At 43.4% G+C, this 144,179-nt stretch overlaps 2 protein-coding genes across 3 annotated transcripts; one reads left to right on the top strand and one right to left on the bottom strand.

The window, feature by feature from the left end:
• Positions 1 to 28,962: 28,962 nt before the first annotated feature.
• CCN4 (cellular communication network factor 4) lies at positions 28,963 to 63,788 on the top strand. The gene is made up of 5 exons (XM_056485685.1): positions 28,963 to 29,256; positions 56,310 to 56,562; positions 60,229 to 60,486; positions 62,382 to 62,575; positions 63,414 to 63,788. Exons 1-5 carry the CDS (start codon positions 29,209 to 29,211, stop codon positions 63,711 to 63,713), a joined length of 1,053 nt encoding a protein of 350 aa, XP_056341660.1. The 5' UTR covers positions 28,963 to 29,208; the 3' UTR covers positions 63,714 to 63,788.
• A 9,196-nt stretch (positions 63,789 to 72,984) lies between these two features.
• NDRG1 (N-myc downstream regulated 1) lies at positions 72,985 to 112,748 on the bottom strand. Of its 2 annotated transcripts, none has more exons than XM_056484893.1 (16): positions 112,666 to 112,748; positions 99,346 to 99,424; positions 96,813 to 96,848; positions 89,529 to 89,634; positions 87,669 to 87,789; positions 85,414 to 85,476; positions 83,873 to 83,933; positions 83,326 to 83,412; positions 82,112 to 82,168; positions 81,046 to 81,149; positions 80,628 to 80,684; positions 79,804 to 79,855; positions 78,999 to 79,046; positions 77,447 to 77,482; positions 76,081 to 76,132; positions 72,985 to 74,818 (listed from the first exon to the last, which is right to left on the bottom strand). In XM_056484893.1, the coding sequence occupies exons 1-16, from the start codon at positions 112,716 to 112,718 to the stop codon at positions 74,553 to 74,555; spliced, it is 1,278 nt and encodes a 425-aa protein (XP_056340868.1). In that variant the 5' UTR covers positions 112,719 to 112,748; the 3' UTR covers positions 72,985 to 74,552. The 2 variants fall into 2 exon arrangements, with proteins under 2 accessions (XP_056340868.1, XP_056340870.1); XM_056484895.1 differs by lacking the exon at positions 112,666 to 112,748 and adding an exon at positions 109,387 to 109,737.
• Positions 112,749 to 144,179: the final 31,431 nt, after the last annotated feature.

Genomic DNA, 144,179 nt, shown 5'->3' with positions numbered 1-144,179 from the left:
AACAGTATAAAGAAAAAAATCGAGCAAATTAAAACTGCAGTGCAGGGCTGCCTGAGACACAACATCTTTATTTCCCATTCAGCATTTTCATTCAACCACCACAGTAAATAGGTCTGTGAATGAAAGTCTGCTGAGATAGAAGAACCTGCATAACAGCTGACATCAAAAGAAAAGCCTTTTTTTTCTGCCTAATACATTGGAGACGTTGTTTCCAACAAGAACAATTCATCCAAGTGAAATCCTGGCCGCTTGTACCGCAGCCAGATCAGGAACGCTTCCTGCACCAGGCCAAGAAAGCATCTGGCCCTGGAAGAAGCCTGAAGTTCTTAGCACTTTGAAAGAAAGCAGAAAATCAGTTTGTTTGAAACAACCTCTCACTTTCAAAATTTCAAGGTAAACCTTTGCAATACAACCAAGGACTGAACAAGAAAAAAGACAGAGCTCTGCGAGCGCGTCACCTACCGCTGTGCGCTCGTCCACAAAAATGGCTGCTCTGCCTTTTATACCCCTGGGGGCGGTGACAGCCAATCCTGGCCCCGCCCAGGACCTGTCAGTCAACTCTCTCTCGCCGCTCATTGGTGGGGATCACTTTCCTGCACTGTGATTGGAGGGCAGGTGTGCCATGCCACGCCCCCTAACAAGCTGCCGTCCCCATTCCCAGCTGCCCCCTCAGGGACGCGCGGCCCGCCCTCACTCCTGGGCCTGTCACAGCCGAGGCTGCCTGGCGGCACTACCGAGGGGGAAGGGGACAATGGGAGAACACAGGATGTCTAAACAAGACCATGAAAATACAACCATACGTCAATAAAATTTCTCTTACATCCTTTAACTGTGAGAGGCAATTTATCACTTACCCATCTGTAACTGACAGAGATCAGCAGAGATGGGACCCCCACTTGCCTAACAAAGAGACGAGATCGCCGTTGATGCAAGCATGAGGCCAATTTATCAATTTCACACATCAATATATATACCTTTCCAACTATAGCTAACAATAGCACAGGCACACAGTTGGTATTTGTAGGTAACGTTACTTGATCAGAGCTCTGCACAGACCTGTACAGACCAGCACAGGCCCGTACGGCCTTGTATGATTTATTTAAAACCAAGCACACCTTTTGCTTTTCCATTCAAGAGTCTACATTGGCTTGCCAAGGCTTGTGGCCTACCAAACTTAGTACATCCACTTCAGTTGGGAGTTGAGCAGGGCTCTGAGCTCTGCTCTCCAGCTGTATTTCTACATAGAGCAAGCTGAGGTCTTCTCCCACTGAAGCCCACAGCTAAAATCTCTCTGGCTTCAAATCTGTCTTTTCTGATAAGAGCAATGGACAGGGAAGAGCAAAATAACCCGCTGACACTGCAAGGCCAGCAAGCCCCAGCCTTAGAAAGGGGGAGTGCTGCAGGGCTGAGCCTGGTCCATGGTTCATTTAGAAACATCTGGGGCAAAACTCCAACCCTTCAGCATCCTGTGGGCTGCAGTGCAGGCAGAACCAGGGCAAGAAGTAAAAACATCAAATATCAGCCCATGATACTTGATTACTAACTTGGTGACTTTTTGCAAGAAGGGCCAGAGATCTGCAGGGCCAGTGAGAGGGGACAGGTGTGCACCCTCAGGGAATGAGTAGAGCACATGGCTATGAGGAGAGCTGGTCCTGCTGGGGAGGAGGAGGAGAAAGAGGGCCAGAGTTCAGCAGGGTGAGCTTTTAAACACAAAATGCTTCACTGTCGGTGCAAGTCTCCTTCCAGAGGTGTGCATCATGAGACAAACCAGAGACTTAGTGCAACTGAAATTGCTGTGATTACACAGGGAGATGTGAATAATTAGCTGTATGTCAAGTCTTCCCCCAAATGCAATGTGCAGCAGGCGTGTTCCGTGCTACTTGTTAGTAACTTTTAAACAAAAGCCCAAGGCAGACCATTATCAGCAATTCTTGGGCAGGAACAGTGTGCTAGCCTCTGTTGGGAAACAGTACATTTTATACATATATACATACCCACAATATTTTGTCACCTTATTACAATATGTTATTAATTGGTCCTCATGCCTATGAAGTCTTTACTCCACTTTTAGATGCCCAGCTAACAGTTCAGAAACATTCTGAAGGCTTTCTCTTGTGCATCATCATCTCCTCATCTTTCACAATGCCAGATCAACAAATTTACTCCCATGTATTTGTTTTGCCCCAGTTGCTGCAGCCTTCACTGGGCACTGTTATTTCTGGCTGCTGTCTGAACCTGTACAGTTGGTGGCATGTGAGAAACATTAATTCTTATTACAGCTCTGGGTCAATCCCAGCAGACAGGCAGCAAATATGATGAATACAGAAATAAGTTGCAGATGCTGAGAGTTGCATCAAGACCTCTTATCTTAAATTCCCATACAGAGTACCATTGGTAGCTGGAGTAAAGCATTAAAAGCATTTAGCAGTGTCAGGTTTCTCTTCTAGACAGCACTACTCTACTTGCTTATGCCTGTGGAAATTGCAGATGCCACAGAGATTCATGGATCCACAGCAAAATCCCAGTGAAGGAACTGGGAGGCTCTACACCAGTGAAGGTGATCTGATAAGGGTTATGGAGATCCTTCCACAGACATTTGCTGAGTTTTTTTATTACCTTCCAGAGTCTTCTTGTGAACAACTTTATTAAATGAATGTGTTAAGTGACATAAAAATAATCAACAGAGTTGCATGGACAGATGAGGTTGTTGGCAGTTTCAAAAAAGCATGTATCATCTCAGTTATTAATGGCCAAAACTGTCAGGAGAGTTGAAAACTTTCCAAATTGTCATCCAGTAGCTGGTGAGTCAGACACAGCCTTCAGATGAAGAGCTGAAGTTTTCTTTCATTTTTCTTCTCTGCTGAAGGAATCCAAACATTCAAAACTGAAAAGGCTCAGGCTACAATTCAGGGTTCCTTTGGGATGAAAGGTTGATTCTCAATAAAGAAAAATGAAGTGTTGATAGAACCAACTGCTGCACAAAATGCAGAGAAGAGAAAAAAGAGGAAGGATATGGCAATGTATTCCTTCTTGCATAAGGCTTTGGCTGCTTGGGGAGATTTTGTTGTAGAGGATGCAGTCACTCTTTCACCACAAAGACCAAGGCAGAAATTTTCAGTCTTCAGACTATTAATTTGAAATAGTCGAGTATTTTCTGCATTCAATTCCAAAGCACAAAAAGCATAATAGAAAATGTCAGTTCTTTTTGTTTTGGTTTGGTTTTTTTTCTCTTTAATTGATTGAGGGAAAACTCTCCAGCACACAGGACTCCTTGTATCGTTTGCTTTTGCAAGCTACTCAAAGGTCCTCATTTCACCATCCCTCAAGAAATCACCATCAGTCTGGGCCAGGTGTTTCACTGCTACTCCAAATGTCTGGACTTCAATCCTTGCTGATCTTCATCGACAGACTAATTTGTAATGTTTCATCCTGACCAAAAAATATTTATGTTGTCTCTTCCTGTGTTCCCTGATATTATTTATTGTCCCTCAGAACTAATAATTCTGAAAGGGAGAATGATGTGAAGTGATGGTGACAATTCAGGGCCAGGAAACATGGGATAAATTGCGTGTCTTGCACAGAGAATTCATCAGGAGTAGGAGGTCAGAGGTAAGTTCCAGTTTTATTTAATTCACTAATATGGCTGTAGCCACTGTAGATAATGGAAAGAAGTAACTACAGAAAACTACATTTTCTAATAACATCTAAATTTTCCCCCTATCATTTACAAAATGTCAGGAGTAAGTTTTTCATGGAGTCTTTTGAAAGGGATGACCACCCACAGGTGTTGGCAGAGGATGTGCCTCCAGCTCAGCAGGTTCCCCTGCAGGAGAGACAGAGCAGCCTAGGACATGGCCTGAGGACTTCTTCCAGGGCTGATGCATCTCATGGATCAGGTCCTAAAAATCAAACATGGCCTAAAAATCTAACATCTGATTAGCTACTAAGGGATTCTTGTGAGATACCCCAATCTGGCTTGAGGAGTTTCACATGATCTTAAAATGCTCCTGTGAGCAGGGGACTCCCCATTTCATTTGTCTCTCTTTTGGGATGAATTACCAAAACAAAATCCTAACAGTCCCATCTGCTGTGTGGACTGTGCACATGCCAGTCAAAATATTACCTATCTCCAGTTCACCCTTCCTTCACACTCCTGATGACTGAGATTTGAATAGATATTGAATAAAAATGTGAAGTGACAGGTTCATCAGGATTTGATTTTTTAATCTTAGTCTTTCTATTAATATGAAAAGTTATGTTTCCTTTGAGCTGTATGAGTGTCTGAGACAAACAAGGAGCTAAGAAAGGGGCAAAGAATTGCAAAAAACACAGCTGAAAGATAAATTTCCTACTCAGGGTTTTTCTTGAAGATCACTTTTGGAGTCTCTTCTTCAGAATGAAGATTCTCTATTACCTGACTACCCTAGAGCTCAGAAACATCACCCAGTTATGAATGCATGATATCAAGGAGTTCTTATTTCCTTTAGTTAATCTCTGGCTGTTTTCTACAGTCCCTTTGAAGTCCCTTTGAGCAGAGCCCTGGTTCCACATGGCTCTCAGCAGCACAGCAGCCTGACCTGCTCTCTGAGCAGCTCCTCTGACCTCTCTCAGCCTGAAGACGTTCCTTGCCACAAGCATCCCAAACACTCTCTCCTCATCTGATGTGCTCACATCAGGATTCCTGGCTTGAGGCATTTGGCTCAACCCAGCTGCTAAGATTTCTTGGAAATTCAACCACAGTTTCATAATTCCAAGGCATGTGTTCATTTTTTCTTTCGTGTTGAGATGTGAAAACATGGGTTTCTTGTCTGCTGTGATGGAAATTCCATCGTGCCGATGGCTGTATATTCCTTTTGTTCCTAATCCTGAAAATGCTGGATGCTTTGTGGGCTTCTCATGTGATAAAAACAGATGTATTCTCAATTATGTTCAGTGCCTGCATTAATGAAAAGATTTTAATTCCTACCAGAGTTAACTTAGTATTTTTGCAAGAAGGCATTTTGTTTCTAAGTGTTATTAATTCCAGTGTGACTAACATAACGTGGAAACCTGGAAGCTGAACATTCCCTTTACTCCAATTTTTCACACAGCCAAGTTCAGAGAAATTTTTAGCAAAAAAGCAGTCGACTCTTGGATATATCCCCTTGTCATCACGTCACAGTGTTGATGGCTGTACCCAGTTACCTTTGGTAACAGGCGAGACACCAGTAATCCCATCCTGGCTGCAAAACCTTTCAGAGCCTCATGCCACTGTCAGATGTGTTTAGTTGAGTCAATTGATAAACAATGCTCAGATTTGTCAGGGCAGAGTTTTTGGATCTGAATAACAATTACCCTTTTGAGGATGAAGACAAAATCATCAACCCTCCTTACTAGAGACTGAAGGATTTTAGGCCAGGCTCTCATTTTGATTTAACACGTTCCATTCATTACTTCTGTCTGAAATCAATTAATCAATAAAGCATGATCCTACACATGTTTTAGGCATTTTAGATTTGGCTAGGAGGCTCACAACACTTTTGAAATTGGATGCTTTTGAAAACCCTCCTAATGAAAAGCCTACTGTCCTTAAACACTTAACATCTAATTGTGCAGCCTTGGCTACTATGCCTTCTTCCAGGCTTAGAAGGAAAATTAAATGGGATTTGTGATTGGCTGCAGGGTATAGGGCTATTAGAGTGTCTCCAAAGGGATGGTAAAGGGATGGTAAAGGGTCTGGAGGGGATGCCATAGGAGGAGCAGGAATTACAAGTTCCCCATTTGCAGAGAGAAGGGCACCTGGCACATTGTTCTTCAAAGCCTTTTCTGAGTTCTGAAGCATAGAATCAATGACATGATGAAAAATATGAAACAAGTGTCCACAGGAACCCGAGTCTGAACTTGGACTCCCTTCAATTTCATATCTCAATTATAAAACAATTTTTATTTTCCAGGCTGTGCTTAGACAAATATACTTTCACAAGGTTCATTTGCCATCTTTACTCTTCTTCAATTTCCACCCAGCTTGTTTGTGTTACAGATTTTGTTTATAATCTCTTTGTCCAGCCAACATTTTTTTTTTCTTTGTCAATGTACACATGGAGGATCTGCTTTCCTGGTGATTCATGAGCTCTGGGAGCCACTGCCTGGAGATTGCCACTGGGTCCTGGCCAAGGGTCTGTCTTCGAGCTCTGCCTGCAAACAAGGGGCAGAGTTCATGTTCATTTTGCAGGACTATAATTAGCACAGCAGGTTTAGACAGGAATCTGCTCCCTCTAGACACAATTTCAAGGCAATTAGGGTTGTGCTTTCTCACCATGGCACTTCTGAGCTAGACTCTGTCTGTCCCACAGCAAAAATAACATAGGAAGCACCCATTACAGTGTATTGTTGTGGCGTGGCATGAGAAAAGAAAGCACACCTTCTATTTATACCTCAGCATCAGACGAGGGGAGATTGTGGTGAAGATTTTCAGGGGGTTTCTGTTTTCCAGAGATATTGGCATATATATGTACTGCAAGTAGCAATCACTTGCATGGGGCAAAAAACCAATCCTCAGTTTTAGGAGGTGTTTCCATCATGAATATACTGCCTTTCCAGTACTGCTCCAGCACTGGACCCTTTTAAGATGTCCATGTGTGTTATAAAAGCTAATTTCATAAGTGAAATATTTAAACCTCATTATCAGATCCCAAAGGGCCTTAACAGCCAAAGTTCAGGAACAGGACAGGAATGAGATGGTGGAATTTGTCCTTGCACAGAGGACACACATTGTTTATGTCCAGCTCAGTGCTATTTTGGAGCACTCTTTCATGTATGGTGTCTGCTCTGGCCTTTGGCAAAGGTTGGTATTTTCTCAGAACATTTTTATGTTGAAAGGCACTCCACGACTTGTGGGGGCTCTGTTGAGGGCATATAGAATATAATTAAGGTCACCTACAAAAATTAGATTGTGCATCTGTTATGCCTGTATTCCAATCAGAGAGCTATATGCCCTCTTCAGCCAATCTCAGAGGAAAACTGTTCTTATACTAAAATAGGTGTTTAAAATAAATTGGCTCAACCCCAATCCATGTCTTCTGGTGACACAGGATGATTATCTTAACTCAGACATCTTAATTTTTACATAGCCAGATTGATGAACTCTGCCTTGATCTCCATCCATTGTCATATTTAGCAAGAGTGGCAGGACCAGACTGTCAAACTGGTAAGAATAGACCTGGAAGAACAATGATACCACTGAAAGACCCATAATTTTTTTTCCTTCAAAAGCCAGCTTTGAGGTCATGTGATTTTGAAAGGCTTTGCCTGTTCTTTTAAATAAAAGTACATTTATAACCCTTATAGTTTGGTTGAAAAGGCAAATTTGTTTGTGTAAAAACATGGCAGGCAAATGAAAACAGTTCCAAATTCCCAGTGTGGAGCAATATTGTTAGCCTTGTGCTGAAGCTTTTGAATCCAGCGATGGAACTGGTATTACTGGGGAAGAACTAGCAGAAAATGAATCTGTGTACAGTAACATACTCATTCTCCAAGCCACAATTGAGATATTGTGTTATTAAAGATACTGTGTTATTAAAGAACAGCACTTGGAGCATGGGCAACAATGCAGATTGCAGTAATATCTTCTTTTGTTTTTTTGGCTTTATATGATAATTAGCTAAGGCGATTTTAAACCTAGTTCTTGAGCAAATTTTTGGGATTAATAAATATTCAGTAACAAGAACTGTGAGATTCTGGAGATGTTTTCTTTAGGAAAAAGTTATATTCACTACACAGTAAAGAAGACAAAAGAAATACAGAAAATCTCTTCTAGAACAACATGTTTATGACATTGAAGCAAATATAATTAGTCATAGATTAATAATTTGCCCAAATAAATTCAAATCCAAGAACAATAAATCATAGAATCATATATAAAACCTCTCCATCCTATTCCCTATAAACAGAGATCCAAAAATAAAAAGAGGACAAAAAAGGTTTGACCTTAGGTAGTCTTATAATGAGAAAAAAAGAGAAACTTTTCCTAAAGAAGAGCTCGACCCTTGGATGTTTCCCCTTGTCATCACATCTGATGGTTAGATCCTTCATGGTTTCAGCCTGTGATGGACTTCTCATCCCATGACTGGGCTTGTGCTTTATTTTGGAAGAAATGAGCTGCTTTAGTTCCAGTAAACCCCCAAAATATTGTCTCAGAATTGCAAGTTGGCAACACAGGTTCTACTTTTGAACTTCAAGTCTGTATTTCATTTCAGGATGAAAGCTTATTTTGTCCGTCATGGGGCTTCAGTTGAGTAAGAAAACATTGCCTGCCTTCCCACCCTTGTTAAATACTTCCTAATCATCCACAGGTTAATTTATTATTACATCCTGCCCTAAGAGAAGAGACATTCTAAATCTCAGAACACAAAATATTTCAGCATTACAGTCTGTGTTGTGTGTTCTCTCTGCAGGGACAGAGGGCACCTTATGTGAGGAGCAGATGCTGAACGTTTAAAGATGGCAACTTACATAAAAGTTACACTCCACACATCAATATTTAGCCAGCATAGTCCCCTGCTTCAGTGTAACAGACATTCCATCATCCCACCAAGCATCCCAACCAGTGCTCTTTTAATTTTATTTTTTTTTTTTTTTAGGAGGAAAGAGGAGGAAAGATTTTGTAATCATGGAAGGACAGTTAGCTGTGGAAGGGGAACATAAATTATCTGTGCTGCTGCAGAACAGTCTTAGCTTTTTGTCTTGTGAGACATCTGTGATACATATATGAGGGGGAATGAACACATCCTTTCCTGGCAAACCAACCTCTCTTTGTCTTATGTCCTGTAAAAATGAGAACCTCAACTGCCATGAAATAACACTGCCTCATGAAATAACAGGAGGTCTTAATAAAGTACTACCCTCTGGAATTTTTAGTGTTTATGCTAACTTGTAGGCATTCATCAGGATTAGGAACATCAAGCTGGATTCAGACTTGTGTGGCTACAGCTGTAGTGTTAAAATAGGGGAATAGACCTGACTGTGCCGTGGTCATACCTAAAGTTTAATTGCCAACACCAAAACCATTTCTGTTTTGTCCCATGCCAACCAGCACTCCCCTTCAGGTGTTAGTGGCAGCCTGTTGATGGCCTTGGGGAAGGCTGGTTTATCTGCCTCAGGAAACAAATCCAAATTAAAGCTCTGGGTTGTTGCTCCTTGTCCTAGTCAGTTTAAAGCATATCTGAGTAACTACAGACTATGTGGTTGTCACTTGATGTAGACATAGCTTACAGACCCCTTCAAAATTGAAATTAGCTTCAAAATTGAAATTAGTTTCTATTCTCAGTAGGTCTGTGGCAGGAAAAGTCACTCACTGAGGAAGTTGTCAGAACCAAGATATCTTACCTTGGTTATAAAAATAGCTTACTGCATTGGGTTCACTGATGACACAAACTTCTAGCAAAATGTGTACTCTCTGTACAAAGATGCCCTTGGTTTTGTGAACCCTCACAGGTATAGTGGTTTTCCCATGAGCAGTCTGTCTGCAGCTCTGTAGCTTGGCTGGGTGTGCTTTGGGTTTTAGTGGTCTGGAGGTTAATCTTCTGTGTCTCTCTTAGTCATGTTGCAAGACATGGGAAAAGAAATACACTGTCTCTGTAAAAATAAATACTATTGTCAATAAAAGCTAAAATAGCAAGAGAAAATTTACAAATCCAAACATTTCACATTGAGATGGTATTCAATTTGCCTTAAACTTGGGTTACTCTAAAATAAGTGTGTGTGTGGTAAATACCAATTACAATGAGCAGCAGGATGTCAGTGGATAATCTTGGACAAGGCCAGATGAAGCAGACAGTAACAAGAAAAGCAAGAGCAAGGCTTCAGCTCTTCATCTGTTCTGCTGTGCTTCTCTAGGATGTGCTGTTCACCAGAGCTGCCAGGGTCAGGCAGGGACACCTCCCACCAGACCAGGTTGTGCAATCTGATGTTGAACACCTCCAGGGCTAGGGCATCCACCCTGGAGGGACCTCACCACTCTCACAGTAAAGAGTTTCTTCCTAACATCTAACCTATATTTACCCTCTTTCAATTTAAACTGGTCTGAGCTCTCATCCTATGAAAGTAATGCACACAGGCCAGGGAAATGAGTACCCTCTGTGTGAGTTTCAGGATCAAATGCACATCATGTCCCACTTACAGGACAGCATTGGAGCACTGAGCTACTGTGGATGCAGCATCTCTTGATCTCCAGGAAATATTTTTTGCAATGCTCCCCGTTGCACAAAGGCAAATGTTTACCAGTTACAGATCTGCTGCCTGGAGACATACACCCAAATATCTTTTATTTAGTTTGCTTCCTGGATGAACATCCTCAAGCAGGACAACAGCTGGCCAAGGTTCCTGCACATTTCAAAGAAGGTCAGTCACCTGGACAATCCTCATTAATGCATAATGAGCTTCTTTCTGAAAGCTTCTAATTATTTTTTACTTTCTCTCTCCTGCTTTGACAATGTAGATAGCCTCAAATCAAAGTTAGTTGGGTTAAATATGAACCTAAGTGATAGTTCCAAGTCACCTAGAAACCTTGTTAGAAAGCCCTGTCTCCTAAGAACTTTGTTTAGAGCTTTATCTTTGTATGTTGTAGTGGTAGAAGGAAAAAATCAAACAGTAACCTTTAAGAACTTTGCTAATAACATTGCCATATTTAGGCTGCCCTTGAATTATTTGAATGTTATTGTTAAAGCTGGAGCCTATTACCCAGACTGCAGTATTCAAATAACATTTAAGATCACTCAGAGCTAATGAAATCCTTTCTGATTTCTGACCAGACTGCCTGGGTGTGGAGGGACTCTTCATTCCCTGAGGGATCTCACTGTAAGCACAATGTGAGACACATGCTCTAATATTTGAGCAATGTGGAGAATTAGGGGTGAACTGGAAACCTTAATTAGGCATTTTCATTATGGTCATGGGTTGCAGCCAGGCCTACAATGTTATTTAAACATGAGGTTTGTGGGTTTCATTTCCATGACCCTTTTCCAAGGGAAATGATGGGATTCAAGTAACAGAGAATGCTTCTTGCAGTGTGTAAAGAGTATGATGCATCTCAAATAGCTTTCCCATTACACATTGTGAAAATAACAGTCTTTTTTTTTGTTGTTGTTTGGATGACTATTGGGTATTCCAGGGTTCTTTCACCATTTATGGAGACTGGTGTATTCTACACTACTGGAGGTGCCTGCTTAGGGAAAGATCAAGTGGGTTATTCGTGTGTGTTAGACATGTTGTTTGGTTATTTCAACTGTTAAAATGTTTATGAATAATTTATGAAGCATGGAAAGATTAAATCTCTCTTAAGCCTGGAGAAGTAGACATAGAAGACTCAAATGGGAAGACTTCCCAAGTTGCATTAGCAAGGACATTTCAGGCTGCAGGTATATCAAATGCATTTATTATAGCCATTCAAAGGTGAATATGGGCACAGAGCCAAATGGTGCAGAAGCCTTGTGCCCAAATCATTCAGTGCTGGCACTCTCTGGTTGTTATACTGGTGTTGTCCTGGCATCAGGTGCTCTGTGCCTCTGAGATATCCTTACCAACTTTTGTGCTTTAGTTGTGCTTCAGCTGTGTGAAGCAGTTTGTGGAGCACTGTGTGGGGCAGGGATGTTCTGATGGAGTGGACATCAGACTTGGAGGAATGTTTGTTTTGGAAGATGCATGGCTGGAGAGTTGGTGTGAAGGCTGGAGCTCTGTGCATTGCAGACTTATTTGTTCTGTTTAGTGGGAAGGACCTTTAACTGAATTGGCAGGTTTTGTTTTTCAGGAAAAGATAGTTCACTCCAAAATAAAATACAAGTTGCAATCAGTATTAAGTCCAAGTGAATGATCAAGGGGAGTATATTTTGGGTGGTGTTATCTGACAGAGGTAATGCATCTCCCAATATTCAGTAAAGAAGAGTGGAAACAGCAATACCTCACTCAGATTGGGGTCAGCCAATGGGTCACATGGCTCTTGCTGGTGTCATTCATATTTTGCACTGTGTAAGCTGAAATCATAAAAACAAAAGCCTAAGTGTGGGACTAGTAAGTGGCCTCAGCAAAAAAATCAGAGAGACAAACACAGAACTTTGGGTTGATAACATGTTGTTTGCAACTCTTCAAGAGAATTTCCAATAAAAACATATTTTCCAGCATCTTCAGAACAAGACCTGTTAAAAAAATTGTGAAGGCAGTAACGAAATACAGCCATGAGTTTAAGCTTCCTATACAAATGTTCAATCTGTAGTTAATTTGAATGACTCAAGAAATCACATTTTCTAGTTGTTTCCTAAAAAGTGTTCCAGTGTAGATCACAGCTGGTGGCACTCAGCCCTTGAAGGATCAGCCAGTGATAGCTTTATGGAGAGGAACATCCCCTGCCAGGAGTAATCCCATCACCTGCAAAGAAATTCTCCACAGATTTCAGTAGCCTCCTCTGCTCCCTGTGTCTCCTGCACTGCCTTCACAGCTGGTCAGTCACAACATGCTCAGCAACAGCCTCAGTGGTGATGCAGCACAAGATTTGAGCAACACAAATATTTAACTTAACATTGTCATAGCACAGAGAGAGTTATAGAGATATTTGTCAGACCTCCTGCACTGTTCTAATCTTTCTGAGAAATGCAAGAGCCCTTCTGTCTGCTGACCTTAAAAGTTTCACTGCAAGGAAGGCTAAGGTTAAGAGATTTGCCTTTTCCTTTTATTTTGTGGAATTTCAGATGTATTCACCTGAGCTGAACTTTAGTAATAAAGCCACACATTTTTTTTGTCACAGGTGATTTTCAGGAAAAACTTGTAAGCCTGTTAACTATGCTGCAGCATGAATGTGTGGCCATATATATTCATATTTTACACACATGCCCTATGTCAGTAAAACCCCACTGACAGGAGTACAGAGACATAAAAGCAGGAGGCAAAAAAAGACAAGATCTCTGTGTGAACTCACCTGTGCCTACCACATCAGGCTCAGCAGCACAGATCTGCTCAACACCTGCAGGCTGTGGCTCAGAGGTTTCCTGCAAGGGCTTCAGACCAGCCCTGTCTCTGCTCTGGAGCTGTGCTGCACTGCTGAGTGTGAAGATACAAAAACATTGTGGGATTCTTCCCTTACCACAGGGGAAAAAAATAAAAATCTATGGGAGCAGCATATTAGAAAACCAAGCAAACAAACAGCAATGTATGAAAAGAAAGCTGCTTTCTTCTTTCAGTGAAAAAAACCCCAAATTCCTGGGAAACTGCATATTAAAAAAGCAAACAAACAAGGGGAAATATGCAGATGAAAACTTTTTCATTGCCAGCAGTTAAGAACATCAGATTTATGGTTGCATTTGCAGTCTTCACTGAACTCTTCTTAAACAGATATTTATTATGCAATTTATTTAATTCTATCTGGTCACTTTCAAAGGAAAAGTGCAAACAAAAAGTTGAAAGTGGTCACACAACCAGGTGGTGCCAGAAGTCAGCCTAATTATCCCAATAATCAAACCAGTACCTCCTGGTAGATGCTTTAACAAAACCACCAATAGATTGCTTGTACTGATTTGTATTTTTTAGTTATTATTTTTGGATGCTCCATGTGTCTGTGTGCTGGGAGTCTGCCCCTGATGTTTCAAACTCTTTTTATCGCTTGTTCAACATTTCTCATAGCAGAAATGGAAACAGTGAAGTTTGCCCATAAACTCAAGTATCACAACTAAAAATTCACTAAAAGGAAGAAAAGCAAGACTTATCAGGAATAGCAGTTGGACTTTATTGATAAAAAAGGTGTCAAAACATCAGAAAAGAAAAAAAACTCACATTAGTTTTAGTTAGAAGTACAATTGGCAAGCAAGAGCATTAAGTGCAAGAAATTAAAAAATACAACAATATTACAAATGAAAAGGCTGGGAAAATGTTTGGGATTTATCTCTGATCAGGTGGTTGATAAGAGAAGCTGGACACTATCCAGAGTTAAAAGGACCAAAGGCAAGAAGGAGTGGGTTTTTAAGATATCAGGAAGAACTCCAGTGCCAATAACAATGAAGGAAGTTTGCTTCCAGTGTGTATTTGGGGGCAAGAAGGGTGATCCATTGAGATGACATGAGGGGACAAGGGACAAACTGCCTTGTGAGCCTGCAGTGGTTCAGAGAGCAAGAAACAGCAGCTCTGGGTAGCTTTGACTCAGGCATCTTAAAGTGAAGCTGATGTCGTGTCTGGTTCCCTGATGTTTCCTTTTAATCTCACAGTACTGGGGAAACTACAAATGACTGGAAAAATGTTAATTCTCTGCCAATGTTTGTTGAAGACAAACAAGACAATGCAAAGATAGGCTTGAAGCCAAGGAGCTGTTTGTATTAAAAAGAGACATGTTCATACATCAACAATAAGGCTCAAGGCTAGGACCTCAATTAATAACTGTTAATGACATGTTAATATGAAAATGGCTCTTATTGAACAAAACTGGTACTTTGTATGTGGCAGTAAACTGAATAAGGAGACTGCATATCTTGAACATGCTGTAGATATTTTAGGATTTTAGTATCACATAATTTTCTAAATAAACTACAATAACATACGCCCTGTACAACACTGAAGCACAAATATTAATGGATTAAAGAACCACTTAGCTGGCAGTTATTAATTTATTTACTTTTTTTAGATAGCAGATTTTGTCAAGCAATAGATCTCTCAATGGATTTCATAGAAACTGGTCCAAACCCAAGTTTTTATGAGCACCTTTGGGGTAGAAATTAGATCTTCCCAATGGCATAAATCTTGTCAGACTCCTAAATTTTTCCCATGCTTAGGCAATAATATAGAGATGATGAAATATTTTGTAAATTAGGGCCATTCAAAGTAAATGAGAGTGAATAAAGGTGGCAGCTGAGTCCTAAAAGTGCAGACCAAAGCAGACCTGCAGATGGTATTGGATCCACAGATGAGTTTGAACCTTAAGAATGATGCTGGGGGAAATTATATGATTGATGTGATCATGAGACTTACACAGAGGAGGAAAGTGAGTAAGGGAAGGGATGTGATTTCTGCCTGGTTTTGTAGCAGCAGTGTGTACTGGAGTACTACACCTTAGCCTGATAACTCTGATATTAAAGGGATGCTGAAAAATTGCACAGAAAGCAGAGAAAAGCCACAGAAAAAACTAAAAACAATAGGGCAGCAAGAAAATAACTCACAAAAGCAAGTTACTAGAAAATTTGGCTTCTGTAAGTTACTAAGTAAGAACAAGATGCTTCTTGGAGACATAGAGAAAACACCAACAGAGGTTGTGCAGAATGTAAAAACTGTCAGCTAACATGAGAGAAGCTTAGGGTCAAGGCAAGATCTACCAGTCTCTGCAAAGGCAGATTGATTAGATTGCTGAAACAGGTCAGCAAGAGGAGTGGTGGCTGCTCAGTCTCCTGCTGTTCCCAGCCATGGCTGGAGGTTTTTCAAGATAATTTTTTAGCATGATCTGATTGCAGGCAACTGGGAAATATTCTGTGACTTACAATTCACAGGATGCAAGAAAGGTGCACTTTAAATCCTGTAAAAATGGCCCTGCTCTGAGCAGGTAATGCATAAGGTATCCCTGTGTATTTCTGTACAGAGATTTCAGAGCCCACTTCATTCATATGTGTAGGCATATCTTGGTTTTTAACAAAGGATTATGAGAGAGGATATAGGAGTTCCCCAAATTTTTCCTCTATTCTTTTTGACCTACTTTTCTTCATTTTTTGATAGAAATCAAGCCTGTCAAACCTGGCTGCTAGCTCAGACTCCCAGGTATGTGTCTGGCAATGCATATCCATCAAGGAGTCATTTCCACCACGTAGCAAATTTCCTCATGGAAAAAACCAAACAAATCCAAACCCTCAAACCATTCAGTTCCATGGAAGTGTGACTTCTGCAGATTCATACAGAAGTCAGTGAGTAGTTCTGAGATCTAATAGTGCACATCTCTGTAAGTGACCAAATCAATGCAGGTCCCTGTGTGGTCAAACTGAGCCACCTGCTCTAGTGGAAGACAAACCTGCCACATCAGAGGGGCTGGAACTTGATAATCTTTGAAGAGCCTTCCAACATAAAGCATTCTGTGATTCTACAACTGTGATTCCATGGACAACCAACAGTAAAGTGGGGTTGAGGGGATGGTTCACCTTCAGAAGTACACACCTGTGTGTGGGTGGATAAACTAACCCATGAACTCAGCTGGCTGTGAGTGCAGACCAGGCAGCTCAGGTGTGCCTCCTACCATGGCAGATGTCATGAATACACTTTTATTTGTCTTATAGGTCCTCCCTATTGCTGAGGGTTTGATATGAGCACCATACAGGGCCAAACTGAGTGCATTGCTCTGGCCTGTGTTGCTATTACTCTTATTTCATATGGTAAAGGGAAATAGATGTCTATGCTATTTTGGATACAGCCAAGCAAATTACTTCAACACATGAATAAACTGTATGAAAAGAACTTCTTTCCATAGAAACTTTGACCAAATTGGGGGAGGATGGGTTTATACCTCTACCACTGTCAAACTGTCTCAGATGAAAAATTATTTAAAGACATTGAACATTCTACCTTGATGCAGCTCTATCTGTCATTTGTTTCCTTTTTGCTCTCATCTGATCCTGGAGTTAAGAAAGAGCTCCCAAAATTCTGGCCAACTGCACATGAAAATGTGATGATGTAATACAATTTCCTCTCTGTGGTCCATATGTGCTAAGACAGCCTATGCAGATATGCTGTATTTATAAGATAATGACAATATTTCCTAAAGCAGTGCAATTTTTTACTGCTTGTGCTGGGCTCCAAATCATTACCACATCTTTCAAGCAGTATTTCCTTAACCTCATGGTTAGTAGGGTAAGTGCTTGGAAGCGCTGCAAGGAATTGCTGAAGATGAGAGTAATCTATACAAAATGTCCTCTTTTTTTATTTATTTTTTCCCTGTTTACAACAAGAGAATGTGTCAGTCACATAGTCTAGAGCTGACCTCAGATCAATGTGCAGAGTGTCAGGGAGATTCATCTCTGCTGCATGTACTCAAAGCTTACTGGAAAGGCAGCTCTCAACAGGGCACTGCTCTCTGCCAGCAGTGCAGCTGGAGGAAGGCTTGGCCTGGATCCCAAATGCAGGCTCACCATCATCATATGGTGACAGGTTTGAGTCCAGGCTCAAGTTGCCAGGGGCTACTGGAAGAAGAGAATTCTGCTGATGTGTCCAGTGCTGGTTCCTGTCAGCTGCTCTGCAGTAGGTGTGAAAACTGCACAGCAGACAGAAAGAGCAAGCTGAGGATTGATGTGCAGATCTCTTTTGAGAGCTCAGCCATTCTGCATGGGCAGGCACAAAACTGTCTCCAGACACATATTGTATAAACACCTTCAGTTCATAAAAAGGTGTAAGCAAACCTCATCAGCTGTAACCTGCCTCTAACCTTGAGCCCACCTCAGTGGGAAAAGTTGGACTGTGTGATCTAAAATCCCTTTGAGCATTATGTCTCTGATTTTAAGAGTTGTGCCTTTCATACAACAGAAACTACTCTCTAAATGCTGGATCCTCCAGGGAGCTCCAACTCCCTCGTGCTGCATTAGGGAAGCAGAGCAATTAAGTGCTTTAGCTTGCTTAATAGCTGCTTTGTGTCCCTGGGGCACTGCAAAGGGCTTTGATGCATTTTCTCCTGCAAGGCCCAGGGCATGCTAATGGTAGGTGTAAGAATAGACATTCTCACCTGGGACAAGGCAGCAGAAACACCCAAGAACCTTCCAGAGACCTGGAGCACACTGAAGGGCACTGAGCTTAGCATTAGCTGAGGAAGCAGGAGTATACATTTTGTGGAGTTTTCCAAATAATTTGCCAAAAGTCTCACTTCCAGCTAAGAATTGTACAGAAAATGCTGCTGGATGTGCAAGAACTAGCACGTGTGTGGTTTAAGGGATAAGCTGTGGAAAAAACTATATCATTGGGAGCTAGATTTGGGATTTATATGCCCATTACAACTCCTTGTTCCATGCTGTAATATTTGATTATCCCACCAGCCTGCAGCCCAAGATCATGAAAAGTTCATGCATGAGAAACATCTGTTTTATCATTCATGACAATAATTCAAACAGCAGATAATTTACTCCAGCACTTTCTTCACCACACTTCTCCACAGAAACACACAGTGGAAACAGCTAGCCCTCAGCAAGTACTTGCAGCTCCCAGGGAAGATGACACAAGAAATGCCAGATTTGGGCTTGGTGGTGAGGATGTGTTGCCATTCTGACTTTTTCTAGAGAAGAAGAGCAAAATTTTATGAAAACGTGCACAGGGATGTGAATTTGAGACCATTCAAAATCCTATTTCTCTTCAAAATTCCCATGCCTCAGTTTCCAAGGAGAATGTAAAAATGAGACATCTATAATTGAATACAGAGGGTTGATACCTTTGGCCATTTGATGGCACAGCTCTTTGTTAGGTATCTGCTTCTCAGTCCAGTGCAATACTGAGGTTTCTCTCTGCTCATAGAAGAGATGATCCTAGAATATTTCTTCTTAGCAACCTCATCCTGGTGGAAAGGATTTGGTAGAGGATTGTGGTTTCCCCCAGTCTCCAGCTTGGAGGTGAATCACAGCCTACACTGGTATGGACTGGCAATTCCAACCATCAGACAAATGCTCTATGAGGACACAAGAAGTGAAAACTAGGTCAGTTTACTAAAGAAGCCTATAAAAAAAAAATTGCTGGAGCATGTGGGGACAAAATCATAAAGGCCAAAGCACAAAACAAAACACAGCTAGCAAGGGATGTGAAAGGTGGCAAAGAGCTTCCTATGAATATTTCAGCAGAAGGAGGAAGCTGAAGGAAGAAGCTGGTCTTTCACTTAGTGAGGAAGGAAAGCTGATAATGCCTGGAGGGCTGGAGTGGTTAATGCCTTTCACCTTCCAGTCTTCACTAGAACTAACATGGTAATGCCAGTGAGTGGGGAGGAGCAATTCCACTGACAGCAGGCAAAAGGCAGGATAAGGGATTTCATTTAAAACACATATTTTTTTTGTTTTGGTTCAAATTGCAAAATTGTCTAGCCATGTGAGACCTAGGAGGGAGAGAAAAGCGCAGATATGTGTCTGATGTTCTGAAGGAAAGGGAAGAGCTAGGGAATTATCAACCAATCTGCATACTGTCAACACCTAGAAAGAATCTTGAAACAAGTGGAACAGACCATTTTGGAATACTATGAAAATCAAGTCATGATTAAAAGAATACCAGACTTGACAGATCTAGAAGGTGTGGGAGACAGAGGATGTACCATAGAAGAGGATGAAGTTGCTGTGGTGTGATTTCACCTTGACTGTAGGAAGGTTTTTGCCACTATTTCACATGAAATTTGCTCAAATGAATTGGAAATTCAACCCAAATTCTATCCTGTAGTGTGGATGGCTATCTAGTAGGAGAGCTATCCTCAGCAGGGATTATCTGTGCTGCCCTCTTGTCCTAGAGGAAAAGCTGCAGTGAGGCTTTGGAATGTAGCCTGAGGTCTTTCAAAATCTTTCTGTCTTGAACAGCAGTGCATAGGGGCTATGTCTGCTGATGATGCAAGTCTAGGTTTGAAAATGAAAGATCCCATGGAGATCCTTTGAAATAATTATTTCATAAATGCATTCAGGACAACAGCAGGCATGGAGTTGCCTCAGGCTCCTCAGCTGTATCAACCACACTGACACTTGTTTTCTCCAAGGATGCATTAACAGGATTCATATTTATCACATGGAATCTAGCACAGGGGAAGAAGTAAAGCCCTGCTGGTTACTCATTCTGCCAGGACATATCTGAAGATGGCTGCTGATGCTGAGATGTTGCTTTAGTCATTTTATCCCAGCAGATTTAAGTGGTGTTTTGAGTGGTGACATACTCCCTCTTCCACTGCAGTGGTGACCAGACTGGCTCTCCCAGATTTGAACAGCAGGGTTGTGGCTGTGCAGGTGGGGCCTGTTTTGGCTTGGTAGTCACTGGTCTCAGAGGGAGCAACCACTACAGTGGGAATAGGTGCCTTCCTGCAGAAATCCTCTAGGTCATGAAGAAGGGAGGGGGAAATGAGCATTAGGAAAAATAGAGTGGTTCTCTGTCTAGTCTCAGTGCTAGCTCTATTTGGGGTACCTCAAAGGAAAAGACAGCAGGCTGCAGTGAATATATGTATGTTGTCTTCAATCTCATGAAATTCTGCCATGAAGATCAAAGAAAAGATTTTTTTTCCCAGTATGCCCAAGAAGCAGTGGACCTACACTGCAGCAAGAGAGATTTCAGGTAGAGATTGGGCTTAACTCTCTGAGGAGAAGAAAGGCTTGGAACAGGTCACTGCAGAGACAGTAGAGGGAAGGATCTGTGCTCACCACAGACAAGGTTAGACAAGCATCTGTCAGTAAGAGTTTAGTTAATGCAGCCTGTGCTTGGGGCAGGGGAGACGTGAGAGGAACCCTTTAGAATTTTCCAGACCTCTGACTCAGATATATGCCCTTGTCTCCCTCCCTATCCCATTTTCCTTTTCATCTCTGGATTCAGCTCACTAGAGCTCAGGACCTTGGCCCTGTTCTCAGCCCATATCCTTCCCTGCTCCAAAAGAATCTGTAGTCCTGAGGCAGGAGAGAGGTTGTGATGGCTCCCATCACTGGTACCCTGGTGGAAGCCAGGCCTCTCCATCACCTCTGGGGACACTTTCCCTGAGCACTTTTAAAGAACCCTGACCCAGCACATGGTGAATAAATAATACAAAGAAAATTTTAACACATGAAAGCTCTCCTGACTTGGCCACCTTGCAAGTAATCTCAGCAACTGCTTTAAGCCTCAAATTGGTCAGATATTTTTCTTCATGAGTTGCCTTTGGGAGGTGACAGAAGATGAAGACAACAGTCCTCACTGTGCAAAGAAAAGGAGGGGTTTTCCTGGGGAAAAACAAACAAACAAACAAACACCAGACACCATGTTGGCCACAATTTTTGCTCAATATGAGAACTACAGGATTTGCTCTCTGTATATTTTTCTGATGCTTAAACCCAGGGATAACTAATGCAGCCTAAGAATCACAGTGCTGTGGATCCCCTATGAGGTTTCACTCAGTGTCCCAAAATACATTTTCCTTGTCCAAGGTTATTTTTGGAAGCCTGTCCTGGCTGAACATGTGCAGCCCAGCTGTTCCTCAGGGACTCAACAGCTTCAGGTGAGATGAAAGGGAGATGGACCAAAGCCATGTTAAAGGGAAGGAAGTACTGCTAGAACACAGGAAATCCTTTTGTCACTTGATGAAGAACATTTGCTGGATCAAGGTAGATATCAACTGTACCAACCTTTTCCCTGAGCATGTGGGGTCAGTGCTTTGATCCAGCCTGATCTCCTTTTCCCTCAGGTTGAACACAAGTCTGAATCATGTCAGGAGAAGAGGAAGGAAAAATAAATCCATAGGGAAACAGTGATCACTGTGTGTGGTGCCCTCCAACCAGCAGAAAGTGGAAAGTTTTATCACACTGGGCAGGGATGGAAGGAAGGGATGGACAAAGATCAGAGCTTAGGGCAGAGATTCTGCTCCTGCACTCCAGGCGTGATACATCACCTCCTGTGCCCGGGTTCCTTTCTTTGCATTGGCATTGTGTTGGCAACAGTGACCAAATTAAATGAGGAAACAAGGTCATAACACTCCCAATTTTGTAAAACTGGTATTGAATGCTAGCAGACATTGTGGTGAGCATCTTCCAGGCCAAGGAAAAGTAGTTTATTGTATTCATTGTCATATTTTTAAATGCTTCAAATACAATTATCAGTGGTAATAAAAATGTGTATATTCTGAATACACTCATTTTAGACCTTCTTCTGCTAAGAAGAGGTCTGAAATACCTGAAAGACTCTCAATTTATTCCTCTTCTTTAGAGAGAACCACTCTCTACTGGGAAGTGACTGTATCTTTGCACTTGGAAAGCATCCAGGCAGGAATTTGGAATGGACTTAAAATTTTACTTCCTAAGGTGGTAGTGTGAAAATGGATACCTTTGTTTTCAACTCTTTTGCTTTTATAACCAAGATCAAATTAAGAACAAATATTGTCACGGGGTGTGAGAAGAGGAAGTGTAAATTTCTGCTTGCAAGAAATAAAAAATAAAAATATGAGAACTTGAGAGCATGTGGACCATTTGTGCCCGAAGTAGCAGTATCTTTGTGAGCATTACATCAATAAAAGCCACTTTCCCCACAGATTCGTGTCTGGTGGCTGACTCCAAACTCCAGCTGAAGCTGTTTTGCTGCAGTCTGACAGGTCTCAGCTGTGTGGCTTCTCTGGCTCTAATAGTGTGTGAATAAACACCTCACTTTTCCCAGAGGTGTGATACTCCAGTGGCCTCTCTTATCTGCCCCAGTGCCTCCTTTCACAAAGTGCAGGAATGCCATCATCAGTGAGATACTCATCTTTCTGACAAAATTTGGCTTGGTTTTGCCCAAAAGGCTCAAAATTGCTGCAAAGGCACACAGACAGACAGTCATGAAAATGTACAAAGTGATTGCATAAGCTCCATTTCCCCAGGAAACACAGACTGAAAGCAGCTCTGTTGAAAGGGAAACGTTTACTAACCAAATACCACAGGAAACTTTGAATAAAATGTTACCAGAGTTAGAATGCAGAATTTGGATATTTGGGCCATGGAGGGAAAATATTTAGTCCTCAAATATTTCATGTTTCAAACAGGTTTGATCTCTTGAGAATTTATTCATAACTTTTCCAAACATCTCACAAGGTTTCATTATTATTTTCTTTAATAAGAAAACAGTATATGATTTGCCTGCATTTATTAAAAATATTTTAAAAACAACACTTGGGCTAGAAGAGCAAACCTACTTTCCAACAAAAAAACAAGGCCATCTCTGACAGGAGATGGTTCTGTTTTATAGACTTCATTTACTTCTTGTAAATTTAAGGGAATTTCGTGGGCTTGTTTGGTTGGGGGTTTTTTTTCCCAATCAAATATATGTGCAATCTAACCCAATCTTGGGAATTCACAGACAAATCTACACTGCTGGGAAGCCTCAGTGTGTGACTGAAAAGTTCACATCTGAGTCTAGTTTTCCCTAGAATAGAAATTCCAGGAGAACAGAGGAGATTTCCCTCCTCACACAGCCAATTCCATCCCAGAGACTGCAGAATATTGCAGCACTATTCCAGTATTACAGTAATATTACAGTAGTGATAAAATAAAGGGCAAGATTAATATATGATTTTGCAGTTCTGTGGTTGCTGATCTAGAGAACAGAATTGTCAGCATGTGGACATTATCTGCAGTGGGTGACATCATTTTTTGGAGTGTGTAATAAAATTACTTGTCCAGGAGACCATGATATGAAGCTGACAAACCTTAAAAAGGAGCAAGCTGTGCCATTTCAGGAATGGGTGCAATGTTTTTTAGGATTCTTCAACCTTTTATAGTTTCCTAGCCAATATATTTTCCTCTCTTTTAATGGGCATCAAGAACAACATCTGCAGGAGGCAAGCCCAAAGATTAATTCCTCCCCTGCACTTCCTGCATTTGTTCAAGTAGTTGAACTAATATTTATGAATAATGCATTGCACCCATGAATGCCACAAATCAATGCAACTCCAAGTACTTCATACTTAAACCAGCTGAGGCTCAGACTCAATATGTATTATTAAGCCAGCTTCTTTTAATGGTTAGTAAATATTATGTAAACATTTATATCCAGAAGACTACTTTTCTACAGGAAGGAATTATTAAGAGTTTGATCATATTTCTGGCAGTTTTCTCATTCTTTATGGCTTGTTCATCTTGGTTGTTAATTATTTTTAGAGTCTTGTGTCTTACTTGTGTGATGCTTTTGTGTTTGATTTTTTAAAAAATTATTGTTATTAATTTTTATTCCAAGTTCCATTTGAAAGCTTTAATTAATTGGTGAGGGTTTGAGTGCAGATATTAAGACAGACAATTATCAGGAAAAGCACTGGATACCCTAGGGTATTGTTGTTGTTGTTACAAATGCCTGGTAATGGTTCAAAAACCATCCAAATATGTGTTTTGCCCACATAAATGTCCATCAGGAATTTAAGAATGGATGAAGATGAACACAGTAGTGAGGCCACTGCTACTGAGGGCAGTGAAGAAAACACAATGTTGCTGTCATCAGTAAATGAAAATCTAATGTAACACAGATTTGAAAATTGATATAAAATTCTATAATATTTTATATGGAAAACTAGAGAAAACAGTATTTTAATTACTTGTTTCTTAACTACTGTCACTGGTGTATGTGCACTTTTGGTCACAGTGGAACAGCTCAGATGCTGTCAGCCAGATTAGTACTGCTGAAATCAAAGGAGTCAGATTGACACCAGCTGAAAACCTGTCCCAATAAATCTGACTTTATTTATGGGGAATGAAACCACAGTCATGTCTCCTCAAAGGCAATAGTCCTGCTCAAATGGTGGGAATAAATTGTTTTGGCTGCATGAATGAATTAAATATTGAATGTTTCATTTGTCAGACTTGGCTTCTGCCTCACCTAAATCAGTGGAGCTGATTTACAGCAGCTCTTTGGAGAAAGGACACTTGGTCCTGGAGTGCTGACAGTCAGGCTTTACCTGGAGCAGCTGGTTTTCTGTCCAGCAGCTGGGTGTATGACCAGCCTCACAAAGATTCTGGCACAAGGAGTTCAAGGCACACAGCATGGTGCATACATACTCAGCAATGGAAGCCTGGGCTGAGTAACATTCCAAGGTAAATCCCTCCATCTGGCATTTTCTAAAGCACTGAGGGAATTCAGTGCTGGATTTGCCACCTTAGCTCCTGGTACTGCATCAGGGGGACACGAGGCTGAACAGGAGCAAAGGAGTGTTTGGCTCTCTATCCCCAGTGTGATTCCCTTCTCTTTGAGAAGACTCTTTAGACAGCAAAAGAGTGAGTCTTCCTCTAGTATTGCATCTTCTGTCACTCAGGTGTCAGGGCTCATCTGCACAGGGCAGCAACTCTGGAAATGAGAACTTCACCTGTGCTGAGTGTTCAGATGCTTGATGTTATCAGAGTCAGCTAAAACAGATGTTTTCATACTCCTGTTTGTAAAGCTTCTATGATATTTCAAAGGCCCAGGCTGATGTAACTCTCCTTCCTATTACCTAATAAGTGTCAATAATAACAACAACAATAACTGATGGTGCAGTTTGACTTCTCCACCTCCCTTTCCATGCCAGTATGTGCTTCCTGAATCCCAGCCTTTTGCTGATTCAAAGGGGTGTCACCTTCATCATGGAGAAAAGCAGAAGGAAAAGCTCCCTGATAGGAAACACACAGCTAGTGGTTTGGCTCATTTAAAACTCAGGTTAATGAATTAGCCTTTACCTTTTATGAGTCAGGAAAGTCCAAGTTGCTCTTTTTCTTTTTCCTTGGACTTGGAGGTAAACTCTGATCTCACTTATTTACAGAGGAAATCACCTAAAGGCAAGGAGCTATGCCTGCCATGTATTTGCAAGAGAAAACAGCACCCATGCTTCCTGAGCTCTCTTTCTGTTCTTAGTAGTCCCTGTATTCTTTGGCTGGCTACAGCCTTCAGTAAAAGTGTCAGACAAATAAAGCAGCATAAAATAAATCAATCTATTTCCCAGTTTATTTGTTCTAAGAAGGCTGCAAATGAAGTCAAATTGAGAAACCTGTTTATGTGGCTGAGAGGCATAGGGGATGTGTTGAGGAAGAAGTGATATTAAAGCATTAGCCTGACAGAATCAGAGCTAGCTTGAGCTGGGACATGCTGCCTGTTTCCTGTTCCCTGTGGATAGAGTGATGGATAGTGACATTCACAGATATAATGTCCATAGAAACGAAAAGGTAAAGAGATAAAAGAAATAAAATTATTACATTTAAGTTCTCAAAAAACCCAATTTGACACTGGGAATTAAAAGCAATGTGGCTTCCTTATTTTACTAAAGAGTCAGCAGTGATTTATGGAACTTTTGAATATTTATATGTTGGAAGAAGGTGCTGAATTCTCATCAGCCAAGCAGACATTGGCAGAAAGATGAAACCAGCAAACTCAGACTGAAATATGGCACAAATGTTTAATAGTGAATGTAACTGAACTCATCAAAACATGAAGTGGATTTTCCATCATTCAAAGATCTTAAATTGAAGTCTTTGAATTAGACAGAGAAGTGCCTTTAGAGCCTTCATCTATTGGGATCAGTACAAGACTCCCCAGGATCAAGCCAGGGTGAAAGAGGATTGCAGTGATCTCTTTTAGTTAGCATTGTCATCCTTCAAGGGACCTGGGAGCTCATAGAAGCCCAGGTTTGGGCTGCTGCTATCAAAGAGTTCAATAAGAGCTGAAATATCCCTGTAGTTTGGGATTTAATGACCAACATTACACCCAGACACACCTGTAAGTGCCCAGAGTGCCATATGCCCTCAGCAATCACTATCAGAAAGGCAGCTCAGGCACCTGCATGTCTCAGCACCCCTCCCTGGGGCTGCAGCCCTTGAGCCCTGTCTCATCCAAGCTAAGACAGTTCTGGTTTATCATCACATGGCAAACTCTCACCAGCCAGCTGAGGTGGGCTGTGGAGCTTCAAACAGCCAGATGTCCACATCTCCATGACTTCATCCCTGCTCACACACTTGACCACAGCATTTGCTGAGGAATTCACTGAGGCCATGAAATATGCTGAGGAAATAGTCAAAGAGAGGGAGATAACCAAATGTTTTTTGGGAAAAAATCCAAGCCAACACAATGCCATTTTTATGTCATTTCTAAAGTGCTCTTTCCCTTGATGTTGTAGTCTGAGACCACAGGAACTTTGAACTTTTGTTCCTCCTTCATTTTGAAAGTTATTTTTGCCAGACCTTCTATCATGGCTCCATCTCCAAGCCAGCAATCACAGTTTATATGAAATATTAGCTATCAGATTTACAGCTGAGCCTTTTACCCTATGCTAACCCAAATAGTTTCACTTTTTTTTTTTTTTTTTAAAGCCATTTCACCTAGGTCAGGGGAATTGAACTCTCAAAATGCTGCATTCACTTCACAAAGTATTACAAGTTTGGACCCCAAAGTCTGGCACTCAGTAAGATGCACATGCAGGTGAGCACCAGCTGGGTGACAAGAAGATAGCAGGGTTTGTTCTGCATTCCCCAGCAGAATATCAACAGTGTACAAGGAGGGATATGCTGGTGACAGCAGGGTGAGGGAGAAATACTGAAATAGAAAAAGCTGGAATAAACAAACAGGGGAGGAAATGAGGAAAAGGGAGAGGATATAGAGGAGGGAAAATAGACAGAATTCTGGAGGAACCTGGACAGGAAAAATTCTGAGCCTGGTCTTCAGGGTTGTGAGTTCTGGGGAAGAGCTGTGGAAGGGGTGAAGGTGCTGGAGGAGGAAGATAGCTTGTGGAACTTCCTTCAGTTTGCATTAATTCTGTTTGAATCATCTCCCAGGGCAGCTGTCTGTCCAGACTGTCACACAAACAAGCTGATCCTTTCAGAACTCCCTGGTCCAGCTGGCGTGAACCCATTAAACTGCCCATGTCATGTCACACAGCACAAAGGGATTGATAGAATTACAGAATAGTTTGGGTAGGAAGGGACTTCAAAGATCAGCTAGTTCCAGCTCCCCTTCTGTGGCAGAGACATCTTCCACTAGACCAGGTTGCTCAGGTCCTTGTTCTTGAATACTTCTAGAGATGAGGAATTCAGTTTCTCAGGAGAACTTGTCTTTCACAATTCTCACAGGAAAGGATTTCTTCATAATATCTAATCTACAAGATTCAGCATAGAGATATTTCTCTTTCAGCATAGAGATATTTCTCCCTGCCCAGTCACTTCATGAAGGCCAAAGGACCCTCCCTGCTCTCCTGGAGCTCATCTGTGTACTGGAAGATGCTTTAAGGTGTTCTTGGTGCCTTCTCCAGGTTGAACAGCTCCAACTCTCTCATCCCTTCCTCATAGGAGAGGTACCCTATCCCTCTGATCATCTGTACTCACTCCAACAGATCCATGTCCTTCTTATGTTGCCCTGCTTAGGGTGAGGGGCTGGGAGTGGCTCATCCCAGCCCAACCTGGCACACCTGAGTTCCAGGTGGTAACCAAAGCTGAGCAGAAGTTAAGGAAACATCTCAGTTCTAGCTTGGCTATCAGAGTGGTTCACCCACCCATCACTGCCCAGCCTGTCACATCAAGAAGAATGGTTTGCCTACTTTTAAATTTACCTGGACACCTATTTTCACCCTTGAATAATCTCTTGCATTTAAGACCTGTGAAGCTGTTTAACAAGGTTTTCCTTCCCTTTGCTAGCATTCGTTTTCCTTATAATATTCTATTTCAGTTTAAGGATGAAGGAGACTTTAAATTCTTTCAAATTCAGATTTAGAATGGTTGGAGAAAAACCTCTACCTGTGCCTAAGTAAAAGGACAAAAGTACATCGGACATTTCTCAGCTAAAATCAGGGCATACATTAGCAGGATAGAGGTGGTCAGAGAGTTTGGTGTGAGGTTTGAGTTCAGGGTGGGGTTTGCACTCCCATGTGCCTGGACAGTATTTGTCATGCCCACTGATGCACACTCCTAAACACTGAAATCACGGAAGGGATGTGTGGCATGGCAGGGGATTGTGTGATAAAGGGCTGCTCTGTAAAGAGGACAGTCCCAAAGGAGATGTCAGGCTGCTTCCCACAGGGTGTGCAGGACAAATGTCCTTTTGCTCTTCAAATGAAGTCACTGTTTAACAATCAACTAAATCAAACATCTGTGAATAACTGCATACGTGTCACGCCATTGATTGCAACCAGTAAAGCCAGATCAAACGTGTCTTGATGTCCTGGCTGCCCTGCAGAGCCTGGACGCCCCCAGCAGTGAGAGGGATGAGCTCTGAGCCTCTCGGAGCTGCGCTGGAATCGCGGCGTGCCCGACCCCGCGCTGCCGCTTTCCCTTTAAGAGCCCTTTGGCTCACGGCGATGCACTGAAATGCAGGAGGTGGGACAACACCACACACAAAAATGAAGAAGTGAAGGCAGGAAAAGTTTCTCCCGAGGAAAAATGCAGGGCTTGTCCTTCACTGTGACGTCAGATCTGTCTTTAATAAAATCCCCAAAGAGCCAAGAGAAAAAGGCAGAGTGCCTAGGCTAGGTTGCCAGTTCAGGATTGCTCTGCATTCCCCAAAGTGGTGTTTTTGTTCAAAACGGCTCTAAATCTGGGTTCAATCAAATGTATTTAATCCCGGCTTCCAGGGATGAGGTGGCTTTTGCCCTGGATTCTAGCAGCAAGCAGCATTTTGCAGGTGAGTTTGGGAACTGCCGGGGAGACCTGTCTTCTGCAAACACACGGGGGTTTAATGCAGGGTGGGCTGGGAGGAGTGCGGGGCGTGTGGAAGGTGGGCACGGGAAAAATCTGGGGAGGTGGGAGAGCAGGAAGGGAAAGGTGAGCTGGGGAAAGGAAAGGAAAGGAAAGGAAAGGAAAGGAAAGGAAAGGAAAGGAAAGGAAAGGAAAGGAAAGGAAAGGAAAGGAAAGGAAAGGAAAGGAAAGGAAAGGAAAGGAAAGGAAAGGAAAGGAGAAAGGAAAGGGATGCAGAAGTGTCTCTGAGTTGAGCTTTTCTCAGCATCCAGGTGATTAGCACAGAAAACTGCAGGGTTTTTATTTCTTTGTATTGCTGATATTTGTGCGATGGAGCAGAAGGATGAGGCGCTCCCCCAGTGCTGCCTGAAGGAGCAGGCTGGGGCTCGCAGGAGACCCGTGTGGAGGGGAAGGAGCTCCCGGGGTGCCGGGGGTGCCGGTACCGGGGGCGCAGCCGTGACGGAACCGGGGCCGGGCCGGGTCCGGCGGTGCCGCCGGGCGCTCCCGCAGGTGGAGCCGCTGTGCCCCGGGCCGGGGAGCAGGGTTCGGTCTCCTTCCCGAGCTCCGCAGCTGCTGCTCCTCGCAGCCGCTTTCCTCCCCCTCTCCTTCGGAAAAACCGGTCCGGGGAAGCCGCTGATTCCCCAAAGGTGCCGGAGCTTGGGTGGAATTCCCGGGGGAGAATGCGGGACTGAGAGCAGCCCTGGGAGGCGGTGAAAAGCAGCGCCTGTCCTGGGAGGATGAGCGGTCCTCTGTCCCCCATCTCTGAGTGAGGATGAGCGGTCCCGTGTCCCCTGTCCCCATCCCTGAGGGAGGATGAGCGGTCCCGTGTCCCCTGTCCCCATCCCTGAGGGAGGATGAGCGGTCCCGTGTCCCCTGTCCCCATCCCTGAGGGAGGATGAGCTGTCTCCTGTCCCCATCCCGGAGCCAGCGCTGCTCTCGGGGCTCAGGGATCCCTGGGGACCCTGGGAGATGTCAGTGACCCGTTTGGGCTGCCCAGCTGTAGTGGGGATGTTCCCGGAGCCAGACACGTGTAAGCCGTGTCTGAGCATCCCTGTGCTCGGGGCAGGGTGACATCCCTGTGCTCGGGGCGGGGTGACACCCCTGTGCTCGGGGCTGGGTGACATCCCTGTGCTCGGGGCGGGGTGACATCCCTGTGCTCGGGGCAGGGTGACATCCCTGTGCTCGGGGCTGGGTGACATCCCTGTGCTCGGGCTGGGTGACATCCCTGTGCTCGGGGCACGGTGACATCCCTGTGCTCGGAGCGGGGTGACATCCCTGTGCTCGGGGCTGGGTGACATCCCTGTGCTCGGAGCGGGGTGACATCCCTGTGCTCGGGGCGGGGTGACATTCCTGTGGTCAGAGCAGGGTGACATCCCTGTGCTCGGAGCGGGGTGACATCCCTGTGCTCGGGGCTGGGTGACACCCCTGTGGTCGGAGCAGGGTGACATCCCTGTGCTCGGGCTGGGTGACATCCCTGTGCTCGGGGCTGGGTGACATCCCTGTGCTCGGGGCGGGGTGACACCCCTGTGGTCAGAGCAGGGTGACACCCCTGTGCTCGGGGCTGGGTGACATCCCTGTGCTCGGGGCTGGGTGACATCCCTGTGCTCGGGGCGGGGTGACGTCCCTGTGCTCGGGGCTGGGTGACATCCCTGTGCTCGGGGCGGGGTGATATCCCTGTGCTCGGGGCGGGGTGACATCCCTGTGCTCGGGCTGGGTGACATCCCTGTGCTCGGGCAGGGTGACATCAGCTGCTGTGCACAGGGGGTTTTGCATGGCAGGGCTGCTCGCATCAGGGCTGGCTCGTGTTTTGTGATACACTTTAAACCAGGAAAGCAGCAGCGTGGTGCAGCACCCCAGGCACACCTGTGTGACCCCGGATGGCACAGAGATAAACGTGGATGCTGGTAACAGGGCCTCTTCTGTAAAATAAAACACACCACAAAACTGACAACAAACAAACAAACTGCACCTCTCGTGCTCCTGAGGGAAGTTGGTTCTTACCACAGTTGATTTTTGTTCAACAAGGAAATCAAACAGAGGGAGGTGCCCCCCACCCCTCAAACACTGTCACTAGAGGAGACCTGTGCAAACCTTGTAAATTGTGCAGTGGCTGTGTTGGGTTCCCTTGGTATCAAAGATTTTTGTAAAGAACCTGCTGTGGCATGAAAATCTGTGTGAGTGCATGCAGGCACATGCTCTTGCTGAGGGGATAGGCAAGTGAGTGCAATCCAGAAATGGCTTGCAGCATGTTTGGTCTAAAGAGTGTCTAAAAAGAGTTCAAAATAGTATAAAATAGCCTAAAAGTCTCCTGGGTCTCAAGCGTTCCAGCTCAGGCTCTCCATTGAGCAGAGCAGGTGAAGCTCCTTGAGCATTCAGGGCCACTGTCACCTCCTGAACACACCCATGGGGTTGGAACTAAGCTGTGCTTAGAAACCTCTGAGTGGGGATAATTTCACCCCAGTAATGAACTGGCTCCCTGAGCCCTCTGCCTTCCTGAACTGGGATGTGATGGGGATTGGTAGGCTGATGAAAAACAGGTTTCTGTTTGTCATATACAAGGGAGTGGGGAAAAAGGGGTGAAAAAGGTGTACAGCACATCAGGGAGAGAGGGTGGGAAGGGCATCTGGGAGGGAGTATTAACCTTTTTGGTGTTTAAAGGACTCTTGGGAGCAGAGAAGGCTTAGTTTGGTCTGATTAAGGGTATGAAGAAGCAAGGAATATTGCAATTATTTGGGGATATTGTGAATACTTAGCTGGCATGGCCACCCTGCTCATGAGATATTTAAGTCATGAGAGTCATAACAGATGAGTCCTGATAAAGCTCCAACACTGCCCCACCTCACCATCCATAGTCTTTGTCCTTGCTGGCATAATCACAACAGTAATAAAGATCTTTCTAACTCTGCAGACATCCATGGTAGCAGCAGGCAGGTCACTGTGCACGCTGTGCAAAGCCCTGTGGTCTCCCTGGAGACTTGTCACTCTTAAGGTATAGGAAGAATTCTGGACAGAAAAAGATGTTCCACTGGGAAAGAAGAGAGTTGACCCTGTGGGTTAGGTATGATATTATTCCAGGGAGAAAGGCAGAGAAGATAATATAGGAGGGTCTCAAAGGCATTTCAGAAGGCAGCTCTGGGTTCTGCATCTCCTAGTACTGTTTAAAACTACAAGCAGTTATTGAGTTCTTAAAGAGTTTTATCAACAGGGGTTTTCATTAGGGAAAAACTGCACAGGTGATGGGCTTGTGAACAAAAAAATAACTGAACATAGCTGGAATTTTAGGCATAAGTTTTAAACAATTGCTTTAAATACTTTTTTTTTTTTTTAACACAGATATAAGGACAGAGACCATGGGAGCCTAAATCCCTTCAACCAGGCTGAGATTCCTCAGTGCCTGAGTCATTTTTGCAGCAAGGACTTTAAAACTGAGCCAGCATCTTCAGTTTCTAGTCCTGATGACTCAGAAGTGTGAGACCACTTATTCAGAAAGGACAAAATGTCCTAAACCAGGGTGATGATTAAAGAAACTATTCTGCACTTTGTAGAAAAGTAGTAAAGGAGCTTATAAGGGAAAAGAGCATTGAAGGTTTCTAAAACATTTGAAGTGGAGGACTGGGTGGTGTGTGGATCTGACAACATAAAATAAAAAATGATAGGGTGAATGCAAACCTACAGACTTCTCAAATAGGAAAGAAAGCAAAGAATCAAGTTGTTCATCACATCTACTAGTAGATTGATTAATCTGATGTGATGCTAGTCATCGTACACAAACACAATGCTTTTGGCTTTGATGGGTAGGAAGGAGGAGGGAGATACTCAAATTTGGTTTTATTTGGCACCATCTCCTTTGTGGACACCTATTTCACTACATAGTAACTGATAATGATCCAGGCTCAGGGCTGCCTCAGGCTATGTGTTAAGAACCACAATGTGTTCTTTTTCCTTCTTTTATGAGATTTATCTTACAGATATAAAGCCAAGAATTTAATCTTTAAAATATTTGGAGACGATAGCAGGGAAAAAAATATTCAATTTCTTTGGGCTCTTCCAGGAAAAAACACATTCTGACCAAACATAAACAAAAAAACAAAACAAAGCAAAACAAAAACACAAAGAAGAGAAAAAGTGACAACTTTATTCTTCCCTGCAAAAATGCCATAGCTCTCCAGGGAGGGTTTACCTGTTAAGTGCTTCTTAACAGCAGGCTCCTGGTTTGCACCATGGTTAATGATGCACAGATAATCTCAGGCATCACAGGTTCAAAGTTGCTGTGCCTTTTCCTTCTAACCTTCCCACTACTCCCTCTTGCTTGACAACATCTGGTTACCAGAGATTGACTGGACACACCTTTCTGTAGAAGGGCTCTTATCCTGCACTTCCATAAATTGTAGATGACAATTAAAATTGCTCTGGTTATAGCAGCTGAAGATTCAGCTATGAAAATTAACATCTTGAGGCTTGGAGCTGGCAGGCACAGCTCCCATGGGTATGGTTTAATTGTGCAAGGGCCTTCCCAAAGCTGATCTCTCATTTGGCAGTCTCCCCTCCACGTCCACTTGCTGAATGAAGTCATTGCTAGGGCAACATCCTCAAGGTAGCACTGAATGTTCTTCACATGCATCAGAGGCCCACACCCAAGTCTGCTTCTGATGAAGGTGCTTCCCAAGTACACACACACAGAAATACACACAGAGAGTTTCTGCTGAGAAAAGCAGGACCTGATGCATTTTCTTTCATAATTTCTCCTGTGTGTGTCTGAATTTGCTTTGCTAGTGTGAACCAGTGTCTTTTCCAGCACCAGCCACAACATCTGTGGACAGGGATTGGCTTCCTCCCCCTCCTCACAGCCGTGCCACTGCCTGTTTATGTCCCCTGGGGCAGGTCCTGTCCCCATTCCACACTGCCCTCAGGTGAGGCTTCTCCAGGAGAAGGCATTATTAAAAGTGGTAGCTATGGATTTTAGCAAAAGTGTGAGATTTATGTGTGTCTGTCCTTTCAAAGACTCCTGCATGTTCAGTTTCTCCTGCCTTCCCCAGGTGCTATGGTCAAAAATTTCAGGAGTCCTCTATACCCACATGGGACATTTGTCTTCTTTCTTCAGAAGCTCTGGGCTCCCATGTTAGGATGTTAAGAGTTTCTTTAGCATCTTGCCAGGGCTCAGCTTACTGAGAGCTGCTCTTTTTGGATGTCTCACTGTCCCAGAGGGGTCTTGAGCATTCCTGTCTGGACAGCCCTGGCTCTCATGCATGAGAGGAATTGAAGCTGTTTATAAACCCAAGAAATAATATCATGTGTGTGAACCTTGGCAGCTGTGGCCTGGCAAAAAGCTGGACACCCACAGCTTCAGCTGAAGATGCATTTGAATATTGAACCTGACAGTGTCTCATGGTGTGGGCCAGAGCACAGGGTGAGATTTTACTCAGTCTTTCAGATTTGTCAGTAGGAGCTTTGGGTAGGTATCCTGGATTAAGTTGTTCCTCCTGCTTCCTCCTTTGCTTTCACATGATATAGTTCAAGCATCCTCATTCTTACAGTCCTCATTTTAAAAGCACAATTTTCCCTTTCTGTTGAGTAGAAACATTGACTGGTAGTTGATAGGCCCAAAGACATTCTACCTCTTTATTTCCTTTCTTTGTTCTGATGCCCACCAGGTTGGACAGATCTTGCAGCACCCAATTTCCCCATCACTCCCTCTCCACATGTTGTGCCACCAGGGTTTGCTGCATCCTGGGGTGAATCATCTTTGGCTTCCCATTGCTGCAGGCTGGCAGGAGATCACAGATCTGATTTTTACAGATCAGGAAGAAGGGTCAAGGGACTGCCTGCTGCTTTAGCAGCTCTGTGCAGGTATTCTCTGAGTTTCCTAGCAATGGGTGAGGATCATGGGTTCTCCTACAGCCTGGTGGTCTCTCAGCTTTGGGATGTGCCTCTGCTGGTGCTCTGTTATTTATTGGATCCATACTGAAACATTATGTGTGCTCTGGCATCCTGGGTGAAGCTTCTGGAGTCTTTCAATCCCTTGTATCTTCTCATAGACTGCTGCTGGGCTTTGTAATCCTTGCATCTGGGCTAGGTGCTGGAAAATAAAACGGAGAAAAGGCATTTTTACCTCTGTGAGTGCCAACCACTGGCTCTGTCCCACAAGTAAATATTCTCATGGTTGGGGAAGGAAAGCAGAGCCTTCAAGCTGAAACAGCTGTGCAAGAAGATAACACTTAAGCTGAGCTTTGTGGCACAACTCAAATAATGAATTTCTAATACTTTGGTTGGTAATGCATTCCAGGACTGTGTGGTCATCTCAGTTCCTCTTCTCTTTCTCAATAGCTCCCACGTTGTTCTTCTGTTTTATTAGTCTGGGTCTGTCATTCCACTTAACCTATAAAGCAAATGAGAGATGAGCAAGTTGGAAGGCCAAGTTTCATGAAATCCAGGATGGTGTGCAATGAGTCCAAAAGGAAACCTGAGAGGTATTTGCAGAAATAATTGTGGGCTCATCCAGAGGGTTATGAGTCACCTGGATGCTGATGTTACTGGACACCTGCACAGTTAAGTCTTTGCTGTCATGGAGCAATTCCAGCACTGAAAAAGGACCTTATCCTATGAGCTTGCCTTGCAAATTCACAGAATTTTCTAGAAAAAAATTCTCATGCTTGGTGATGGGAAGGTGCAACAAGATCTCTTGGTCCAGCATTTCATTGACACTCAGATATACAGAACTCACAATACCTGTGGTGTTTGGCTGCTTTTATACCTTTTGCTTAGAGCTGGAACAAATTCCTCCTACTCAAAGTAAACTTGTCCTTTCCCTTCCAAACATATTGAAATAATCTCCAGTGAAAGGCATCCAGGTAGATTTAATGGATTGGTTTTATTATTACATCTCTAACATGCAACTGTGTAGCTTTACTCAGTATTTACGTTAGATTCAGAAATATGTAAATATCATGTGTAGTCATAAAATTATAGAATGATTTGGATTGGACAGGACTTTTAATGGTATACTGTCCAACTCTGCTGCAATGAGCAGGGACATCTTCAACTCAAGTTGCTCAGAGCTCTCCAGCCTGACCTGCAGTGTTTCAGGGAAGGAGCATCCACCACCTTTCTGGGCAACCAGTGCCAGTGTTCAACCACCTTTCAAAAATCTTCCTTATGTATAATCCAAATTGACCCTCCTGCAGTTTAAAACCATTACCCCTTGCACCCTTGCAGTATCTGGATATAAGGAAAAGAACACAGTAAAGTCAGGAGTGGTAACCACCTTCATAATTCTGTACAGTACCTGACAGAAAATTAGCTATTGCCATCAGGAACAGTGCAGCCCACACAGGCTTCACAGCTTTGACCAAAATTGCTCTGAATGACTCACAGACTATCATTAAACATTTCTGCAACTCACACTTTAATTTCTGAGTGGCTTAAAAGTTTTGATTCTTTCCATGCTCCACCAGTTTTCCACACTGCGATCAGGCTTTTCTTTTTGTTGTTTTCTTACTGAAGCTTTTTGAGTTACAAATGATGGCAGGATGGGTAGGGGATTGTTTTGGGTTTTTTTTCTCTTGCTGAAGTTTCCTCTTCTCCACACACATATCCTTGGCCTGTAAAAAGAAGAATATGGAGCAAAAAACAGAGCACGGCTTTAATGAAATATATTTTGATGCCTTTTGGGGACAACACTCATCACCCAAAGCAATGACTCTGGTGAATTTGTTTTAGCCATGTAGGGATCAGCCTTCTTGCACTGGGTGAAGAATAATATACCAGGGCTCTGCAGAGAGACTGGGAACTTCACAAAAAGTGCCATGGCAATCCTACAGCATCTCCTGGCTGAGCTCTACAGCCCTGTGCCATTATCACTGCCATGCCTGATGTGTCCTTGGCATTCTCTCAGCTGTGGGTACACAGGGTCACTCTCTATCTGAGGTTTTTTGGACTTGCAAATCCTTTACGTTTTTTTCAAGTCCACCAGTGTGTGTGTGTGATGACCAAGCAGGCTATAGCTCACATGATCACCAACTTGAATCAGCTGTGACACAGGGAACTCTCTGGATCTGGCTGATCAGGAGGCAAAGACACAGAAATCCATGCAGGGAGAATTAAGTTCTCCTCTGAATGGCTGGCACATGTTCCTGGCTGCCCCCAGGCTACCAGTTCCCTGGGTTTAGACTAACAGCTGGGTCATTTTAGCTGTTTAGCAAGGAAGCACCAAACCACAAAATCTGCAGCCAGTGCTAAGAATCTGCAAGTGGATTACACTATAAAACTCTATGGTTACATTTTAATGAGGGGGGAAAAAAAGGATGGAAAACAATAATTAGGAAAATATCCACATTTTATTAACTAGTTTGGCCATTCAGCAGGTGATTTATTGATAAGTACTGCTGGCAATATTTCCTGCTGGATCTTGGACTTACAGGACTGGATCAGACCCACAGCATCTGTGTGTGGGCTGATAAACATTGATGTAAGAGAATGAGGACAAATTCATTTGTCTCCTTTCTCTGAGTTTTATTTCCACATTTGACCCTAGTAGTTAAATATAAAATGACATCTCTGCTATTTAACACTGCAGTTCATTTATGGAGACTGTTCACTATTAATTTTCACTGCTCTAGTAGAGTCCCAAGGGCACATTTTTAAAATTACATTTATTTGAGCATTTCTGTGAGGCACAGCAGTCTGTGAGCCTGACAAAGGGGTCATAGGCAGTGGAATTCTGGAGGCTGCTTGACTTACCTTTCCAGATTTTGCATCAGAACCTGTTTTGCTCAGAGCACTGAGGTCCCCCACAGAGGTGGTGTGATCCTGCCTAGGAAGGCTGGTGAATTCCTTGCCCACCAAAGCTGCCTGGGTGTGGGTGAGCTCCTGGGTTTGTGGTGGAACAATGTATTATATGCCTAGTTTCAGGCTCAAATAAGATGTTTGTGCTTTTAAAGATGATATGCTTAATTCTGTGTGGTTTACATGTGTGTATGTGTATGTGTATATATATATATATATATAGTGTATATAGGAATATACTCCTCCCTACTCCCTTTGGTTTGTGTCAGTTTTTCCATACATATCATACAGAGTCTGCTTGCACTTGAGGAGATTTTGTGCCATATTTTTCACTGTCTCTCCCTGTCCCAGCTATATTGAAATGCTTGCCAGATTGTCATCTGGGAGGCTGGAGTATTTGATTAGAGGAGTAAATGGATACTACAGCAGCAGAGTTGAGACTCCTTTAAACCATCTGCACCCTCGATTACTGTAACATTTTACAATGTTACAAGAGCAATTATTAAATAACTGGATTTGTTTCACTGCCATGTGACTATATGACTATAAAGGGGTTGATGGTGGTTTCATTGTTCACCCTCCAACATACAAGGGAAATTTCCTCAGGAAAGCTGTCTCTGCAGTGGGAGCTGACAGGGTATAAATATCCTGGCTCAGCACCTCCTGCCCCCTCCCCACACGCCTCTCCAATGTGGTTTTCTGGTGCAGTGGTGTCCCTGGAGCAGGGGGATGCTCGGGAGCAGCAGAGCCAGTGCAGGGCTGCGGGAGCATCATTCGTGCACCAACACTGCCCTCGCGTGTCGGGGCTGTGGACACCAAAATGTCAGCAACCACATCGTTAGCAGCTCATCTTTATCCTCCGAACCACACAGCTGGTGTCTCCTCTGTCGGTGGAAGCAGCAGCGTTAACTCTTTCAGGGCTGCGATCCTGCCGCTTTCCAGGCTGGCATTGCTTGGGATGGGGAAGTGGCAGCAATACCCTGGCCTGAGCAAAGTTCTATTTTGTTTTGTTTTGTTCTTTGTGTGTTATGCCATTCATAGTGTCAGCAGGTCTCTGGATCACAAACAGGGATTTTGTCACCTGCTTGGTTTAGCCCTGGACCCCAGCAGTGTCAGAGCTGCCTGCAAGCAAGAGGGAATCGTGTGAAAGACCCATTTCATCACTTTGCACAGATCCACCAAGCCATAAACTGCTGATCACCACTGATGTGTGGGATTTGAAGGTGTTAGGGAGGTGGAAGGGTCCTGCCCTTTTGCAGGATCAGGTGAATGGGAGGGTTGAAAGCCACACTAAGAAACTGGCTCTGCTGAGCTGACAGCACCTGAGAGGCAGCTCAGTGCAATGATTTCTTCTCTCCATCCAGCAAGAACTCAGTGACTTAGCTTATTAGCTGTGTGTAAAGGAAGGGATCATGTATGGTTACAGTGTAGGAACAAGAAATATAACTGCTATTTCTGGCTCTGCCACAAATATAATGTCTGCCTTTGGGACAGTCACTTCACCTCTGGGGCCCCAGATTAAAACAGGATCATTTAATAATATCACCTTCATGAAAGTTGCTTCTTTCCACCACGAGTAATCCCTCCTAGAAACAGAATGTGACACACTCTTCTTGCTTGTGCATGTGATATGTGTGCATTCCAAGAGAGCTGATACCTTTAATTATATCAGCCCTCATATTTAATTCCTGCACCATATTTTTAGGTTCATTCTCTGGTATCTTTTTTTACCAAAGATCTGAATTTCAATTCTGTTTCTACTGTCCTTGGGATCCATGGGATTACTTCTCCAGCTCAATTAATCCTCTTTCTATATTTATAATTTCACTCATTTTCTTTTTTTTTTTTTTTCTTAGTGAATTTGTGCCAGGAAGTGTTCTCTTTTCCTTACTTGTAGTTTCCACTGTATTTAATTCAAAAGCTACGATTTTGCCCCCAAAGTCTTGTAAAAGTCAAGGCCTCTCTCTATTTTCTTTCTTCCACATTTGCAATGTGTCAGCTTTTGATAGGGGGTAGGGAAGGTACAGCTGTTTTTTGGGGCTTTCTGTTGTGCATTAAAAGAGGATCTGAGCTTCAAGGATTTCTGGAATAAAGTCTGCAGTGGAAAGCCCAAGCTGGCTCAAGAGCTGGCTCTGACTTCTTCCAAGCCCCCTCATTCCCCCTGCTCAGATTTGCTCTTTTTGCTGTTTCCAGGCCAGATCTTCAGGCACAGCCTGTTCTCCCTGTTCAGGGACTCATCACCACTTCCTTCTCCTTCACAGCACGTGGGACAAGATGCTGTCCATAGCCATCACTCTGCTGATCCTCCAGGGCAGTTCTCAGTAAAAAGAAAAAATACCCCTTAGAAAAATTGTTTGGCTCAGCCCATCTCCCAGTCCTCACATGGAGACTCATCCAGGTGATCTTCTCTCCAAGCTCCCCTTGGCTGGGTCTCCCTGCTGGCTTCTCACCCCTGCTGCTCTGCTCAGCTGCAGAAGTGGCTGAGAGCCCCGTGGGGTGTCCTGCCAGCAGCAGGGCACAGTGTGGGGCTGCCCAGGCAGACAAACCCAGTTTGTGACCTGAGGGCACCCACAGCCCCAGGTGGCCTCACCCTGACGTGGGTAGAGCAGGACCTAATTCAGAGCTGTCCCAGTGCAATGATCCTGTGAGCTGACACCAGGGCTGAGCCAGCTTTGCCCAAGCCTTGCATGCCAAGTATTCTCAGCCAAGTGCTGCTGATTTTCAGAAAGGGAAAGAATTCTTTTCCTGGCCATGAACTAGCAGCTAAGAGAAGGAACTTTCCTGTGCCAGGTCTGTTGAATTTTAAATGTGAGCCCTGTGGAAATCCAGACCAACACAGACCAGATGTGGAGAAATTGCCCATGAAAAAGTAAGGAAACTTTACAAATCTGAGAGAACATCAAGGTGTTAATTTTGAATCTGAATTCAAGGTTTTCTTTAAAGAATGCTATCAAGTAGCCAAACTATTAAAAAGAGATTTCCCTTAAACCTGAGATGCAGAGACAATCTCAGAACATCTGTTGATGGGAACTTCCACATGAACCCCAGTTCACTGCTGAGGAAACACTGTTCTGGAACAAAACCATTCTTTTATTCCCTTCTCACGAACATTGAATAAATCTTTCTGAGATATTTGAATAGCAGACATTCTGAAGGATCTTAATGTCATGAACATACCTGCTGCCTCCTGGCAGTTGCCCTGCATTTTCAGCCTCTGCCAGTGGAAACCCTCAGTGCTTTTTGGTGTTTTAAAAATCTCATAATATGTTGTGATCATCTTATTTCCCTTTGATGCTATTAAAGTGAAAGACAGTGCTTGGGTTTTTTTTGTTGGTTTTTTTGGGTTTTTTTTTTTTTGGCAGAGGAGTTGGTTTCTTTTTTGTTTTTTGGGGTTTTTTTTGGGTTTTTTTGTCAATCTGTGTGGATTATTTGATGCTATTAAAATCTATGGCTTGAAATGATACATCACCATTTACCCTGAGCTGAGTAATTACCTGAAATAAAACCCCTAAGCAAACAGGATATGGATCTGGATCCTTCTTAATGATTGAAAATAAGATAAAAATGTAGAAGAGTGAATGTGAAACCCAGGCATCCTCTCTCCATGGCCACTACCAAGCAGGCAGCATCTGTTTTCTTCTGACCTGGGGAGTTAATGGTTGTGGCTCTGTGAACATGGGGGGTGAGACTCTGGTCCCTAAAGGTCAGTCTTAAACTCCCCCCAGCCACCATGCAGTTTGTAGCAGACTTTAAATTATTAGTTATTGGGTTGCAAAATGAATGTATTTGGAAAAATAAAATGTTCCTTCTCAATTTGCATCAGTCTCTTTGTAACAGGCTGCCTTGCTTGTGTGTTTGTGGTTTCTAATAAAAGAGACTGAGTAGGAAGGACACTCCAAGTGCCATATAACAAAATTTGCCTTCTGATAAAAATGTAAATGCACTTCCAGCCATTTTTGTAGAGTTCTGATGAACTGTATCAGAAATGGGGAGTGGAGGAAGAGGGGGAACAGGAAGAAAAATCCTTTTGTATTACAGTTAAAATTCAACTGTTTTCTTGGAAAGGTAATGGGAGCTCTGTGTAGGGTCAGGAACCTGAGACAGATCCACACCAATGTTCCAACATCTCTTTAATTTTCTCTACTTTGTGTCTGAGTTTTATATTGAAACCCATGAGAGCTGGACAATTCTCTGGGGCTGGGAGCTTGGCTGAAGGAATCGAGAAATAGAAAATGGAAATTATACCTTCATCAGGCTATTCAACCTTGGAGAGCAGGGGAGAGAGGAGAAAAGTGGCCTGGAGACCAGGCAAAATGTGGGGGTGTATGCTGAGAGATGGGCAGTCACAGAGGTCTGGTCCACAGCACTTTGGCTGCTTCTGGCTCAGCTCGACCCAAAAATCCTGTCAGTCATGCTCATGTCAGTACATTCCCACCATGGGAGACTTCCCTGAGCCTTGAATAGGCTTTGTGTCCTCTTGGGGGCTGGAAAGTGGATGCACTGCAGATAAGTGCTCTCTCCCTGCCCTCTCCCCTCTCTGTCCTTTGTTGATGCAGAGTTTGCACCCTTGAGGACTTTCTTTTTTTGTGTTAAATCTCCACTGTTAATCTCCTTGGTAGGTTTGAGAAAGGACACGTTTAAAAATGCACTTCTGACTCCAGATTCCTCTTCCTGTTGATACAGCTGTGTTTCCTACTGGATGGCTCTGTAAACACACAGTTTAACCCTTCAGATCTTGCAGTTATGTTACTACAGCATCACCAGTTTCTCTCCTTAAAAGAAATTTCCTACCTTGTCTGTCCAGAGCATCCTTTTTTTTCCTTCCTTCTTTTTGCACATCTTTATACATTGCATATCCTGCTGCAGCTTAACTCTTCATTCAAAAGGAACAGAATTTCCTCTTGCTGTTGGTGAAAACACTTCTGTCCTTCACAATCCCCACTTTGTCATGTTGTTTTTGTGGAGGGGAAATAATTGCATCTTCTAAGTTTAATCCACAGTAATTGAAATATTTCAATTCCCTGGCAAGAGCACCAGCAGAAAAACCAATGTACCAGAATTCTGTAAAGAGAATTTTTTAGTGCATGAGATGAGAAAGTGTCTAGTAGACCTCAGCTTGGGATAAATTACATTCTAGGGTTGTTTCAGCTCTTCATACCAGAACTAAATCTTCACCTGTGTCTGACTGTGCCATCCTGAGTGAAACCTCTCTGCTACTGGAGCTACAGACATATCCAGCCTGAGGAATGTGCTGGCTGCCAGATCATTGTTCCCCTTATGTGAACAAAATGAAGAAATCGTTTTTTTCTAAAGTAGATTTCTGGAAGGTGCTCAACTGTGGTGTTCCACCATATCTGAACTCTTCCTGACACATCTGAAAGCCATATTCAGAAAAATTCATATGCTAAAGGCTGAAAAAGGCTATTTCTAAGGGTGAGTGGATAGAGATTTGTTCTTCCCAGGTGCAGCACCAGCACAGCCCTGGGGTTGTAGCCCTTGTAGCAGCTCTGGGTTTCCTGCCTCTCCCTCTCCATACTGATATTTTCATAGGGAACTTTGTCTATTCAAATTATCTGACTTTTATTAGCATAAATATAAATATTCTTCTAAGGCATTGATATTTTAGCCTGTCATTTATCCTTTGCAGTGACTGTGAGAAGTGAACAAGATGCATCCATGTGCAATAACCATGTAGCTCTGTGGTCTACATTAGAAAAAGAACTTCTCTTTTGTAGCCTTATTTATAACTATGCCTTACTGCATGGACATCTCCAGGTCCCAGTCAAAACTGATTTCCTCCCTTCCTCCTCCTCTCTCCAGCTCTGTCTCTCCAGCTGAAAGATTTTGGGTTGTTCAGCCTGGAAAAGAGAAAGCTTCAGGGTGGAGTCATTGTGGCCTTCCATTACTCAAAAAAAAAAGACTTTTTACATGGGCAGATAGTGACAGGACAAGGGAGAACAGTTTTAATCAGAAGAGAAGACATTTATTTTAGATATTAGGAAGAAATCCTTTAATGTGAGGGTAGTAAGGCATTGACACAGTTTCCCAGAAAGGTTTTGGGTGCACTGTCTGTGAAGTGCTCAAGGCCAGGCTGGATGGGGCTCTGAGTAACCTGCTCTAGTGAATTCTTGCCTTTTCTGGGGAAAATCTGGTCAGATATCCTCTTGGATGTGGAAAAAATTAGTAGCTTCTACATTCACAGAGAAGAAAAATGTTTATTTTCTATGGTTAATGGGATAAATTGACCCTCAAATGACTGTGTGCCTCAAAACTTTTCCCTCCTGATGGGCTCATCTTGAAAGCAAATTTTCTTTTCTTTTCTTAAAGAAAAAGTGGGGGTTGGTTTGCTTGTGGTTGGACTTGTAGCTTACATGAAGTTTATGACAACATTAGGAAAATTATAATATATATAAACAATTCATGTTTTTACATGTGTTATTAGATGCTTTCTTGGAAATGCAGTGCTGATGTTGATTTCTAGCATGATCCCCAGATTGGTTAAAATCTGGTATGAAGAACTCATCTGTCCCAGATTGGTGCCAGCTTTAAGGGATAAGTTTAATTCTAGATGGCATTTAGTCTGTGGGCTGAATTTTTGCAGACCTCTTAATTCTGGTACTGTGCAGCATTTCACACCTGACCACCACTGAGACTGAGCTGAGCAGCTGGGTAAGAATATCACTAGATATTCTTTTCCTAGATTTCTAATAAAGATGATGCTTCTTTCTGACATTGTCTGTTTTGGTAGACTGCAAACTACCTGTGCAGGCTTGTCACTTGTAACAGATCATAAAAAACTGAGCACAGGGCTGTCCTGGACCTGGTACATCTGGTGATGTGTACATTAAGTACACATCTGAAATTTACAGTCTCCTCCTTTCTGCTTACAAAACCTGTGCTCCAATTTACTTCAGTGTCTCAACTACCATCTAGAAAAGTTAAATTACAGATTTCTTTAGTGTTCCTTTCCATCCTCATAGCTTTAGGCCTAATGCTCTTTGATATCATCATTGGGAAGGGTCATTGTGAGCATGTTTTGGCACATGATGTCTCTGCTCCACATGTTGAGCTAGTAAATTTCTTCAGATGGGCTGGGCTTGTTCCAGGGATTTAGGCAGATAAGCTCAGCAAAGCTTGGGAAAAGCAGGCCTCTAGCTAATCACTGTGCTCCTGCTAAATGATCTCACCATAAAATTGGCAAGGTTGTTTGTGCTGATCTCAGTTTAACTTCTAAAATGAGCTTACAGCCATTCATCATTTCTCTAGCTTATGGACCACCCAGTGTCTGGCTTGCTGCCTACCTGCTGTGCATGGGCACAGATTCTCTTCCAGCCATGGTCTTCTGTACATTTGATCTCGTGCAGCCCTTGCAGCCACATTTATACTGAATTTACTGTCTTTATTTAAAACTCTTAAATCTATTTTTGCATGTGTGTGTGTTGTTGTTTTGTAGATTTTTGCTTTTCAAGTCAGAAGAAAAAATGTTCAGAAGGCTTGTGTTAGCATTCTGCTGCTTGCTCCTCTTTTCAGGCATCAGGTGTCACTGCTGCAAAGCACTTCAGTTGTCTTTGGAGAGCCTTTTCTGCACATTCTAAAGCACAGTGACAAAATACATAATTAAATCTGTCAGGGGGATTTTAAGAGGCAGTTGTTTGACACTGGTACCCTGTGATAAAGATATAAGCTTGATACCAGCTTTAGGAAGAAAACAGATTAGGAAGATAATGTCTCCCCTGGGAATTCTCTGCTTCAGTTCCTCAAGGATGTGATTTAAAGCAGCATCTGTTCTGTGCTCTGTATAGTTTTATACTTTCTTTCAGATCTCTGAACTGAAGATTGTTTAGATGTATGTCCTAATGAATCATTTCACACTGTGTATAGAGAAATGTCATGGGAATGCTGTCTGGGATTTTGAAAGAGGCAGAAGGGACTTACATGGTGCCCACCCTTCAAAGAAAGGGGAGCACCCAAGACTCTCAGGTGTTCATGTTGGAAAACAATGAACAAAAGTCAAAGGGTCCGTGCAAGTTGACAAAGTTTTATTTGTAAATTACTCACTTTGCACAGAAATTGGTGTAAGTTAGTCCCTGTTCTCCTAGTGTAAGCACATGGCAGTGGGGTTTGGGTAAAGGGATAGGGTGATGGAAAAAAGAGAGAGAGATGGATTGGATTAAAGGAGAGGAGAGAAAAAGGAAAAGAGGGGGGAAGAAAGACATCACCAGTCCTGGTGATCCATCTGACAGTGTGCCCAGGTTCCTGGGGGGCACACACACCAGGGCTTTCTGGGGTGCTGTTTTATTGATAAATCTACCTTGCCCTGGAGAGAAGTTCCTCATTTTCTATGGAAATTATGTAGCATGAACAGTCAGTCTGTTCTTCTTGACTGTTCTGGAAATGGTTTGGAGGGCTTTGGGGATGTTTAGTGGTCTTGTTTCCCTCTACAGTCCATGCCTGTTCTTCAGCCTCATCCCTGCCCTTGGGCTGTACTGCCACAGTTCTGTTTTCAGGGATTTCCAATGCCTGGTGCTTGTTCAGAGCATCAGTCAAACCTCTTGCTGTCTGGATGCATCTTCAAGTTATGTTTCCCTTCTTTAACTTAAATGCTATTCCATTTTATCTTTGGAATTTAATCTGTTTTTTCTGAAAGGAACTCAGATGGGGGATATCAGCTGAATTTTTCACAATACAAATGTGAAAGTATCATAAGCTGAGCTGAGCTGTGGAGACCAAGGTGCAAGTCTTGTCCTTGCAAGCTCAACAAAGCAATCATGTGGATGGGGTAGGTCATTGCTGGTGCTTAGAATTGCACTCTTGCCATTACTCCTTTCCCCTGCTTGGTGTGAGATAAAATCTAATGATATCCCTCTCCACTCTGTGTTTTGCTGCTTTCCTGATTTGGTTTTCTAGCAAGAGCCACGGGCACTAGTTAAAGTGTGGTTGCACATTTGGATTCCATGATTCTGTGAAGAGAAGCTGCTTTCCTCACAGAAGTATGGCCAGACCTCACCCAGACCAGGGGACAATCCACTGTGCTGTGGATGCCTTTGCTTCAAATGTACAAATGCTGCTTTACTGATCCTTTTGCACGCCCAGAACCAGCTCACTTCAGGTGCTGCAAGAGACTTTTGCCATGATTTTGACTGTCAAAGGCTGAGATAACACACACCACTTCAAGCTGGATCATAACGTTCTGCAATCAGACTCTGGAGTAGTTTCAGGTCCTCCTCAAGCATGCAGAAGTCTGGCACCTCCTATTGGCCCTAAGGATGTTGCTGGCCTATGTCTTTCATCTGTGTTCTCTGTCTAGCAGATCTATAACATACTATGAGCCACAGTTACCAAAATATGCCACACTTGACACAAATATCCTTCCATGATGGGGCTCTATATCTGGAAATGCTGCTGTTTATTCAGACAAGTAGTAGGCTCCATCTGTTTTTTACTTAACCACAGGGATGTAGCAGTGCAAAGACTGCTCATCTTTCATTGAGAGTCTTGAGGTGGCTTTGATATAATGACACAACACTGTATTAAATGGCAGCTATGTTTTTTGGATGAAGCCATGCATGCCATGTGTTCCAAAGGGACCATTAAAGTAGCAGTAGCAGCAGCTTCTTTTTTCTTCTGTTATCTTGAAATCTTCCAGCTACAAAAAAAGATTTATGGTATGTTTCCTGCTATCAAATAAAATAATAATAATCTGTCAAATAGCTTTTGTTTGGCTGGGTTTATGATAGGAGATGGGATGGTCCTGAATAATAGAATTCTTTTGCCTGCATTATATGCACCATTTAACAAATAGATCAGTTTTTATTTCCTTAGCCAGGAGGAGACTTTAGGTGGCACAATGCAGAACTGAACTGGGGAAGATGCCTTGTAGGTGTTTGCAGGCATTTTCCACATGTGGGTTTGGCAGAGGCTGCCAGGAGTGCGAGCTGTCCGTGTCCGAGTGGGGAGGGAGAATCCAGAGCTCCTGATGGGCTGTCCTGTGGTGCATGGCTCTGCCAGCAAAGGAATTGTGTTCAGAACCTCCCCAGCTATACTTTGGGCTTCTGCCCCTTGTTTTACCCTCTGCTACCACTGGCAAGAGTGGACTGAGAGCAGCCCAGCTCCCTCAGGGTCTGCTCCTTTTGGTCTCTGACCATCTTGCTTGCCATGCTCTAGACTGCAAATTCCCAGATAAACCCTTTGAAGTGAGGACTCAAGACTGCAGTCCAGGAAATAAATTGATCTATTGATATCTCACCAAGACCAGATTCTTTTCCATATTGGAGCTAAATAAACTTATAACAATTACAAAAAAATGAGAGCACTTAATATGGATTTCAAGGAGGAAGAAACTTTGATAGTTGGAAAATAAAGTGACCAACTCTGAAGTTCAGAGCTAGAGAGAAATAGTTGTGGAAACTTGATATGATGGGAAAATTACTATTCAAGGGAAATAGGGATACGTTACTTCATCAATTACTTAGCAACTCCAGGGAAGAGCAGATATTAGGTCAAGCAAATTGTTTCAGATTAGAGAATTTTAATAACATTGACATTTTAAAATGAAAAGTTGTTTTAAGTCAAAATTCTCTGTGTTAGAATACAAACAGAAAATTCAGGATACTTGAAAATGCAGATTTATATTTTTATTTTTAAACCCCCAAGATAATATTGAAGAACTTAATGAAATCTGGACTGTTCTTGCCATGGGGAAAAAACACCACAACTAAACAAAGAAGTGGAGCTTTTAAATTTTTCTTTATTTTTTATGCACAGCATGGAAGAATATCCCCAAGAGGGTAAGAGTATGAAAGGTATCTTCCTTTTGATTTCCAAGGCATGACTGGAAGGGAGATAAGCAAATGCAGAGCAAAGCCACTTGTAAAGTAAAACCTCTGCCAAAGCAGAATGCTCTTGTCTGGAGCTGGAACTGATGCTGGTTTTGCTACCCAGCTTCTGATTGATATCTTGCACTGTACAGTTTTAGGATGCTTTCAAACTCTGTGATCTTGGATGGTCCATGTGCATTTTCCCTCTCCTAAAACTGAACTCTGTCTGCTTGTACCTTCTGGAGACTTTTCTCATTGCTCCTCCAGATGTTCCCTGTTACTTTTCAAACTCCAGTTCAAGCTTGTTTCATGGGATGAGCTCATTGCAGCACAAGACATTAAAATGCTCTTAGAGCACAGAAATTGTGCTGTGCAATATCTTTATTTGTGGAGTCAGTGGTGACAGTGTCAATTTGTTAATGATGCCCAAACATTTTCAGGTCACCCTACTCTAAGTAAGTGCTTCTACTGAGGCAACAGTCATAAAACATCAAGTTGCTTTCTAACAGGGAAGTTTTTTCCCTCTGAATACTCCACAGAAAAATATGAAGAAAATGGGAGGCCATACTGAGTTCGCCAGTATAAACAATTTTTTGGCAAAGAGATGAATGTATGTAATCTTTACTCTGTAATTGTCTAAACTGAGTTAGAAAAGGCTATTCCAAACATCTGTCTACATTCTTCCCACAGATACATTTCCCAAAATAAAGTTATGGGAAGCCAATTGCTCATCATTCATGGATCCACAGACATCTAATGGCTGGCTCACTGGGGATATTTTATTTTCTTAGGCTATTGAATGTTTTGCTTCATGCAGAACGTTCCTTTCTGCTCAACCTACCATGCACAGCAAGAATAAATCCAGCTGGCACCTGACATCTTTAAAACTGTCTTATATTTTCTGGGTTCAGAGTCTGTTATTTCACAATATGTCCAGGAGATTTCATGTCTGGGATCAATTTTAATGTTGTATCTAGAACCTCATGCATGGGGAAGCTGAGCCCTGCATAATCATATTTTCCTCTGACCATTAAATTATGTGTCCTGCAGAATATGATTTGTATCTCTGTCCTGATGCTACTTGTCCCTAGCATTAGCTTGTGACAGTTTATGAGCATTCATGGGGACTTAGGGATTTGTTGCAAGAGTTTTACAGTGAGGAAGTCCTGATGGTACTGTGATTACTGCTGACCTCCCTGTAAGAACTGGCTCTCTGTTAACCCATCTGTTTTGGATATAATAATAATGCAAATATTCAGAAATATTCAGCACAGGAGTTTCAGCTGAGCAAAATCAAGAACAAGCTTCTACCCTGCAGGCCTGATTTAAGCCCACTGATGTAAGCCAGGTCCTGTTTTACATTGCCATCTCCCTGACATGCATTATGAGTTTTCAACTTCTGTCAGTTCTGGGATGAAACGAAGCAATCCCTATGCTTGCCCAGAAATACAGCTGAGGGATAGAAGGGTATGTGGCTTTATTTAATGGATTGATTGTATTTCATTTTGTCTTTTCATTTTTTACTTATTTATTGAGCTCCAGATGCTGTGTTCCCCTGGGAATATGCTACATCAGGTTAGTGTTAGAAACTCTGGGAACGTGCATGAGTCTCCTGGGGTGCCTTTAAAATAGTTTTGGATAATGGGAATACTTAGGGTGGTTCTTGGAACTGGAATTGACTGTACAGGCATTTCTGCTTGTGCTGTCTCAATAGTTCAGCCAGTAGGTGGAACCAGGGGAAAGCAGATGTGTGTTATGTACAAATGCTCAGCCCTTTCCTAGGAGATGCACCCTTAAGTCTCTGCATAAAATTGTGCTTTTAACTTCAATGTTCTTGTTTAGAAAACAGTCAGACTCCAAATCTGGAGTTGCTTCTAAACAGTGACATGATGACGTTGTCAGACCTTGTAGTACAGAGAATATTTTAATAAAATTTCCTCACAAATCATTTTCACTTGTGAATATGTCAGAGATAGAGAACAGGATAATCCAGATCACATTGTATCCCTCCATCAACAACATCTGGCATTTGCTCAGAAAGGCACTATCAGAAATGTAGTTTAAAAATATTTCTTTAGTGTGTTCTACTGTGAGAAATTAAATGTATTCCACCCAACAACATGTATCCTGCAAAACCCAGCTTGGGCAGGTCTGACTGAAATTAAAAGTTCTCCTTTGAGACTAAATAACCACCAAGGAGAGAACAGTGAAAGCTGATAAAGTACTGAAGTTTCTGCTGCTATGGACCCACTTCTCCAGCTCTCTTGGCAGCCAAAGGAATCCAATTTAGAAGTCACTATCCTGTCTGAACATTTCCCATCAATAAACTGGAAGGGAAGAACAGGGATAGCTTCACCCAGCTGATGAGAAAAATACTTGAAAGAAAAAGGTTTTAAGAGTAAGATCTTGCAGCAGTGAAACAGTAAAATCAATACACATGAATATATTTTTAAACATCTGTAAAAGCTGGAAGTAAAGGAGTATATTGTGACACTTTGCTGCTTTAAAGCAAAGGTAGAGGCTTCTCATGTATTATGTAAAAGTGATGCCATAAATCTGCCTAGCTTTTAATTTGGGCTATTTGCACTGGTTTCAACACCATAGCTTAGTTCTTCCAGTTTTCAAAACTATAACATACTTACAATTGCAGTGTAGATTGAAAATATTTGTTGCCAACAAGAGGAAGAATGTGCTGCTAAAATGCTGCTATCCATTTTGTATCTTGCAACTCGGTAGTAAAACTCTTGGGTATTAAAAATACTGATTTTGTGGCTATGGCAGACATTAAGTATTTTTTTTTTTCTCCTCCTCTTCTCTTGAATATGAAGACAGAAATTAGCTGGGAATTGTTGTTAGCAATCTGCTCTGCAGATGCAAAAGGAAAGTAATTTTGGAGCTTGCCAAGCATAAATCAGGAGTGACTTTAATAGAGAGTTATCAGGAATAGCAGGGTGAGAAAGGCTTCATCTTGTTTTAATGAGAATGGGCTTGTATCTCCAAAAGCAGAAAAAATAGAACTCATGAATAATTTTGGTGGAATATTTTCTCCTTGGCACCCAAGATAACAAATCTGCAGACTCCAAGATTGAAGAATAATTAAATGAAACAGGTTAATTACCAGTACTTGGGAAAATTAATTTCCTATCAGGCATATTCTTTTATCTTTCTGACATTTTAAAATAAGCTTGTCAAATTCCCACTACTCTGGCTTTTGGCGTTCCTTTTCTCTTTGCTCTTATTTCAGATTTCTTACAAAATTATTGTCCTTCTATGCATTATGTTGACCCTAAATACATGATTCCTGAAACCTTAAATTACATGGGCTGATATTTTTGTTTGTTTGCTTGGTGTTTTTGGCTCTTACAATGTGATTTCCTGTTGATAGCAGTTGTGGAAAGCATTTCATGATGATTTAACCAACATGCTCATTGAAATGGAAGGGTCTATTTTCTAAATGGTCTGGGACATTGAACTAGTAGGGCTGAATGACTTTTCCAAGAGATTTAGGTATTCCAGTGACAACAGATGACCATGGAAATGGGGAACTCAATAATTTTATAAATCTACAGAATGGTTTTTCCCACAGTGAAGGTCTGAGGGAGGGGAGAGGAGGAGAGCCTGCAAGGATGTAGAGGTTGTGCACTTTTAAGGACTCCAGTGGACAGCAGTTTCCAAAGGCTGGGTTTTGCTTAGGTGGTGATGGAGCCTAGGACATGATGCCAACTCCATCACCCCATGCCTTGCCTGTTTGTAAAAACCAGGAGTGTAGTGCTTTGATGCCTGTCCACAGTGATTATCTGAAGATGCTCATGTGGCCCACACTGTGTCCATCCAATGGACTCAGCCACCCCACTGGACAATTCAGCCAGCACATCCAAGAACCATCTCAGACCTAGAGGAAGGGCCGTGGAATAATTTACTCTGAACTCACAAGCCACCAAATGTTTCCAGCTATTTTGTGCAGGAATTCAGCCTCAGCCCTTCACACATGAACTAAGCCCACAGGAGTATGAGGCTGCTCTTTGCTACTGTGCTGGCTCACAGACACTTTCATGTCTGCACAGGGAGAAGCTCTTTGCCTGCTCATGTTGACAATAGACACAAGGGGCAGTGAAGGGATTTACTTACAGGGTTGGGCTGTGGCAATGGGTTCTTTAATAAACAGCTGTGTGACTTTTGTCTGTGTATCTGGATCTGATCATTAAGCACTTTTTTTAATGATCAGCAACAAAGTAAATAGGTTTATTGCACTCAAGGAGGCCTCTCTTCTCAAGTGGCAGATTATTGCACCTACTCAAATGATTGTGAGTGGAATGAAAACTTCTATGATTAAAAGGCCAGGGCTTTTCATTGATCTGAACGTTCCTCTTTCAACAACTCTGACAGCATCAAGGAGCCTTAAAGTGGGAGTAAATTATATTGGTATGCTTTAGTTTAAACAAGAGTTTAAAGGTGTTTTTAAGCCAACTTTAAGGCCAACTGTTTGTAAAGGAGGCCTTAATGGAATTGGGAATTATGCCCAGAGCAAACACGTTGTCTATTTGGCAGTGATTAGCAATGTGTTCACAATCTAGTGTTCTAAATATAGAATAACCAGTTACCAAGATATTTAAATACACCTTCAGATACAGCAGTAGTGGGCTTAGGAATGTACTTTAAAAAAATCTGAGCCTGCTAGCAAAGAAATTGTAAAAGAGATTCGAGAGTCTTTGCAGAGATATCCTGATGGATAGTTCAGCAGCTGCAGGGTCCTATTCCTTTTCCCACAAACTCTTTGGTGAGGCATTTTCTTCATGGAGAGTTTTTGGAAAGCCTTTTGTTTGACATTTCAAACTGCAAAGAGGACAAAACTCTGGGGATATAAAGTACAGTACAGGGAAGGCATCAATGGATGGAATTGCCTTAACAATTTCTAGAGACTGACTTTCCCTGTTTGCAGTTTTTAGGGTTATACACTTATTTTTTTCAGCACTAGGGCTTCTAGACCACATGTACCCAAGCAGTGCCATGCTCCTGCTGCTGACACCATGTGAATAATTCCATTAATTTCTATGCCTGAGATACTGTGCCCTGCTTGACCCCATGTTTTCTGTGCAGTGATCCTCTTAGAAAAATGAAGCTTTATCACTGTGGGAGTCCAGGGTGTTCCCCTGGCTTCCCTGGATGCCTCGGGACCCGGGCAGGGGGCTCAGAGGCCTTGGCACAGTGCCCAGGACCCCTTTGGGTTTGATCTTAGTCCCTGGGAAAAATTACTATCACTACAAGAAGAATTACAAGTCACAAAAAATAAGTAGAGAATAAATTAGATTGTTAGAAGGTAGAAAAGTGAATTTGTAGAATTGTTTATAATAAGAATATAGAGCTAAGATGGAGGATTTTGGGTGTGGCATGTCTTTTCTTCTTCATGGCATCCATCTTTTGAGTTAGGATGGCACTTCTGGATTGGTTTGGGAGAAAGTTGGACAGTGCAATGTCAGTGTCATGCATTGGAAAGTAATTGCAAACATCATGTACATAATTTATAGTATAAAAGATAAGACCTGCCCTCTGGGCAGTGCAGTGTGCCTCCGACTGACGTGCTAGACAGACCTCTGCTAGTTAGAGAAAGAATTCCTTAGATAAGAAAGAATAAACAACCTTGGAAACCTCAGAAAATGGCTTCAGGCTTTTCTTCGGTGCTCGAGCTGGGAAAAACACGAACTCTAAGACCACCAAATGTCCTGTGGTGAGGGATCTCAGGCTTAAAGAGACCACACCGGCACTGACATGTCACTTGCCTGATTTGCACCCCTCTTGCACCACAAGCACGGCTGGTGCTGTTAAATGTCACCCAGAGTTTGTTTAGGGATTTGAGAGCTCAGAATGCAACGAGCCTCTACCTTCTGTGGGTTTTGGTATCAACTACAGCATCCCAGTGCTCCATGAGCTCAGTAACAGTGACCTAGAATCACATCACCGTGCTCCATAAAATCCCTTCTCTACCTTGATTAACCCCGATCAAGTTTTTTATCTGATTATCAAATTTTAAACTGACTTGCAAGCCCGTTTGTTGAAGCTTTTTTAACCCATTAGACCCGAGAGGATTTTACCAGAGGACCAACCAGCACAGGTTTTACAGCCCCCATTTCTCGGTTGTGAAAAACATGTTTCACTGTTTTGGGAGAATTAAAAGGTTTAATAAAGAGACAATAAGAGACACACATAAAGCAAAGGGTTAAAAGGGCCGGGTGCTTGGCATGTTGACGAGAGCACACCGCTGCTTCGGGAACACCCCTTTAAATACGTTTTTCAATCCATCCATTTGTCACATATTTATAGATCTTCATGCACAGTCAACTGTTTCTACGAACTATTTAGCATGGCCACTCTTTGGGTCGCCTTTTTAGAGCATGCCTGTTTCTTAGCTTGTGGTTTTATTTTTCACCTTATCCCTTTTAATTTGGGTGGTGGTCCAGCCGGTGTGTGTTGATAATTGTCGTGTCAGCTGCAGGGGTCCCCATCACATGTTCACGAGCTGTTATCTTTGACTAAGCAGGTACTTTAAGCATACCATCTCTAAAAAAAACTTATGTCTAACTTTTATTATTACCCAAGACTATATCCGTATAGAAATGCTATTTTAGCATTATACATATAGCATTTTTCCAATACTTGCGGGAGACTCCTGGATTCTTTGTATCAGGGTGGACGGCATGGAACAAGACTCAAACGCTCTGTTGAATCTAAAAGCTGCAGTTGCAGTTTATTATAAGAGAGCCTGCTAGGAGCTGCCCGGCACAGCCACATGCAGGTCAAAGAAATAAAAAAGGGGGGAGAGAGAGTGAAGAGGGAGGGTAGAGAGAGAGTAAAAAGAGTAAAGAAGGTAAAGAACATAAAAAGAGAGAGAGAGGAAGTATTAGAGTTAAGAGGAGCAAGGGGAGGGAGAGAGAGAGTAATGGGATAAAAGGGTATTGGGGTAATAGAAGAGGAAGAGGAGAAGTGGGAGAAGAGAAGGAAAGAAGAGCAAAAAGTGTAAAGAGAGCGACTTCCCGTTTGTAATACAGTAAATCTGTTTCCATGATGAATATTCTAATTTTCATTAACCAATCTAATACAAAATACTAATTCTATAGCATTTACATGCAGCCTATAGGAATCCTTATATTAGCATGATGTGTTACATCCTAAACTCTAAGATCTAATCTTTGGGTGCTGGCTAGTCTTTTGTGTCTTTTGGCCTTGCCCTCTGGCCGAAAGCATTGTTTTGTCAAGAGTGGATTAGCTTCTTATTGTTTTCTGGTAATTCAGTAACTAAGACTTTCCTGTAACTTTCCTTCTCCCCAGCACTTCCCCAGCAGCCAGCAGTGTTCCGTGCATCGCTAGCACGGGTGACGCTGTCCAAGCCGTGTTTGTTTGCTTGCAGGGCCCCGCGCAGAGCCCGCCGAGCACGGGCGAGCCGCGGGCGCAGCTGTGCCGCTGGCCGTGCCAGTGTCCGCGGGCCGCGCCGCGCTGCGCGCCCGGCGTCAGCCTGGTGACCGACGGCTGCGGCTGCTGCCGGAGCTGCGCCCGCCAGCGCGGCCAGAGCTGCACCGAGGCCGACACCTGCGACCCCCACCGCGGCCTCTACTGCGACTACAGCGGGGACACACCTAGGTACGAAATAGGAGTGTGTGCACGTAAGTCACGTACATATATTTTTGGCTTAGATGCGCGCTGGCAGCTCCCGTCAGTCTGAGCGGGGGGTGAGGTTGGTCTCGTTTTAGATACCTGGCTGCAGGTTTAGCAGCTCCTCTGTGCATCACCTTCCAGTCCCTTGTCGCTGTCTTGGTTCTCAGGGCAGCTGGCGGCATGAGGAATGACATCTGAGTTCCTTCCCTTTGATTTGGCTGCAGCCAAGAGCAAAGACCAACCAGCATTTGAAAATCTCCATGTGTGTTACAAAAACAGGAGGAGGTGCTGTAGTGGGTTGGGGATGAAGGAAAGACGGGCAAGCAGCTGATTTAAACACAAGCAGTATGGACCTCTACACGAAAACCATGACATTAAGGGGACACGTTCATCCCTATAGCAGATACCTTGGAAGGATAGCATGTGGTCTGTAGAATACCCTGTCAAGATGGTCAGGAATGAATGAATCATCTCCTATCAGAGCTTGTCAGTTACAAGTTGAGGTCTAAGCCTTAATTTTACGATGGTTACAGTCACATTAGCTGTCATGAGGCAGAAGGATTTCTTCCCACCTCTCGTAACAAACTCTTGGTTCCGTAACACTGGAATGCTTTTCAAGAAGAAGCACAAAAATAAATTAGGCAGTGTTTTATGGATTAAGATCATATTCACTTGTTCTGAGTTCCAGACCATGAAGGTGAATCTAATCCTCTCATAAAAGTCAGAAATTATTGAAAATCATGACTCTGGAAATGATTAAAAGAGAAAGGAACATCAGCACAATCACACAGACTGCTGATTGGAAAGGCTGCTGCTGCTCAGTAAGTTCTTAGAGCATATGGTCATGGATTTAGGGTCATAAACAGGAAAAAGCCTTTTAAATGGAGGGGCTTCTGGGCTAGAACATAAAAACAAATGATCCAAGAGAAAATGTAAAGGTGAAAAGGAACCTGGAGGAGAGCTGACTGTGAGATGGACTGATAGAAGAACTGATCCATAGAAGAGAAAAAGCTCACAAACTATGGGCTTCAATAAACTTAGAATATGAGCAGAAGTTGCACAAGGGACAGGTCTGAGGAGTTAAGAAGTTCAGGGTAAGCTGGCAGATTCTCACAGAAGTGATACTAGGCGTTGCTCTTCCTCATCAGAAGGGTGGGAAGTCTACTAAGAAATGACCTTGGCTTTGCACTGGCTCAGGCAGAAAAAAAAAAAAAAAAAAAAAAAAAAAAGTGCATTCTAACCAGATTTTTGTAGGCGAAATAACAGGAGAAGTTACATGCTAGGAGCTGTAAGACTGAACAGTGATTTTCAAGATTAGAGAAGATTAAGGTTAAGAAAAGAGGTTATGAGATAGTTTAAATGTATTGTCTGGAGTGTGTGTAGAACATTCATGAGAGGTCTGCAAAAGCAGGTTAGACAAACATTGTCAAGAATGACATGGTTACAGCTGGCCCTGTGCTGGAGAGGAAAACAGGCTGGATGTTGTCCCAAAGCTATCAGCCTTCCTAGGCCTCTTTCAAGGCCCTCATGTTGCTCTGCATTTGTTTATTTATTTAAATGGTTGCTTTCTTAGTTGGATATTTTTTGGTTTTTGCATCCTCCCACACACCACAGGCACTTGTGTGCCTTTGCCAGCAGCACTGTGCTGAAGGAAGACTGACCCCCAGCTTTTCCAGTGAGGTCTGGAGGGATTCCCAGGATTCTGGAGGGCTTTCACTTCCCTACTGCCATGACAATATACCCCCTGTTATGTGACATTTATGGGTATTTGGTGAGGGGCATTATGGTGTGCTGAAGGGAACTGAAGGAAGGTGTTTCCATGGATAGATGTGAGATTGTCTCTGACTGCCAGAGAATCCTGTGCCTTTCCCTTGTTTTCTGCACCCAGGCAGAGGTAAGGACAGGGTCTGCTGATGTGTTCTTTTTGCACTCTGTGCCACAGGTAGGCTGCATCACCCACTCTGAGCCCACCAGCTTCTGTCCTGAGCTGGTGACTGAAAGCTCCTGTGAGGGGAATCCTGTGCTGGGAGCTGGGGACTGACTGCTGTGAGGAATTGGCTTTGCATATGGATGCTTTCAGCTAGATCTAGAGAATCCAGGGAGTGAAGGGCGACAGAAACAATATAATTCATGGAAACTAAAGACCCTGAAAGAGTTAGGAATATGTGTTGGGAAACAGAGTGGGGTGAAACTGGGGGAAATTCAGGCTGTATGTGCACTGCCATGCTGAGATGTGCCCCAGGATCTAACCTCACAGACATCAAATGGGAACCTGCAGGAGTCACTGCAGCTCTCCTTTGGGTGTTGGCTTTTCTCTGCAGCAGAGGCACTGGGGTGCTGAGCACAGGCCCAGGGGGTGAGGCAGGTGTTGTGCATGTGGGGCTGGGAATAGGGGTGTGCCCCCAAATTGCTTTATCCTGATGCAGACTTAGCAAGGTTCTTCATGAGGCCATTCAGCCCCTTTATTCAGGGATGTTCTCATGGTGAACCTCTTGGTTTATGAGACCCACAGGTTAACATAATCCAGGAGGAATATGCTGATAGGAAAACACCAGGAGATACAGCATTTTTTTGAACTGTCATAATTTGTGTGCATACCTAGAAGTCTCTCTGAATTCTCAGGCCCAGCTCCAGCACTGAGTGATTGCTTTTTCAGTACAAAGGCATAAGCATTACAAAAATTGGAGCTGAGCATGAACTGGAGATCTAGCTCTGTGCTTGAAATTCCAACAGCTCCCATTTTTGTGCAGAAGAAGGGATTTGTGCTTGATGTTTTCATTCAGTTCATTCTAAAAATAGGAAGCCTTTGCAGAATTTTAATCTAGCGTTTCAATTTGTGTTTTCCTGATGCAGCTCCATGCCTGACCAGACTCAAAACATAAGCAGCCCAAGCAGTGTGTGTGCAGTGCCTCCATGTGACTAAACAAGAAACTGAAGTTTGAATTTTCCATTGGAAATCATTGCTTCCAAATAATTGTCTATAATTTGAAACAAACAAACAAAAAAATCTGCACTGTGATTCCTGTTCAAGGGCCATCAAAAGGCTTGACTTTTTAAAGTGATTTTATATTAAAAAAATATACATCAAATACTTATTTTCATGGCTTTATAAAGTTCATTTTCCAAGAAAACTGCTCTGTGATAAACTGGGTAAGATCCAGGCTCCTAAATATAGGAATCCAGTGCATTTAGGTCCTACTTTTGCTACCTTATTTTTTCTCCCCTTTTGATTACATAGATATACATAGGGTTTGTGAACAGCTGTGTCATATATGTGACTCCATGAAGTCCCCTCTATGTCTCTGAAAACCTCAAATTTCACTAAATATCTTTTTTAATTACTTTGATTTCTCCTCCTGCAAGTAATTCCCACTACCATGCTATGAAATAATTTTGTGTTTTTTAAAATAAGAATTTATGGATAAAAACTTGTTTTATTTTCTAACTTATTTTTTCCTTGAATCATTAAAAGGTGCTCTTTTTTTGCTGTGATTTAGAATGGAAACAGTCTCCTAGGTGGTGTGACTGCAGTTGGCTCAGCATCAGGCTGAACACATCACTCTGCAGCACTGCCAGCCCAAAGATCAGCTTGATAAAGAATATATCAGAGCTGTTTGTTGCCAGCATTATTTAATGGCTCTCTGTGTGTTTTGTCTCTTTTTCTTTCTTTTCAGAGATTGTTGGTGTGGGATGTGTCCTCAATGGAGTCAGGTATAAGAACGGGGAGACATTTCAGCCCAACTGCAAATACAACTGCACGTGCATTAACGGGGCTGTGGGCTGTGTTCCCATGTGCACACACTCACGTCCCCCCCTCGTCTGGTGCCCAAACCCAAAGCTGATTAAGATGGCAGGGAAGTGCTGCGAGCAGTGGATCTGTGACGACTCCAGGAAGATCAGGAAGACATCTCCACGTCACATCTCCTCTGCAGGTATGCTGGGAAGGAGGCAGAGCTGTCCTCTGCCATCTGGCAGAGTCCACAAGTCAAGTGTCAGCTTGCACTGCCAGGCCTGGCAGGTGTCTAACCTTTGTGGGGGACACAGGGCCCCCCACACAGCACTGGGAGGACAGGGCAGGCAAACACCAGTGGAGCTCAGCAGCAGCAATATGGATTTGGATGCCCCATCCCTGGAGGTGCCCAAGGCCAGGCTGGATGGGGCCCTGAGCAGCCTGATCTAGTGGGTGCTGTGTCTGCCCATGGCAGGGCAGTTTAATTGAGGTGATCTTTATGGTCCTTTCCATCCCAAACCATTCCACAATTCTATGGATATGATCACCATACCTGCTTCTGCAACCATTCTGGAATTCTGTATGCCAAAACCCCTTTTAAAGGACACATCTGCTGGAACTTTGAAGATGCTAAAAGTCCTTTTTAATTCTTCATTTTCATTTTTTTTTCCCTCAGTCTGGACCATCTGGGAAAGAGAATGGACTCAGTTTAATTTGGGACTGAGGCTTTCTGTCCAGGTTATATTGCTATTGTAGTGCAATTTTAAAGGCCCTGTATCTTAGGAGTCTCAAACTTACACACCTTGAAGGCAGATATTGCATGGAAATTTCACTGTGAGTTGGGCTAAGTTGTCTTTGTAATAGCACAACTTTTCATCAGGTCTGAACTGATGGCATCATTAAACATTCTGTCCTCACACCCACATTTATAATAATTGCCCACTGCACAGAGGGTTGTATCATCTCAAACATTGTCCCAAGTGCTTAAGATGGACTCAACTTGCCATATGTCTTAAATTTATTGTCAAAATGCCCTGTGACACACTGTAGTGACTTTAGCCACATTAGCTCCATGTTTTAGACCATCTCACAAAAGCAGAGATCAAGGAGAGACGGGATTGTTGTAAACAAAGATTTTGGCTCTTGATGGTAAGAGTTTTTTCCCAAACTTTGGTCCGTACTTCTGTTGCACAAAACAAAGCCTCAGTCCTCATGAATGAGTTAAAACCACCAGAGTTTAGCCCTCACTTCTCTGTCCCTGACAGCTCTGAAATGTGGGGTGGGTTCAAGTTCCAAACACCTACTACTGAAACCGGCCTTATGTCCTCATGGCCTGTGTCCCAAAATGGGAAAAACACAGCTTTGCTTTCCTGACTTTTCTCCTGTAAGGAGAAGTCTTATAGAAGTCAGAATAGCATTTATTACATTTAATATAATAATATATAATATTATGTAATAATAAACAGTGAGCAAGCTCAGTGCAGCAGCTTCTATCAGAGTTTTGCCTGTGGACTGTCCTGTAAGCTGTAAAGCTGGGGGACTTTGGCTGAAGCTGGGACAGAACCATAACTGGGGTTGTTGACTGCTTTCAAACAGAGCCCAGCCTTTCTTAGATGGCTGCTGAGCCCTCTGAGAGCTATTGAAGCTGTTCTTCCTGCCAGTGAAAGGCCGTGGCTGCTTCCCAAGCCCTCTGCCATCCAGCAGAGACTGTTGACCACTTTCTGTGCAGGGAACCAATTGAATGGGCTCAGAAATAAACCTTCATGGTGAGATCAGATCTCATCCCCCGTCTCCACCCGCTGGCTCAGGCTTCTGTAATTGTTTATATTGTGGCAGCACCTGGGGGTCCCAGACAAGGACCCCCTTGTGTGAGGCTGTGGAGGGGAATAAAGGAACGAGCCTGGCCCCGGCTCTCGCAGCGGTGGAGAGTCTGACACAAGTAGGTCAGCACAAAGGGAGTGGGATGAGGGAGCTCACAGCAGTGCTGTGGTTCAGTTATTTGGGTTAGTGGCCTGAATGTGCAATGAGCTGGGGAGAGGGTGTTTAACATGTAAAGCTGCCCGGGCTGAACAATGTGGGGTTAATCTGTGTCCGCAGCGTACGAGGGAGAGGAGGAGGCCTGGCAGAAGAACTGCATTGTGCACACCTCGGCCTGGAGCCCCTGCTCCAAGAGCTGTGGGCTGGGCATCTCCACCAGGATCTCCAACGACAACCAGCAGTGCCGGCTGCTGAAGGAAAGCCGCCTGTGCAACATGAGGCCCTGCGAGGTGGACATCGCCCAGCACATCAAGGTGGGACTGCTCCCCCGTGCCCCCTGCAGCTGGACACTGAGCCAGCCTTTGCTTGCCAGCATCCAGCACCTCGTGACCTGCACTTGTACATGGACTTGCTGTGCTGCACAGAGTTCCAAAATGAGTCCTGCCTGTGCTGGTATGGAAACCTTTCCCTGAGAGTTTTAGCTCCAGCCAAAAGGTCATTGCAAGGAAAGCCAAGCCAGGCCTGCTGTGCTCCATGCTGGCTTGGACAGCCCTGTACTCAGCTGGGACAAAAGCAGTGCTGCACATCTGGTCATGGCTATGAACTCTATTATGCAAGTATCCTACTTGCAGCTTTTGGCTTCATCTGTCTGAATGTGTAACTCTTTCACACCACCTAGGTCAGGGCTGTAAAATCTTCCTAACAGCTACAGATCCCTTTAAACATAGGAATCATAGAATAGAATAATGGAATCCTTAAAGTTGGAAAGGATGTCCATGACCAGTAAGCCCAGCCTTTGACTGAATACCACCATGCTTGATAAACCACACTGCAAAGTGCCACGTCTATTTGTTTTTTCAATACTTCCAGAGATGGTGACTCCATCACTTCCCTGGGCAGCTTTTTCAAATGCTTAACCACTCTTTCAGTGAGGAAATTTTTCCTGATATCCAGCCTGAACCTCTCATGGCACAATTTGAGGCCATTTCTCTTCGTCCTATCACTGTTTACCTGGCAGAAGAGGCTGAGCCCCCTGTCCCCCCAGTCTCCCCTTCCTTGCCACAGCCTCCTTTCAGGTAAAGAGCAAGGTGGGTTTTTATGTATCAGCACTGAATATTAACCTCTTTGTTCTTATTTTCTTCTCTGATTTAGCCTGGGAAGAAATGCTTGGCTGTCTACAGGGCGAATGAACCCATGAACTACACCATCTCTGGATGTGTGAGCACAATTCCATACAGACCCAAATACTGTGGTGTCTGCACAGACAACAGGTGCTGCACACCCTACAAGTCCAAGACTATTGAAGTGATGTTTCAGTGCCCAGATGGAACTGAGTTTTCCTGGAAAATTATGTGGATCAATGCTTGTTTTTGCAACCTGAACTGCAGGAACCCCAATGACATCTTTGCTGATTTGGCTCATTACCATGATTACTCTGAAATCGCTAATTAAAGTGGCTGAATGCTGGAATTGACTCTTTGCTCTGATTTTACAGAGGTTTTAAAATAAAAGGAGAATCTTCATCCACTGCCAATGTGCAATTTTTTTCCCCAAGTTAGGATACTGATGCCTTGAGAGGTTTCCTCTCAAGAAAAGGGTCTAGACAGTGTTAAAGGAATAAAGTAGGTATTTATTAAAAAGGCCTTAAAGGACACACCATGGGCAGTACAAGAGCCCAGCCAAGGCTACACTCAAGATGGACAACAGGTCATGAGTTTTCACACTTTTATAAGTTTTGGTCCATTTACACATTGGGATTTATTGTCCAGTTGCAGCTACAGGTTATGCAGTCCCATCCTCCCAGATTGCTCTCCTTATTTCACTGTTGTTTACACTTTTTGGGCCTGAAGCTGCAACAGTGTCCTTGGTTCTCAGGCTGGAAAAGGATTGTTTTGTTTAACTAAACTGTGAAGAGAACTTGCTAACACTTTATATGAAGTTCAGAGTTATATACTAATACAGTAAAGAATCTTGAAAGTATGAAAACTAAAACTTAAGGCATCAATGTTTAATCTCTTTGTTTTGCCACACTGTTTTCAAAGAGGCCTTGAACAAACCAGATTTTTAACTCTAATAGATCTTCATCCATTAATAGTAGCCAGAAATTCCTTTGTGCACTGACTCTGGGACTTAAATGGCAGTTCTGTTGGCACTGTCATTTACTAGGCCAGCAGTTTAATTGCCCATAGGAAAGAACAGCACACTAGTATGACAGCAAAAGTGTGGCTGTCACTAGCTTAGACATGAGATTCAGACATCCTTATTGTAATTTCTTGAATGTTATTGTCTAAGTTGGAAAACTGACATCTATGTTTTATGTTCAACATTAGATACCAGGATTTGATGGTCTGGCCCTTGAAGCTAAAGTCTAGCATTTGTCACACTGAGATCAGTCCTAGAATCACACTCTGTTATTCTCAGTCAGATTCTACTCCATAGTGAATTTCATGGGAAAAGCCTTGGGAGAAGGATGTTTCTCCTGAAATCTCTGTGATGTTTCTCTCTCACTGCAATAGGCTGGGTCCAAGAACTCCTGTGTCCTGCTCACCTTGGACTCATCTAAGTCTCTTGAAGTATCTTGGGCCAGGAACATTTTTGTAGTTCTTTACTTTCTCTGTTCCTGAATAGCCTGACTGAATCCAAAACAGCCACCCCAGAGCTCGTGTTTTCAGGACAGGTCATCTAATCCACAGCTGATGTATTCCTCCTAGGCTATCTCTGCAGATGAAATGTAGAGAGCCAGATAAGAGCTGAAGGACAAGACCTCATGAATCCATTTATTATTATTATTATTATTATTATTATTATTATTATTATTATTATTATTATTAATAATAATAATAATAATAATAATAATAATAATAATAATAATAATAATAATAATAATAATAATAATAGAAATTGTGTGGCCTGTGCATGGGGACCACCACCACCTCCTGCTCCCCACGGTATTAGCAGCATCCATGTGCCTCTTCCCACTGCCACCTTGCCAGTAATACAAATCATTGTTTTACATGACTGGGATAGAGGAAAGATGTATTAAATGAGAAAACAGGTGTTGGGCTTCACATCAGCTCTGAGAATGTGTGGATGTTAAGGAGAGGCAATCCTTGGCACAGTTTCTGATGCATTAATTCCAGCTAGGCTGATGCTTAGAGTAAACATCAATGTAAACATTTTCTACAGAAGTGGTTTCACATGCAAATGTCAGCTAAGAGAAGAGAAAAACCCCTGTCATTACCTTTCCAGGTAAAAAATTTATCATCACTGAAGGATGTTGGAGCCAGTTTTTTCTCCAATAAATTGTTATTACAGCAGCCATGCCCCATGGCATGTTTGTTGTTGCTTCACTTGGGAGAGCAGAATTGTGTTTCTGCATGAACAAGAGAACTGTAGTATCTACTTCAAAAATCGCTGGTGGCACAGTAGAACTGCTGAGTGACACATGATCTGGAGATCTGACCAGTACAGGGCTGAACTTGGGATGATGCAGCTGTTTATCTTGCTTTACTTTCAGCTGGCAAATTGTCTGTCTTCATCTCGATAGCCCAGCAGAAGCTTGATTCGTTTCTGGGAGACAAAGTTTTCTGGCTATGATGAATAAAAAGTTCTTGTGAGTGGGCTGAAAATAATGCCATGTCTATGTAAAAACAATTAGGAAAAAATACTGTATATCTTCAAATGCTGTTAACACCAATAGCATTTTAATTTCTATAGAAGGATTTGGCCCATATGTTTTTTATAGACCTAGGTCATTCCTGAATTTAAAGCTTTATTTATTTTTTGAAATTTCCATGAAATCTCTAGTGACAGAAAGGAAGGGTGATCCCTACCCACATGTTCCAATGCAGATGCAAAGCCCCTCTTCTTTTTTTCTCTGGTGATAAGGAACCTGAGGCCACCAGCATTTTGAAGATTCAGCCCCATGACTGCCATGGCCTGGATGATGTGACAGCAGAGGTCATACCTGACCTATTTGCCTCCAGTCAAACCAGACCTCAGCATCTGCAAGGCTGAGACTGTTACATTTCAAACTCCACCCCTTGGTGAAAAAGTTCCGTGTAAACATACCAAAAAGAAGCTGTGGCCAAGAATCTGACAATGCCTTCCAAAAGGGAAAATGGTTTGTATTAAGAAGTTTTAGGGAAAACATACTAGGACCTCTTTCTCAATCAGATCCCCTAACTATGACTTGGAACCCTGTGTCTAATTCTTGCCCATCTTAGAATGCCATATGTGTTGCATGTATGCCAATGTATGTGTGTATATACATGCATGTATGTGCACATATAAAAATAAATACATATATACACATTTATATGTGGATGCATACACATCTATAAAATATTATGTGCAGGCACCTATATAATGTTGTATATATGGAAATATGCCCATGAATATATATATATGTGTATAGTTACATATATATGTTCCTATGGTGCATAAAAAGCAGTATAATGTGTGTTATAAGTACAGTCAGTTTGTCTTACATGTACAGATAAGGAAGCAAGAAAACAGAACCAGATCATGTATTTAAAACTGTGTCCCTTAACTGGCTTGCTCTGCTTTGCAATTAGTTAATGCTGTAACCACAGCAATCAAATGCTGCAGTGGCTGTATCACAAGGCTTTCAGTGAGAGATAAAAGAAGTTATTGAGAGCTAATGCATGACCAGCAGCTCCAGTGCGTGTCAGTTTGTAGTCAAGTGAATGCCTGGAAACCACAGATCTTGCCCAACATGCCCAAGATGTTTCTGTCTCTAGCCTGGTTTCCTAAGGAAACCGGGTGTGTGCAGCCACACTGTTCATTTGTGTGTCTGTCAGGCAGCCCCTTTGTGGGAAATGTCAAACAAAGCAGGCAGAAGGGTAAAAGATCTCAGAAGCATTGCCATTCCTGCAATAAAACGTGAAATCAAAGAGCAGGGCAGGGAAGAGCCCGACCACATTGTCCCTGCCAAGCCCGAGCTCATCTGGCAGGCAGTCACTGCTCCCAGCACACCTGCAGGGTGACCCAGCCACCCTCAGCATAAAGGGGCTCTGAACACATCTGCCAGCTGGAAATGAGCAGCCATGGAGGAGCAGAGCTGCAGGAATCACAGATGGGGAACAGTGGCTATTACACTGCTGTAAAGGAGTTTTGTGGGGACACTGGGCACAAATCTGTAGGAAACCAAGCACTGTTAGCTCTGCTACTCTGCTTGTGCCACTGGCTGGTTGTCCTGAATGGGGAAGAGCATCACTTGTTGCCAATTAATTTGATCTGCAGTCTGTGGTGCACTCAAGATCCTTTGTTTTAATGGGTGCTTACAAGCAGATTAGCCCTAGCACTAAGGCAACAGTCCAACTTTAGAGTCAGTTCCTGGCTCCCTGTGTCTGGGCAAATCATGTATCTTTTACAAAAGTGCTTTTGTGGTTGCTGTTTTAATTCATTGAAGATCTAGATTCCCCCAAGGCTTTCATGGATCCAGCCCTTTGCTTCACTTTTCCTCACGATTTCAGAGCCACAACAACAAGGCCCTACTGTTCATTGCCTCTGCTGAGAGTGAAAATTCCTCCAGCAGGAACTGATGCTCATTGTTCATTTGTGCAGTGGGCCCAGGTCTCTGCTGGGACCTGAAAGTGATGACACCATCCAAGAGAAAACAATTATAGCATTGAGGAGGTACCAGAATCAGACTCCTGCTGCAATGGGCAAGTGAAAGGCTAAAGAAAGGATGAGAGTGACAATTTTGCAGTCCACCTAAGCCAAGACAGTTTGATACACATTCAGCTCATGGCAATCATCCTGTTGGTCCTGCAGGCTGGGTCAAGGATGAAGGGTGTGGTCTTGAGGGTTTGATCATGCTGGCATGAAGCTTATTAAAATGCTTTTCCATGTAGTGTTGGCTGGAATTTAAAACTCCATTTTGGTGTGCATGCAACTGGAAACAAGGTGTAGTGCAGTTTTTGATGTGCTCCCTAGGGTTGTGCTGTGTATTTGTAATATTCCAGGAAAACCACAATGTTTAGAAAGACTTTGTCATCTTGTAAATTAAACCCTGGGAATTTTTTTTTGTCCCAGCTTTCTTGAAGGAAATTTGAAATAAACAGTTTATTAAAGTGATAGAGACAATCTAGAGGCACAATCTAGAATTTCTAGAGGCCACATCTCAAATTGTGACTTTTCAGTTTTAACATTTCCATAGAGTTATTTCTGTAAGCTTCACACACTGAAATATATGAAAAAATAAAAGGAAAACCAGATTGGTTTGGCAGTCTGAGTTACTCCAGCTACAAAACACATTACTTGTTTGTAATGCATCATGATGAGGTTTTTTAAGATAGGACATTGCTTCTGTGGTTCAAAGATATTAAATAAGTGGCAAATGGTTAATGAATCTGTGACTGACACCTCGTTTAGAAAGTTAGGCAAGCAAATGAAGGTGAAATATAACTGTGACTGACATTTCTGTTCCTTTTCCCATCCTCTTGCCTGGCCAATGTCCAAGTGGGCATTTGAAATTTGTGACAAAGCCATGAACTGGAGGATACATAAAAGTAAAGAACCTGTACTGTAATGTGGTAGAAAGGATGGTCTGAGAGCATTTCCTTAATTTTGAATATTCTGGCAGGTTGGAAAAGCCAGTTGTTTCCCAACTTGCATTTCTTTGCTGGTCTGTTTCTGGCTCAACATTTTGAGGGTTTTTTTTCTGCAAGACTCTTATTTGGCTTGGGACAGAGGTCTAGAGTCTTTTAGCAAAGTAGAGTGTATTACTCAACCTGCCTAAGAATGTCTTCATAATCGGTTCTCTTGAGGAGTTGGAGTAACCTGTTTGCAATAGCCATGCATGCTGAAATTGTTCAAACAAGGTTATAAAAGACATGGGGAAAAGCATTTAAATTAAAGAATTGCTGGGTTTTATCCATTATACCCCCAGAGCTAACTCCAGTAAGGATTCTTCCTTTTAATTCTAGAAAAAAATACCTGTAGTGTTTTGCAGTAAATTGAGCTTGCCTTCCAGCCTGAAGTATGCTACTTGCCTTGATAGGAACTTAAACACTGTGAGTGGCCTCCTCTCCTGGACTGAGATGGGCTCAGTTGGGCTTGCTTATGGTGAGAAAGCACCTTCTCATTCTCCCAAGCCCTCTCCTTCAGGGTGCTTTATTTTTTTTCCCCCAGGAAGGGCAGTCCTCTACATTTTTAAGCATTTTCCAACCAACTGTGCCACTGGCAACAGCTTTCATCAAAGGTACCACTTTTCCCTGAAGTCCCATCCGGCCTCTGCAACCTCTGCTCACCCACGAGCAGCTGTCCAGCACACACTCTTGCATGAAGGCTTCCTGGCTGCTTTCACTAGTCTGGGAATACCATCATCTCCTCAGTACTTTGCACTTTCCAAATGAAGTGCTGACCCTTTGAAGGCTCTGCTGTAGGATCTCCTCTGCTCCAAACACACATGAGCAGCAGAGAGGGAGTCACTGCAGGATCAGATCAATGTTTAGCATTGGCAGATGGTGATAAAGAACTACGATTTTTTTAATTTGGTCAGATTATCATTAAAAATAAATGAAAGCATATTGCAGTCATTCAGTAAATGGCAATTTCCTAGCTGGAGAGATCTGTGTGGGTCTGGGGTGCAGCAGGTTGCTTGGACAGTGTGCATCTCACCACTGTGTGCAGGGATGGTGGCACCTTTGCACAGGGCAGGCTTGCCAAACCTCCAAGCAGATTGGCCATTCCCTGTGCCAATGGCAGGTCCAGTGGTGGTGCAGACCCTCAGCTCAGCCCCATCTTCCCTGCCCATCGTGGTGCACGTGGGGTGCTGAGCCTCGTGGGGGCTTGTGCACACACACAGGTACACACACACAGAGCCAGGGGGTGAAAAGCCCAGGCTGGTGGCATGTCCCTGTCCTGCTCTTTCCTGAGTGCCCTGGCTGGTGTAGGCTTTGCCTGCAGCTGCCCCAGCCCATGGCCAGCACTGCAGCCCAGCAAACAGCCCTGCCCTCCCCCAACCCTCTCCACGCACTGACCTTGACCTCAATACCATAATCCACTCCAGCCAAAAGCAATTGCAGAGAGTGGCAGGTCACCCAGGGATACTTTTTGCAGCTCTACTGCAGGACACAGCTCACTATGGTGCAGCTGCTTGTGAAGGAAAACTACCTGCTATCCCTTTTCCCCACCCTTGGGCTCTTCTGGACATGCCCAGTGATGGGCACCCAGTGTTTGATGCACATCCCACCAGTGCCAGGACATGTAAGGGTGTATGGGACGTGGGGCTGCCTCCTTAATGCCATCAAAACAATAACTCTCCTCAGCCTGTAGGAGTGCTGGGTAAGCAAATGATCCCCACGCTGGGATCAGAGAACAGACATTGAACTGTCTGGCAGTTGCAATCAGAAGCCTTTTTTTTTCCTTTTTCTTCCCCCCTAACACTGGTCAGCAGCTGTGTTGTTTATAAAATGAATGGAGCCCTTAATGAAGCAATAGATAGAAACAGAGAGAGGCTGTGTCTGTCTGTTACAAAAGGCTGAGGGGGAAGGGTTGAGCTCTTAAAATACCCTGACATCCTTTCTGTCAGTTATTTAAACATTAGGCATGGCAGTGATCAGCTACCAACATAAAGTCTATATTTGGCTCAGTGGAAATGCTAAATCCACACACATCAAAACAGCTGCTCATATAGAAAGGGAGAGGCTCCCTGTGCCTGTGAGTGTGAAATAGTGCAAAATAGTGCAAAGGAAAAAAACAAGCAGACAGCATGTGGGAAGGGGAGGGCCAAGCTGCAAGCAGCACTGCTCACTGTGTTGTACTGGTGGATGCAACAGACCCCATTACAGGCACAGTGAGGATTGCAGCAGATACTCTGCCCAAGATGCAAAAGCAGGAGAGGATTCCAGCACTGGAGAGAAAAAATAAGCAGCTTTACTATAAACAGTTTTCACTCCAGCTCAGTCCATCACTCACAACACATGACATTAATCATAAACCTCAAAAACACATCTAGGTTAAAGTTTCCAGCTGTTCATTCAAGAGAGACTTTTAAAGAACAGCAGCATCCTTCAGCACAAAAGTCCTGCTGCCACGACATGGTATTGGCACATCCTCTCCCACTCCCCCTCTGCAAGGACAGGGAAGGGGAGAGATAACATGAAGTTTAGCCAGATTTTTATACAGTAGAGATCAAGGCCCAGGCAGAGGTGGAAATAAGTTGGACTTCAGCAATGATATCCTTTCTATTAGTGGTTTGAAGAGTACCAGTGCAGCAAAGATTTGGCATTGAGATACACTACTGCAATCAGGAAGCCTCATGGTCCCTGGGAGCCCATCCTGTTTTCTTTCTTTATAGCCCCAAAAGCACTGTCAGGGGCAAACTGGTTATTTTCTGGAAACCTCCTGTTACCCAATCTGAATTTTCTCTATGCCACAGAGGCTTCTTGCTCCCTGGTGGCCATTCACACTTAGAAAAAAGTGAAACCCCAGCTCCTGTTTTCCAGGACTACACTATTCAGGCTAATTTTATCTCCAACAATAAAGCAGAAGTCAGTTTTTGCAAGTCTGGGAAGGGTTTTTATAAAAATTTCTAATAAATCTGCAAGCCACTTGCATCTCTTCAGTTACAACACAAGCTAAAGATGCCAGGAGACCAGTACTGCAGGGAAAGAGGAGCCATAACTCCTTGTAAAAGGTAAGACACCACTCCTCTGTGCTGCCCTCCAGCTTTTATGCACAGGAACACAACGTTCTTTGCCAAATGAACACTTCTGATTGCAAAGCTGACATTTACAGTGATCCCAGCAACTCCTTGCAGCTCAGCAGTGCTCACAGCTCCTTTTGTGCTGCAGTAAGGCTTGGATGCATTCCTCCCCTTTAAACCAAAATAAACTGCCTAGGCTTGGCAGGCACACCATGGTGTCCTGCTGGAAGGAATGATTAGCCATTCCCAGAAAAGCTCAGCAAAGAACATAACTTTGCCCTTCTTTTGTAAGATGAGCTGGCACAGGTTGCTCCTGTTTTCACTGGCACTGGGTGTCAAACCCTTTGCTGGGATCAGTCCAGTCCTGACTGCTGAATCATCACATCTAGTAGAGCCTTGGCTCAGACATGACAAATATTTGCTTTTGCATCTTCCTGACACAGGAGTTTTTGAGATACAGGAGGAATGAGCAGCCCAAAATAGTCCCAGCAAAATCATCAAAGCACCTGTCCCTGAAAACTCCAGTATGTTAAGTAAGTCACTAGGTTAATCTTTACTTCCTGAAGTTACATTCTTGCAAGAGCTTCAGAAAGAGCACCATTAGAAAATCCAAGTGGCATCTGCAAGTGCAGTCCAGGGGCCTGATTAACTCCAGATATTGGTGGGGGACTCATCACATGAATGGATTTAAAGATCAGAAAGGATGCAATGAGTGTGGCACCAACGCCAGTGAGGAAGTCAGACCCCAGACCTGTGCACTATACAGTATTTTATCCAGGGAGACAAAAGTTCAAACAGCAAATAGTACTCTGTATCATGGCTCAGTATTTTTCTATATTTCTATGTCCTTTAGCACTGAAATAGTCAGCAACTATGCTCAAGTGTGTGGTGTTTTCTTAGAATATTAGGCTGGAGGAAGAAAAGCTCTGAGCACAAAAGTAGGGGATGACAGATCTGAGCAAAATCAACACTTCAAAGGGATGACAAGAATATATTTTGACTGAAAAGGAGTATTGTACTCCTGGTAAAATATGAAGACACCAGACATTGCAAAGTTACAAATTTATTTGTTTTGAAATAAATACAAATACTTCATTAAGAAACTTTTCTTGATAGACTTTACACAATAGCTTTTTTCTTTCTGGAAATTGTCTGTTCTTCCCACAAAATGTTATGGATATTCTACACAAGAGCTGAAGTTAGTCAATATAAAGTAACCTAGATGGTGTTCTCTTGAACAAGCAATCCCAAAGTATTAACATTTGCTATTTAACCACTCGCCCTTTGAGCTTTTTGTCTGTGTGAGGACTGCAATTCAGCAGGTATGCACTGGAGCTCTGGAAATCCTGTTCCACTAGCTATGGAAGGACAAACTTTGACATTCTGAGTGGCAGAAAGGTATCAAGCCACTAGGTTCAAAGAAAGCAACCCAAGGCTATGTAAAAGACGCAGAACCAGCAGATCGTGACATTTACAAAGTCATTAGACACTGTATTCCAGAGATACAGTGTTGCTGCTCCACCACTTCGTGGAATACACTTTTCAGCACCAGGGAGATCTCATCAGTTTCAAATCTAGTAATTAGTGGCAGTTGAATATACAGTATCTAATTACATGCCCATCCCACAGTTATTCATCTCTCCTGACAGAGAACAGCTGGATCTGCTTTGCTTACAGAATTCCAAATTTATCACAATTGTGCTGGACACAAAACCCCAAAAACTTGAGCTGCAAAGAAAAGTTTTCTGAAGGAAATATCAAGCTGTTTCTGCTTAGCTGGCATGTACAGCTACCCTACATGTTACAACTACACCAACTTCTGCAGTTTGGTAAACCCTTTGGCCCAAGTTCCCAAAGAGGAAATTCTACCTTGCTTACCAAATTTAAATCCTGCCCTCATTTGGCTAAGCAGGTTTTAGGGTCTAGGAGGGGGGAAGGAAAGGAAGACTGGAACTAAATCCCAAAAAAGTGAAATGAAAAACCTTAAAGATTTAGTTCATCTCAAAGTCACATTAAAATTGCCTATTTTAGTAGTATATTATTGTACATAGGAAAACAGGCTTGCATACTAATGAATTAGAAGGCCTATAAATGCACGATACGTTAACTTTTCTATCATTTGAAGTCAAGCTATATACAATGAATTCAACTCCAGCTTCAACATGAGGCCATAGCACATTTGTTTCATTTCCTTTTCTTAAAGTCATCCTTAAAAGTTTTTTTATTTCTCCCCCACTTTGAAACTCGTCTCAAATTGTGCCAGTTTACTTCAAGAGAATGAGAGATAAAGGGGCCTGTAACAGCTTTGATTTTAAAGGAGGGTATGAGCAATTCTGGTTTGACTCTGAAGTGTTTACAACCACATCAGCTTTTGGCAAGTATCCTTTAGAATTTGGCATCCACTGAAGGAGGGCACAATAGCAGCAGCTGTCTGAGATACAAGAATGATGATAGAGCAAATGAGATGCTTCTTTTCTTTGGTCCCTCTCAGACCCTGTGAACAGAGTTCATCCTACAGAATAGCTAGAGATTAATACCAGTTACGGTTTTGTGACACACAGGGGGCATCCATTACTTTTCCGCACTGTGCCCGGCTGAAAGCCTCCCCGAGCCATCTAACAGGACACTTCCATGGACTTGGGGCTGGATTGTTCAGCGCTGCTGGCCGAGTTGGGCGTCAGCTCGATCCGCGTGTCGGTGTGGGAGCGGTTCCTGGCGCCGTCCCCGGTGTGGGAGCGGCTCCTCGTCCCCTCCCCGGTGTGGGAGCGGCTCCTGGTGCCTTCCCCGGTGTGGGAGCGGCTCCTCTGTCCTTCCAGGGAGGCGACGCTGGAGCCGGAGGCGGTGCGGGAGCGCATCAGCCGGGTCATGCTGGCGGAGGGCACTGCGGGGAGAGCCTGGCTTAGCGGGGCGGGGAGAGCCTGGCTTAGCGGGGCTCCGCGGGGAGAGCCGGGCTTAGCGGGGCTCCGCGGGGAGAGCCGGGCTTAGCGGGGCTCCGCGGGGAGAGCCGGGCTTAGCGGGGCTCCGCGGGGAGAGCCGGGCTTAGCGGGGCTCCGCGGGGAGAGCCGGGCTTAGCGGGGCTCCGCGGGGAGAGCCGGGCTTAGCGGGGCACTGCTCCCCTGGAGGGAGCCCTGCCTTCCCCTTGCCATGAGGAGCCTGGCTTAGCACGGCTCCGCGGGGAGAGCCCGGCTCAGCGGGGCTCCGCGGGGAGAGCCCGGCTCAGCGGGGCTCCGCGGGGAGAGCCCGGCTCAGCGGGGAGAGCCCGGCTCAGCACGGCTCTGCTCCCCTGGGGAGGAGCCCTGCCTTCCCCTAGCCTGGAGGAGCCTGGCTTAGCACGGCATTGCTCTCCTGGAGGGAGCCCTGCCTTCCCCTTGCCATGAGGAGCCCGGCTCAGCACGGCTCCGCGGGGAGAGCCCGGCTCAGCACGGCTCTGCTCCCCTGGAGGGAGCCCTGCCTTCCCCTAGCCTGGAGGAGCCTGGGTTAGAATGGCTCTGCTTCCCTGGAGGGAGCCCTGCCTTCCCCTTGCCATGAGGAGCCTTCGTGCTTGAACAGACAACATCCACATGCAGAACTACCTCCCCTGCTCCAGGCATGTAATTAAGAACAAATTACTACAGTGGAATTAGTGGCCAGGGCTCAGGGTTCTGAGAAACTTTAGGGCACGCTGCTGTGGCTGCAAGAATCCAGAGGGAAACTGCAAACACTCATCAGCTCTCCCATTACTTTTCACTATTCAACCTTTGCTGGCAGCCCAGGCTCATAGTGCAGCCTCACAGCAGCTGGCAGAAGCAAATTTGTGAAAAACAGCTACAGCTCAAAGAACTCTGAGCCAATGAGGTTCTAAATGTTGAGTGCAGAAGATGAACCCTATCCTTTGATGCCACAAGGGGACACTATGACAAATAACCACCTTAAAAACACTGAGATAAAGTAAAAGAGCTATTTGTGGGTATAAGCTCTCTACTATTTAATAACATCACCTAGTTTGAAAACCCTTTGCCCAGATATAGCTTATGTTTTTTTCCCCCTTGCAAATGCATATCCAAAAGGGAAAAGTTGACACATCTGGGACCAGTCTTTCTAGGTGCTTAGATGCCCAATTAACTTCAGTAACAAGATCAGCCATTTAATAAAACAAATACTTACTGTATCCCATTCCCTGAACAAAGTATTTGAAAGCTTCAGCAAGCTTGGCAGGCTGCAAAGGAGAGATAGAGTTATTGTAGGAAGTGCTCAGTAGGTTATATTATAATGTTACAGATTCCATAGATGCCCTGTCTTAACAGGGACATATTAAATATTCTGTGGGTTCTACTGACAGTAAGAGAAGTTCATTTATAAGAAAATCCCACCATTCCCCTTCCTAGTCATCTCCTCATTATTTTACAAAATGGATGCATGCATTTGAGGTCCAGGGAACACAAGTGGTCTAAATCTGGCTCAAAACTTGACTTGTGCAGTTACTGAGGCAGGTGAGCCAAAGTAAAACAACTGGCTTCACAAAATATACAAGGCAGTTCATACAAGACTGGTAATGGAATAATTCCTAATCAGCAGAGAACAAATTCAGCTATTCAGAGCTATTCAATGTTTATAGGGCAAGAAAGCTCACCAGGAATACACAAGCACAACTGCCTACAACCAACATTCTTGCAATGAGGCACCCCCTGTTTTCCTCCTCTGCTAACAGTGGCCACAAGCTTCACAGTCTCAATTATTTCACATGAAAATATGTTTTGGGTAATTCTCTGAACCACTGCAAAGAACAGACTCTCTATAACAGAAGCAATGCCCATACTACCGTGTGGCTTTAAAAAAAGCCTTTTCCCAACTCCCACTGTTGAAGCATACACTGCCTGCATAGGAGCTTCAGCTGCAGGCAACTACAAATTTAGCTTTCCCTGAAGTTCACAAACACCACTTTATATTGCTTAGAAATCTGTTTAAATGTTAGATCACATTCCAAAGCTGATTTACAAATCAGCTCTTTTAATGAGGCAACACAAGAGCATAGGTAAATTTTAACTTTGCCAGCCTGGCTTTGTCAGCAGCTTGGAACTTATGCCTAAATGTGTTTTAAAGTCCAGTTCATCAGTCAAGCTGAGCCAGTGTATGCAAAACCTAGCATTGTTACTTCCTGTCTCCCACTTTCCTGATGTGTACTATAAATAGTCCAAGTAAAAATGTTGTTAAAATGCCAGTGGCTCAAGCCTTAATCCACATTATCTTAGTAAATAATAAAAATAATAACTCTGCATTCCCATCTCAGTTCTTCACTTGGTTAGGATTTTATTAGTAAAAATAATATTCCCTCTCAATCTTAATTTTGCACTTCATTGCTCTTTAAAGAGGAAAGCTCAGATGACCCACTGACATCATTATTCATGAAATCATAAGCATCGTTTTGGCTGCCATTTGGGAACAGCCAGTACCCTACAGGAAAACACTCGTTTGTTGCAGCCTGACACGCTGCAGAACATGATTAGCAGGATTTCCGCCAGCCAAATCCTACCTGGGAAACTTGGGGGAGCCCACCACAGTCAGCCATCTGAAATGGAATGGGAACAGCCAGTTAGCATAATGCCAGAGGAATTCACTTATGCTCAGATATATTGAGATGACCTTTTCAGCTATCTGGCAGAAAAACCACTTCCTTTTGCTGTGTGAGTAACACACGTGGATGAACGTAGGAAAGCAAGCTGTTAAATGTTTAGAAAAGCTATGACTGCACCCCAGAAAACCACAAAAGTGTCCTGGTGCTCAGGGAAAGCATCAGCTGGAGCTACAAATGCTTTTTGCTGGGCAGCAATTACCAGTTTCTTAGAAACCAGCCTGTTAGTGCTGCTTGCAAGTTCAGCTCTGAATTACAATAACATGACTCTGTATTGACATGGATGACAAACAGGGTAGAGAAAACAAACACCTAAAAGCTCAGAGGTGAGAGGGAAAAATGATTTGCTTAGATTGCTGATGGCAAGCATCAGCCTGACTTGCCAAGGGAAGCAGGGAAAGCCAAATGAGAAAAGCTGTCTTGAGTGCATGAAATATTTTTGGAGCATTTCATTTTTCCTGCCACTCCACCCCTCAAAGTCAACCCAACAAAAACAGTCCTGTTCCAAGGAACACTACAACCTGAAAACAGTAGAGTTGTAAATTACAGGAAACCCCAAATCCTATCTAGGATTAGTTAGCAGCAAAACAGACCTGCAGCAGGATCTGGCATCAGCCATATCCCTGGACTGAGCAAAGGCTGGCCACTGAAACAGGGTCTGGAGTGTCAGAAACTGTCTCAGCCTGTCTGCCATACCCACATTATAGGGCAGCAGTGTAACCCTTCAATGTTAGGAGGAAAAAAATTAAATATATTTATTGTAATTTTCACTGACTACTTCACTAAAGAGAGATGCAGTAGAAGCTCTTGGCAAGGCATGATCAAACTTGTCTCACTGTTTGCATGCTATTACTTCATCAGTAGCAAGCTGAAGATTGCACTCATACTCTGAATGCCAAATATCAGCCAAAGCCTTTGCAAGATGTTCTGCTGCTTGTAAGAGCATTTTGCAATTTTTTTTTCTGGAAAATAGCATTAAAATGTCTTGAACTGTACCCTCATAAAAGGCAGGTTGACCAAACTGTGGCTGAGAGATTAGCTGTTGATTCACCTGACACTGCTGCTGAGAGGCAAGCACAGGAACAGAATGAACTGGTTCACACTCCTACTTTGCTCACAGCTTTTCAAACCTTTCAAAATACCTCAAGATCAGCTTTGCCAGCTCTAGTCAAATTCATTATGGGTATGTGAAATACTGAACATTTCAACTTTCATCCCTACTATTCTAAAATGGAGGAGCTGAGAAATTCCCTGCTCTGACAAGAAGCTCCTAGTCTTGTTTATCCCAATAAAATACTCTCACCCTGAAGGAACTGTCTTTTTAACTCAGAACTGGATTCTCACTGTATTATCAGTATTGCAACACATCACTCTAGCTCTGCTTTTTTAGCTAATCCAGCTGGTTTTATATGACAGGAATGTTTATTTTAAAAAGCACAGTTTTTGTTATTACCTTCAGAAGTGTGGTCCTTGTTGGGTCCAGCTTTGAGTTGCATTCAACCTATAGAAAAGAATAGCAGCATAAGGCATTGCACACAAGATTTTAAGCATGAACTCTTGTACAAGAACAGATCCAACACCTTGATTTCTGGCTTAGTACAGACTAAACTGAGTGTCTTATGTGTGAAGATTCTATGTATACATATTCACATCATTAAACCCAAGTAAGTCAGCTCACATTTTTAACTGCGTTTTTTCCATGTACAAACCCATAGTTGGGAACTGGAGACTTTTTTTCATCTGTTTCTGGGATTTCAGTGGCAACAAGTGTTGTTTATCTTGTGATTTGGGGTCATCTGGTAGCATCCCAAGTGGTGAGCAGCCATGTGGCCATGGGCCAGCAGGCTGGGCATGCCCATTACGGCACAACATTTGAAGTCATCCAGTCATCTGGGGAGAGTTATAATGGTCAGAAAGCAGCTCTTCACTTCCAGAGTGACCCAGGGCACAGCTCCAGCACCACACAGCAAGTTAAAATACCAGCAGCAGATTCCTCTCTAAAGGAAAATATTTGTGGTTCACTGGAACTGCTGTGGTGATTTTTCCTAACGTGGTAACTATTAAACAATAGTGCACAGGCAGAGGGGACAAACAGCATGGAACTGATGGCAGCTCTCCTGAGGTCTGGAAGAGGAGAGCCCTGGGCTGTGTGCTAGCCAGCGGGGCTGCAGTGTGGCAGGGGCTCTGCTGGCTCCTGCAGCCCCTTGGCTCACCCACCCACCCTCAGCAGGGTGCCAGAGATGGCTCGAGGTACCCACCACAGCATCCACTGCTGGGGAGCTGTCACCAACCACCAGGAGCACAGGACACCTGCAAAGAAGCACATGAGTGGTGTTATCTCTGCCACCCAGCCCTGACCTGCCCTGAGCTGCATTTTGTGTCTCTGGAAGGGTGAAGTGATTTGGTTTGTACTCCAGACACCTTAAAAAGACACATCAAATCCTGCATTAGCTGCAGATCTACTGACATGCTCTGATTCCTTGCCTGTTCTTTTCCCCAGCTGGCAGCAAATCAGCCCTTGCCAGATCTCTTATTCCTTCCTTGCTTCATAAGAAATTGAATGTGGGCATCAGCATCAAAGTCTCACATCTACCACTCCCCAGGCCCCTGAGTTCCAACTCTTGGATCTGTCCACCCAATTCCAAACAGATTGTCAGAGGAACAGAGTCTCCTGTGTATAACCACCAGCAGCTGAGCTAGGAAGGACTTGACAACTCATGTAGCACAAGTTGCAGCATAAGCAAAGGCAGATGATCTGACAGTCAGTCATTCTCAAACCTGCTCTATCTTCCTGAAAGTTTTTGTTGTTTGGTTGGTTTTCTAAACAGTTTTAGGCTGGGGTTTTTGGTTGTATAATCACAGTTCAAGTGCCTTCAGAGCTATAGTTTCCATTAACATATTTCACATTTCATATATAGCATGAATACACTAACTTTTCAAGTACTTTGTAAGCCAAAATTTTCAGATGCATAGTGACAGGAAGTACTTAACTTTAAATTTCAGTATGTTTGCCAGGTCTGAAGAGGGGTTTTTCCTAATGGCAGTCCCTGACTTGCAGTAAGCTCTCAAATAAAATACTCACTGAAGGGTGACAACATTCACTCCAGGAACAGGGCGCTCAATCTCTAGGTCTCGCCGGCTAAAAAAAACGTAGAGAGGACAACAGCTTTTGATAAACTGCAATTTTATAGGTACTTCTAGATTCTTCTAGCTTAGAGACAGCACAGACACATGTTAATTTAATCTGACATATGTTGTGGCCTCCATAACTGACATAGAACCACACTTGGACTGAAGGATCCATGTTCAGTCCCAGTGTACAACCTTTCACCCCACAAATGCACAAGGTCCTTCTCCAGTCAGCAAACCACCTGAGATCCCTAAAGGCAGAACTTCATCCTGGGGGAGCACACGTAATCCCACCACACAAGAAATACTGTCTCTAAAAGCTGGACAGCCTCTTGCAAGTTTCCAGTTAGAAATCAGGTAAATGTATTTACCTGTTGTAAGAGTTGACAAAGAGATGAAGGTTGGTTTGATTCATATCATTAATGATATGCTGACGGTAAGTATGGATCAGGTCATGGTTGCTGTGAATCTCTTCCTAAAGTGGAGACAGAATTGTTCAGAACAGGGGCTATTTTCTGAAAGGATCTGAAGACATAGCACAGTTGTTGTGTATCAGACTCATCTGCACAACAGGAGTGTACCTTGAGGGAAGGGACAGCTTTCAGCACCCAGGGAAGTCCCCCAGAATTAATAATGAGCTTCTGATTGCAGAAACACAATTTTCACTTTAAAACTGAAATATGTTGTAATGTTAAAATCTAATAATTGCAAAACATGTTGTAGTGCAGATGGCTGCAGTCAGACAAGTGTGAGGTTTTAAAACAAACAAAAAAAAGGAAGATCCAGGGTAAGAAGCCTAATAAATGTTTCCAGAGTAAAGCAGATGTTGAAAGCTTACAAACACGCAATGTGGAACTCAATTTCACAATAGTAAATAACTAAGCTTCAAGGACTTCAATCAGTAACATTTTCAAACAGTTGGGTTCTAAAGTCTTATTATCTAAATATTCTAATATAGATTAGTTCCTTGTCCTGCTGGAATAGAGTTTTCCATTGCATTTACTAACAATTTCAAGCACAGCAAAGGAGCCTCAGAAAACAGTCCATCACTTTGCATTAGGCTTGCACTGAAGAGCACCATTAATACTAATGGCCAGCTGTCACAGAGTTACAAGTATGTTATATAAAAAAACCCTGGGGTTTTTCAGCTCAGAACATGAGCATATACAACTCTTATATTTGTGTTTAAGTGTTGGCTGCCTAGACAGGGAGTTGCCCCTATTTGAGTTGTCACAACTGAGATGCACTTGAAGACTCAAGACACACAAAACCCCATGGCAGAATACTGCCCAAAATGCTGGGGACACAAGTATGAATCCTATCTCACAGCTGAACTTCATCTTTTATTGTTTAGCTGAAAGCTTCCACTCCCCCCTCCCAGCCCCAGGAGGCAAATACAGATAACTGAATATATCAGAGGAATCTTTTGAACATTACCTTTCCAAATAGATGTGAAATAACCATGTCTGGCAAAGCATTTGTCCAACCTGAAATCTGAACAGCAAGATTACTTAAGTATCTGCTATTAACACAGCCCCTGAACAAATGACACCTTCCAATTAGTCATAAATAGATCAGTGGGTGTTTTTCTGCTCTTTACATGTACAATATCCTGAACTGATATTTCCCCCCCTCAATCCAACTAGAACACCATTGGGGGTTAATGTTTGAATCATTCTCATCAGGTGTCTTCACTAATGCAGTCATACAGGGAATATACAGGGGCATAGATGTATTGGGAATCATTCCCTGCAGGAACACCAAGCAAAGCAGCCAGGTGGGTGTCATCTAACCCCATGCCCACTCTCCTCCCCAACAACCCACCCTGGCAATGCAATGGAACTGTCCCACAGTAAATGCTCCTGCTTTGGAAGGACACAAGCACATAAGGCACCTGCTGTGCTCTTCAGGTGAGCAGTATTCACCCTGAGAGGTGGAAGGCAGAGGCATAGATATGCAAGAATTTAATGCACTGAGGCATTGGGTGAGAATTGAAATGGGACAGGAGGTTCACTTCAGCATAGAAAAGTTACTACACTTCATTTAAATAAGTTTGTCTGTCAGATTATTTTGATAAATTTGATATAGGAATATATTAAGTAACTAAACCTTTAAAGAAAGTTACATCCTAGCCCTGCAAATTTCTGCTAGGAGTTTGTTTTATATCAACATTTTCTGGTTGTATGAACAATCTGTAACCAATATTCTTTTCTGGTCCTTTTGGCACCTAAGACTCACAGATGATTGAAACACAGAGGATGCTGTTCTGGACATATTTCTGTGCTCTACTTCATATTTGGGACCATGTTGGTAAACAAAGCCATGGAAAAGAAAAGCACTGAATGCTACACTACATTTAAAGTCTTCTTGAAAGACTTCTAAAACTACCATGTCAAGGTAAACTGTTCTCCCCAGCAGTTATGACCTCTTAATAATTGTCCCAGTAGCTCCATTGTGCCACATGTTTTCTCAAAGTACTTATTTTTACCATGAGCCCTGTATGAAGTTTTTTTGCAAATGGAAGAATAAACCCCAAAGGAATTAGCCCAGGGTGTTTAGTATCTACAGCCCTGCCTTGACATACAAGGCTGCCAAGCTCCTCATGTCCCACAGAGCAGTAAGATTTATTTTTCTAACTTAAAGATGTTTACCTTAGTTGCTGCCCAGTCCATCCAACCTTCAGCACAAGGGTTTACATTAATGAGAACTAATCCCTCCACCATCTCTGCATGGTTTAACTGCAAAAGAGAAGACCCAAGATTCATCAGATATCCTTTGCAGCTCGACAGTCAGCAAAAAAATTTAAATTAACAATTTATGTCACAGGGAAGAAAGTGGTAGGTCTAGGTTTATCTTGCAGAAAAGCATATGTATGGAAAAAAAATCATTGGAGTAATTCAACTGAGCAGCTGGAGAACATTAGGATTTAACTTTAACTTTTTCTCCACCCTCAGTTTAAATAGAGAACTCCCATTATAAAAACCTTCTGCAAATTAACTGGGTAGAGCCCAGGCCTTAAAATGGAAAATCTAGGTCTTCTGGATTAGCTATCCTGCAGATTGTGGTATTTCACTTAAAAGCCTGGCTTGCATACTTAACTGGGCACAGCAGCACAGGAATTCTTCATGCACACTGTGGGGACAAGAACACGTAAGGGAAATCAGGTTTGAGGCTTTGGGGAATCTCCACAGAACTTACAGCAAATCTGGTTAAAATGTAAGCACCAGCTCCAGTTCCCATTCCTATGATGGTCTTCAGCCTGCACAGCAATAAAACAGAAGAGACAAATGAGGAAGGGTGCTGAAAATAAATTACACCAGAAGCCTTCCTCTTTCACATGCCAGTGTGTATCTGCAGAAGGGTGGCTCAGCCTGGGCAAGCTGAGGACCCTCAGCAATGTCAGTGGCCCCAGTAATATTTGCAGGACCCTGGTCCTCATGCACTGCAGGGCAGCAGCTATCCTTTATCTTTAAGTAAATATACTGAGCAACCACAGCATTATTCTGATCCTGGGAGGAAATGATTAGTGTCTGCCAGAAAAACTTGCAAGATACAGACCTGAAATCTGCAGCCTAAATACAGAGTTTCCCCCTCCTCATCACAGCTATCCTACTGGGGCACTGGTTCCTCTCTAACAGGAGGCTGGCAGGGAAACTTCTCCTGCTCTCTAGTCACTGGGGTGATGAAGTTTAAACTTCATAACCAAACAGGGCAGAGACAAACCAAATATTTGCATTAACTGAAATCAAGTTTAAAGCATCACCTTCAAAGTTGTAGAAAATACATGGAAGGGAAGGCTAGACAAAACCACTGAGAAAAACATAATATTCAATGCTTTTAGGATAATACCTGAGGATAGTTTTGATTCCCATTAGCAATATTAAATCAAGACTCTGTAAATGCACTCCAGTTTGATTTTCAAGGTACTATGTTATTTGTCACTTTTTTGTGCAGAGCAACAGAACTGTACCTACATTAGACAGTTCAAAAAATACACATCCCCCAAGGAGGTAGTGAGGTAAACTGTTCCACAGTACTGTAAGAGCTGGTTATAACTGTGCAATGCCTAAACTGGGGAGATGGTCCAGCCTGGGCTTTTCAAAGCTGCTTAACCCTGAATGCCAAGTTCTCTGCTTGCTCTAAAACCCCCTTGGAAGTGTCTAACTGCCCTCTCCACTTGGAGCTTTAAGGCAGAACAAATCCCCAAATGTGGTGCAGGTGGACAGCCCAGGAGCACTGCCACCAGGTATTTCAACACTGGAACCTGCCATCTGCACTTGGTAGTAAAAGAGGCTCAGGGAGGTCAGACTGACCCCCCAGAACACTCAAGCCACAGAAGCAAAGCAGTAAATGTCTTCAGATGGGACTGTGCTATTTTTTTTCCTGCTTAACCACACAGGAAAACGTGGGCTGCTGCAGTGGGAAGAACAGATTGTCTGTGCCCTGCCCCTGCGAGGGCGATGCAGAGAATGCTGGAGGAAGCCCCTAAATCAGGCACATGGGATTTCTCCTAAGTTGCTTCCTGTTTAAAAATAAACAGACATTTCAAAAAGGGCCAAAATATAAGCTCATTCAGAAACCAGGGCAAAAGCAATCCATCTACAGCAGATGAATCCAAAAAAACCTCAAGTGTAGTTCTAGCAAACAAAATGCCAGACAGCCAAGCCAAAGCCAATGCCAGCTCTTTCAATGGGCCACATAGAGAGATGAGAAATATAAGTAAACAATTCTGCACTCACCCAAACTGTTTGAGGATTCCAGGGATCATTTCAGCCAGCTGATCCATGGAGGGATACACATACCTAAAAACAAACATGTTTTTGAGGAGTTACTACACCACATCCAGCAGTAAATACTATTTAGAGACAGATCACTGTCTACCAAATGTGGTCATCATGAGATCATGGAGTGCATGAGCTGAATTTAAATTAGGAGCAAGCACAAGTAATTTTGCAAAAATATGAGCATAATCTATATATATTCTATATGTTACAGAACAATAGATGTCTAAGAACAAAACAAACCACAATGAATCTTTCCCAAGGAAAGTTAACATTCAGAACTTACGAAAAAATTTGAACAAGAGAGATGAGTCTCCAGCCACATTCACTATGTTTGCATTTCTAGTCCACCAGAAAAAAGTTTCCTAGTATTGCATAATAAGAGACTACAGAAATGAGTTCTAGATATTTGCAAGAAACTTAAATGTGTATTTTAGGGACACAAACATTACTTTAGGATAAATGAGAACAGCTTTCCATTAATATTGATGGGGAAAATGAAGGCATAAGAAAGGCTACAAAGCTGATGAAGGCTCAAAAATAGCTGTTTGTTAATGCTCCTGGTCTTCTTAAAAGCAGGAATAGAACTTTGAGAGAAGGAGATTCTGAGCAAAATCTCAACTACATAGCATGTGGGAAAAAAAAAATCTATCCAGAGTAGAGCTGGAAAACATCTGCCTAGGATGTATTTAAACCTCTGTTTTCCATCAGAATTACACCTAATTATTCTCTAGTCTAGCCTCCAAAATATAACCAAACAAAAAACACCAAGGACCACAAAACATTTTTCTTATTTTTTCTTGTTGGGAAATAGAACCTTAACATGACAAAAGTTGATATCACCACAACAGCTTTGGTGTGGGAGACTTTATTGCAGCGTTTCAGCACTTAAAAGAGACCTATAAGAAAGAGGAGGACAAACTTTTCAGCAGGGCCAGTAGTGATAGGAAAAGGGGCAATGATTTTAAACTAAAAGAGGGTAGATTTAAATTAGATCTAATGAAGTTTTTTTTACAATGAAGGTGGTAAGCCCTGGCACAGGTTGCCCAGAGAGGTGGTAAATGCCCCATCCCTGCAAACATTCAAGATCAGGCTGGACAGGGCTCTGATCAAGTTGTCCCTGCTCATTGCAGAGGGGTTGGAATAGGTAACCTGCAAATTTCCCTTCTAAACCAAAATATGATTCTATGACTTAATTTGGGCGTGCTGGTCTCCAGCTGAAGGGCAGGCAGAGATAGCACAGCCTCTTACATGGCCATCACAATTTCATCAAGCTACAGGTTGTGATGGTTGCCCTCTGCAGCTGACAACTCAGAAGCATTAACACTTGTTCAGGACATGAGGGCTAAGGCACTTAAAAGCTCATGATTTAAACAAATGCAAAGACAGGGGGACTGAAATAGCTTTGTAGGCTGCTCTGAAAGACAACTGGGCCATTGCAGATAACAACAGCATCAGACCAGCTTAAAAATTAAGCAGGGAAATAGACTGGCTCATGCAGTAAGGGTACTTGTAAGCTCCTTAATAGGCAGTTCTTACAGAACAACTGGTCCTTGCCTTGTATCCTCCCCTTGGCATGTTGGCTGCTCCCTTCCTCAGCCAAGCTGATTCTTGTCCAAGGGGCATCTCAAGGTAAACCTGTCTCACTTGACCTAAACAGGCAAAGCATTTTGGCAGTGACAGTGCTCATGGCACACAAGGTTTGCAAGAGTTTCAGCATGGTACACACAGCACAGTCAGGAGCACACAGCCACCCACACCCTTCTGTGGGGCTTCACCACCTTGTTACTGCCCAAAAACCTGGATTTTCCAGGCAGGTTATCAACTTAACCTCTACCATGCTGCCATTGCCTGCCTTTATTATAAAAAACATCTAGTTCTCATTTAGTATTTATATTCAGGATGCTATTAAAAAACAAGCTAACTCAATATTTAAATTTACAAGATGTAGATATCTGTCAAGGAACTGCTTTACAAGCAATCTAGTTATCAGAGCTAAAACACAAAATTGCAGCCCCAAAGTCTGCTGTGAACTGGCACAACAAAACAGAGCTCCCAAAACTCCAGTACATCAGAAAGAATGTCAGTATTTAAGTTCAAAAGCCAACTACTGTGCTTGGTACAAGTACTTTTTAATGAAATTGCAGATCAAGACTCTTTTTCCAAAGAGAGGGCAACGATGAGAGCATGAGCTGGATTCCTTGGAAACTCACCCAGCCTGGAAAGATGGTGCTCCATCCTGCTGACCAGGGGCATCCACGTGGCAGACTGCAAAGTGCTGGGTGATTTCCTGCATGTCCTCAAAGTTGAAGAGAGGATTGAAGCAAGTTTTATCTTGGGAAGGAAAAAAAAAAATTAAATAATTATGCTGAAGGAAATATGTAAATTTGTAGCTACAAAAATAATTAACCTGATTTATTCAACTTTTCATTAACCTGCAGGATAGGTTATCTAAGTCTTTCCATCTTATTTTTGTACTTACTAGAAGTATTTGCTTGGTATACCTCGTTCCTCAAAAAATTCTTTATGTAAAATTAAAATACTAATGAAATTTTGCCAAGAGTATTAATCCCAGGTTTTATCTTTGATTAAATTTTCTATTTCCCTGTTTGTTTTCTTTTTTTCTTTAACTGAGTCAAGACAGATGGAGGAAAAAAATAGTCAAGGCTCAGATTGTGACTTGTGCTTTTGCCCAAATATTAAACATTATTTGCCCAAATATTAAACAAGTTAAACATTGTGTGATCCACTGCTGCAGACAGCTCAAGACAAAAGCATCTCTTTGGGATACTCAGTGCTCCAAGACTTGAGGTGATTTGATTTCTGATTTTTAAGCAATAGTAATACAGGGAGAGGATTAGCATATTTTCCTTCTGGCATGGAAAACATCTTTGAGAGGCCTAGAAAATGGTTCAATAATCTGTGTATTTCTGAATGTCCTCACACAACACACATGCAAAGTCTTGGCAGAATATAAAATACTTTTAGCTCAAATCAACTTTAGAAGAAGATGCAAGTCCAGAACAACTTTGTCACTCTGGAAAGAAAAAGGTTTAATTTAGAGATAAGTTCCAGATTTTTCTCTGCCCTTATTCACTAAAAATCAAAATTAAAGACACTTCCATGAAACATAGGCAAGAAAGCTTTTTTTTGTCTTAATAGTAATATTAACCCCATTGCAATAGCCAGCCTGTAAAGATCAGGAGATGTTTTTAAATATCAATAACTGATTAAGAAACCATGAACTGTATGCAACAAGTAGGACTGAAAAAAGAAAAACTAGAGCAGGTCTGGATATTAACACATTATATGACAGATAAAAGGCACTTAAAATCTTTTTTCCTAATGCTGGCTAAGGACACAAAGCCAGCACCCATTTCATCCTGACTTGACATGCAGTTCATAGAAACCCCAGCAGCACAAGGCTGCTTCTCAGGCAGGACCCAAAGCAGAGTTCTGTTTCCAGTTCTGTTGGCAATACAGCTTCAGCCTCCCCTTAAGGCTTTTTACAGCATTCATACACAGTCACTGAAGAGAGGAGGCTTAGAGGTGACCTTATAGCTCTCTACAGCTTCCTGAAGGGAGGCTGTGGACAGGTGGGGCTCAGTCTCTTCCAACTGACAGAACCAGAGGACACAGGCTCAAGCTATGTCAGGGAAGGTATGGGTTGGATGTTAGGAAAAATTTTCACCGAAAGAATAATAAAGTACTGAAAAGCTCTTCCCAGAGAGGTGGTGGAATCATCATCTCTGGAAATGTTCAAGAAAAGGCTGGACATGGCACTTGGTGCTATAGTCTATACTCTGAGTCAAGATGTTAGGACATAGGTTGGACTCGATGATCTTGGAGGTCTCTTCCAACCTCATTATTCTGTGATTCTGTATTCCAATTATTTACTGAGCAAGGATAAAAGACCTGAGAATGCCGCTTGCTGTAAGAGTTAGGCGGCACCTGACAGCCTGCAATGCACACACACAAGGAAGGGCAGGTTGCCAAGGCTGTGCTGTCCCCCTGAGCCGGTGGCAGGCTGTCCCAGGGCTGTCCCAGGGCTGTCCCTGTCCCAGGGCACTCACGGTTCAGGCCGATGTCGTGGTAGGTGAGGATGGCCGGGCGGTTCCCCCGGGGCGTGCCGCACATGGTGACTCGCACCGAGCCGTGCACGGTCTCCACGTCCTGCTCCTGCAGAGAGCACAGCGGCCCGTCAGCCTTGTCCAGCGCCCCTGCAGACCCTGCAGACCACGGGCACAGACCTGCCAGCCCAGGGTCTGCCCTGCCACCCCTGCTCCCCGCAGGTGTGACATTTTACATTTGACTGTCACCTCCTCCAGTCCACAGACAGGCACTCAAACTGCTAGCTTAACCAGATACTGAGGGAATAGTTAAACAGCTTTTAACCACATTAAAAGGCAGGATAAGGAAAAAAAAAAAAAAAAACAGTTTTGTTGTAATCACACCTAGAATAATAGGAGCTTACAACTATGCCTCTCAATATTTGCAAAAGTATAAGTAACTATGATAAAATATTTCTGATTTCTAGGATAAGAACTCTGAGAAAATAACCACTCTTCTCCAAAGAAAGCAGCATTATGTAGGTTGTATATGCTTATTTGCCATAAGGCTTTTTTACACTGTGAAGCCTTGTGATTGCAGTAGTCCTCTCCAACAAAATCAGCAGCCACATGTGTTTGTTCTATGGCTTGTGATGTACAGACCTGAACAGACACTCAACTGTCTGAAGCTTGCTAATAGAACCAAATAACCACAACGTTATTCTGGTGGTTATCAAAGACAGCATTAAGAAGTAATCTGCTATAATTTGGCATAACAGGAGTTTATACTGCTTACTTTAAAGCCAAGGACACCTTCATTAACAAACCAAAGTCCTCCTGAGAACCATCTTTTGGATCTCTAAGTTAAATGTGACTTAAGATGGAACAAAAGATGGAACAGTTTTTTGTTTCTTTTCCACTTGAACTTCAGATGGATATAATCAATTTGGTATTTTGCCAACATGTACAATGGGAATCACAAACCAACAGTTATTTCTGACACTTATTTACAGTATGATTACACTCATGTAACAATCAAAGAATTACATAGGCAGTAGCCAGTCTTTGCATCTCACCAGAATCCTTTATTTACTGCACAGGACACAGATCTGATCCATGTCATTCAGTGCAGTGCACTGCCTGCTGCTGCAGGGCTTGCTCAACTTGTTCCAACACTCAGAGGCAAAGTCCATGTTAAATTTAAATCTATCAAAAACTATGCTGTAGAACTCAGGTGTACAGCCTCTGCAAAAACCTTTTAAAAAGCTTTTTATTACCTTCCAATATCCGAGGTAATAATTCAATCTAAATCTCAGCTCCTTCATTTTACACAAGAAATGCACTGCACATTTAGTACACACTGCACAAATAAGGATTCTAGGCAATACCACTTTACATTCCATCTATTTTCCTTTTGATTACACAGTTACATCAGTTTTAAGTTACAGCTGAGGCAGTGAATCAAGATCTACCCCCCCTCCTTGTACACAGGGCAAGTTAAGCTCTCCAAACTATACTCCATCAAAACTCTAATTTTCAGCTTCTCTGTCTCCTTGGAGACTCACTCCTCTGCATACTCACTGCATTACTTATCAGGTAAGCTGTATCTTCCACATCTAGGACCATCCTTAGGCAAAACAGGGTGACAAATCCAGCGAGCCAAGCCGAGGAGGGGTTGCAGCTCTTTCCTTTGTCCCAGCAGGGAACTGGGTTATATAGACAAGCTGCTCTCCTACAGAGGCTTATGACTCCCACAATGCCCAGCTGGGGAAACCAAAACAGACTAATTCACGAGGATGTCACTCTTAAATAGGATTTGAGCCAGGTTTGACCAGGGGAAGAACGTACTCAGCAGAGGTCAGATATCAAAGATGAGCTAAGTCCTTGCCACACAATGTACAAAGTGGCAAATTCCAAACCTGGGATTTTAGCACAGCCTTTCACGTTGCTGTTTCCACCAGATTTTGAGAACTTGAGGTTAATTTTCATGTTTTGTTATCTGAAATGCTGAAACACCCCAAACTTATGCTAAATTAAATCAGATTTGAGTTCTTTCCTAAAAGCCAGGATTAAAGTTTCCAGTAAATGCAAAAGACTGAAAAAATAGTGTAAGTCAAAATGTTTCTGAAAGAAAACACCAAGAAGGCCTTTTATATATTTGATATCCAGTATTTCCAAAGTAGGTAAGCAACACTTACTTTAAAGGATTCCTATATCACCTTATTAATGTCACTAAGTTCAGCTTTTTTTTTGGTGGAAAACATAGTATTTTACATCATACATTAGGTATGTCAATAACATATACTATTAAAACATAATTATAGAAAGACTTGGGTTTGAGGGGATGCTAAAGATTAATTTGAACTCCCTGCTGTGGGCAGGGGTGCCATCCACTAAACCAGATTGCTCAGGGCCCCAATAACATTCTATGTCATTAATATATATTTGGGTACTGTCATTATACGACACTCCTGAAGAGATTTGCAGTGCCAGTACATAGCAATTATTAATAGCTGAAATTAATAATTATGGAGGTTAATATTTTCCACATTCTACTCTTATGCTTAGCTAACTAAAAAAATAATTTGGCAGCCTCAGCACTGTAATGAGAGTAAGCATTATTGTGTAACACCTCCTGCTGAGTGTGGAATATTGAAATTATTTTCTCCTCAGTTAGAGACTAATAGGCATTTCATATAATCAGATTTCTATTGCTAGAGCTTTCCAGTAACAACAGTGAAAATCCAGAACATGTTTTCTTTGCAGGATCATCCTCCTTCATGCATGAAAGAAAAAGTCTGTTCATGGTAGATAGAACTAAACCCTTGAACCTGCACATCCCACTAAGAGCCACAGCTAACTCTTCCTGACCTGGAAACCTGAGCCTAGTTCAAACTCAGTGTCAGCTAAAAATAGTTCAGAGACAACAGGTGACCACACTCCCAGGAAATGGCACAACACAGTTTAACAATTGGCTCAATTCCTCATTATCATCACACTGAGACTCCCTAATTCAACAGGGTTGTGCTGTTTTCCTGTGGCACAGATTCTTAATGGGAAATGCACAAAAGGTTCTAAAAAACAATCAATTCAAACCAGTTTGTTTGGTGACATCAACAACTTCACATCCCTATTGATCCTATTAAAGATCAAGAGATTTGTCTACGTGATGTAGGGATGGATGTTTTCAAAATGCAGAGCACTGAAAACAGATGGCAGCACATCCCAATCAACATCAACATTATAGTAAGAGGCTCTTCACCAACTGATTTGTATTAAAACACTATCTTGGAAAAAAAATCCAAGGTACACTAATCCGATAGAAGGATAAAGACAAACACACCATCTGTTCACATCTCTCACTTTAACAGAGGTGCAGTCTTATCTCAGTGCACTATACACACACAAAAATACTTTCAATTTAAGGGAGGCTGTCTCAGTTTGGAGGAGCTGATAGATTTTGAAATAGATTTTACTTTTGCTTCAAGCAACCTTTTTATTTTTTCATGAGGTTAAAAGGGGAAGACAATTTGTTATCACAAGGAGAGCTCATTTATTCCTTCCCCTCTCTACACTGGTAAGTAAGACAAGGATTAAGAAGCATGTTTATGAACAAGTTGTTTTCTGAAGTACAGAATATGCAACCAAAATATCTCAGATATCTAAAAAGGAAAACTGCACAGGCACACGGCACATTGTGCTAAATACGTCATGTTTCATGTTTTAAAGTAAAATACTGCATTCCATCAAGATTATTTTAAAGCTTTCAAATATACTTAATCCTCAATTACAATCTCATGCTTTTATTTTAATTCATAATATTATGACTGTTAGATACACCTCCCTTCTCTTTCCTTAGAACTGAGGGAAAAGCTTCAGAGCTCTTAAAGAAGATTTAAATAGCTTTTAAATTTCTAGGAGATAGTATATTTTATATTTGCATTACTTAAGAACTTTATTATAGTAATACCTGCTATAAGCTGTTTTTTTATTGTTGTTTTTCAATTTCTTGGAGATCAAAAATATTTGAGCTTTTAATGTGCTATTTCAATGTGGAGTTTCAAGCTGCCTTTGCCCTGAAGTTTGTTAGCATTTTCTCCCTAGCTGTTTTTACTCTAAAATAGAATTTCAATTTATCTTATGCCTGCTTTTTCCTAAAACCCCAATACCCAAATTTCCACTTTTTCCCCCCTAATATTTCTATTCTAAATTAGCAATTTAAGAAAAAGGTTCCCCAGATCAGCTTGGGAGTCCAGGTACATTAATAAGGATGACTTCAGCTGTAAATGTAAGTGACCCTGCCAGGGTGGAGGCCAAGAACAAAAACTTTGCTGCAGGAACTGACGCAGGCTCTTGCGACAGCTCTGCCCAGGGATTCTTCCTAGTCCGATTAGCACCGGGTCACCCTGCTCTGCCGAGTACAAACCCACCCCCAGCCCTTCCCTTCAGCCTCCCGAAGGAGGAGGAAATCCTCACAGCAACGCCCCAAGCCAGCTCCACAGTGCTGGTGGCATCCCAGCCCTCCTGGAGCAGGGATTCGCCTCTCCTGGCAGGGCAGCTCCCCCCAGCAGGAGGGAAGGAGGGGAGGCAGAGCAGATCTCTCCTGCCTGTGGGTACAGACATGAGCTGCAAGGGATAAACTCATCTCTGCCCTCGACAGCTGCCACTCGGCTCCAAGTTTTGCTGAGTTACTGAGAAAGCAGAATCCTGATGGACACAAACAGAGCTGGGAGGATGAATGTGCACAGTGATCAGGAACCAGGGCTCCACTGGCTCCAAAGCTACCTAGCTAGAGAATACACATACATCAACCTGGAAGTGCAATTAAAGTGTGCTTGGCACAAAGACAGCAAAGCCACCCAGGGCACAGAGCCCTGCTTTATCATCAATTAGCCTAATACAGGTTTGGCCAGGAACAATCCCCTTCTTGAGACACGGGAGACATTTACTTCAATTTTCAGGTGGGTGCTACAGACATACACAGTAAAAGAAATTACTGACTAGAGGCAGCTCAGAGCTGTCATTTCTTTCATCTCCTGTCTTCCCCATCCCTTGCTAACTTCACAGATTTTCCTCCAGAGAATAAGCATGCACACATCTTGCAACATGTGCTTTCAGAAAGGCAATATACCACTATACAGTTGCTTATTTTAAAAATGGAAAGCTATGTTTAACTCCAATCTGTCTAAAACTGCATGTGAAGCAAGAATCTATTTTTTCCCAAATCTGAGTAGCTAGGTAAAATTTACTCTTGGAAGGAAAACACCTCACACCTCTTTTCACTACTGGCACAAACAAAGTCATTGACTGAACAGTGCTTAACTTGTTCCCAGAAGGATGGAGGAACTTGCAGTGGAGATGGTGGACACCCAGATCCATTCACAGGCATTAAATAAGAAGCTCCATCCTGCCAAGCACAAAAACTCCCTTCCCTGGCCAGGTCCCTCCTCTTCCCAAGCAGTTCATGGTAGAGGCTGCTCCTATGAGCACACTTCAGCTTCACCTCATCCTGAGCGACCTGGGTCCTCCAGGGCCACACCTGAACTCCTCTAATGAACTAAGCAATCAAATCTCATAGCAGTTCCAAACCACTTTTTCCACAAATCAACCACAAAAGAACTTAAAGAAACACAGGGAGGGTACTTGTGGCTTTAAGGACCAAAGCTAAGTCTCCAATTCTTAACAAAATGCATTGAGACTGTTCTTCCACGTTTTTCCTGAACTAGAACAACTAAAGATTAAACTCTTAACAAAGATAGATCATTAAAAAAAAAAAAGTAAGAGCTGGCAGAACAGGGCTAAATGACAAGAACCACTGGTCTGGATTAGTGACAGTTAATCCAAAACATGGAGTAAAAAAAGCAAAAAGGCTTAGAGAATTTGATCTTGCAAGTTAAAAAAAATCTATATATACACATGGTTTACAAAGCAAGCAATTTATTCCAAGAATAGAAATGAAATGTGGGTCACTTCTGGATTCTTAATCAAAATACTGTAGTATTCTTGTTAGCAGATTTAATCTGGGATTCAATTTATTTATACCAAGTGATCAGTCTGGAGCCAAACAGAAAGCTTCTCCCATGCTGTGCACAGTCCTGCAAGAAGCTGTATGGTGACAATCTTAACTTACATTTACCAAGACTTCAGGCAGCAGATTTCATTAGAAAAAAGTAAGGGGGAAGCTGCAGGATTAGTGTACACTACAGATTTGCTATAGAGTAAAGAACCACTGAAAGATGAGAAAAAAGCATCCAATATAACTGTCTCACTTGGTTTCCAAGGAAAAGACTTGAATTTGTGCTGGATTTTTTAAGCAATTGGCACAACATTAAGCAAAAATATACAGACAGGTGCTAATAAAGCACAACATGCAATAAAGTAGAGAAGGGTTTTATTTCCTTCAAGGACCTGAACAGAGACCAGAACAATTCAATTGCTTTCCTTAGTTCTGCACAGTCTGCTTCCATTACATAAAAATGAGACACCCAGAGAGCCTCTTTTCCCAGTACATAATCCTTTTGCCAGTACATAATCCTTGTCCTCAGCAGTGGGAAGATCTCTCCCACTGCTCATCAAGGCAGGTACACCTCCCTGATCTCCATCCCAATTCAATCCAGCCTGGCTCCTGCAGCCAGGCAATTCCTCAGTCCCAGCTAAGGACCAGCAAGGACAAACTTCTCAGTCAAAAGCCCAAATAGCAATAAAATAATGGGAGCCAGGAGAGTGAACAAGTCATCTCTCAAAAGCATGACACCCTGTGACCTACTGGTGTGCTATGAACTTGTATGTTCTGTCTCTAAACAAAAATATAGAAATACCATCACTCCTATGACTGACAAAACTGATTGCTTAGCACCTTCCACCACCCCACAGGCTTCAGGAATATTTTGGAAAACTTCAACAATAGGATGCATCCAGAGGAACGTTTCCTCTGAGGAACTGCATGCACACTGCTAATGAAAGCAAATTAACTGGGGAAAGTGTGTGTCCATGTGGGAGGGGAATATATTGTTTTCACTACCACTGCTGAAGATTCTCATTCTCTTAGCAAGAACAGAACTGCTTGCAAACCAGCCACCCCCTTTGACTGAAACATTCTCAGCTCCAGTCTGAAAAGGCCCCCTGTGGTCCCTTCACATGGCTACAGCACAGCCCCATTCAGACCCTCTCCCACAGTAACAGCATTCCTGGCAAGCAGGCAGCCCCCTCTGGTCACATCTTGCTGTTTTCTCAAATGTCAGTTCAATCTCCCCTCAAGCAAAAAGAAAAAGAGAAAAGAAAAGAAAAAAGAATAATAGCTTTACTTGCCTGAACATCGAAGTCTGGAAGGAGGCGAGTGATAGCCTGTGAAGAGATTTGAAAGCATTAATGGAATAACTTGCAGCTATGGAAATCTATGCTTGGATATGTGTTCTAGCCCCCCAGTTCTGCAACTGAGACTCTCTGTCCATTCAATGAAAGCTTTTCTGATGAGAGCCAAAATTCACCCAACAGCTTTTAAACCCACTAACCTTCATGGAGAAATGAAAGCAGTAAAATACTAGATTATATACCAGCAAAATGAAGGACAAAAGCTGGTGCATCCCCAGTTATTGTTAAATCTCTGAGCAATACAGTCACAAGGAGCAGGAAAACTGAACTTTCCTGCATCACTTATTGTGGCCATGGGACAGCCTCAGCCTGCCTAGGATGGGAAGTCTCAGCTCAAGAATGCACTGGACACTTGCAACTCAGTTAAGCAGTCATTACTGGGACTTGGTTACAGGATGTGGAAGGTGGGAAGGGTCTTATTCTGGCCAAAATTAGTCTTTGCAGTGTTTGGGAGGCTGGCTGGACACAGGAAGGTCCATTCCAACCTGTCACCTGCCATAGCTGCTCCTGACAATCTCCTGCACCTGCTGAGGGTCTCCACCATGAAAGGAGTTAGGTGACAACCACCCCACCTCCAACAGCCTACAAGGCTTATAGCTTCAAAGGAGGAAATGCCTTATAGTTACCTCCTTTTTTAAGGGAGAAAAGTCAAACTCTTATTTCCACTGCAGGGCTGAAAACAGAGGGAAGAGCAGCCAAGCAAACACTTTATACTGGAAAGTACAAAAGAGGCCAAAGCTTTAAAAATAATATTGAGATGAAAAGAGAAGCTTAGAATCCTGGCAAGGAGGTCACCCAGCCTCAGGAACCCAGGTAAATTAAGGACAGATGTCAGAAGCACCATGGCTGCTTTCTTAGGGGACCCTCAAAGCACTGCAGTACAACCAATAATTCCCACAGCTGTGACTTTTAGGCAATTAGGCACAGTCTTGGACATACAAACAACTACCTAAGATCTAATTGAGCAGAAATAATTTTTCAAAGCCTTAGCTTAGCTATGCTGTGCAATTGTGCAACTACTCGTACTGTATTGTTGGTCTCATGACCTTTCAAACAGCATTTCAGCCCCTGTTGTTCCAGTGGGACCCAGAGCTGAAAGGAATAAGTATATTTGGCATCTGAACCAACAGCATATGAAACAAGGATGACCACTGCTCAGGAACAAAGACTTGGAAGGAACAAAGCAGAAGAAATCCAAGCACAGCAAGCCAGGACACAATTCCAGAGAGCCTCATCCAACAACCCACTGAGCTCCACTGCTCATCTCAATATGTGCTGAGCATCCTTCAGGGCAACATCTTCCACTCTCTCAGAATACATTAACATCCTTCATCCATGTTAAAATGGTCACAGAGGAAATCAAACTCCTAGTTTCTCCCATGCAGACAAAATTTAAGGCACCATCATGAACAAAAGCATATAGGGCTCACTGTCAAGATTCCAGCTCTTGACCTATGTGCTACTGAAACCCAGGAAGTTAATCAGTATTTTAAGATATTTTTGAACTTTGAAGCAAAGATTTCTCAGTACTAATAGGACTTCTGCTTAGAATCTCCTTTGCTTTGGTAGTTCTGAACAATATGAGCATTAAAAAGGGGTTTGTTTCTGAAAAGTTTGAGTGCTGCATTCAGTGGTATCCAAACAAGCCCTGCTTTCATGCAATGTCCTTGGCAAAGGAGCTGTGCTTGAAGTTTCTCTAGCCATGACTCTGGAGTCACGAGTGGAAATTATTTTCTGAAGTGTTTACATAAAAGAGGGAGGGAATAAAATAGAAAGTAGCAGATAGAGCAATGTATTCTAGTATATAAGACCAGAAAAATCCCAACACATTTATATACATAATTGTAAAAAAAATTGTCATTGAGAACAAGAGAAAAATCTTAGTTTTGTTTCAAGAAAAGGTTGATGTGTTTCTTCACATATTACAGTGAATTTTTTGCTATGAACATACCAAAGGACAGAATATGGCTACCACTGAAGAGTCAGATAGCCACTGAATCCAGATGCTGTAGATAAGTTGTTTTTTGTTTTGTTTTGTTTAAAAAAAAAACAGGGGTTCAGCCCTGCCTCTGGACTCAGCTGTGCCCAAAGGAAATGTAAAGGCTCTCTCTATGAAAGGCAGCTGACAGAGCAAAATCTGTCTTTACATTGAGAAGTGTGCACCTATACAGGCATGTACATGAGATTGCCCAACTGGCATAATTTGATCCAGCTAAAGAGCTGTCATTATTCAAAGAAAAAATGTCACCATCGTATTAAAAAACAAAACCAAACAAGAACATAATTAGGGTCAGTTTTTCATCATTTAAAAAACAAAACAAAACTACTAATTAACCATTCTTATCCCATCTCCAGTTTTTCTTTTCTTCCTCCATACAATACATTCAAAATAATCTAAGAACATATGTGCAGCTCCAAAAACAATCCTGATAGAAAACACATCATTCCTAAAAGACTTTAAAATAATTACCTCCTCCTTCTCCACCAGAGGCTTCACCTCTGCAAGGTGAGCATCCTGGAACTCTGTTGACATGGTCAGTAGCTGATATCTGCAAAGAGGAAAAGAGATTTGTTCTCAGCTTGCATCAAAGACTAAATACAGGAACAAGTAAAGATCCTGCTCCACCCAGCCCCCACAATGACCCACTCTTTCAGGTTATAGTTTAAAGGATCTCTGCAAGAAGGTTATAAATCTCTTGTAAAATGCCTCCCTGGTTTATTTATATACACACTCCTGCACAATATGAGATTAAAGAAATATTAAGGCTGCAACATCAAACAGAAGTTTGGCAGCTTCAAAGCAGGGAATGCTGAAGGAAACAGGGCAGGGACAACAGAGGGAACCATGGAAACTGTCATCCCACGGGTGAAAGAAAGCATAGCCAAATCTACACAACTACCTACTGAAATTTGCTTGAACAGTTGTTTCTGAAAACTTTTTTTTTTTCCAGTGTATGCAAGGCTCCCTCACTATCCCTCAGATTTTTAGGTGAGAAAAATCAGACTGGACACTTTATCTTCAGATTGATGTGCTCCATTCTTCAGGACAGATAAAAATCAGATACTCCTTTAAGTGGACACCAACAAGGTCCATGCGATAGTGCTATTTTCAAAACTGTCAGAGGAAGGAACAAGAGTGCTGTATCCTGCTCTTGGACAGGACTGGCATTGTGATGTCCAGCCCTCAGCTGCAGGAAGCTTAACTGGGAACAGACACAGCAAACCCTGGGACAGGTCACAGGTCATGGCTCAGTGCAGAGCACCTTCTGCACTGGTCCACACTGGGAGCTGAGAACAGCATCACCTCATTGCCTTGACAAGATAAGGTACCAGAGTCAGAGGGCTGCTCTCTGTGAACCCCTAATGAATGACTAAAAACAGTTCTCAGAAGAGATCCTAGAACAGCTGCAGCAACACACACAGAAGTCAAAGTCTTTTTATTTCATATCCTTTAGCCTGTTGGAGAAATGCTTATCATGTGGGGTTTGAGCATCTTTAATAAATCTCCAATTTTGTCCACCTACACAAGTATAAAACAAATGAGTAAGTGTACCCAAAGCAAGCCAAAAGCCTAAAATATATTTTGAAATTATTGATTAAGTGTAACTGAATACATTTTAATTATTTTCTGAAGATAAGCATAGAACTACAGAACACAATAAACATTGATTCTTTAAAACATAATTCCCCTGTCTGACTTAAATCTGATTTAAGCCCATCATGCTGTCTACATGAATGACCTGATGGCTCAGGAAGGGCTGTGGAGCCCCAGGAGCACCCAGGCATTGGCAGCAGCATTATTTTTCACTCTGCCCCATGGGTTAACTCAATGCATTGTCCCTGGGCAAAGATGCTCAGGTGACAATTTGCAGGACAGCCAGATGCTGCAGAAACCTACAAAGGGACACAATCAGACTAAAAGAGTGCTGGAAAAATAGGATGTCCATTCACATTCAAATAGCTTTGGATTTTAGGAACCCTTCTTGCTAGCTATGCAACTGGGGAGATTTTTGGTAAATATTAGACTGTGGATTTTAAGTTTAGAGAAATTTTTCATTAATATTTTACACCACCAGTTGAGGCATGAAGAGAGGACCAAAATTAACATCACTGCCAGTACTTTGTACTTCAGTTTTACCAGATGACATCAGAGGTACTTAAACAGTCAGGAGACTCAAGTGACTCTGATTCACCTTTTTCTCCAGGTTTCCCATTGTGCTTTGTCCATTATAAATTTTAATCAAAAAGAATAAGCAGGAAAAAAAAAAATTCTAAATTCTGAGAAACTGCAAGCAACATTTTAGCAAACACTACATGTTTTTGTGATTACAGCCATCTATGCAGTCTGCCATTCTACACAGTGAGCCATTGGGCATGGCAGAGAGGAAAAATAGATGCTGTTGCAATATTTGGAGGTTGAAATATCCATATGCAATTCTACCCTAAGAGTTTTGTTTTTATTTAATTCAGCAAGTTCTGTTAAGACAAATACCTTAATATTACACCTAATTCTGCAATAGGGATTAGAAGTGCAAGAGATGTTTCTCACCTATGCTTGCCCATAGGTGAGGACAGCAAGACTACAAGGTCCCCTGTATTTTCCAGTAAAAAGTGGCTCAGGGAACGAAGCCACAGCCACTGCTTGTGGAATAGAGATGCTCACATGGGGTACTTTCAGATTTTCAGGGACTCAGAGCATTGGCTACAAATGAGTGAAAAAAACTATGCCAAACAAGAACAAGATGGATGCTTTTCATAGCCTTGAAAACATGACAGTTCAAAGTTGTTGCTCCGCGTTTCCGCAAGAGCCGCTTGAGGAAGCGCCGACCTGCAGACTGCACCACTGCCACCAAGCCTGCTGAACAACAGCCCTGCCTTCACTTTTGGAAAGACACCACATCTTGGATCCACAGTCTTTTCAGATCAGACATTGCCAAGCTCTGGGTTTTCCTTCTGTGCACCAGGAATACCTGGAACGTTCCCACCAACAGCAGCCTGGCGCTAAGGCGGGATAACAACGCGCTGCTTGTTCAGAAGAGCTGCCAAACAAAGCCTTGCTCTCTGACAGCACTGCAAAAAACATCTTATTTTCCAAGGAGAAAGATGGGGAAGTGGTTTTGTACCACCCTTGTTTAGCACAAATTTTATACTTTCTAAATAGGTGCTTTGTGCTGCCCTCTGTGATGTGACAGGGCAGCTCAAAGCTAACTGCATAACTCTCCTAAACAGATAACCATACAAGCATCCCTTTATACACATTTCAAAGCACTTGCCTCACAGATGCCTTCCAAAGACAAAGTTCATTTATATCTGCAAGCAGTAGTGTAAAGTTGCCAACTTGGAGAAAAACAACTTTTTTTTCACTCTGCTTGGCCAATTCAGCCTGCTGAGGGGTCCCAAGTTCTCCTCTCCAGGACAAGCCACTTCCACCCAGCCACCACTCTCTACCCAGATTTGCTACTCAATAGTTTAAAATTAAAAATAATTATACTTCTAAGAGAAAACTAAATGTTTAAGAGACTTCTGAGGTGGCAAAACTCTTTAAAACTGATCTACCTTTGCCAAGTAGTAGGAAAGGCATCGGGCTCTAGGAAGCAAGGAAGGTGTGGGGAAGGGTGAAGTCATCTGTGCAATACTGTGCTGACTAATTTCAGAGGCTCTTCTATACCCCTTCCAGCCCAATCCCACTGCAGCACCTGTCATAACCAAGACTAGTAGCACAGGAATCTCTTCCAGGAGCATGATTATTTTGATATTAAAATTTCAAAATAAATTCCCTCTCCCTCTGTATCATTGATGGAGGGACAATGATTGCTGCAGTCTTGTTTTGGTAGCAGGAGGTGCAGGATGAACATGCAGCCTGGCTTTTCATAACAGAGATCCCAGCAAAGAGGTTAAGAATCCACCCACCAGGCCATCCTCAGGCCCAGCAATGCTGCAATCATAAATCCCAAACATTAGGTAATGTGCATGTGTGTGACCAAATTCCTTTCCAGCACACAAGGAAAACCAGTTCCAAGAGCCCCATTTCAAACTTGCTCTTTCTGAAGGCACATGCAGGGCTGTCCAAGCTTGTGCCATGGGGTTCATAACCAAGCACAAAGGTCTCACCTCCATAAAGGGCTTGGGGCACTGCTACCAGCTCTACAGGATTTCTCTGCCCTCACACCCAACTGTTTTTTATTTATGTGCTATCACAGAAAACAAAGAGCAGCAAAAGGCTCCTGCCTGAGCATTTCATAAAGAAGGCAATTTCCTCAAAATTGTTTAAACAGGGCAGCAGAGATTACTGTCCTTTTGAGTACTGATGTGCAGAAGGGTAGCCAGAGCACCTTGATGGCATTTTCATCTCTGCAGGCTGAGCAAGCAGGAGGGACAGCAATCACTTGGCATGTGGGATTAAATACTCATGACATCCAATGGTAAACAGGGAAACAGTTGTGGGCACTGAGGCCCCAGCTCCCAAGAGCTGGTGGTGTTCTCTTTGGAGAGAGAAGGACCATGTGAAACTTGTGCTCCAGCACACAGGTGAAAGGTGTTTCCAAGCCAGTCACATCACTCTGCACTTTATCCTTGCAAGCTGCAGGTGTCTTCAGCACTGTCACCCCAAAGGAGGCAGGAAGGACGGGGAGCGGGGGCAGAGGTTTGTGCACCTGCAGCAGCTCCCAGAACAATTAGGCAAGGATGAGATAAGGATGGAGAGAGTTAAAAATGTCTCAAAAGCTCTGAAAAAGTTGATTGGCAAATAGCCACATTAAAAAAAAAATTTAAAAACCCAAAAAAAACCACAACCCAAAACAAGCATCTCAGGCCTCTAACAATGAAGGAAAGTTACTGCAATGCTCAAACAGCCTTTGAGCCTCCCACAGTCAATTAGACCTCTTCCAGTCATTAACAGTAAATGCTGTAAGCTTGTCTGACTGGCCTAACATAAACATGATTACTGCAAACTGGAGGGAAGCTTGAAAAAAACCTTTTCTCCACTAAGCAGAGACTAAACAGAGCTAAGTGGACATCAAGACAAGACAGTTCATAGCACCCATGTGAGTTATGGGCCATAATGCATCTCTAAGAGCAGTTTACATCTCAGGTATTTTATAACAGAGTTGACAAATTTAATTTTCGTGTTTGTGAATCAAATGATTCATTTGCAAACAGTTCATGCATAAGCATCTGCCCCCACTCTGCCCTGTTTAAACTACTCTTTGTTACAGGCATTGGTGTCACGAGGTCCTTTGTGTACAGTTACTGCTTTTCTCTGACATTGTTCCACACAATAAATTATGAAAGAGGTTTTACAGCAGTCCCTCCCCCTTAAAAAAGGCAAATTACTTCTGACAGTTAAGTAGGATCTGAATAAACAGTTTGAGCAGGAAGTGTCAAAAGTTGAAGACACTGAACTACCTGGGACTCTCCAGGCTTCCTTAGCCTCTGGTTACACATTATCTCGATTTGCAACTAAAAGTTAATAACCTGAGACAAAGGAAAGCAGAACCCTCAAATAGCCTGAAGTTTCAAGTGAGAAAAGGTGAGGAATCAAAGCAAATCAAATATTATCAGGAACTGAAACAGTTGTGCTGCCTGCTGCTCTCCAGCTCAGACATCCTGGGAGCTGCTCCCACCCAGCCCTCTCCAAGCACAGCACACTGTGCTGACACTCAGTTTCATTACTTTCTTCTAACCTTTTTACTTTTATTTTCTTTCAACCCTCTTTGTGAGTTACTCCACCAGCATGCTTTCATGAAAGCTCTAGTTGAAAGTAAGAGCTGGTATCCAAGAAAAGAAAAACCAAATGTGGATTGTTAGGAGGATAATGGAGCATAACAGTGATTTTTTTTTTTTTTCCAAGCCAAAACCAAGACGAGCCTTAAGTTTTTAACCATTTTAAAGTTTATACTTATGCTGTGTGCTAATCAATCTGATTAGGAAACCAAAACCTTCCAGCCAAGAACTCAAGCCCTGTGCCAGGTGCTGGGGGAAGGCACAGGGAGACAGCTGCAGGGCCAGAGCAGCAGCTGAGCCAGCACTAAGGCACAGCTGGGGGGCACAGCATCACCCCCAGCCCCACTGCCACAGCTGGGACCCCCAGAGAGGGGGAGATCTCCAGGCTCAGCTCCAGCCCTCCTCCCTGGCTGGTTTTGCCTCCTGCCACTGGCCCCAGTGCCCAGCTGTGCCCACTCCAGGTCACACAGCCTTAAGCTGGCAGCCCAGGCCAGGGCTGGGCACTCCACACACAGGAACCACCCTGGTAGGCTCAGGGATGGCAGCACCAAACACAGGGAGCTGGCAGCAGCCCCTCTGCCCACCCCACAGATGTTGAGCAAGGAACTGTTGCAATCCAGCTTGCACAACCCTCTCTCTGTGGGATGCAGAATGTTCCTTAGAAAGCTGGAGGTCCTCCCATGTTCCACAGGAGCAGCAGCTGGTGTGGGAAGGGTTGGTGAGCTGGCCAAAGGACATGCCTGCTGTCTCCACTGCTGCTTGGCTGGGCACCCCCTCCCAATATAATCAGCAGCTATCTCTTCCTAGCTGGCAGGGAAATAGAAATATTTCAATGCCTTAGGGCTTTTTCCTATAGTAGCAACCCCTAATACTACCCACACCATAACATCACAGTTCTGTGAGGGACAGATTACAAACCCTACTGCAGTTCTCACAAATTCATGCTTCTTTAGCATCTGGCAGCTGAAACTGCCCCAGGTCATTCCTCTGTGACAAGTGGTTGTGTCTGATAATGCAGAGCAAGTGTTCAAGGACAGGCTGGATGGGGCTTTGAGCTTTGGTCTAGTGGAAAAAGGGCTGGAATCAGATGATCTTTAAAAAAGACTTGCCCATTCACACTGGTGCCAGTGTTGTGCTTTAGCTTTAAAGGGCTCCAGGCCATGGGTGAAAGGATGCACAGCAATCAGCTGCTTTCCCAGGCTTTGTTTCCTTCACCCACTCCCCCAGCCAGCCTGTCTCCTTTCACTGCCCCAGCACCCTCCTCTGCATCCATCCCCCTCCTCCTTCCTGAGCACACACAGAGCTCTGCAACCAAGATTAAAGGTGATGCACTGATGCAGGACTGACACCTGCTCTGCACTGGGGTGCTGGGCTGGGCTTTGGGAGATAACTGAGATGTTTGGAGGGGGCAGAGATGGATTAAGTATTTCATAACATGGAAGAGACAGCTTCTGCCACAAAGATCAGGGTCTAAACAGACAAGAAAAAAGCTATTGTTGCAGCTCAGCAGTGTCAGGACATGCTCCCTGCCCCCTCCTGTTCTCAATCTGCCAATAGCTCAGAGCTGCTGCCCAGCTGCAGCAGCCTCAACAAGTGGGTGGCTCTGTCAGAGTTAGAGGCAAAAACACGCTGAGATTATTCCAGAAGGGAGAGGCTCACAGTGTACTCAGAGATGAGGAATGCTGTCTGGCTCTCTAGGTTGCATCCTTGCAAGGATATTGGGGATTATTTTGATATGTTGTGCATTTTCACAGTGATGTTGCAATGATGAGGACTTAAGTTACAAAGCATCACAGCTAAGGCTGATGACATTCCTTAATTTACATTTATTCATGAGGTGGTACTATACAGGTTGCAGCTTCTGAGTGCATAGATGACTTGTTCTACCATCTATTAAAATTGCTTGGTCACTGCTATTACAAGTTCTCTTTCTAACCCCTGCCAAAATGTCTGGGCTGAAGTTTTCCATGATGAGTGCATGAGGATTTGTGCTTGTTTGTTGAGGAGAAAAGTGTAATTTATGGATATTATTCTGTTCCCATGCAAGGCCAATTCCATTTTCTAGGATGAACTTTAGCCTTCTACAGCTTAATCTGAACTCAAACTTTGCACAAATGGCCATTGTGTTAAGACATATCTTTCATTCTTCCCAAGCAAGTCCCTTTATAAAATTACCCAAATTTAAGCATTTTCACATGCTGAATTACTTGGAACTACATCTGGGCAAAAGCCTTCCACTGCCTGCAAGCATCAGCACCCAAATATTCAATATGATTTTCCCAAGAGCTGAGCACACAGCCTGGACCACAGCAGGTGCCACTGGTGAGGGAGGGTCTAAATCAGCACCACCCAGTACTAGAACACTCCTTGCTTCCCAAAACAAGCCCTTTCAAAATCCTTCAAAGTAGGCAAAAGGCAATTCACCATCCTTAGCTGACTTATTTCAAAGCCTTACCCATCTACACTACAAGCAGAGAACTTTGTTATCACTTTCCAGGCTGTGTTTACAAGAAAGGTTGGAGTTATACATGTCCAAGCTTTTATATAGCATTTGGATTTTATATAAAACTTCATAAAATTCATAATGTTTCACACGGAAAAAAATGTGATGCTCTTAAACTGAATCATCTAGAAAAGAAAATATAAAAGGTCACCATAAAATTCTGCAGTGCTTCTATTGCTTAATTAGTCCCATAGCCCAAAATGCCACTTTGTCCAAGGATAAAAATACATATTAAAATTTAGCAGGGATGTGTTACAGCACATGCAAAGCATGTTTAGAGCACTCCATGGCAGCAGGAAAATGGCATCATTAGTTTGACAAGGTGCACACAAACTTCCTGAAGGAAGCAACCCAAAAACCCTCAGCAAGAGCAATCCTTCCTTCAACAGTGCATTTCCCATCTGGATGCCTGTTTACTGTGTTCACAAATAAGTTCCTTTCAAATTTACATCCTACTTTGCTGATTGCCTTTCCATTACAGCTTATGCCTGCCAGGAGACACACTACCAGATATTGCCACTTTTTTGTTTTGAATACCATTGCCTCCACCTACAGAGGCTTCATGAGGGCATTATTAGTTTGTGCTTCCTGAAATTCAGAATTTCCTGAAGTCAGGTTGTAAGAGTGGTGAAACGGCAATGACAGAAAAACCACACAAAAAAAATACAAAAAACAAAACAACCAAACAAAAAAAAAAAAAAAAAAAAAAAAAAACCAAAAGCAAACACAAGGAATGACTGAAAGCAAATGGAAAGATTTGTTTTGCAGTGATTTGGGTTTTCATCCTGCCCAAAGTCTTAATGCTTGGTGTTTCCACTAATTTCTGCATCATCTGTACAGGTCTAGCAGACTGGCCCTGCACAGCCATGGTAGAAAATAAGCTGAAAAAGCTATACTTTTGAAGCTATACTTAGGTCAGGCAGGAAGCAGCCAGTCATAGCTTGGAAAAGTAGTGAATTCCCAGTTTTAAAAACAGGTCTTGAAAAGGAAGATCTATACTGACTAACTTCCAGTTTCCAATAGAAAAAAAAACTTGTCAGACAAAAAAAGATATATTAAAATTTTGACAACTAACTGAAAGGAAGTAGCCCCAAACCCAAAAGAAATGTAGGAAGCGTGATCAGCCTCACAAAATAAGAGCAGCAAAACTGACACACATCCTGCTTAGTACAAAGAGATACAGCTGTGGAAAACCTCCCCAGCACAGGCAGTCCAGCTGTGCACCAGCAAGCACCCCAGAGCACCTCTGCATGGAGAGCATCCCCTCTGAGGACAAACTTCTGGGCATTATCCAAGGGCAACCTTCCTGTGCCACTGGGAAACAAAATGGACCTGAACCTGCAGCAGCCCTGAGAGAAAAGTAAAACTAAACTCATCACCCTCATCAGCCAGCATAGGAGCTTGTGTCAAGTCTGACACTTGAACAATTTCAGGCTTTACATTTTTCAGTACTCCACACTTGCTGTTTGGATTAAATGCCAAATAATGGTATTAATTCACATGGACTAGTAGTACTGGGTTTCATTATGTCAGAACACTTCAATGATACGTGAACACATGTTCAGGAAAAGCTCTGCATGGCTCCTTACTGCTGCTTAAAAACCACAGCCAAAGGAAATTAACAGCAGGGATTACCTCCCACTGGCTGTCCCTCACTGGAGTCACCCAGGGCCCTGGAAGTGACACAGATGGGGAAAAAGTCTGCCACCATTTGATGGAAACACCCAGTTCAATAGCCATTATATTCACAGCCATTGATTTCCAAGATGTCTAACCCAGATTCTAGTCCTCCATGGGAACACACACCACTGAACCTGAAAATGGGTTTGCCTTACTCTTAGTCTTTGAAACTGTTGCAGAATATTTCCTCCAACTTTCCACAGCAGCAAGTAATTTACTTGAACTTTTGGGACTAAGGTTTTGCTGCTCTGGACCTGAGCCACCTGATCTAGTGGGTGGCATCCCTGGCCCTGGCAGAGGGGTTGGAACTAGAGGGTTTTCAAGGTCCCTTCCAACCCAAGCCCTTTATGATGAGCTGCTGAAACTGGGTATCAGCCCCCACCTAACTGTCCAGGGAAATTCTCCACAGAGGCAGCTTCAGGGACAGCACCATCCTGCTTAGGTAAAAATTCAAATTCACACCTAAAGCTGAAGCCAAGGGCAGTCTGTAAGTGCAGTGTGATCTTTTTAATGACAGGAAAAACTGGCGCCTTCTGTACTTCTGTATTTCTAGGTGCTGTGACTGCACACGAAAGTTAGATCTAAAAAGTCATCTGGAAGTCTTACTTCATCTCTAGAACCAGTGTCTCATCCTTGTTAATGCTAAGCAGTTGCATTTCCTGTATTTTGGAAGGTTTTCCTTTCAAGTGGTCAAACCAGAGCAGTTAGAGAAAGTCACTCCTGTTGTGTATTGCTGTGTCTGAACTGATCCAGGCCACTGCTTCCCCAGGCTGTGCTCTCCCTGACAGCAAACAGGCTTTTGCTGCCTTAAGCTTCCAGCTGTGCACATGATGCAAACATTGCTGATCCACCACAATTAGAATTTGCATTATTTTTGAGAGTTTTGCAGTTTCTGCTCATGTCCATTCTGAAGAGCTTCAAGCCAGCTTCACTCCTTCTGTATCTTTTCTTTTACTCTTTGTCTATTTTGGGACAATAAAAGCAGGAAATGTCTCATTACATATATGTTTTGTGCTCTAAGGAGGTTAAGTGAAAAAACAGTATTTTCTGTGGGAAGCTAGAAGTTTGTCAAAATCTCTTAAGCTGCTCATGAGAAGATTTATGTTGCATTTCAGTCAAAGAAATTAATCACTTAGGCTTAAAAATCTGAATAAAAGACTTTTTTGCCCAACACTTCACTGCTAATCTCACCTGAAATACAAGAGTAATTACTTAATTGCCTTAACTACCTCTAAGCACCAGGATCCCTAGCCAAGGTGTTCCAAAAGGTGCCCTGTAATCTCTCCATGTAGTTGTCACAGCCCAAAAAGGAATATCCAAAGAGCAGAGTACCTCCCACTGGAGGAAAGACAATAGGGAAATCCTGCTGGTTTTACTGAGCATTCATGCAGCCTACCCAGATGGTCTGTCACAGTTTTACTGTTCCTTTTTTTTTGTCAAGAATTTAAAAAAAAAAAAAAAAAAAAAAAAAAAAAGCCATTGTGGAAGGCACAAACTGAAAACCTTAAAGCTTGTGTTCTGGTATCCCAGGTGCTGGTTCCCAAAGGCAGGCAGTGCATGTGGCAGCCCTCCCTCAGCAGAGGGTGACACTTCTTTGGCTGTTGCCTAATTCTGTGGACACCTGATGCTTTGACATCTCTATCTTGCTGTCAGCTTGGTAAAGAGGCCAATGAATGCAGGAACTAAGTACACAAACCCTTCTTTCTAAGGGAAACAAATGAAATCCCTGGTTTGTCTAGACCCTTCTTCTCCAGCCTGGTTCAAGGTCAGTCACCTCACAGTGCCCATTCTCAGGGGAAGAGCTCATCTTTTTACAAGAGCATGCAATGACAGGACAAGGGGGAATGGCTTTAAACTGAAATAAGGTTTATCCATTTTAGCTAGATATTGGGATGAAATTCTTCACTGTGAGAGTGCTGAGCACTGGCACAGGCTGCCCAGAGAAGCTGTGGATGCTCCATCCCTGGAAGTGTTCAAGGCCAGGCTGGGGCTTTGAGCAGCCTGGTCTAGTGGAAGGTGCCCTTGTCCATGGCAGGTGAGTTGAACTAGATAATCTTCCAACAAAACATTCTATGATCTCTCAGTTCTGTAATTGTAGGAATTCCTGTTCAAAGTTTTCAAAGTTGTAATCAAACTCATTGAGTTATCTGCTACACAAGGAGCTCAGATTCAGAAGCTGAAGCCTCCAGGTTCCCAAACCATTATGCTGAGGCATCTGTTCAGTTTTCACTGAAAAAAATATTAGGTATGAAAACCAAACTCTAAGGAGTCTGTCATTACTACATTAAAACCTGCTTTCACTGCATCTGTGTTTTCCATATCTAAACAAACACCAGCTCCTCCTGAACACGTTCAGAGTTTTTCTTTTTTGAGGGCCTGGGACTCATTAGTACCCTGGGAACTGTACAAGGCTTTAAGAATCACTGTTTGTGCTGCTTCTACTCCAAACTTTTGCATTTCATCCCAAGTCATTAAATTCTTGCTGTGCACAGAACACCATACAGTATTAGCTGCCTGCTGTTTATGCAAGTACTTGTGATAAAAACACAGTCATTCTATGTCCAACTGCATTAGACTCTGGTTAAAAGACCACAAAATTAAAACAAATAACAAAAAAAATCCACACAAGAAAACCCGTAACAAAAACACCAAAAAGCAAACCAAAACAAAAAAAGCCTCCACAAAAAACCAAAACCAAACAAAACCAAAAAAATCAAAACACAAAAAGCAACCACCAAACACGTTCCCAGAGTCAAGTTCAAAGTCCACTGCCTAATGCCACTGGCTGAAGTTTGGATGTAAGTTATACCTGTAACAGCCAAGACTGAAAACAGCAAGGCAGAGATTTCTCAGATGTTTACCTGAAGCACTTGATAGCTCCTCTGTACAGGTTATTTCCATAGCTTGCCCTCAACAGTGAGCTTTGCAGCAGCTGTGTATCTTTGACACTCGCAGATACACACACACACACAAAAAAAAAAGTTGATAAAAAGCCAGAAGAAATCAAAACAACCAAAACACCATGGACAGAAAGCCTCAGGTTGTCTTTATCTTCCATGTCACTACAACTGCATTTTTTAGGTTCAAAATACCGTTCCTATTTAAACTACAGAAAGAAAATCATCAAAATAACGTAGGTGATAAATCCTTCTGTCTGGGTATGGGGGTGCTAAACAGGGCACTGTGGTGTTTGTGAAGTAGTGGATTATGCAGTGACCATGCCACCTTGCAAGCGTTTCATAGGAAAACTGAACCATGATGAAAAGCATTAACAAAATCCCCTCCTCAGCAGAGGTGAAATCCCTTATTCCATCAAGCCCAGAGCGCAAACCTTCCCCTCGAGTGCTCCGAGCCCAGCAGCGCCTGGGAGCACGGGTGGCAGGCGAGCTGTGCCTGTCGCGACACACGATGACACAACCGCACTGAAACAGCCGAGCGGACAGCTCTGTGCCCCAAACCCAGCCCAGAGCTGCGAGAGCAGAGCAACACGAGCGATCGCCGGAGAGAAAGTACGTGCTTGGCTTCACAGCTGTTCTCCAGCGCAGCCCGCTCCATCCCATCCCGTCCCACCCCGCTGCTGCCCGGGAGCGCTGGCAGCGCATCCCAGGAGGGAGCGGGGAGCGCTGCCCCTCCGAGCCGCTGAGAGAGCCCGGCAAAACCCTGCTCGGGATGGAAGGATGGAAGGATGGAAGGATGGAAGGATGGAAGGATGGAAGGATGGAAGGATGGAAGGATGGAAGGATGGAAGGATGGAAGGATGGAAGGATGGAAGGATGGAAGGATGGAAGGATGGAAGGATGGAAGGATGGAAGGATGGAAGGATGGAAGGATGGAAGGATGGAAGGATGGAAGGATGGAAGGATGGAAGGATGGAAGGAGCCCTACCTGCCGTGCCCGCAGCTCCGCTCCGCTCGCAGCGCGGCGCGGCCGCCGCTCATTTATTGCCCGAGCCCCGCCCTGGCGGCGCCGCCGCGCCCCGCGCTCCGCCCCGCGGTCACAGCGCTGTGCCGGCCCTGCCGGGCCCGGGTGTGAGCGGGGAGCCCCGACACCCACCCGCAGACACGGGTGCCCTTCCCGAGCCCAGCTCAGCTCAGCGCCGCGTTCCCGGGCGGGCTGGACCGCGGGCGCGTCCCCGTGAGCCGCTGCCAGCGGTTCCGAGGAGAGGGGAATGTGTGCTAGGGCTTGCCCAGGGCCGAGCAGCAGCCTTGGGAAAGCTGAGCCGAGGATGGCGACAGCGGGGTCCTGGCACAGGTGGTCAAAGTCCTGCGGACATACTTCTGTATAGGTATAAAATCTGTTTACAGAGTTGCAAAATCTTGTGCTCACGCATTAAAATGACCATTAGGAAGGAACTGCAATAGCAGGAGGGAAATAATGCCTTTGCACATTTCTGGTGAAGTTCAGAGGGTGCTGCAAGTGCTGGGTGAGTTTCCCAGTGAGCAGCCCTTTGGCAAGAAGCACAGCTAATCGTTTATTCCAAAAAAGAGGCCCTCGCCTGCTGAGCAAAGAGTATCTCTGTATACACAGCTCTGTGTGTAGCCAAGAGGCGGGTTAAACTGTCACGGCCTGAGCTGCTTTTCCTGTGACTTTTCTGTAAAACACTCCTCCCCCAAGTGTGTGATTTCACTTAACAAACTTCACTTTTATGGCATGTTACTGTCACCCAAACACATGAAATCCACAACATGTTGTCATTCCCCCTTGTGAAGAGGAAATCAGAAATTCCTCCAACTGAAGCTCTGTTAAACTCTCAGCCTCTGTTTTCTCAGCTATATAATAAGGTTATTAAGTCGAGTCTACAAAAGCTTGCTTCTGTTCAAATGCATATTAGCTTCTCCTAAGTCAGCTTCTGCACCTGAATCAGAAACTGCTGCCTGGAACTCTTGTTCCTTTTTCACCACAAAATTATGGGAGAATATATTGTTGTGAAGCAGTAACTCTTAAGTATTACCAAGTGCAGAATAAAGGAAATGTCTTGCTTTCTTCCCTTTGATTGATTAATGTCTGCAAGGATGAAAAGTATTTCTGAGCAACGCAAGAGAATATTTGTCATCCTAAGACAGCACTGTTCTGTATATGCTTGCTTTGTTTTTTAAATGATAAAAGGCCTAATCTTTTTCATAATAGTTTTAAACTGTGATGCCAGGAAACCAATGAAACCATCACAAATAATTTAATGTGCAGCTGAGCCTATTTTGAAGTCATATGTTCAAAATTATGTCATCTGGTCACTGGCATGCTGTGTTTGTTATGGAAGATCTGTTTAGCTCAGTGTACCAAAGTTGTGGAACAAGTGCAAATGCTAGCTAGAACGAGAACCTGGGCTTGACTAATTTTCCAACAGATTAATCCTTTCTGCATCTGATCATGAAGCAATATCCTAGCTCAAAAACATTCAGTCCTTCAGAAAACAGATCTGGGGCAGTGTCTGAACTGTATGACTTGGCCCATTCTCAAGCAGTTTTTCAGTGTGCTGTGCTTGGCTGCTTTTTTGGGGAAGGGGCTGAAAGCTTCAGAGATTCAGATGGAACAAACTATTCTCTGTTCACTAGATGCAGACTTTTGCAGTTAAAAAACAAGTCATGAGTCTGGAATGGATTAGAAATCTGAAATGTTTTCTTTTGCTTTGGCCTTGCAGTTTGTTTGTTATTTAGATCACGTGCAGTGCTGGACCTTCAAAAATGCTGAAGAGAGGCAGGTAGGAGTCCCAAGGAGTACTTGCTTGGAAAGCCTGGTAATCTGTGCATCCAAACAGAGCCTTCACTAGTTCATGCACTCTTCCCAGCTATTTTGCTAGTTGTGGCAGAGAATAACATGGTGATTTACAGCCACTTTTGAGAGATTGGTGTATTGTTAGAGAAAATGAAGTAATTCTAAAAATCCAAGTTAGGAAGTATTTTACTGTGTGAAGATGTAATTGATAAAGTTTGTACTCAGAGATCCAAATTCCAACCTGTGCCAGAAGGGAGCACAGCTGAAAGCTTGGGGAACATCACTCCCCTCTGCTCGAAGAAGTCTGCACAGAAGGCAGGTTGGAAAAACAGGAATTTCCAGGCTTAATTTGCCAGTGTCACTGCTGACAGTGCAACAACAGAGCCTCAGTGAGTTTTCAGGCCGTGCTGGGCTGCAGGACTGCTCTCACTGCATTCCCACAGCAGCTGAGTGGCTCCTGCAGCAGGAGCTGTACGTGTACAGACGTGTGTGCTTTAGGAACCACTGTGCTGGGGAGACAACACAAGCTGCCACCCATGTGGGCCCTCTGAAATCCTAATGGGTACTTCTACTGTAAATATTATTTCATTTAATAAACCAGCTCTGCAGCTGGCATGCCCTTGTCCTTTTGAGAAGAGCATCTCTGGAGGGGTGGCTGCCCTGACACACATCTCATTCTCCTGCCAGCAAACAGGCTGTGCAAGTGAACCTGAAACCTCTCCAGTGCTGCTGGTGCTTTCCCTTGAGATCACAGCATAGGTCTTCAAGTTACTTAAGAGTAAAGTAAACAAATCCTTGATTTACTGTTTCATTTTATTTTACTAAATTGGGTTGTTGTAGGTATCCACACAACCAAAGAATGAAAGCCCATATTCCATGCTAGTGGAAGAGTAATCATCTGTGCTGAGCAGAAACCTGCCTATGTGTTCCAGTGTCTGGCTGAAATATTTCAGCATTTAAATAGTACTTTAAAGCCATTAACTAATCAATGCTAACAAGGCTCCAGGGAAAAGAGTGTAGAGCAAATGAAGAACTACCAGAGTAGAGACCTGATCCAAAGTCCACCAAAGGGTGTCAATTCCATCAATTTCAATGCTATGGAAACAGATTTGAATTATGAAACTATTCCTCTATCCCTTGGCATTACATTTCTTGCCATGCCAACATTAATTCAGGAAATTTCAGTGGTTGAGCTGCAGCAACAAAGACAGAAAAAAGAGTTAAATAAAGTGGGAGTACAGTGTTGCACTTTGCAAAACATATTATGTGCTTGTTTAGAAAGATCTCTGCACACTGTTTACATTTAAGCAGTGGTAATATTATTAGTCACTGCAAAAGAAACTGGGTGTTCCCTTGTTCTCACTAACAATACAGGAGGGATAATTTTGGATTAAGCTACATGTTTTATGAAAAATATACTTGCTGTTTTCTGGTTCATGTTAAAAGAATTCCCTGTGTGACCCATCAAATACCACACCCCATCCACTGGGAATTTTATTCTACTATAGCCTTTTGTTGCTGTCTTTGGATTGCTGGATGATGCTGACATGCAGCCATTCAGATTGGTTGTCCTTCCAAAAATTATTCAATGCAGCTTTGAACCAAGGGCATTAACCTCAATTAAAAATATAAATAAATAACACCAGAGGCTGAAGATTCACATGCCTTTGTCAGAGATTTGCCTGGTATTATTCATATCCCCACTTAAGTACTTATTTCCAGTTTGGAAACTTCTTTTGGCAGGTTTAGCTGCTTCAGCAAAAGCATAGATGGGAGGTGAGTCATTTATTTGGTCTTGCATTAGGAACTTCCTGCCATTTGCAAAGGAAGTGGATTTTTTAAAAATATATTTCAGAAGATTGCGTTTATCTGTAATGAATGGAGGGGCTGGGGGGGTTTGATCTGTTTTGCTTTGAACAGGTTTTGCCTTGAGGAGGTTTTGGTGGAGTGTTCTACCAAGGGGAACATTTCTGCAGGGAGCTCAGTTGGCTGGTGTGGAGTCTGAGAGTGACAGTCACAGCAGGACTGGCTGCTGAGTGACACAGTCACCCTGCCCCACGTTCACACTCAGGCTTTTGGTCCAAATAAGTGCCTAAGAACCTTTATGAGAAGTCAACATGATGACTGGCAAGTGTTAAAGCTAGCCAAGAGAAAAAGCCAAGAGAGAAAAGGTCTAAAATAGATTTTATGTTTATTTCCACATAAGGTTTTTGACTGTGAGTTCCCTCAGAGATGAAAACTATGGTCACTGAGAGTTTTTTCTGGTATTGCCTCACAATCCATAACCCATAGAGGATGCAAGGTGTCAGGTACCATACCCACACCCAGCTGTGTTTGAGCACAGCTCCTCTGCTAACCAGGGAAGAGCCGCAGCCTGCAGGGTGGGTGTACATCCACTGCACAACGCTTTGCTTGCAACTCCCCCTGAAAGAGTTAATGCATTTTGTAAAAATAATGAAAGTTCTTCAAGCCAAACAGGAAAAAGGAAGAATTTGGCTCTGCAGCTCACAGATGTCATTGTGAAGGCAGATAGCTCTATATCCCTGCTACAGTTGGAAGGGGAATTGGGATTTGCTGCATACTTTCACTCCTCCTCCAAACAGAAAAGGCTCCAGTTGCAATATCTAGATGAAAACCTGTCTCTCACACCAAACTCACAAAGAGAGCCTTTATTTTTGGATCTATCTATTGTGCAAAGCTTAAGCCAGCAGGGATTCACTGAAACTTGTGCAGGATAAGACAAAAGGGAAGAAATCCTACCTGGGGTTTCAGTTAGGATCTAGAGAAACTCCTTTTCCCAGGGTGGCAGTGGCTTCACACCCATCCTGATTTGGAGCCAGCCCAGCTGGGGTTTTAGAGGTGTCAGACTAAAGGGGCAAATGCAGGGTCCTGCACCTGTGGAGGACAAACTCTGGGCATCAGTACAGGTTAGGGGCTGACCTGCTGGAAAGCTGCTCTGTGGAGAAGGACCTGGGGGTCCTGGTGGACAATGAGCTGTCCATGGCACCAAGAAAGCCAAAGGTGTCCTGGGGTGCACCAGAGGAGCACTGCCAGCAGGTCAGAGGGGTGATCCTGCCCCAGTGCTCAGCCCTGGCAAGGCCTCCCCTGGAGTGATGTGTGCAGCTCTGGGCTCCCCAGGACAGAGACATGGAGCTCCTGGAGTGAGTCCAGTGCAGGACAACAAAGATGATTGAGGGACTGCAGCTTTTCTCTCATAGGGAAAGGCTGAGGGAGCTGGGCCTGTTCAGCCTTGGGAAGAGAAAACTGAGAGGAGAACCCATCAATGTCTGTCAGTGTCTGTGGGGAGGTGTCAGAGCATGGACAGGCTCTGCTCAGTGGTGCCCAGCAATAGCACAAGAGGCAATGGGCAGAAACTGATGCCCAGCAAGTTCCACTTGAACATGAGGAAGAAACTCTTTACAGTGTGGGTGACTGAGCACTGGCACAGGTTCCCCAGAGAGGGTGTGGAATCTCCCTCACTGGGGATATCCAAGAACTGTGAGGACCAATCCTGTGCCATGTGCTCTGGGCTGACCCTGCTCGGGCAGGGAGGTTGGACCAGATCACCCAGTGTGGTCCCTTCCAGCCTGACCCAGTCTGGGATCCTGACTCGGGGATTCTGGGAGGTTCAGTCACCACAATCAAAGTGTAACACACTGATGTAATCTCAGTTTGGCTGCTCACATGGGTTCTGTGTGTATCCTCCTTTGTCACCTGCCTGCCACTGTGCAGAGGTTTGACCAGTGCCATGCACTGTGGCCATGAAGATCCCTGTCCTTGCTGATGGCCCCAGCAGGATGTGTGTGGTGACCAGCTACTCCCCTACCCTCTGGTTTGTCCAAACCAAAGCTGTTTGGGGTGCTGGGGGATTAGAGAGTTAGTTTGCTCCTGCTGGAGGAATGTTATACTCTTCAGACCTGCCCACCTGTTAAACACACATGTACACACCTGTGTGGACAATTGTATAGAGTTTGTTGCTTTAGTGATCTACACTAAACATGCAGAGTAAGTTCCTTACAGATGTAGCTTTACCAAGCTGACACAAGATTTTTTTTTTTATTATTCTATTGATTCTTTTTGTGGTCAACTGCCTTGTGCAGCCAAGGAAGTACAGAAACCTATTTAAACTGTGAGCTAAAGGCAGTGCTTAGTACTACACAGCAGTCAAAGGCAGGAGAAATAGGAATTTCAAAGGCTTTAAATATGGGTGGATTTTTCTCAGCTCTCTCAGAGATGGGTGGCCTTTTCTAGCCCATCCCAACAAGAAAGTTTGTGTTTGTCAGACAGTTTCCTCTGCCTGAAGAAAGCCAATTAGAAAGTAATGCTTTCAGCATGAACATCTAGCCTTTGACATTTCTTCCCCTTGGACTTTTCTTTCCAAAATGGCCTAAAAGAAGACAAGCTGCACAGACCACTAAGTAAACAGAGCCCAGCTAATGCCCACAGTTGGTCATCTACAACTTCTTGCTTCTGTAATCCTCCCTCAGTCTGCCTGAACAGAGCCTTGGGGTGCCAGGACTCCATCCCCATTCACTCAGTGATCCTTGTGGGTCCTTTCAAGTCAGGATATCCTGTGGTTCTGTGATTCTGTGATTTCTCAGTGAGAATCTGACTGAACATCCACTGTCCTGTGCTGCAAATTCATCAGCAAATTCAAAGAAGTGCCTGTAAGTTGCAATTGTCTTTTCTTGAAAGCTGCTTTCACTTACTGGAAAGGGGGGATTCTATGTACTTGGCCAGCAGGAGCCCTGCTCACATCCTCCCTGGAGGCACAGTGTTGGGGATGTTCAAACAGCTCACTGGGGGCTGCACTAACAACCTGAATGGGACTTTTAAAGCCATTTATGTAAAACAAACTTTGCAGCAACTGGTCCTTTAGCAGGAAAGTGTGGCCAAGGTGGGGTTATGTATGAGTCTGTGCTCTGATAAATTAGGCTGTTAGAAACAAGAGGTCACAGAACTTGGAAGCCACCAGGAAATCTGATTTCAAGCACTTTGCTGCAGGTCATTTTAGCTAAGATGCCTGCAATTCCTATACTGACCAGGGCAGAAGGCACCAAATGCAATTTGGCATATCTTTGATTCTCTGTGGTCATTATTTGTTTGAAAAAAAAAAAAATTGCTCCAAAACTGAAGTACAATTCTCCCCCCTCTCCCTTTAGCCCCCATCTTTAGCTGTTATATTTTTAAAGAAGTTCCTCTACTGGCTAGAAATCTGGAAAGTACTTCCCTCCCCCCTCACCCCTTCCTCCCACTCAGTCTGGCTGAGGCATTGCTGTACACAAACACGGGTTCATCTCTGTGCACCAGGATCCTTCCCATTCCATTTTCACAGCCTCCCTGAAGGAACATCCAACTCACATCTCAGCTGAACTTTTGAACCCACCAAGGCTGAGGTAGCTCAAAATCAAGCAGAGCAGGCTGAAGGGTGCCTACTGGTTTAAGGAGCAGCTAAACAAGTGCAAGTCAGAATTCTGTCCTCACTGATGCCTGATAAGGAAGATCTGGCAAAAGGACTGATCACTGTCTAATCTTCCTCACAAAGAAATATCTTGTGCCCTCTGCTTGACAGAGCACTGAAAATTGTGTGTCCTTTTGCCTTGAGCAACACATTTACAGAGCAGTTACAGAGCTGAGCAATTCACTAAAAGAAAGTCTGGTCCTTCAAGACCCTAAATGACAATGTGTCACTAGTGATCAGTTAGATGGCCACTGCTTTTTTCTGAAGCTGTTGGTCATAAATGCAGGTCTTAGAGCTTTGAACACAGAATCAAGGAAGCACAAAGTAATATTGTTGGTTGGCAATTTATACTCAGAGCTGACCACATCATCAGGACTGGGACCATGTTCGTGTTCTTGGAGTCCTGGGCATAAAAACACAAACACCTATGAAACAGATACTCCAGGTTTCTTCCCTGACTTCTGTCCAGGTAGAGGAGACAAGGGTTGAATGGCTGCTTACAAAAGTTTCAAGGAAAAAGATGCCAGAGAGGACATAGATAGGACACAAGCAGCAGTTTCTGATTGCAATCTGTTTAAATGGCTTCTTTTGACAAAGACTGGGTGTAGCCTTAAGACAAAGTAAAGGAGGGGGTAGGGACAGGAGAAGAGAGCAATAGGTAAGCTGATTGCAGCTCTCAAAGCATAGCTGGACATGCTCTTTTTGCCATGCTGTTTTGTCAACAAAAGAGTTGCTCAGAATCAAACAGCCAGCTCTAAACCAGCAATTCATTCATTTAATAGCTTTAGAGGCTGTTCCCTATTAAACAAGGCATGGTAAATCTGTTTCAGATTAGCAAAGCAAATGAGTCACAAAAAAAGTCCCACTTTGGTGTTTAGTTTTGGCCTGTACAAGCTGCATCTCAAACAGATGCTGAGTCCATTCTGCTACATACAAAATGGCCAGACCCCAGTGTCTGGCCCTGACCCCAAGTGTCTGGCCTGACTTCAGTCTTTGGGAAGCCTCTGTGTCAGACTGACCCCACAAGTTGGGTGGCATTTGGCCCTGGCTCCCTCTGTGCTGCAAGAGGTGTCCCTTCAGCCCCAAGATTTATCTGTAATTCTGTGCTGTGTTTCTGAGTACAAAGGCTCTGGAAAAATCTAAGGGCGGTGTTGCAACCCACATGAGTGATGTTTTTATGGCCTGAAGCTGAAGGGGTGTGTTGCCTCTCCCAGGGGCTCTGCAGGAGGATGGGACAGCCCTGGGAGAGCAGGCTGGACTGTGGTCATCTGCATGCAGCCTGGAGGGAAGAGGACAGACCAGAGCCAGGCAGCAAAACAGAAATAGATTCAGCATATGGGTAGGAAAGGGTCTGAGTGTCAAGCTCACAGCCTGTCCCTTCTAGCATCCAGAGGGGCTGAGCAGGCTCCTCTGTGGCTTTTATCCCTTGCATCCCCCTGGAGACAAACACTGAGCCCCTCCAAACCTCTCAAGCCCTCAGAGCTCCTCAAAAACTTCTCACTAATGAAGAATTGCAGCAGGTGAAGCACCACCTCTGCTGACAGCCTCTGGATAGGTGGAGAGCACTGGGGAATTTCAGCAGCATTTCAGCTCCTATCTGCCTGAAACTGGTGCCAAAAGGAAGGCAGTAGTCTTATTTCTCACAGCAGCTGAAATCTTTGATATGTTTAACAGCTTTCAGTTAACTCTGATAAGTTTTTTTAACAGAATACAGACACTTCCATAAATAAAACATAACTGCTGCATTTTTTACCAGAAAACAAATGTAAAAGTAAAATGAAGAATTTCACAAGATACCACAGAATAGAGATATTTGCAATCCAAATCATACCTCCAGGAAAGCTTTCCTCAGCCTAAGGCAAAGAGAAGGAGAGAGATTCTTTGCTGTAGGAACCTCCATCCAGTGAAACCATCAAAGATGAGTGATTAGGTCAATGTCTACCACCTGCAAAGCATCCTGTCTTTTAGGGGAGATTCCTGGCATTTGTCCTTGGAGAAAGGACAGCTGGTGGAAAGGCTGGCTATGTGAATAGAGAGTGGAGAATATATCCTGTCTCAGGTAACATTTTTGACAGTCTCAACCACAGCATTCTTATTTTCAAGTTGAGAAAGTACTGGAGAATGAGTGCTTGAAAAATGGTTGTGGTGCCAGCCTAAAGTGTGTCACAATCAGTGGCTTAACATCCAGATGAAGGCCAGGAACAAATGGAGTATTGAGGATGTCCAGGATCTGTCAATGTCTTCATCAGTGATTTGGATGGTGAGACAAGGAGTGTGCACCCTGCAGCAGATTCCAGATGATGCTTAGTAAGGGAAAATGACTGATCCCAAGTGACAAAGCTTTAACCCAGAAGGACTTTGAGAAATGTGAAAACTGTGCCAAGAACTTCCTGAAATTCAGCAGGGAGGGGTGTCAGGTTCTGTGCTTGGGGTGGAATAGGCCCAGACATCAGCACAGGCTGGGAACTGAATGGATGAATGGATGAAATGCAGTCTGGATGCCAAAATATATAAGCAGGCAACAGTCTGCTCTCATTACAGGTGCTGCAAACACATGGAGTTATATCAGGAGAAGCAGATTCAGGGAAATTAATACTCCTCCTTTATTCATCCCTGGTGGGGCCAGTTTTGGACCCACCAGGATGTCAAGAATGTTGAAAACTCAGCGAAGGGCTGCAAAGATAGTTCAGGTAGGGCAGAGGATCTTCAAGGAGAAGGTCAGGGAGCTGAGCTTGTTTGTCCTCAAGAGGAGGCACAGGGATGGTCTGAGAGCAGCTGGGTGAGAGGAAACTGGAGGGATGGTGAAGGCAACTCCCTCCTGCTAGTGGCAGAGAATATGATGGGGCAACAGACACAAATCATGGCTTGGGAGGCTGAGATAAATCAGATTTTAAACTAGTAACAAAAAGCTGAAGGAAACCAAAGTAAGTTCTGCTCAGTGGAAGGAGCAGACCCAAAGGAAAGCCAACACAGGGGTGCAGAGAGTAGATCACAGCAGTGCTGGGATCTCCAGTGTAAAACAGTGAACAGTGAAGGGTGCCAAGAGTGCTTAAAAAGCTGAACTCTGGAGGCTCCACCTACTTGCAAAAATAAGAAGTTTCTGGACAGAAATTCTACTGTACAGCATGTCCTCTGGATTTGGGAGGAATGCTTAGAGTTTTAAAAACCCAAGGCAAAAACAGAAGAAGCATAAGATCTCTGTTAATTTTGGAAGAAAAATGGTTATTTCTGACCCATTTTAAATGTTCAGAATGAGTATCTAATAGAGCAAACACCTGAGGGTTGATGTGAGCAGGTCAGCATCATTTAAAACCTGTAAATATAATATTTCTTTTTTGAACAAATAGATGGTCAACACTGGCAGACCTCTGCTAAGGATGGGCTTTAGATCAGAAAACATTAGTTAAAGTTATTGATAGGAGGTGGCTGCACTGCCTTTTTCCAGCTCCAGTTGTCACTGGAAAGGTAAGAGCTCTCTGTAAACAAAACTTGATTCAGAGGCATCAAACTGCAGAGCACCAGCTGGAGCAGGAAGGAATTCTGGTGAAAATGCTGAGGACAAGGATGTCACAACCACTGGGAACTTTCAGGGCTGTGTGGGAGGGTATCCAATGAACAGAGATAGAAAAATCCTGAGGGCTGCCTTCCTTACAAAAAGCACAGGTCAAGCAGAGTAAGAAGGAACAAACAGCTGGAAAAAATGCATCTTAAAGGGTACTTGTATTTATTTTCTGTGAAGCACAGTCCTCTCAGCTTGTATCCCAGATGGCCCTGGTGGAAGCTCCAGTGCTCAGACACATCATTTCTCCTTATTTCACAGCTCATTTCAGAGCTGGTGATGCCCAGCAGTGATCCCAGCCCGGGGCAGGAGCTGCCACAGTCTGTAGGGAGTTTCACTGCACAGGCTGCAGCTGCTGCTGTGTCCCCCTGAATGGTTCTAAATGGGAAAAACAGCTTTTCAGGAAGTGTGTGCTGTCCCTGTTACCTCACTGAACTCTCTAAGTGTCTGCCAGCATGGCTGAGGATTAAAATTGGCTTTTCATCACCCAGAGCTGAGACATAGCACCCATGGGTGCAAGGTTAGAGGTGTTTAATAGTGTGTAGCAAAGCTTTGCAAACGTGACTAATTATTGTTCATTAATTTTGGTACTACATTGCTGGGTAGAACTGAGGGCAGGTTAAGGTTGGTTTACTAAGTTGAGGCTAATTTGGTAAATTAAGGTTAATTTAGTAAAATAATTTTCTAAGTTAAGATTATTTTACTAAAAATTATCTTGAGAGACATTTTGTGGCAAAAAAAATTACTATTGAAGTGGTGAGGAAATTCCCTATCCTTTCCTGCTTGAGAACCAAGCCAGAATATGAGACTTGAATACTTTGAGGTTATTGGTAATTACAAGTTTTGGAGCCAGCACAAATATTAGTGTTGTGGGATGAGCAGAGTGCACGTAGGCACTCTTTGTGTGAAGGACTGAGTGTTGTAATCCACCCACACATGGTCTGTGGGACTGGGCAGCCTTGCAGAAAGGGAGAATCCATCCCAGCAGCAGCACCATGCATCCTGAGCTTGGACACATCTGAGCAATGAGAGCAGAGATCTGAGCAGGATGATTAATACAGCATCACCCTGGGAGATAATGTGAACACACTGAAACAAAACATTTCATGCTTAAAGGCCCTGTGTCTGAAAAGACTGTCTGTACCACCCTTGGTGTCCTCTCAGCTCTGAAAGATCCTGAGCAAGCTGATAAGGGAATCATTAAAAATATTTGTTACTGAATGTAAGATTTCCTGTTAGCATGCTTTCCCTGATGGAATTCACTTATGGCTTTGTTTGTCCCACACATCATAGGTTATTTATATCTCAGAATAAGCTCTTTAAAAATTATCAGAGTTTAAAAGAAGGCAAAAATCAGTTGTAGCTTTTATTGTTTTCAATTTTCAAACATGTTATCTCAAGCAATATTTGGACAGAACTTCAAACCCATCTTGTTAGAAACCTAAATAAGTCCTGAAAACAATTCTTAACTCAGAAAGGAAACCTTGACCATAACTAATTAATGCATTTTGAAAATCATGAAAGTCTGTCTGCAGCAGTATTTTAAACTGGGAATTACAGTAAAATGGGGAACATGCTTTAAAAATTCTTTTAAAGTAGCATGGAAATAATAAAAAAACTTTAACTAGATTTTTTGACTGCAAAACCAGATATGCCATATTTGATCCTTCCTGCTGGGTTATCACTGTCATTAGTTCCAGGACAGAAAAGCCCACAGAAGCCAAATTTAATCTTTTTATTCTTTCTGTGGCATTTGATGCAGGCTGAGAGAAGGGTCAGTGCTTGCCCCACATCCCTGGGCAGCTTGAAGCTGCTTTACAGCAGTTTATTCTCAATGGTGAAAGGAAAATTTCTAGATCTTTTCTGTCTGCCACTACTAGAAACCCAAGACAAGGGCTGAAAGCAGACTTGAGCTGCCTGAGGCCAATTATTGATTGGCTTTCATCAGGTTTTAGCTTAACCCTGGTCTTGGCCATGCTGAAAACTCCAGATGCAGACATGAAAACCAGACCACATCTGTTCCTTCTCTGGGTGTATGATGGTTTTCCAGGAAAGGTCCCAAAGAATTCCTGGGATTTCTGCAGGAATCCTACCCAGGTTTGATTCACCAGCTCTCCATAACCTCAGGCAAGAGCTCAGGTATTGACAACCTTGAGTGATAAACACTCAGGTGATGGAAGAATCTGATGGGTTTTATCCCCAGGGGACAAGATTTAGAACCCTATCTGCCTCATAAAGTCCTTCAGGGCTTTTTCTAGATGAGACAATCCACATCCTTGGTTTGGACCCTCCTTCATGAAAATTTGCAAGAGTAGGTTATCAGAATTTCTGGTCTAGGGAAGGTGCTGTGGAAAATGGATCTCACCTATGTCCAGGTGGCTTCAAGAAGTGTCCAGCTCTTGGGAGCAGCCTGTGTCAGTGCTGCAGGGTCACTGTGTTCTCTGCCTGGCTCAGCACCCAGAACCAGCTGAAGCCCAAGCAGGAAAAGCCCAAACAGTGTCTCCTGACAGCTGCTGGTACCAGAAGTGCCCTGGCTCTGCAGCTGCAGTGCCTCTCTGTCAAAGCAGAACTCTCTCCACCAGAAGGGGAAGTGTCCTTTTCCCCAGCAGCTGGAGTGTACTGAACTGATGTTTTCAGAGCCACTTTGTCTGTGTGCCCACTGCCAACATCCAGCAGTTATGTTATGTACCCAAGGCTTTTCCTGGCCGAGTGTCAAACCTCCTGGAATATCTGCAGGGGCCCCAGTTCGTGTGTTCCCTGGCACTGCAGGAGGGCTGAGCCGGGCACGGAGTCTGGCACAGTCTGCAGCTCTGGTAAACATTTAAGGTTGGGATTAACCACTAGTTTAAAACACCTCTTTCTCATAAACGTTCACTTATGTTATGACACCCCAAGTCCTTCCTGCAGCTAAATAACACTAATGATTCATTGTTGCCATTGATGTGTGTTTCTGTTTAAATTCTTAAATCAGTTCCTTAATATAGGTTTGTTTATAAAAGTGGAAAAGGAACAGCATATCTCTCCCAGTCTGACTGATTGACCAAAGATTTAAAGTGCTTTCAGTTAAGAGGAAAACTTGGGCATGTTCTTTGTTCAATTTTTTTTTTTTTTTTTTTTTTTTTTTTTTTTGAATGGGAATAGATTCCTGTTTTTCTGGTCATAAGAGGGAGGGATGTAGTAGCAGAAAGCATGAATAAAAAGGGGGTGGGAGGGATCTGGTAGCTGAGGTAAAAGTCAACTTCATCTTCTTTAGACTGTTTCTCACTTAAAGGATAACCACATGACATAGCTGCTGCGTTTTTGAAACTTGAACTGCATTTAAGATGATTTTAAGTCTAGGAAGCTCCACTGAGGAAATGGGTAGCTCAGCTGGCAAGGGCTTTGGGTGAGATGGGCAAACATCACCACACTGAGTAGAAAAAACACAAATAACTCTGGAAGCTGAATATGATTTTTCCTGCTTGTTGCTTTGTTCTCAACCTCCTCACAGTGCAAGTGTTTAATTATTGCATTGTGCCCAGTTTATTAATGGTGTAAATGTTTCAAGAAGGAAAACAGCATAAACATCACCAGAACATGTGGATAGGAGAGACTCAGACATCCTGGAAAATGGGATGTGACCCTGCAAAGGACTGAAATAAGGTTTTCATCCAGTTTCCTATAGAAAGAGGATTAGGGAAGCTCAGGCAGTTTCTTGTTTTTGTAACCATTTAAACAGTAAAAGACTTCAGAAAAAAAAAAAAAAAAAAAAGGTACCAAAAGCAATGTAGTTCTGCATAAAAAAGGATTAAAATAGATACTAGATGGAAACACTACTGGAAGTACTGACTTACTATAAACATTTGAAAAAACAGGCTACTAACCTTTAGGCTTTGAGTAAAAATCAAGGCTTTAGTCTATTGACAGGAAACCAGAGTTGGAAAGAAATTCACAGCAGTTCCAAATATTATTTTTTTCCCCTTAAAGTCAGAATGCTGCCAGAAGCTCTTAGTGGAAAGAACAGAACATGTATTTTCATATCATATTATAGAAAACTAGAGTTGAAGAGAACTCAGAATGAGAATCTGTGGCTCTTTGGAACAATTGTTGATTAAATGTAACCATTGCTTATCAACACTTTTTTAACCTCTTTTAAAATCCTCCAGAAATAGAATTTGGGAGTTCTCTAGGTTCTTCTGAGATACATTAATTTAAGAAATTATTTTTCATTTTTTCTTCTTGTTAGTTCTTTCTTATCATAAGCTAAGGGCACTTGGAGAACAGGCTTTTTTCCTAATATGTAACATTCTTGATAACGTTTTCCAAGTACAGGAAGGCCAGCAGTTTTCAGGCTTTCCTTCTCTGTGTGTTTCTATGGTGTTTCTACTGGTTCCTTCCCCCTTTTAGTAAAGAAATTTATTTTTAAAATTTATTTTTAAAACATTTCCTCATATGTCCTTTAGCAACAGAGGGCTTGCCAGCATCATAGTTTTTCACTCTCTGTTTTCTTTACATTTTTTTTAACTTGCTTTTTTAACTTCCAAGGCTGGCACTGAAATCTGAAAGTCAGAGGTGCTGAGGGGTCCTCTGGATTTGTTACTCAAAGGGGATAAATGAAGAGCAAAGTTTACCTCCTATGTCTGACTTACAGTGGTCCTGCTAATACAGCTCAGGGCAATGTTTGCTTTGTTTCCCAAATATCATCCTCTTTCCTGTTCAGTTCATAGAGCCTGTTCTCTCCTACTGCTGCCTTGAGAGGTTCTCTTTTTTCCTAATTAGTCCATGATTTCTCATTTCTGTGTTTTAAATAAATTCACTAATTTAGGCTGTTTCTTCTGCTCAATGAGATCAGTTTGAGTGTTGAACCTGCCTGCACATGTTGATGCCAGTTACTCATATAAATTGGATTTCTATTTTAGTGTATAAATCAATCTGAAAGGAGCTGTTTGATGTGCCATCTCTGTTGGGTCGCAATTACTGCACCTTGCTATGAGTCATATCTCTAAATTTTGTGGTTACATTGTAGTTTGTTTGTTTTTTTTTACTAATGTCATGAATTACATCAGATGCTTCCCTCTCATCAGCTGAGTGAGTGTGGTGGATTGACCTTGGCTGGCCAGCAAATGCCCATCAAGCTGCTCTTTCACTCCTTAGCAGGAGGAGGGGAGAAAATGAGGTGAAAATCTTGTAGATTGGGATAGGAGCAGGGAGATCACTCATCAGTTACTGCCAAGGGTAAAACAGACCTGATTTTCACCCTGTTGGAAATTAATTTAGTTTATTGTTAAGCAGAAACAGTTAGAAATTAAAGAAAATCTAGAAGCACTTTCCCTCCATCCTCCTTCCCAGGCTCAGCTTCACTCCTCTGCCTCATGCTCCTCCAGAAGCACAGAGGGACAGGGAAGGGAGGTTTTAGTCAATTCATCACATTTTCATCCTTATGCTGTTCTCCAGCTCCAGCATGCAGTCCAATTACACAATCCTTGATGAGCTGTTCCAGCACTGCTCCTTTCTACAGCCTGCAGTCCCTCAGGGTCAGACTGCTCCAGTGTGGGCTCCTCTCCTGGGCCACTGGTCCTGCTGGAACCCTGCTCCAGCCTGGGCTCCTCAGGGGTTCAGCTTCCATCAGGACACATCCCCTTGCTGTGGTGGGGTGTCCTCACGGGCTGCAGGTGGATCTGTGCTCCATCCCAGAGCTCCATGAGCTGCAGGTGGATCTGTGCTCCATCCCAGCCCTGCACAGGCTGCAGGTGGATCTGTGCTCCATCCCAGCCCTCTATAGGCTGCAGGTGGATCTGTGCTCCATCCCAGCCGTGCACAGGCTGCAGGTGGATCTGTGCTCCATCCCAGCCCTCCATGAGCTGCAGGTGGATCTGTGCTCCATCCCAGAGCTCCATGAGCTGCAGGTGGATCTGTGCTCCATCCCAGAGCTCCATGGGCTGCAGGTGGATCTGTGCTCCATCCCAGCCTTGCACAGGCTGCAGGTGGATCTGTGCTCCATCCCAGAGCTCCATGAGCTGCAGGTGGATCTGTGCTCCATCCCAGCCCTCCATGAGCTCCTGGTGGATCTGTGCTCCATCCCAGCCCTGCACAGGCTGCAGGTGGATCTGTGCTCCATCCCAGAGCTCCATGAGCTGCAGGTGGATCTGTGCTCCATCCCAGCCCTGCACAGGCTGCAGGTGGATCTGTGCTCCATCCCAGAGCTCCATGAGCTGCAGGTGGATCTGTGCTCCATCCCAGCCCTGCACAGGCTGCAGGTGGATCTGTGCTCCATCCCAGAGCTCCATGAGCTGCAGGTGGATCTGTGCTCCATCCCAGAGCTCCATGAGCTGCAGGTGGATCTGTGCTCCATCCCAGAGCTCCATGAGCTGCAGGTGGATCTGTGCTCCATCCCAGAGCTCCATGGGCTGCAGGTGGATCTGTGCTCCATCCCAGAGCTCCATGGGCTGCAGGTGGATCTGTGCTCCATCTCAGAGCTCCATGGGCTGCAGGTGGGTCTGTGCTCCATCTCAGAGCTCCATGGGCTCCTGGTGGATCTGTGCTCCATCCCAGAGCTCCACAGGCTGCAGGTGGGTCTGTGCTCCATCCCAGAGCTCCATGGGCTGCAGGTGGATCTGTGCTCCATCCCAGCCCTCCATGAGCTGTAGGTGGGTCTGTGCTCCATCCCAGAGCTCCATGAGCTGCAGGTGGATCTGTGCTCCATCCCAGCCCTGCACAGGCTGCAGGTGGGTCTGTGCTCCATCCCAGAGCTGTACAGGCTGCAGGTGGATCTGTGCTCCATCCCAGAGCTCCACAGGCTGCAGGTGGATCTGTGCTCCATCCCAGAGCTCCATGGGCTGCAGGTGGATCTGTGCTCCATCCCAGCCCTCCATGGGCTTTTTTTGGATCTGTGCTCTCCATGGACCTCCATGATCTCCAGAGGCATGGCTGTGTCACCAAGTCTGAGCTTCCTGTGACTGTTCTCAGTGCCTGGAGCACCTCCTCCCCATCTCCTTCATCAACCTGCATTTCTGCCTGGCTCTTTTTTCACATATTCTCACTCCTCTTTCCTCTGACTTGCACAGAAGTCTTTTCCCCCTTTTTAGCTCATTTTCCCAGAGGTGCTCCCTTGTTGCTGGTGGGCTCAGCCTGGCCAGTGGTGTGTCTGTCTTGGAGCTGGCTGGAATTGGCTCTGTTGGACATTTGGGAAGATTCTGGCACCTTCTCACAGAAGCCTCCCCTGTAAACCCTGTCCTACCAAATCCTGACCACATGAACCCTGCACAGGGAGTTACCCTGTCAGAGAAGGAGCTAAATTCCATTACCATGCTTTGCTCTTGACAAAGCTGTGCTGGCCATTTCTGAGTGCTGTATTTTGTTCCAACTGCTCATATGCCTTTTCATAATTTGTTCCAAGACCTTTCCACATTCAGCTGAATTCCTTGGATTTGTTCCTTTTCCTTATTTCCACCTCCTTAAATGCAGATAGGACACTCACCCTCACTAGTCCTTACTGCAGTCAACCTTTAAAGGTTCTCTCTTTTAAGGATTTTTCTTGCAAAAGCAAGTGAAAAAGAACACAGTTGGTGACACACTTGCTGGCTCCAGCTGCACATCTCTGAGTTCCTCATTCTTCCTAAGTTCTTTATTTTGCTGCAGTTTGAGTTGTCTCTTTCTCCAATCTAGACAATGCTTGTTCTACACTGGAATTCTGCAAAAGGAGTCAGAGTTTTTGGCACACTTTTGATTGATTTTTGATAACACAGCTCCTGCTGTAACAATCTGCCATTTTTCATAACCATTCAGTGAGCAACAAAAGGTCTTTGTTAAATGTTTAATCCCAGGCATGATCCCAACAATCAGGGCTGGTAGACTTAGAAGACCATGAAATAGACAAAAAAAAAAAGAAAAAGACAAAGGGAAAAAACTCGAGACACAATGTGGAGTTGTTGTCTGGGTTCTGTATAAATATAGCTGGATGCTTTATTATCTTCAAAAGTGGAAGACTTTCCCTTAGTAATAGAAATAAGAAATCTAATAAGTTTGAATATTCCACTTAGTAAAATAAAAATTGCAAATCCCATATCTTTTATTTTACTCCCCATAAATATTCTTGTTTCAAAACAATCAGCCATACCCTAGGTTCCATGTAAAAAGAATCAATTATAACAAATCTATTGGTTAAAATTTAACTTTTGTTATTGGAAGGCAACATTGGCAACAATAGTGACATTTTTTCCTACAGCACTTCTGCTTTGCAGAACAGAATAAAATTCCACTGCAGGCCAGTCATCTGCTGTCCCTCTTCATCTGTGTTGGCCTTAAAAACTTTCATAAAAACTATATAATGAAACTTGATTTATAGACATGTTTTTTGTTTGGTTGGGATATTTATTTCTGAGAGATGGGGACATTTGGAACATATTGCTGCCTCAATCTGGAAAATAATCATCATTGACTATCCAAAGATGTCATAAAAATGTGGAAAAGTGTTCAGAATGCTTTGAATTGATCTGAAGGAGCCCTTTAAAGATGCTGCATGCCTAAAGAGTGGGGTACAGATAACTTGCAAGTAACAAAAACTAAAATACTTAAATCAAAGCTGAGGTGAAAAGTCTTCAAATTCTTACAACCCACATGCCACTGAAGCGTGGAAGGCATTGGCATAAAACCTCATTTCTAAGGAATTAGAACTGTAAACAGTGCCCAGTAAGTAGCAGCAGTTTATGTTTGTATCACTAAATTGAGCAACTGAGGAAGGATTCAGCAACTGATGGCAACCTATACTGTCCAAGAAAAAGCAAAATTTCCTTTACAATGCTATTATTGCTCAACCAAGTCTTATTTAAATTAATTCTCTTTCCAAAGGAATAAGATTTTGTGACCTTTTCAGGACATCATATTAAAGTGTGCTTTGTTTATTGAGTGTTTTTGAAACAGCTTGGACCAAAATGCAGTTTTGCTTTAATAAAATGTAGCTGGATCAATTCCATCACCCTCCCACTCTCTGAAGCCCACAGGGCTAAATGGGTGTAACAAAATGAAGCATTTGGCCATTGACCTGCAAGTCCAGTGACTCATACTGGGTCACATAAAACTTTCCCAGTTAGAGGCTGTGACAGAGGGCTGTGCTAAGGCTGAGCTTCCCTGCACAGAACCTGGGAGGCTTCAGGGGAAGGATCTTTCCTGTGGATCCACAGAGTCCTAGATAATGGTGCAGGCAGGAAGGAATTCCCAGGAATCACCCCCTGCTCAAGCAGGAGCACCCAGAGCTGGCTTCCCAGGATCATATTTGGTTGGCTTTTTGACACCTCTGAGGAGAGACTCCCCCTGCCCTGGGCAGCCTGTGGCAGTGCTCTGTCACCTGCATGGTAAGGGAGTGTTTGCTGATGCCCAGTTGAGTTCTCCTGTCTTTCAGCTTGTGCCAATTGCCCCTGCTCCTGTCACAACTGAGAAGTGAGAAGAAGGAGGCTTGGAGGCTAAAAGGCCATTGAATTGCCAGCTGACTTCTCCTCCAGACTCAGTACTCAGGCTTCATACTTGTGGATTTTTCCCTATGACAGAGTCCTTGCTTCTGGGGCTGGAAAGCCTGTGGGAGTTTTGATTAGAGGGTCTCAAGACCCATCCAGCTGGCTCAGGATGGAGCTCACTGGTTTTTCAGATTCCCAAGCTGCTGGTGCTCTCCACAATGCAGAGACATACAGAAAAATCTCCACCTGGCCAGTTGTGCCAGGGTCTCATCCCTGAGTTTGCTCATACAGAGCCTGGCTGTATGCTCCAGCAGATGAGCTGTTCTGCTGTGGGAAGGGAGGAAGGGGAGGGATGTCTGAGGTAAAATCTATCCCTCTGTTTGTCTGCCTGCATTTTGTGCTGTTCTCATCTCCATCTCCTTTCCCAGATCCTCTCACCTGAGGTGTGTTGAAGCACAGTCCCTCTCCAATCACAAGAGCAGAGAATACTGTATGACCCCACAAATTTTATTTTAGGATTTGAGGATTGCATCACATATGAGGATTGCCTAATCCAACACATCAGCCAGCCAAATTCACCAAGCATGTTACTGGGGGGCTTTCTTATTTTGCTCAACCAGGGAGCTAAATGTTTTCTCTGCTTGGAAAAATTATCAAGAAAAATTGTTTCAGAGAAAATGTTTTGGAAGCATCATCCCAAGTGGGGATTAAACTTGTTTTAACTAGGGTAATCTGGAATTGGAAAGCTGCACAGACATCTGAGCGTGCTTGGTGACATGTGGAAGCAAAAAGGTGAGACTGACTCATAAGAGTGCACTGGGGCTGCTTTACCACAGCAATTCACAGGGCATCTGATCCAAAACAAAGCAGGATTTTCTTGCCCTCAGGGATCACTGTGTATATACAGAGGAAACAAAGGGCTTACATCTTTCAACACAAAATATTTCAGTATAAATAGCTCACAGGAACACAGCTAATCTCTAAGGCCTTCTGTCAACCAGCTGTAGAAGAGGGAGGAAAGGAAAATCTTTTAGGGAAGGGCATCTTCAACATGAAGGATGGGGCTTTTTTGTAAAGCCTATGCTTGGTGCTTGGTTTCAGAGTCTAAAAACTGTGAGGGGTGATTACTTTAAGCAGGAGAGTCTCCCTCAAAAACCAGGGACTGTATCTTCTCTGTCCCTGAGGCACAGGACTGTAGTATGGGTTCTGAACAGTTTGGTCTTCTCCTTGTGCTCTGGGGTTCTATCTGCCCTACCAGATAAAAATCATCCAGGCAAGAAACTGAGGCAACTCGAACTCTGACTGCCCACACTGCAGAATCATTTCTTCTTTCCCAGGATCTGTTAGAGACCAGCCCAACCAGCTCTGCCCAAGACAAAAGCTTGGCTTGGTGTGGGTGGCACCTCTCCCAGGAAGCCTCCCCCAGTGGCAGAGACCAAACCAGATGCCTTACTTTGCCTTTATCATCATCCCTGCTGCCTTTAAATCCCCAGGCTCCTGTGCTGTGCCCTAGGAATGCACCCTCAGGTTCATATTATGAAACCACCACCCTGGTGTACCTTGAGACAAGAGACAAGGATCAGTTCTTGCCCCACAGGGCAGCACAGCTGATTGCCTGATGCATGGGCTACTTTTCAGTGAAACTGTGGCATTTGGGGGGCAAAAAGATTCTTACTGTCCATCTGCTGTCAGCCACAGGAGGTTGTCCAGGAGAGGTGCAAGGAAGAAAAAATCTAAAACCTAAAATCAAACAAAGGCATCGAGGTAGTGTGGCCTTTGTGTGTCCACAGCTTTAATGGGCACAGCCTTGTAAGAACAGCCTAACATTCCCATTCAAACATAAATACAGAATTCTGGAAAGCATGCAAGCACAAATTTGAGAGCTAACCTCATTCTTATGTGCTAGGTTAACAAGGTGTACAGATCTGGGGTTAGCTCCTCAGGTTACTCAAAGAAGGTGACTGAAAAACCTCAGAGTACTGAACTTCTGATTTTCAAATGTTTGTGAAAAAAATTAATGGAAATCAGAAACAGATTTCCACAGGCATGGGAAAGAAGAAGGAACAAACTAGGTTTTTTTTTGGGGGGGTTGCCTATTTGCTAGATACATGTGCAGAGCACATGTTTTTCCCAGCATTGCTTCAAGACCATTTACTTGACAGCATGTTAGCCTGGGAAAGAACAGCTCCAGAGTTTAGAAATGCCCTTTCCCATGGTACCTTGGCTCATGGTGCTGTTGTTGAGCAGGTGAGCAGTGCCATGGCACTGTGGCACAGAGATCTCAGCCCTTGGTGGTGTAGAGTCAGGGTGGGGACACCCTGGCAGTCAGGGGGTTGGTCTCAGCACTTTCCTTCTACCAGGACTTGTCACTGTTCCCTGCAGTGCAAGGCAGCCAAACCCATTCCTGAGGTGGCAGCAAATGAAGGAGATGTTGTTCAAGCCACAGTGACAGTGTGACTGATGGGAGGAGGGTTGCAAGCAAGATGAATTTCTCAGGAGAGGTATGAACTTGTGAAAGATGGTTCCTGCCAGCTTAGCTTGTCTCTTTCTGATAAGCACACACCCTGAGGTGGTGGGCAGGGATGCCTACATTTGAGGAAAGGCCAGGAATAGCTTGTTTAATATTTCAGCTGCACAGGTACAAGAACAGCTCTGTGCACAGCAGAAGTGTTGTGGATGATCACACACTGAGATATGCTCTACTTTGACTTGAATCCCCGTGTTTTCCCCATCAAAGACACCATGCTCCATGGTGGGATTCTGTGTTTAACTCTGGTGTTTACCACAAGGCAGAAAAGCCCATTTCATCACGCAGTGAGAGGTGACCCTGCAACAAAACAAACTACTCTTAGGGTACCTGTGGCCAGGCATTGCCTCAGGAATGCCAAGGCTCAGGCCTTACACACACAGCCCTCACCATGGAATCCAGAGATAAGATTCCATAAACAGTGCATAAACATGATCTAAACATCCAACACAAACTCTGCGTACTGACAGGAGCATGAAGTGCATGGGTTTGCTGCTCTGCTGTCCTACCCTGGATTTATGTGCCTGAAGCAGAAGAGAAGTGGAGCTATCACTGTTCCTGAGGTTGAGGAGCCTTCTCCCAAGAGCAGATGACTGCTGATGATTCCTGTGTATGGGCTTTCCTTTGGGATCCAGGAACCTCCTGGTCTTGGCTGTACCCTGACCCACACTCCAGAGGAGTACTGGAGCAGTGTCCCATTCCAAAATGCCTGTCACTTATTTTGAGTACATTACAGACAGGCAGAGGTTGTGCTACACACAAGGTGTTCCATATCAAGGGTGTCTGTCATTATTCAAGATGTAGCAATGTTTCTGGGGCAAACAAGAGTTGTGCAGAAGAGCTGTGAAACAGTCTAGAGAGATTCTGCCTGCATGTCCTGTCTTTCCACCATGGCCCAAATGGAACTTGGGGTCTCCTTCTACCCACTTGATCTCTAGATCACAGGAATCAGTCTCCCCTTGCTGTGTCAATTACCCAGGCTCACCATTCACAGCTTGGTGCACAATGTTCTAGGGAGCTCCAGTGGTTGAGCAAAGTGAGGAATAAAAGGTTTCTAGGCTTTGGCTGATGGTTTTACATATTTTTGAGATCTCCTTGTTGGACTCTGCTGTCTCCACCTTCCTTCCCCTGCTTTCCTGGCTGTCAATGACTGCCAACCACCCTACAGAGCAGCACACTGCAGCACTCTTCAGTCAGCTGCTCATGGAAATCAGCTCAGACCAACAGGATGAAGGATGAAAATAATTCAGCTGATTTTCCATGGGAAAAATAAACAACAGTGCCACAAGTGCATCATCCAGCAGATTGGCAGTGGCAAACATCTAGAAGGAGTAACCACTGCCACAAATGCATTCCAGAAGGATGTCTAACTAGATGGACATTTCTGCTTGGGTCTCTATCTACCTGTTCTCTGCCTAAATGGGAGTGTTTCCAGGAGAAGCAAACCCTAAAGAGACCAGGGATCCTTTCCTCCAATGCATTCATTACTCAAACACACTTTAGAAAGAGATCTATTTCAGCTGAGATCTATTCTGCAGGTCATCTGTTCAGGGCAAGACTCTCTCAGAGAGGTTTGATTTGAATCATCTCCTAACTGCTCTTATGCCACTGCACTCACTTAGGAAACTGATCCCTAAACATTCCAGCTCCTGGTCAGTTGACAGGGCATTTCTTTCAGTTCCCATTTAAACACACACATATGGAGTCTGCACAAAGCCCTGCATTGTGGATATCCTGCACTGGATACTAAAACTAGCACAGTTGGCTTAAACTTGCCTTTTTCAAAGATTTGCCCTGCCTCTTTTGAGCAAAACAAAGCCTTTTGTATTTTTGAGGCCAAAATAGTTCAAAAGGGGGAACAACAAGACATTGAGAGCACCCAGCTCCTCTCCCATTGCAATTTGGAATCCATTTCCCAGCCCAATGTGAACACAAGGACAATCATATGGAACTGTACTGCATAATTTGCTTTAAGAGCATTGCAGAAGGGAATATGTGAGAGCAGAGGTGAATGTTCATGCCAGTTCTTCTGCCAGTCTCCAAAGCTGATAGAAGAGTGGGTTTCTTTCCCCTTCCCATGATAAAGGATTCCTGTAACATCAGCATTGTGTGTTGGTTTACCTCTGAGCCTCCAACACCTTCATGATTTTCATAAAGACTTTTCATAATGAGCAAGGTGAATACACTGGAATTAGAAAAATACCTTTTGAATTCAAGATGTGATTGATGGCATTTCTCTGGAAATGAAGAAACAGAGGTTTGCAAAGGGAGGGGGCAGGACAAGAAGTGAAAAATGCATTAAAAATAAGGTGCAGGGAAGAGATCAGGGAGGTGGTGTTGCCTCAAGACACAAACAGATGCCTGTAGTAGCAATGTTTTGCTTTCTGAATCAGCCTGACCACAGACCCAGTTCAGTGACTGGTCCCTGTGAAAGGCAGGCAGGCACAGAGGCTGCAGAGATGCAGTCCCCTGTCAGCACTACTTGGTACCAACAGCAGCACTCACCCCTCCTGGGGAAACCAGGGGCAGCACTGGCACTCCAGGGAGGTTGGACACAAGCAAGGAAAGCTCTTATCACAGTATTGGGTAAGAAAGCACATGAAGTTCCAGTTGTGCCTGTTTAGTTGCCTGGCACCTTGTCTTGAAACCAGTCCTTCCAATCTGCCCTGGATCCCAGCCAGACCAAGAGGTGGTTCCCTTTGCATCAGGGACTTTCAGTGCAGAAAGCCTCTGGCAGAGAGCCTGCTGCTGCCCTGTGGCATGGGGGGCTGCTCCACTGCCCGTGGTCCATACAGGAGTACACAGAACACATCAGTACAGTCACAGGCAGTTACTCATCACCAAGGTGCAAGTAAAGATACAGCATGTGACCTGAACTTGCCAAGGGATGAGAAATGTTTCCCTTATTTGTGTCCTGACAAGATGTAAATTTTGAAAATGTTGTGCTAATTCTGTCCCTATTCTGTGGGTATGCCTGTAACTATGGGATGAGAAATGTTTCCCTTATTTATGTCCTGACAAGATGTCAATTTTGAAAATGTTGTGTTAATTCTGTCCCTATTCTGTGTGTGTGCACGTTACTGTGGTGTTACAGTGAAGTGTGCAGCTTGTCCCATCCCTAGGGACAAGTTATAGGGAGGTTAAAGTAAGACAGAGCTTAAGGCTTTAATTGTTTGCAGGACATACAAGGCTGGGCTCTGTGCCAATTCATCTAAAAAAAAATAAAATAAAATTCATGGCTTTGCTGCAGAAAGGCAGCAGCAAGTGTCCCAGACAAGGAGGAGGTGCTGGGCAGCAGCAGGAGCTCCTTATGCTGGCTGGCTGCCCCTTCTTAGCAGAGCTGCCTCAGCTCTGAGGCTGGGACCCACAGCTCCTGGTGCCCTGGGCAGCTCCTGCAGGGCACAGCCCCTCTCTCGTGGTGTGCTGGGAGGCAACATCAGGCATTTGGGAAAAGGGGGGCAAGCTCCTGGAGCAGACCCTGAGAGGCCAAGCCACAGTGATGATCTGACCTAAAGCTTTGCCCTTCACAGGGGCAGCAGCCAGGCTTGGTGCTCAACTCCCAGAAGTGTTCTGGAGGCAGGAGTTCTCCAGCCTTGGATGACAAATTTGGGACAAGTACCTTTGTCTGCATAAGGTGGTATTAGAAGGTCCAGGCTGGAATGAGGCTGGAAAATGTCAAGTTTGCTGACAAAGCTGAATCACCAACTGTTGTCACTGCAGAGTGTTGTACCAGGGCATAGAACTGAATAAAAATTATAGTTTGTTTGCTTGATTGTTTTTTAATCCATTCTATACTTAGACTATAAATAGGTATATTGTGATTGAAAGCTTAATCTCCCCCATTTATCTATCAAAGTCATATTCCATAACTTGGAGAAAAAGAACTCACTGCAATGCAATGACTAAAATAGTCTTTTCACAACTTCAAAACACTCCTGCAAAACTTTACCATGTCTGCACATTTCTCACCTAGGAGAATAATTATTCAGCCATGGTATGGTTAGATAACCTAGGGCACATGATTGCAAAGGAACTAATCCATTCAGAGCTAGCACGTCTCCTAACTGGAAACACCTTAACCCAATAAAACACTTATGAAACTATAGTTTTATAATTTACCCTAATTAGCCAGTGACAAACCCTCTGGCCTTTGGTTAGATTGCTCTTTGCATCTGAGCTTTCATCTGGTTCATTCTGGGTGCTGTGTAGACATTCATTCTCAGTGAATCAGTGAGAGAACCATAAGTCATCCAGGATGGCTGACTCACAGTCCCATGATTTTTAGAAACAGACACAGTGGATGGTTTTAAATACGTCTAGTAGAACCATTTCACTGGCATCAACATTTTAGAAAAAAGCAGATCAATTGCTCAGAGATGCTCCACACATTAATCAGTGCAACCAGCTAGTTACCCGAATCCCTTTGATTGGCAGGTCAGCTATAAAAATATTTAAATCAAATTAAACTGGTTTTCTCTAGCTTTTTGCTTGAAGTAGCTTTAAAGCACAAGATACAATTAATCCTGAACAATCCTGGGAGAAAGTAAACATGCTGTGAATGATTAGCTAACTTGACCTCCACTTTCTAGTGGAACAATGTCTTTTATATGAAAAGTTGGAAAACACCAATGAAAACTGCTGTGTGACTGCAATTAGCATTGCTGATTACTGTTGCTGTTCTGCCACCCACATCCTCTAAGAGGCTGCTAGAAAAATTATCTCTTTTCAGAGCTCAGTTAGCACTGCTCTCACATGGGGTGCATAGGTCACGGCTCTCTCATGGCACAGCACACTGAACTTCCATGCTCTGCAGTATTTTGTGCACAGACCTGGTTTTTTCCACTTGGACAGGGGCATGCCAGATTTAGTTATTCAATTTACTACAGCAAGAGGACCTTCACCCTCTTTTCCATTGCTGATTGCTAGCATGAAATGCTGTCTGCAGCTGCCAAGGATGAAACCTGAGCAAAACAGCTCAGTTAGGAAAAGAAAGTCTGGTAAAGAAGGAAAACAGTGGAGATTTGGTGGCAACCTGACATGACCTGGTGCTGATCAGTGTCCTACAAGAAGGAGCTTCCCAGAAGGGCCCCAAAGCAGTGCCTTGTGTCAGAAACAGGACAGGACCAGGGCAGTGATAAACCCCCTGTATTTGGCACTGGTGAGGTCACACCTCAAATCCTGTGCTCAGTTTTGGGCTCCTCACTACATAAAAGATATTGAGGCATTAGAGAATTGCCAGAGAAGGGCAGAAGGGCTGGGGAAGGCTCTGGAGGGTAACTCTTGTGAGGAGCACTGCAGGGAGCTGGCTGTGCCCATTCTGGAGAAAAGGGGGCTCAGGGGGACCTTGCTTGCCACAACTCCCTGAAAGGAGGCTGTGCTGAGGTGGGACTTGGCTTCTCCTCCCAAACAGCAAGCAATAAGACAAGAGGAACTGGCCTCAATTTGCACCAGAGGAGGTTTAGATTGAATATTGGGAACAATTTCCTTGCTTAAGGGGTTGTCAAGCCTTGAAACAGGCTGCCCAGGGAAGGGGGTGACTCACTGTCTGTCTTGCAGTGATTTGTGATGATAGTCTATCCCAGTCCCCAAGGCGTTTAAAGGATGTGGCACCTGGGGACATGGTGTGAAGGTGATAGCAGGGCTGGTTAATGGCTGGACTCAATGATTGTTCAGGCTTTCCTTAATGGTTCTATGATTCAATGATTGTGTGACTCAGGTGTCAGGAGGTAAAGGGTGGAACAGGGAGAAAAACAATGTAAGCATGAGCTAAACAAGAGTGGAAATGCAGGAAAGGCTTTGGCAAGGTCAATGAACTTAACTGGGACAAGGGCTTGAACACATAGACAGGAGGATGGTGAAAAAGAAGGAATCCTTTGGGCTTTGTCCATTGGCATTACATGTGGATAATATAATATGTTTATAAACATATTATATAATTATTTAATATTTATATATGGTATATAATGTATATAATATGTAATGTATAGTATATATAATTATACATATAAACTATATAATTATAATATAATAATATAATTTCTCAGTGTGCCACTGGAGATGCTTCACATGTTTGGGAATCTGGTATTTGACTGGTGGGCAACACAGGGACATGTTTTCTCTCCTGGCAGAAAGAGGGTTAATATTTAATATTGGAAGAGCTGACAGAAAGTGGACTCATGGACAGTGATTTCAGTATGGACATTGATGTAGCACACAAATAACACTTTGGATAAATGCTCAAAATATTTACTCAGCAGTGACACTGCTATGAAGGCAAAGGGACAAAGTCATATGATCTGGTGGGCATGTGTAGTTTGTTCAGTGTTTGTGTAAGACAGACATAAATAAATCAGACATGAGTGCAGGAGTTTGTAAGATATTAACTATTTGTTCCCACAGAGAGCTACTTCAGGGTAAGCATGGGCACAACCTCAATCCACATGGAGGCCTCACAGGCACCTGACATCACACTGTGCATGTGCCTCAGCAAGGTAAACAGCCTTGAGGCTGCCTGAAGCCACATCAAGCCTTCCAAAATCATAGAATCATTTAGACTGGAAAAGACCTGCAAGATCATGTCCAGCCATTAATCCAGCATTTCCAAGTCCATGGCTAAACCATGTCCACAGGTGTCACATCTAAATGTCTTTTGAACATCTCCAGGGATGGTGACTCTACTGCTTCCCTGGTCAGCATGTTCCAATGCTTGGCAACCCTTTCAGTGAAGAATTTTTCCCTAGTACCTTGTCTAAATCTTGCCTGGTACAACTTGAGGCCATGTCCTCTTGTCCTATACTTTTGTCTGGGAGAAGAAACTGACTCTCACCTGGCTACAACATTCTTTCAGCAAGTTATAGAGAATGAGAATGTTCCCTTGAGCCTCCTTTTTTCCAAGACTTGGATGGGTTTAAGGACCCCAGTTAAGATGTCTCTAACCCTAATCCTAACTCCTGCTGGGGAAGTGCTTCTGCATTTGCACACTGGATATCTGCAGAGCATCCCTGCTGAAGGCACCAGGTACACCCTGAGAAGCAGGAAACTCAGATGGACACAAACAGCTGATAGCTCACAGAACCTGACCTGGGAAGCTCCAAACACACAACATTAAAGTCAAATACCAAGAGGCAGTTTTAACCAGCAGAAAGGATTTGCTGAGTGGCATACTGCAGCTGCTGGGTTTTTTCAGTTATGTGAAGATTTCTCTATATCAAAAAGAATCAAGGGATTTCAGCCCTCCCTCCCCTCTTCTTTCTTATGAATGAAAAAAAGGTTCTGAAATTTTCCCTGTGAAAGATAAGGTTGAAAAGAGAGGTGATGGTTTTGCACAACAGGCAAAAGAGGCCATCAGAGAGATAAATATTTGAGTAAAAATATTTATCAAGCCAAAACCACTACATTTACTGAGAGAAAAAACAATTAAGCAATTCACATTTTGCATGATTGCCAACAAGATCTGCAGCAAAAATAGTAAATCAATTGTTCACCTTTAATCACTCATAAATACCAGACACAGCTGTTCTTTGCCATACACAGGATTTCTCAATGCCAAAAAGAAGGAATATTAAATCACATCTTTCATGGCCAAAAAGATACCAACAAGACATCTGTTATTGTATTGTGCTTGTTGCCCAGCTGTTTTCAAATCCTTAAAAGAGAATTATTAATTAAAGGGAGTAATTGTTGCTTGGTAGAGCTGATGATTTGGAGCCAGCAGATCCAGAGTCTTTCCCCAGACTTGCTGTCTTTTCTTGGCAAGCAATTCAGTCCTTATGAGTTTCAGTTTGTCTGTCTGTAAACAGATAACATCTGCACACTAGTATATTAAACAAACTTATCTTTTCCTTCTATTCACATTTCCTTCCATGCCCATGAGCAGCCTGGTTCTGTATGTGCATCACCTCTGGTCAATATTTTTTACATGTGCTGTTTACAAACACTGTCTTTCTTATCTAAAATTAAAGCACTGATAATGACAACTCTTTTGGCTCACTAGCCCCATTTTTTTGCAGTTCAAGAATATAATACTAATCCCTCTTGGGCACACTGGGGATGGGATGAGATGGGCAGGGGAGAAAAGACATAATTTAAAAGGAGGATGTGCCTAACATGAGGAGAACCAAATCTTTTCATTGACGTCTTATTTAAAAATATGTTACATGCATGTCTGCAAAGGATTAGTGTTTCTGAATGAGAAAAAAACTTAGTTTCTAAATCCAGAGCCACAAGCAGAGCAGTTCACAGTTCAGTCCTAACAGGAGAAACAAAATCATAAATTCTCTCTGCTCATTTTGAAGAGTAATGTTTAAAATCCTAGCAGAGATGCAAATCCTACCTTCTTCTGCACAGCAGTGGAGGAATGAACAGGAGCAAATAGATGCCATTCTTTCATCCACACCAGCTGGAGACTTTCCAAATCTGGTGCTTAACAGAGTGGTAAGCAGAACATCAATTAAATAGGACATGGGCACAGTTTGTACACTGTGACCTGAAGAGGTCAAGCTCCAGCCCTGCTCTGAAGCTGAATTGTTGTGGTGCATCTTCCAGGCACTTTCCCATTGTCACCTCAATAGGCAAACAAAGGAGGCTCTGCCTATATTTTTCTGCCTACCTCTGTGTTTGCATTTTGTAGTGCTAGAAAAATTTAAGAGCAGTTCATGCTACGGCTTTGGAAATTGTGACAGTTACAAACAGTCAATAATAGACTTTTTGTTT

This window comes from Oenanthe melanoleuca, chromosome 2 (assembly GCF_029582105.1).
Source record: "Oenanthe melanoleuca isolate GR-GAL-2019-014 chromosome 2, OMel1.0, whole genome shotgun sequence".
Lineage (NCBI taxonomy): Eukaryota > Metazoa > Chordata > Aves > Passeriformes > Muscicapidae > Oenanthe > Oenanthe melanoleuca.
Note: the sequence above shows the minus strand (reverse complement) of the source record. Positions and strands in the feature narration are given on the sequence as shown.

Coding starts and splice junctions, on each gene's coding strand:
- CCN4 (XM_056485685.1), top strand. CDS start 29,209: ATGAGGTGGCTTTTGCCCTGGATTCTAGCAGCAAGCAGCATTTTGCAG. Junction 29,257..56,309: donor CAGCAAGCAGCATTTTGCAG/GTGAGTTTGGGA, acceptor GTTTGCTTGCAG/GGCCCCGCGCAGAGCCCGCC. Junction 62,576..63,413: donor ACATCGCCCAGCACATCAAG/GTGGGACTGCTC, acceptor TCTCTGATTTAG/CCTGGGAAGAAATGCTTGGC.
- NDRG1 (XM_056484893.1), bottom strand. CDS start 112,718: ATGAGCGGCGGCCGCGCCGCGCTGCGAGCGGAGCGGAGCTGCGGGCAC. Junction 96,849..99,345: donor CTCTGGTGGAGAAGGAGGAG/GTAATTATTTTA, acceptor ATCTCTTCACAG/GCTATCACTCGCCTCCTTCC. Junction 81,150..82,111: donor TTTCACATCTATTTGGAAAG/GTAATGTTCAAA, acceptor TCTCCACTTTAG/GAAGAGATTCACAGCAACCA.